This window comes from Lutjanus erythropterus, chromosome 6 (assembly GCF_056507025.1).
Source record: "Lutjanus erythropterus isolate fLutEry1 chromosome 6, fLutEry1.hap2, whole genome shotgun sequence".
In the NCBI taxonomy this organism is placed as follows: Eukaryota; Metazoa; Chordata; class Actinopteri; order Lutjaniformes; family Lutjanidae; genus Lutjanus; species Lutjanus erythropterus.
Window position 1 is genome coordinate 32,362,777 of NC_139322.1, and position 130,956 is coordinate 32,493,732.

The following is a 130,956-nucleotide window of genomic DNA, read 5'->3' on the forward strand; positions in this document are numbered from 1 at the left end:
ATATGATTGTGATTAAAAGGTCGAAATGTACATTCATGTAGGCCGATACAAGTTAAAACTTTTATTTTGAAGGCCTTACTGGTTTGTTTTGAAGCTCACGAACCACTAGTCACGTGCTGCTGCAGTGACGTTTCAGCCCACCGACCAATCAGCGCCTGGGCACAGAGCTTGGCTCTAGCTTGTTTATTACCTGCTTCCGTGTTGTTTCCCCAGTCTCGGGGAGGTATTTGTTCCTCTGAGGTCTTCGTCGGCATGTCAGCGGTCCCACAGGCAAGAAAAATTTGATCAAATGATTTGCAGTGTGATAGTTTGGAGACGTTTTCGAGATAAACGACATAAATGATATCGAGCTGTTTATTATTAGGTAGTTGTTGTCGGTGCTAGCTAGCTAAACGGCTAACAAATAATTTAGTTCATGTACTCTGGTTTCTGTTGAGTCCGTTTTATGTGACAATATTGTGTTTTCTCTGTTTATAAACGTAGCTACACATACATCCACATCATTTAGTCGCCACTGTCGTGATCTAATAAGCGCACCAACAACAGAATGCGAATCTAAAAATGCTGTTTTAATGGTTATAAATGTCTAGTAACCTTTGACCCCGTGACCACCCTGTTCAGTGGAAAATTGCATCATGTTTAGTTTTGTTGTTAACATGTGATGCTCTTTTTGATGTTTATATGACTGATCTGAGTGTCTGATGAGGCTCTGTCAGCTCCACATCTGTGCCATATGGTTGAGCTATAATGCAACTCTAAACATTGCGAAAAATGTCTTTCACTGTTTAGCCAATCCCAAAATGACGTCCTCAAATGTCTTGTTTTGTCCACAACCCAAAGATATTCAGAGTACTGTCATAGAGAGCTAAAGACACCAGAAAATATTCACATTTGGAAAACTCAACTCAGAGGATTTGGATATTTTTTCTTAAAAAAAAAAGACCAAAAACAATGAAGCGATTATCAGAATAGTTGCGATTAATTTAATAGTTGAAAATTAATAGATTAATCAACTAATGGTTGCACCTTCAGTTTATAGCCTGGTGATGTAATGAGAGATATTTGGTGATATTGGCAGTAGAGATGTCAAAAAATTCATTTGAAAAACTCAAAAGCAATGTCTCTTTCCAGAAATCATGACATCTTCTTTCCTTCTACAGTAGAAAGAAAATAGTTCCTACATGAAACTGCTCACAATAAGGTGTACTTCTGGTACCACTATATTCCAGAGAAAGTGGACATCTTTATGGTCGATGTCTCTAAAACTTTGCACTTCACACCAAAATGTTTAGATGGATAAATAGCACTGTAGAACAGAGGGAAAATATGGAGTTTTGATTTTGGGCTGAACTGTCCCTTTAATAAAGTGTATATTCATGGAGGCTTTTCGCTCCCACAGAATATGTGGACAGATGGAGTCCTCACGCGGGGTGCCTTTGGATGGACCACTCAAGGAAACTTCACCTCATTGTGCCCTAATGGGTCCCAGTGGGTTTGGGAAGGGCTTGGGGAATGTGCGCAGGATGCAAGAGACATGGCCAGCATCTACCTAGGCCTCCTGTCCATCCTCTGCTTCATGGTGTCTTCAATTCCGTAAGTGGCTGTTTCAGTGTCTCTCAAAGAAAGTGCACTTTTCTCTGAACACCGTCATATATAATTCTGAGGTTTTTTTTTCTGATTGCAGACAGTACTACAGTTCATGCAGAACAGGGAACATGGACAGCGCCATCTCTATCTGGTTCCTTTTGCTGTGGTTGGGAGGTGACACCTGTAATCTGGTGGGCTCCTTCCTGGCAAACCAACTTCCACTTCAGGTGACTTGTAGTGATATAATGATGGCCTCCATGTAAGGATGTTTCCCATCTAAGAATAGGGCTGCAACTAACAACAATGATGCTATAAATAATTTTTTTGATAAATTCTCAGGTCTCTAACATGCCACACACAATGAGAAAGGCCATAAAAACCAGAAATTGTCTTTTTTTTTTTCCATGTTGTGACCAAATAGCAAACAAATTGTCACATTTTAGAGCTATTACCAGCTAATTATTTGTATTGTGATCAATGATTTTGATAATTAATTGGTTATTTAAAATCTTATTCTGTCATTTGATGAATTTGTTAGGCCTACTTGACTAATCCTTTAAAGTAATGATACCAGTAGCTTTTTAAAGTGAATTCCATGACAGTGACTTTGTTTGGGTGAAGAAAATCGCATTTTTCACGACTTGTTTCTTGTGTCTCTGTCCCTGTCATTCAGACCTATACAGCTGTTTATTATGTTATAGCTGACCTGGTGATGCTGGGCATGTACTTTTACTACAAGATAAACAACAGAGTAGCTGCAAGTGAGTGTTTTTTGTTTTTGTTGCTTCACTACACACTGTTCCAAATGTCAAATGTAAGACGCAAGCTTTTGTTTTGTGCCGTTGTGAGTTTCATTTCCTTAAAACCACTACCTTGTATCAACATGACATCTTGGGCGATCTGATCACAAGTGGACAGCTCTAAGTGTGTCACTTCACAACTGGCCTTGAGAATGCGTCTTCACATGTGTCTCTAGTGACCACTTTGATCAGATCTCACTTCCCCTATATGCAAATAAATATGTTGCCACGTAATTTCCGTTTGCAAAAGACCAAATGCAAAATAATGAAAAGTCTGAGACCGTGGGCCTCCCCTCAGACAAAGTCTGGGAAAAGGCAACCACCCTTTAAATAATTAAAAAGGTCTATCCTAAGACATGTATTAGTTTCTGACTCTGAGAAAGTGGGAAACAGTAAAAAATTCCCTATACTGTATCTCAGAGCTGTTCTGTGTGATCTCCTAGTAATATGTTTTCAGTATCCATTCTCTGAGCCTCGCCTGAAAATTTTTGAACTCACTTTTGAACTCACTTTTGAAAGTGAGAGACCTGCCTCTCACTTTGAAAACATCTGACTTTATGTATAACATTTTCAGAATTTTTAAGAACACTCAAAAATGTAATATGTTTTAGACGGCATTTCACAAAGTTTATATAGTGGCTCCTCACCCAACAACTTTTTTAAGGGATTCTAGGGATATTGAGGTCAGTTGGCACATTAAGAGAGTTCAGGTACAGTTTGCATTACAGTAAACCAAATGAAAATCAGTTGTGTCGTGTCCTTTAATGTGGCTCAGGACATATTACATACATAGACACACATGGCATACACGCTGCTGAAAGAATAAGATCATGTGCTGCACAGACTTACTTGGAACTTGATCAGATCTCTGTGTGTCTTGGCTGCATTCACACCTATACTAAGAGCTGTCCTTGTGATCAGATCATCCAGGAACTATATTAATTTCATGTATAAACAGGTTCTTCTTTACATCCTAGTGCCTCATTGGTACACATAGGCCTTTGTTAACGTATGGAATAGAAAAAAATAACCCCAACTGTAAAACTGTAGCCGTAGTCTGTAATGATTCGCTTACTACTGTGTATTTTTGAGATCAGTTTTATCTGATACAGCTGATGAGCAATGATGCAGCACTGGTCCAGACAGAGGGAAAGGGTGATCCCTGTACCTTGTAAAGATGTCATCATCACATGCCTCATGTTGTTGTGTGGCGTTTTGTTCCGTGACGGGTGACCTTTGGCACAGTAACCGTTGTCTGGAGGAATGTGCTGAGATGTCTTTCCCAGTATTGATGATGAACCCAGGTGTTGTGTCTCTTCTCCAGGCAGGAGGGTTTTGAACGTGGTGGGTGTAGCCTGCGTCCTGGGATTCACCACAAGCCTCACACACCTCCACGGGTTAGGCGCTCAACAGGAAATGATTCCCTCTGGGTTCAGAAGTCGTTCCCTGCTCTCAACCTCTGATGCTAGCCCTATCAGGGTGAGTCCTATTGATTTGTTTGATTGGCGACCTGAGGGAAGTAAAGTATTGATGTCTGATGTGTTTCCTGGTGTAACTTTGTGTCTGCCTCTCTGTCACTTCAGGATTTTACCCCTAAAGAGATCATTGGTTTCACCATCGGCTCAGTGTCTTCAGTGCTGTACCTCTGTTCCAGACTTCCACAGATGTACACTAATGTGAGTATGACTTACCCTTTAAAACACCAACGTCATGTCATAACACAAACAAACTAATGATCTTAAATGTTTTGCGAGGTAAAATTGCTGTTTTTGTCAAAGGAGTCTGGTGGCTTTGCAGAGACCAATACAATGGCTTACATAATGCATATTTCCCATAAGAAAAGGCTGTCTGACAGCAAGGTAGCCATCAGACAGCTAATAATTGCATGCTAATAATTTGGTATCCAAATGTACCAAATTATTAGCATGCAAACTGTGTAACAAGTAAAAACTAACATATTTACAATCATCGCTGTGGCTGGTGGGGATGAAAAAAAGCTGTGAAAGCAGTTGTGTATGTTTAAATCTGCACAAGATGAAAAATGTGTGTCGAAGTGAAAGAACTCAGTGTAGATGAAAACTGAGCAGGTGAAAACAGTTGAATCTAACGCACTGACAGCAGGGATGATTGCCTCTGCAATCTGCACGTATCATTGCACACATCACTCTGGTGGAAAATACGTGCTGCAGTGTGAAACATCTTCTATTCCATTTTTTAACAAGAGGTCTTTCTTTGTTATTCCCACTTCCCCCCTCATCCTCTCATTTCTCCCCACAGTTCAAGAGGAAGTCGACAGAGGGAGTGTCATACTTCCTGTTCGCGCTGGTCATCCTGGGAAACACCACGTATGGCCTGAGCGTCCTGCTGAAGAACCCTGATGAGGGTCAGGGCGAGAAGAGCTACCTGGTCCATCACTTGCCCTGGCTCATCGGCAGCCTCGGCACTCTCACGTTAGACCTCATTGTATCCTTTGAAGGAAAGAGAACGTGGCTGTGGCCGGGCCTCTGGGCTCTCCTCAATCCCACATACATGCTACATTTTAGGCAGTGCTGAGCTTGTGGAGAGGACGCTTCATCAGATGGGTTTCGGTCTCGTGACTGCATGTGTGGGAACATGATATGTAGTATCAAAGGTCCAAACACTCACAGAGAAACTGGGTTGTCAGCAGCAAAGAAGCAGGAGTGTTAAAGCTGCACTAGCAGCCCCTGGAGGCCACGTGTCTCCTGGACTTTTCAATGAGGCAGAAGCAGCAGGAGGAAGCTTTTACTGAACACATGCATGATCAGTTTCGTTCTCTAATTTGACAGTTTCAGCTCATAGCCCAGCTCTCACAGTTATCTGCAGGTTATTAAAAACTCTTCTCCTCAAAGGAATTGTTGATCATTAATTTTGGAAAACTAACTTGTGTTTTCTTGCCAAGAGTTAGATGAGAATATCAATACCACACTAATATTTAATAATATTTGTCCAGTAAATATGAAGCTACAGCCAGGAGATGGTCAGTTATTGTTTTCAAATGTTTTGTGCCCAAGGCCCTAAAATGTAATTCAACAATTTGTTTAAAACTTTGTAAAATGACATCAAAGCAGCAACACTCACATTTAAACCAGACAGGTCATAAAATGAAAAATGAGGTCATGGAACTGATATGAAGGAGAGACGGACACTAATATCTCCCACCATCTGTCAGCTGCACGAGTGGCATAAACTGGGGTTCGCTTTGAAGAAAGGTTCTAAAAGGATTTTTTATGGTATGAAATTTACCTCTGAATTGGGAAATTAGAGCATACATAAAAAAACATTCATAATCTTTTGTATAGTTGAATATTGTGCCAATAATATTGTATAGTTGTCACAAAATCCCACAGCACCCTGGCATACAATTTGGGAACCACTAAATTGATATATAGTAAGCATAAAGCCGAGCTAAGCTAAATGTGACAACTAGCAGAGAAGTCACAGACGTCCAACAAGTTATCTGCACATAAAACCACTTTTATCTTTGTATGCATTAAATGGACATGAAATAATAACATAAATAATGTTAATTATCAATTAATTAACATTAATTATAATGTTATTATATCTCAAGTGACATACACTCGAGCAGAACAGCCTATACATGGGAGCCTCATGAAATGCTCATGTATTCAAAGCCAGCTTGTTCTCCTATTTTGGAGAAATGTTTGCAACTGCATTTCAGCTTTATTTAGAAATCTGCATAAGTCGAGTCAAAGTTAATTAATCAAGAGCCCAAAATGACAGGGCATGTGTCAAAGGGCTGTACATAAAATAAAGAAAATGAACAACTCTAGCAAAAAATATAAGATAAATATTAGATATAAAACAATGAGATAAACTACAAAACTCACCCCTAAACCTTATGTGTGTCTCTGATGCCCAAGAATTGGAGAGGTTCCATGATTGAGAGCAATCAGAAGACGATCAGCAGTAGTGAAATCCTCATACTGAGATGTGTCAGCAGAGAAGTGGAAAGAAACTGAAGTGAGAGAATGAATATATAACAAATAAATAAATATTAAAATAAATATTTAACAAGCAATATGTTTGTTGCAAAGCAATTTATGACACAAAAAAATGGCCCCTGGAAGACTTGTAAAATGTGACGGCCCTGGGTGAAAGATTTTTTTAAATTAATATTTAACTACAGATATTTTAATTATAACAAATAATTGTATATAAATAATAAGTCTTCTCACTATAAATACTTAAATATTATCTAAAAGAGAAAATATAAGAAACCATTTAAGAGAAGGTTGCTGCATGAGGCCGACTGTCTGGTATTCAGTAAAATACATTTGTCTTTCACCATAAATTAGGGTGTCAGTTTTCAGAATTGAAAAAATTCACATTCGTATGTTTTTCTACCTGAAATCCTCTGGCAGTAACCTGCATACACAGACTCTTTTCCAGGATTTCTTGACACTTCCTTGACGCTGTGGTTCAGATATCCATCCAGTTCATCATATACCGAGGAGCTAATGTCGAGGCGGACGGCAGCCACGATGAGACGACGCCTCTGATCAGGAGCTAGACCAACAAACCAGGAGCGTACTGGTGGGACACGAGCAGACACCCACTCTCAGCGAACCCTCGCAAATCAAACTTCGAGCCAAAACAGGATGAAATTGTACATTTTAGTTTGATTTTATAGGTTTATTTATTATGCTCTTTTTTTATGTGCTTTTATTTGAAACGGTACTGTGACAGATGACGTTCTTCACTTGGGTTCACTGCAGTGATGTGATGTTCGCTGCTCTTAATGTTCGCATTTTAAAGGGACGATTAAGAGTTTCAGGCATTGAACACGGACGGAAACTCCTCCTGTCAGCCTGGACTCCATCTCCTGATTTTAGGTCACATGACTATGACATAATATGATACTGGACCTTGTATAGATGTTAGAAACCTGCTGGCCGGGCTGAGCGGACCACATAGGTTTCTTCAACTTTATTACGATATTTTTAAGTTGCCAAACACTTTAACAGTTACGACACTATCCACTGCATGAAGCCCCGTCTGATGATTGTTTACAGTTTTTCAGAAGTAACTCCTGTAACTTGAATCTGTAGTTTTTTGGGGCTTGAGTGACGTGTCTGACTGGAAAACATGGAAAATGTGTAAATTGTATTTAGTCCATTTTTAATTGTTTACACAAAGTGCTGTAATCCAAAAAGAAACTTTTTTTGAGCGTGTATTTTTGTGAATCTTAGATATCTTTTTAATTGTAGTTATATGGTTTTATTTTTATTTTTAAAACACAGACACTTGACTAGTTTTGTTTGCACTGGTAACAGAAGTCACATCACTTAAGGGAGATTTTCACTACCATGTCAAATTTACACATTTTCATTTTTTCATTATCACTGTTTTGCACAACAAAAAATGGTTTTGTATTTTTGGAAATGTTAAATATGTTCAGTGGGTCAGTGTACTGTAAAAATTAAATGAATGAATAACACTTCTCCTTCTCCGTTCCTTTGATTCTGGGTCAAGAGAGACAATCTTAAATCATCAATCTGTTTGTGATAATTTTTTTCAAATATTAAATATTTTTTTGTTCACACAAAAAGTTACAAACGAGCAAATACACACCCCACTTTCAAAACCAGGACATAAAACAAAAAAAGACAGCCATCCCAAAAAAGCAGACTACCAGCAACATACGTTTCCACCTATAACAAGGAATCACTTAACTGATTATTACACAGCAGGGACAACAACTCCAGACCAATTAAGGAGGCTAATAATTCAGCCCCAGGTGCTCTCAAAGTTTTCATGACGTGCCTTGTGTGCTGCTCCAAAGCTTCTCAAGCTGTATCCCTGAAACCGCCTCTCTAAGCCATCTGGAGTGTCTGCTGTACAGCACAGGGCAGTGCAGCAGACACTTCAGAATAACCACACAAGACAATCAGTGCTAGGGCTGCATCCTGTTTAAAAAGTATCAATACCAGTACCCCGAAAGTCCCAGATTTCATTGAATACTTTCTTTTCGTGTGCACTTTATTTTACAGTACACAAGTTTGAAGTAACAAGCCATACTTTGTATCAAGTTTGACAAAAGCTTGGAATAATATGTTCTTTAATAGACAGTAGTAGATAAGTTATTAGACCCTTTTCTTAGAGGGTAATTTGGGCTCCATCACACTGGTAACTGATGATTGAGTTATTTAGGATTGTCCCAGTTCCCTTCATAGTGGAGTTTCACTTTTACTTGCTCTGATTTATGATTTTTTTTTCAAACTCCTCCCCCCTTACCGTTTACTCTCTCCAACTCCCACTTTTTTCAGAGGTCGAGGCCTGCTCTTGGCCTTGATGTTGACCTCTGACCCTTTGCCTTCACTGACCTCAACCCCCAGCGGCTGTGTTTGACCTGCTCCTGGGAGGCCTTGACAGCCGTGTTGTTTTTCTTCATTAGCAGATTCACACTGGCCTCTCACTTGCACCCTCCTCCTCCTCCTCGTTCGTAGCACCCACGCACTCTCACACACGTTCCCTCACTATAATGCAATCACACACACTCAGAACAGTAAGGGCCCACCCACCGAGGAAGCAAGGTCAGTACAGAAAATATCAAGGGTTCAGCAAGTGTGTGTGTGTGCATGTGTGGTTGTGAAACAGTGGCAGAGAGATTGTTAAGCGGGTCGGGGAGTTAGCAGGAAGAGCCAGTGATAGGGAGCATCCATCCATCACAAGGGATGAACGAGAAGCTGTTTATAAACACTCTATACTGGGAATTTCTTAATGAGATGAGTCCAGTTCCTACAAGCAGGGCTTTGTGGCTCAGAGGTTGCCAGTTCAAATCCCCAGTGCAACCACCAGGCCAAAAACTGGGAAATTTTATTATTTATTATTTTTTATTACACGACAGCTACACCAAGGAGACAGAAAAGAATTCCCATTTCTTAGGTAAAGGTTTAAAGGAGAGGGACATGCATATTGTAAAATCAATCCATTTCCTTTGAGGTGCAGGGCAAAAAATGAATGAATAAAGAAAACATAAAAGTTTTGCAGTGTGCTTGTTATTTGTTATTTCCATTCTTTACATGCCATTAAAATGCAGGAAACAAAGTCTCTTAAATTCTTTCTCAAGTTTTTCATTATATCCACATTACTCATCATTATTTATCAGTGTTTTTTGCTGTTTTAATTTTGTGGAAGCTCACTCAACTCATGCATTTTTCTGATGTAATATAGACATTTATCCTACTTTTATGTGCATCAGTGTTTATATTTGTCCCAGCACACAACTGGCACTGTTAAATAGATGTTAGCCTACATTATTATATTGTCAACATATTGACATCAAGGTATTTGGTCAAAAATACTGTGATATTGCTCAGCCCCACTGGAGACAAACATTACCTTCATATACTGTTGCTCTCCAGCTTCAATCTTTATGTTTTCCAAATTCTTCCCCATTAAAATGTCTCTTCTTGACACTAACAGATTTTTTTCCTCCAAGAGAACATTTACACGAAAAGAAGATCTTTGATCAGGTTCCTGCAGCTCAAACACACAACACATCGAGAGCAACTGTCTCATCTGAAAGGTTCTGTTTACTCTGCGTGTGTGTGTGTGTGTGTGTGTATTTGTGTATGAGAGAGGATGGAGGCTGGTGTGGAGCCAACATTACAAAAAGTGAGACAGTTGGACAAAGTGAGAGGACGATGGGACGCTCGGCAGCACAGCAGTAAGAATCCCACCGTCAACGGTGAGTCCACAACCTCTGCGCCGAACTAACACAACTGGCTGTTTTTGATCTTTGACCTCAGCATGTGTGCATGTGTCGTCCTGCTGCGTTCTGAATTATCTACAGGGCTTAAAAGAGGGAATATTTAACTTAAAATTTTGTAATTCTTCTGCTGATTCGATTTTCTTAAATTGAACATTATATTGCCATCTCAGTATAGAACGAGAAACCTAAAGATAGGGTTGGTACGATTATTGGAAATCTTCAAAAAAAAAAACAAAAAAAACACAGGTTGGAAAAGTGCTTGAATTTTGGACAAAGTGATTGAAAGTGATTGAAATTTTAGCTGCATTACTTTCATAATAATTACCTGACTGAATAGTTCACTCTTTAGCTAAAGAAATAAAATAAGTCAGATGTTGGCTCAGCCAGTTTTGTAGGACGCCAAGTCTGCTTGCAGGCATGTGACATGTGTTGAAACGTTGTGCTTTCCTTCACTTTTCTGTACAATTCTATCACAAAACATAATTTTGGTTGTTTCTAGTACAATAGCATCTGATTTAATGAGATGAAAAAGTAAAATAATCACGTTGAGTATATATGTATATCATTCATCACAGCTGCAAGGTGCTTGAAAAACTTGAAAATTCACCTTAAAAATGAGCTTTGACTTCACAAAGGTGTAGGAACCCTGTAAAGATGTTACATGGCCAAAGGAGAAGGCCTGAAAAAAACCCTTTATTTGGACACGCTGCCATCAGACCATGTTACCTCTCATGTTAGACATTTGTTTGTTTGATTTGAAACATAGCTGGCAAGGAAGCTCTTACTAGAAAGTGGGACAACCAGAAATATCTACAGTTGGTGATTTGATTGCCATTATTTATGATACATTTAGGGTAGAAAGAACCACTTTCTCTATTGGACTGCAAACAGGACATGTTTTTGAAATGTGAACGTTAGATTGTGGACATTATACCTGTAAAACCATCATTTGTTTAATGTCATTTCTCCTTTTTTTGTTCTACCGCCTTTCTTTTTGTAACGTGGTTTGTGTGTTATGAAGGCACACCCCAACACCCTGGTTCTATTTAGTAACTTTGTTTTTCTATTTTGTTATTCCAGTATTCAACATTAGCCATGTCTCACTGGCTGTGGCCACAAAAGGTCACTCTGTGGCAACCAAATATTCCATGTAAGTGGTCCCCAGTGGCCACAAGTTTTATCCCCACCATCACCACAATCATCCTGACTCCTTTGCAGTTTTTAGCACAACAGTCTACAAAAACAGCAAAATGTACATGTGGTAGGCTAGCTACTGATATGTGGGGGCTACTGAAGAGTGGGTTTACTAACCCTACTCAAACTGCTAACATGTTCTTCTCAGGTTGACTAAAAGTGACACAGTTAAGGAAGGCTGTGTTAATGTTAAATTGATTTAAATCATTTTTTCTGTATTGCATAAGTTTACATTACATTAAATAAAGTAGGGCACTGTTTGTATAAGGAATTCAGTGTATTTGATTACATCCAGTGGACATGACCTCTATACCAAAATAGACAGAAATACTCAGATTTTTCAATAAAAAGTAGTTATACCACAATACACTTTTGGCTGATCTTTAAAATTCAGTTATGAAGTTAACATTGCCTTTATATAAAAAATAAAAAAAACATTGAACCAGTAAACACTAAGCAAACTTAGTGTTTACATTTAAAAAGGTCTTAAAAATTTAACTTGTTGAAACCTGCAGAAGCTCTGGCAAAAGTCCCACAGTCAAAATATTACTTAAGTGAAAGTACTGGCATCAAAACATATTTAAAATACCAAAAGTAAATGTGCAGAATGGCCCATTTTAAAATGACATACAATAATAATGGATTATAATTATTGGTGTATTCATGCGTTCATCACTTCAGTGTTGCAGTAAAGGTGGGGCTTGTTTTAATATTATTGGGGAGATTAAGCCACACATGATAATTTAGTTTAAGCTACATGATAATTTAGTAATTATAATTTATTAGTTATCAAATAAATGTAGTAAAAAAGTACAACATTTGCCTCCAAAATATGGTGGAGTAGAAGTACAAAGTAGCAGAAAATGGAAATGCTCAAGTATAATCAAAATTGCACTTAAGTTTAGTACAAGAGTAAATGTACTTAGTTAAATTTCACCACTGAACATGAACAAACAACATAGTTTTAAAGTCCAGTCTCACAATAACCTCTGCAGATAGGAGAAAATGGTTTCAAACAAATACTTTCAGTAGACATGACTACTATTTGAGGATTTACATTCCTTCTCATGATAGCCAAATATTCCCCCCCAACCACCCTCACACACATACGCTCAAACATGAGCTATGGACTTTACTCACGAATACTGAGGCCACTTTAATGTAAGCGTGAGTTTCCTGCGAGGATCAGTAAACAGTGCAGGCCATTATCGAGCCGCAGCTACCAGCCAGCAGCTCTCTGATAAAGACGGGATCAGGACACATGGAGAGGACGTCCTCAGCAGGATTTATGATGTGCTGAATGTATCTGCAGGCCTGTACTGTGAGTGATTCAGGACTAATGAGTGCAGGGGTTTACACATACCGTCAGTTTGTTTTTTGGTCAGAACTATGGAAGAAAAGTTGACTTTGTTGTATTTTTCTGTTTGGTTTAATCAACTTCTTATCTTCTTTGGTGTTCATTTTCAAGAATCTGGGTGCATGAAAGCTCCAGAGTCCAACTAGCTCGATGTGAACGTGCCTTAAAAGCCTCCTCCTCTCCTCTCCTCTGCTCTCCTTCTTCTTTTGTGACACTCATTTCCCATGGGGTGAGCCCTCATGATCGGGCCTGTGTCCAACAATGTGTCCAACAGCGTGACACCTCCTGAAGATCCATGGCGACATTTGCACGCTCTCAGATATTGTCGCTATCGTTTAGCGTCACTCTGAAGCACTGCTGCCTGCTCCCTGCTCTCCTTCCATTCCTCAGAGGTCAGAAACGGTTGGAGGAACCACTGATGGCTTGTTTTGCCACATTTGCTGAGATGTGACACACTGCTATTAACTGAGAAATGACAACAGAGCATCTCTTTTGTAGCAATGGATTCATACAACACCAATCTATCATACAGAGTCATTTTTTCATGACCACACTTTATGCAGATGATACCGATTTATTAAATCTGAATATTGGCTTTAAAGAACTGCTGAATGACTTCCATTCTTAAGCTGTTTCCTTTTCCATGATTTGAGCTATATTCATCAAATGCAGTCAATTTCTGATTTAGACTAATGGCCAGACTGAAAACAAGAAGTTAAAATTTAACTGTACATGTTTACTTCATCTAGTAATCTAGGAATTTCCTGGAAAGAAATGTCAACATATTAAAAAGGCCAAAAATGGCAGATTATTCCAGTAATATCAAGATCAAATGATGTCCTAAATCAGATACAGATCTGATTTTTTTGTGATGTGACCTTACTCAGAACAGTCATATCAGACTTTATGTAACTTTTTGCAAGATGTAGTTAAAATGATCCCATGACATCCTCGAGTTTTTCATGAAATCTGTTTCTGTGAAGCTGTTCACGTTACAGTCCTGTCGCTCTTGGCTCTGACTCCTCATCACACACGCCTCCATACAGAAGTAGCAGCCATTGCTCCTCAAAAGGCCATAATTTAAAATTTTGACTCTCTTTCTCCTCATCTTTGTTTTCATCAACTCACAAATTTGCTGGCCTCCACCACACATCAACCTATTAAACCAACCACAAATGCAGACTTCAGTGGCCTCTAGGTTTACTTACATAGGGCAATGTGCTGCATGTGACGTCAGTGACATGTTTTTGTTCTTTTGAACATGTGGGTCATTTCAGGACTGTGAGCAGTTCACATTGGCCACATTTAAAAAATAATGTGAATAGCCAAACAAACAAACAAACAAAAAAACACATGAACACAGCCTTTCATGATCTTTCCTGCAGTCCTATCATACATTGAAATTAATGCCCCTCTCAGGATGACTTGTAATAACTTTGATAGTCCTGTGACTTTCCTTCTAGCGCCGTCATGTCAGATTTTTTACTTGTCCAATATTTTGGTTTGTGACCAAATATTTGCCAAACCAATCAAACACCCACCATCTTCAGCTGTGTAGTGAGAGAATGTCAGCATGTTAACACGCTGACATATCCCAACAATTATTAGATGCATAATTCATGGTCTCCAGTGGATGAATACTTCTGACTTTGGTGATCCACTGTCTCCCTCTCAACATTTGCCTTCTTAACGCTTGCAGCCACATTGCAAAATTCATGTTTGTGTAGTTTAATGTAACAACAAAAGTTTTGACAAGTAACTTATTTATTTGCTCTTCTTATATTTCACCCTTTTCCCTAAAGTACAATTGATTGTGAAGCAGTGATGTCACCGTGCACTGTGATCACATGTGCACCAGTTTACCCTTTGGCCATAATCTTCAAAGGAAAGACACCGCGTTGGCAGCGACAGAATTCCTGTGTCATTTGTCACTGAGATCGATTATGATCACTCCAGTGAAGGCTACAGCCTCAGTGAGCACGGTTGGCTCTTCTGTAACCCTCTGCTGTCCACCGGCCAGTCCTGGTTCCCATAATGAGCCACTGAAAAAGATATGCGGGTGGGAGGGCGCCGTTAATCCTCAGTAAGCATGCTGCATGTCAAACGGTCCTGCTCAGAGATTTACAGGCCAGTGCTGAGGTCACTCCTCTGTCTCCTCCTCGACTCCTTTCGCTCTGCCCCGGCCTGTCTGTGGGGGAGGCGGAGGTCCACGAGCACCCTTAAATCTAACTGCTGTCCAATATTAACTGCAGCACAAACAGAACAGCAGTAAACAAAGGGCAGAGTAAACACACTCCCGAGGCTTGGAGGACAAACATGGACACACACATTAAGTGTAGTCGATAGCTCAGTTTAAGTAGTAGAGTTTGTTTCATCTGGATCAAACCTGCCGAAAGGTTTAAAAGCAGGATTTAGTTCATGAAATGCTCATGAAAAAAGAGTGTTTATTGGTTAGGGTTTTCCTGGTTAGCACTGTGCGTTACGCCTCCTCATCATGCAGCTAAAGCAGTCCATGAATGTAACGCTAGGATGGAGAGCAGTTATATTACCTGACTCTTCTCAGGCTGAGAGCCCCCAGTGCACACAACCTCAAAGGGGGGGGGGCATTTTGATGAGGTGGTTTAGCAAAGTTACTTCAGCAACAAGTAAAACTATCTTTCTAGGAAACCTCATAAACAACCTTGGTGCTGTATTTCCGGCTGGTCTGTCAGGTTTCCTTTGTCCCCGTTCACTGTCGAGCTTCGTTCTGTTGCCTGCTAACGGCAGCTAAGAGCTAACAGTTATAGTTTTAGCAACATGTGAGCTAAAGCTATCTGTCCATCGGAAAACTCCATAGTTACATAAACAAGAGCTGATATCAGAGGGGAAAACAGAACTCTCAACCCTGATTGGTCAATTATTTTTATTTATTTCATGAAGAACAGACAAAGTATTGACAAAGTTCTTAGGCTGGAGGAGCAATTAAATATTTTTTTTTAAATCTATGAAATCTTTTTAAAATTAAAAAACATTTTGTGTCAAATATTGATTTTTTTTGTAAGTAGCCAAGTAATAAGCAGGAAAATGTACGGTGAGCAGGTCTAGGTTTATTTCACAATTATGACCTGCTCACTGTACATTATCCCTCACATGTGATCATATTTCATCCAAAACAATGAATAAAGTTATGAAATTGTGCTTTTGTACTGTGAGGCCCATTCCCCAGGAACACTGCTGTCTGATCCGGCGAACAGATGTATTCTCGTTCTGTGTTCCACTGCGTCATAAGCAAATGTTTCACTGAACACATGAGTCATCAATAGTTTTTACTTGTTGTCCAAAAAAACGCCAACTCTGAAATACCATCAAAATATATACAAATTGACTTTTTTGTCATTTTTAGGCCAGATACTGATGCATAGATGACAAATAGAGCAATACACAAGTAATCAATTTTGACTGCGTGGCAACTTTAAAGGTCGAATAAGAAGGTTTTGTTGTTTTTAAATGCACCAGAAAGGAAGTTGATTGTTGAGTCTCATTCTTATCACATCAAATACTGACAGTTTAGGATAGTAAAGCATCCCAAACAGCAACATAATGAGAAAATAAGAAGGGTTTTTTTTTTTTTTTTGGGGGGGGGTGTCTCTGCAGAGGCAGGTGCTGCCACACACTTCTGGTGGGTTGTGGGTGATAATTGAGAGGGATTTCTTTGTTTTTGCTTTTGGGAAAACCCTGAATAGTAATGATGGGAATTCTTTAATTCAACTCATCAGATTAAATTGAGAAAACATTTGCTTCGCCCAGCCCAGCTGTTGCACTCTGGGACACATCCATTCAGGCCAAACCTCAATACACAAACACATACACACACAAACACAAACACACACACCATAAATGCTGAGTATCCCTCACTCTGCCCGTGAGGGATGAGGTCTCTGTGTTTGCTCGCTTTCTTCTGATCTATAAGTTCCGGGCCAGTTCCAGCTGTTTGGACCACAGTCCCATCCCTGCCCTTCTTGGGTGTCCCCACATTTCCCTATCGTCTGTACCCCCGGGGGGGGGGGGGGGGGGGGCGGTTAAGACCTCCTCCAGCACATCATCCACCACAGACCGAGAGCATCAGCTGCACTCTTGCTCTCTGCTTTTTAAAAATAGGCTGGGATATCAGCCTGGACAGCTAAGAGACCTGGACGCATCCTGGGGATTGAGGAATGTCTCCGCACTTCCCAGATCCTTCATATCTATGTGAATCCTCTGAGTAATTGTCTGTGTGTGTGTGTGTGTGTGTGTGTGTATGTTTATATCTTTGCATGTGTGTATGAAGATAGATCCTGTATTACTGGCTAAAGAGAGGATCTTCTGTCCAGATGAGAGAGTGGAGTGATTTGGAGATGAGCTTTTCAGCAGGGGGGTTTCTCTCCGCCTCAGACGGTTACTGCTCCACAGAGCAGCAGCTCCAGTACTATGGTGAGTCCACACTGACACATCTGTCTCCTCCTCCGTCTTACACTTTTTCCCACTATTGCTTTGCCTTTTACTTTCTCTTCTCCTTCTGCGTCTGTTTTTTGTTTTGCTTCTCTAAAATGAGTTGTGAGATCACAATGCTTAGAGCAATAGTTGAAAAACTGAAGATGGACTGACTTGAAAACTTGTGATGCTCTGTCCTGTTGTCACATGATATCAAACCGGTGTTTGAATTTCAGTAGTACGTAAGTACAGGAAAAACAGAATATTCAGGCAATGAGTGTGAGACATTTTATTTGCAAAACACTTTCAGTGTTTTCAGTCATTGGTAAATTAATTCAGATGATGCCGTTTGGCATCATTGGTTTCACTTGCAGGTAGATTTTTCTGAGCTGCAAAAACAAGGAGACACAGTTAGAGTACTTTGTTATCTATGGTTTCTGCAAAGAGCCAATTCACCCAAATTACTAGACAAATTTTCACACAGTTATGGTTTAATTTCTTTGAATCGCTATTTCCTCTCTTATTCATCAAATGTCATTCAAAAAATAAACTGATATTACCAACAGAATGTGGAGAGGTAACATTGATATATATGGTTGCAGAGATACAGACTGAAGTTAGTATGTTAGCCCAGCCTGTCCTGTCCAGCAATACCACTTTGTACCTCAACAGGTGCTACTGGTCCGGCCGCATTTAATGGGTTCTGTTGTTGTTGTTGTGTGAACACCAACACGGTGTAAATAAATAAATAAATAAATGAATAAATAAATAAACAACCCACTTTGCAATTTTGAGACCTGGAATTGCAAGGAACTATTTCTTCAGTAGAACTTACTTGCTATGACATTAAAATCCAAACTGACTGACTCAAAAATCTGAAGGAAGGTTAACAGGCCTATAAAACTGCTGTGACCTCAGTCCTAATTAAATCACTCGTGTACTTTTCAATATTTGTCAGCTGATAAATTCATTCCAATGCTTAATCAAAACGAAACTGTAAATTTGAAAGAAGAAATAACACACCCTTTTCACGAGTGAAAAGTCCCAGTCATAAGTAATAAAATACATCATTGCTCAATTCATTATACTGAGGGGTTTTCTGCTACAGCTTTGATTGCTCTGGTATGAGCAGAGGATTTTGTACACAAGCAACTTTTAGTTAGATATAAATGTAAAATGAGCCAGATTGCTGACAGCTGATTTATTACTCTCACCAGAGCCTCCATTCAGTGAATTCATTTTATCAAAAAACAAACCGGACTTCATTCAAGCTCTACAGAAATGAAATGAAACTCACCAAAATGTCTAGCCTTGTCTTTCCACTGTTCCTACAATCACAAATTCTGACTTGGCTGAAATAAAACGTTAAAGGACCAGTGTTTAGTTTGTTTGTTCAAAGCTACTGTAGAGAAATGATGGTGCAACTTAGTGGACTCCATGGAAGAGGACCTGTGTCTCATTCTAACTCTCAATCTCATTAAAAAAAAACATGACAGCTCTGGTTTTCAGGTGATTATACACCAATGAAAACGTGAAATATGAAAAATATGTTCAGTTTGTTTGTTTCTTTAGAATGACAATCTAAATGAAGGCTAATGGGCCCATTAATGAGCTGTGTCCTCAGGTCTAACCAAATCACCCACATATGAAGTAAAAATTTTTTGATAGCTGAGAAATTAATTCAGTCTAATGCCAACTCAGAATGAGACTATGTAACTTTGAAAGTGGTGATGTGCACCATGATATACAGTCTCTAAAACGATTCAGCTTCTTCTCATGGTCTAGTGTTAAACAAGGTAACAAAAATCTGAAAAAAATATCCAAATATCCAATTACAATACATAAAAATAGTAATACATCTTGATTCATCACCCCAAGTATAAGGATAGTATCAAACTAGGAGATAAGCATATCATCCTAACCCTAATGACCAGTAATTTATGGGAACTAATGTTAGCAAACTTAAAGCTGCTACAAGGAGTTTTTAACTGCTTATGAGAAAGTTTTTTACTGATGCCTCTATATGACCTACATAAGTTTATGACACCATTAGCAAGAAGGATCAGCTAACTCTATATAGTTATTCTTACTGCCTGCCACAAAAATCAGATGACATCAGTTTACATTTTCCCACACAAAGGTACAGTGAGTAGTACGTTAACCAGTTAAGGATGCAAGAGGAGATTTTTATTTAGATCATTTTATTTTTGACATCATATTTTGTGGTTATTACAGCAGAAACACAACTGCCTTTGTCCACAGGAGGCTCCAAAATCAACAAGTTTCTTGTAGTAGCTTTAAGGTTATTGTAAAATGGACATTCTGAGTCAGATTGCTGACTTTCTGACTGTTTTCTACATTTTTATTTCCACTGTAACATCACATTTGCACATTTAACATTATCCTGTAACTGTCACTGGTGTTTAACAAAAGCTATGTAGAGTCTCTTAAAGGACGTTTGTCTATACATTATATTGTTACACAACGAGGATGTGACTGCACTCTGTGTGCACCCTCATCCCATTCACTCTCATGGCTGATGAATGAACGCCAAGCGTTTATTTACCGCCTTTGAGAACTTGATGACATGAAAAAAAAAAAGTTCTTGAGGAGGTTCAGCCGGCCCGCTGCATTCACAGCACGCAGGGAGGCTGAGCGTGCATCGGAGGATCTATTTATACTGACGTGTATCATCAACAAATTCCCCCTGTTGTCTCCCCTCCTGGCCCTTAGGAGCAGTGGGAAGAGGAGGGGGGGAGGGGGAGCTATGGGGGGTAGTTTGCTGGTGTTGTTTGGCTCCCTCGTGTGCGTGGGATGGATGGGAGGCTGAGGAGTGTTTAGACAGTGCTCAAATGGTTTACAAACAGTGCGAATCACAGCTCTGTCACATGCCGAGACAGCAAGGACCCCCCCCAAACCATCGCTGCCACGGTCTGGTAAAGACAGGAAACATCTGGAGAGAGAACGAACGAGAAGACAAAAGGAAGGAGTGAGAAGGGGTTAATAAGTGCCCTTTAAAATTATGATTCTGTTGACATGTGCTCCATCAGCAGAGGGGTGTCCATCAAACTAAATGTGACAGTCACCTACCACAGCAGAGTTACTCTACTGTCTAAAAAATACTCATTTGAACAAAAATTAAAGCTGGAGCAGGCAGTTTATTTTTGGCATAATTGGGAAAAAGTTCCATAATAACCTTTCAGCATATTGTAAGTCAAGTGTTCTGAGAGAAAATTAGACTCTTGGCTCTGTTTTCAAGCCAATCACAGGTCGGTAAGATAGTTGATTGTTGAGTCTCATTCAGAAAACATCTGTAATTTTCTGACCTGGGAATCAGACTCAACAATCAGCTATCTTTCTCCAGATTTGTTCCTGCACCTTTAAACGCTCATTCGCTTTCTTGTACACTACATTTGAAGCTACAGTCAAGAAACAGTTAGCTTAGCTTAGCATAAACACTGGAAGCAGGGGAAACAGCTAACGAGGCTCTGTTCAAAGGTAACAAAATCCACCTAACAGTGCATCTTCAACAACAAGTTATATTTTGTCTGTTTAGTCCCTGTATGTAAAAATGACAAGTTGTGGTTTTACGGGGAATATGTGGTGGACTATTTCTTGACTGGGTGCAGCATCAGTATCAGCAGAAACTCCATATTAAAGGTTCAAAGGTTTAACATTTATAAAAATAAGTTTTTGTCATATTTGCTTAAACTATCACTATATCCTAACAGTGATACATGGATTGGATAATGTGGGGGAAAAAAATAGATATTCCCGGTGTACCTAATGGCATTTACAAAAATCCACTGCACCTGAATAAAAACAGCCAATCAGAGCCAAGAGGAGTCTGTAACGCAGTTGGTTCAGGCTGAGCTTCCAACCCAACACGTATTTTGACAACCTGTGGATGAGCCCATGCAATCAACTATCTCTCTGTGGAATGACGTAACCCCATGATCATGATAAAAAAACAACATTTTTGATCAGGACTTCTCTACATTTATAGAAGTCAAGAACGGCCACACTTGAAATTACAATTCAATGCCGTGATCTTGAGATAAAGCTCATTTTCTCGTGATAATTATGGAGAACTTGAAAATGAGTGTCTAGTTCATTTGGTTACACCTGATTTCAGCCTTCAGTTTACAACTGACACAGTTTCTGCCTGTGTTAGACCTTGACTAAAGTACAGCCTGATGTGTTGATCAATAATGTGTACTCCTTTATGTGACATCAGCTTAAAACAGTTGCAGCATCTGTCAGGATGTCATCTATGCATGCTAGCATACCACTTCTAATCTCTGATAAACACTAGAAGTAATAAGAGGAAACAGCGTGTTGTTTACTCATGATAACAAATTCATTATCTTGTTTTCTTGAGATAAAGAAATAATTAACTTGTGATCTTGAGATAACGACATAAAAATACATCAACCACAGCCATGCTCAGCTTCCAGGTACATTTGACTGAGCTGTGTGACTTTCCAAAAGAATACAGTAGCTTTAACATTCGCTAGAGATAGGGGCTTTTGTTCACAGGCCCTGAGCCTTTGGGAACCGGGAGCCTCTGACTGGGAGGCCTGACCAAAAATCGATCTGTTATCTTCAGGTTTATCTTCATTAAAGGTCAGGATATCATGGCCTTATGCTGCTTTGATTTTGACCACTCTGTATTTTTGATTTGTTTACTGTGATTCCCCTAACTTTATGGAAGTGCACTACTAAATCACTTTAGTGCCCCATTAAAATGCTACAGAGCTATAAGGATGCTTGGTTGGTTTCCCTGTCAAAGCTTAAAGGAACAGATTGAGTTTTTTGAAGTGTGGTTATTACTTAAAAATAGGGTCAGCAACCAAACCTATTTCTGTCCCTTAAAAAAGACCCATCTAAGTCAACCATTATCAGTGTATGTTATATTTAGAATATTTTCATCACTTCACCTTTCTGCCTTTTCTGACAGAAAACTGTTATATAAGCCAAATATCACTCTCTCCAAAGCAACCTGACTCCTTTAGCAAAAACAGTCATTTTACTTTGAAAACATGGGAGCTGCTTTCTATTGCTGCCATGATTTGTTGGTTACTTTGTGTCATTGTGTGACTTTGGTGACTCCAAATGAACCCTTTAAAACACTTAAGTCATACAATAACACAAGCAAGCGAACAGATCGAGACAGAGGTAGATCGGCATTTCCCGTGTTTGGAGAGAACAATATTTGCTTTGTAAAAAAGAGAAAAAGTGAAAACATTTTAAATATAGCATACAATTAAACCGATATTGTTTTTTAAAGAACAAGTTTTGTTTTGTTTGTTTGAAATCAGATTAATAGTTTCGTCAGGCCTGATCTTCATTTACATTTCCATCTCCAGCAGTCCTGACAGTTGGGTGGGCTCTCTGTTTAATCAGCGCAGAACAGATCCCACAGCAGTCCCAGTTGTACTGCTCCAGCTGTACTTTAAGAGCCTGCCAGTGGTCGCACATGTTTTCTCAGAGGAGACAAGATTTGCAAAACACATGCTGTTGACCCACGCTCAAAGACGTTTCGGTCCGTCACAACACTGAACGTCCATTACGGACTGAATGAAACATCCAGAAACGAGGATCAAAAAATCCTAAATGGCACTTGGAGCTCTCAGCTGCATCCTGTTGCAGCAGTCTGAACAAGTTCACAAGGTCTTACTCTCAGCTTTTATTGTATCCCACAAGAGTCATTAAAGCAGTGAGATCACACGAGTCACGTAAGACAACATTCCTGTGACGCTCTTTGACTTTAAAACAGCGTAATAGTGTCGCTTGAAATGTTCAGTCACCTTTCTGGTCGTGATGATGCACTTGTTTTGTTGTTCAGATGTGTGTGAAGCATTTTTACTGTTCATGGTAGTGATTTAATATTTGGGAAGGATACATGGATGGACAGGTCAATAAGTGTGTTTGCATGTCCAGATTTTTTGTGTTTATGTGTTGCACATGTAATTATCTTACCCCTGTCATAAAGCTGGGTATGGATACAGCCTTACCCTGATTTTGAGAAACCTGAAAAGTCGTCCATACAAACCAGCATATTGTAGCATGTAAACACCTTGTCCAGGTTTCTGAACCTTCTTTTTTGGTACAGAAAATGGCTGAGACAGTGAGAAAACAAGAGACAACTGTACACAGATAAAGCTGGATACTGTTGGGATCATGTAGTCAGGGATACGAATAACCAGGTTTCTCAAACATCACGATCAAAACTAGGGTCAAAGCTGGGTTTGAGTTTGCATGTGAACACTAATTTTTCAAGGATAAATCTGGCATTAGTCTATATTTTCTTATTGTCAACAAATTCAGTGAAAAGACCAAAACCAGCAACCAACAAGTTTCTGACTTCCCTACCCTGCCTGTGGCACTTAGACCCAAGCCCAGTGGTTCCCACTGACCATATAAATCTTTATATACTACTGACAAATATATGTAGTAATATAATATTTTAAAACAGCTGGGAACTTTGGTTTTAACCAGGAGAAAGGACTTTTTTCAGCTGTGGATTAATTCACCGCAAGACAGAATATGCTACAGTGGCCACGTTTATCAAAACGGAAAGGAACATGTCACCACAGTGTGGCAAAGTGTTTTTAATTTATTTTGGATAACAACAGAGCTCTACAGCACAGAGGAATAAGATATATAGGTTTTAGTTACAGAGACAGTACTTGCTGGAAGAAATTCATTGTTGTTTTTTAGTTTTTCAAGATGTTTGTTGGCAATAAGAAATACATAGAGTATCACCAGCTTTTGTTGTAAGTCCACGTCCCTTTTTCACATGGTCTTTAAAGTTATAATATCGAAGACTTTTATTTAAATATATTTTAAAGGTGCAGTCAGTGATTCTAAAGAAAGACAATTGATTGTTGAGTCTCATTTGCAGGTCAGTCTGAGCCACCAACCCAAAGTGTCAGCATTTGACGACCTGGGAATGAAAACTCAGCAGTCAACTATCTTTTACCTTTAGGTCACAATCGCAGAATGAGGTAACACAATGGTGATTCAATATATGGCCCACTCATGAAAGCCCTTGCATTTGCAGTATTACAAACTGGATGACAGGGTGACATTCCTGGGAAAAAAAATCGTAACTGGTGCACAGTTAGTGAAGCATTTTCCATCATCGAGCAGTAGTTTCTCCACCAGAGAGGGCAGGCGGGGCTAATGCAACAGAGTTACTCCTCAGCTCACTTGTGTGTGAAGCACAGTGCTGTTTTTTTTTTTTTTTTTTTTTTTTTTTTCAGTCTCTGCTAGTGTGGTAAGTAAAAGGTTACTATGGCAGAACAAACAAAGCAATGACTGATAACTACAAATGAGGATCTGTGGGTAATAAAATCCAAAAACACCTGAAATTGCTGTTCATTGCATTAGGTGCTGCTTTGATCTTTGGGATTGTTCCTGTTAATGTCAGGTGTAAATGCATTAATACTGTTACTTACATTCTTTCTCAAAGTTTTACACTTTTTTGTTTAAATCAGATGACAAATCTGAACACAAAATTGCAAAACAAACGTGAAAATGAACATTAGTTTCTAATTGTACATCTCTGACTGGCACAACAAATATTCCAAGTTTTAAGTTGTGGACTTCCATTTTTTTCCATTCCAGACATGCTGGCTGACCCCCTGGGCTACCCCCTGCAGGACCCTGACCTCCAGCTGCTCCCCTACGGTCAACAACAGTACAGCCACGCCAACCTGCCCTTCTCACTCTATGGCTCTCCACCCTCCTCCACCTCCTCCCCTTCCTCCTCCTCTTCCTCCTCGCAGCCCTGCCATCCTCCGTACCACTACAGCCCCCACTGCCTGGAGGCCCCCTGCGATCCCATGCCCGAGCCTCACTGCGGGGACCTGGTCCAGGGGCTCGGAGCGGTGGGGCTGCCTCTGGGGCGGAGGACGCGGGTGGGGCTGGGAGGGAAGAGCAGAGGTCAGGATGAGCTTTGTGTGGTGTGTGGAGATAAAGCATCAGGGTATCACTACAACGCTCTCACCTGCGAGGGATGCAAAGGTGTTTCTCACTTCTCACTTTAGTTTGCCATCTTTTTGTAATGCTGTATGTTTGCGTTCTGAAAGATGATCTATTAACAGCTTGTTTCACCCTCACCTGCTCCTTCTTCACCTGGATTCTGCAGGTTTCTTCAGGCGCAGTGTCACTAAAAAGGCAGTGTATCAATGTAAGAGTGGCGGCGGCTGTGAGATGGACATGTACATGAGGAGGAAGTGCCAAGACTGCCGGCTGAGGAAGTGCCGCGCTGTGGGGATGCTGGCTGAGTGTAAGAGACGTCTGCTGTGCTTCAAGTGGATGAAAATAAATGTTAAGCATAATATTAAAAAAGATTGATGGAAGCAGTCAATACCTCTTTAAACAATTTGCATGTAAGATGAATAGGGTAAAAATTTTAACTAACAGATGTCACTGTGAAACTTCCCCAGTTCATTACTTATATTAAGACAATTATTTTTGTGTTACATGTTTTTTGAGATTGTTTCAAGATGCAAATGATGCATTAGCTAATTAAGCTGATTTGTATACACTCTCAGGTCTTCTGACAGAGGTGCAGTGCCAGTCCAAACGACTGAGGAAAGGAGGGAAAGGCAGAGGTCAGGAGGAAGAGGAGAACACAGACAGCAGGAGGGTCAGTTCCAGCAGCAGATTACCTGCACAGGTACTAGAAAGCAGGAGTTTTGCTATTGACCAGTTGGTTGCCTGAGTGGATGGAAGTTTGTGTCATGACCCTCGCCATTCGCTGTAGATTCTTAGTGTTTATTAAACACTAGTGATTGCAGTTGTTTAATCTGAATGTTGGGTTGAAAGATGCTGCAGTAATAGTTCTTTAAATTATTAAATGCTTGGTTGGTCAGTTGGTTATATGATTGGCTGTTAGAATTTGGTTTTATTTAGCCATATTGATATACAGCAGCCTATATTATATGTTGTTTAAACTAGTGTAGAATCCGCTCAAACCAACCACAAATAGTGCTCAACTTAATAGCAAATAAGAGATAATGAGAAGCAAAATATGCAAGTGGCTGGTAGATTTGCTTCACTTGCCACCCTAAAAACAGTGATTATCTATTGAGTTGCTGGTAATCAATACACTACACAGTCTGTACTTCTGGTGGTAGTAACGCACAACTAATAAATATATCCTGTAAATCTCAAGAGCACACACTCGACATTGCACTTCCTCAGCAATGCACCTGGCAAGTGTGAAATTAATCGGATGAATAGTTGCAGAGAAAACTGAAGAACAGACATAAATACAGACAGACAGAGACACCGTCTGTTTTAGTTAGATAATAATTTAAAAAAAACTGTTGAAGAAACAGCACAAGATGAGCAAGATCAGAATGCTTGTTCTTGTTCCGATCTAGCAAATTAAAAACCAGGCCAATCCAGTATTTCCCTGAAGCTGTCCTGCTCATTTACAACATTACCCATAATGGCCTAATACACTTATATTGTTTCATGGTATGTTGTTATACTGTCTAAACAGATTGCATTGTTGGATCACACTCATCTCAGTGCACTTTTTATCTTGTAATTTTAACAGGGGGGAGTGAGCATAATCAACTGGTTTAACCTTGTGTTGTGTTGACTTCCATCCACACCAGGCTTTGTCTGCCAGCTTAACCCGGGAACAGAAGTACCTTGTGGACAGGATGGTGGAGGCCCATCGGCTGTACAAAGCACAGGACAGCAGCCACTGCAGGGTGGGTCACACGGTGGAGACAGTGGTCGCACTTTAGAAAACAGTCACGTTTTTAATCTTGCCCTCATGGTTTCTTGTTTGTGTTTGATAAGTTGTTTGAGTGGCCGTGTGCAGAAGAGGGGGAGGCCCTGTGTGACGCTGTATCACCCCACCTCCAAAGACTGCTACAGTTTGCTAGGACAGTGCCAGGTAAGATGGTTGGGAATATTTGACCTTCAGATTCCTCGTTCTGCTGTGTTCGCTTGAGACTGAAATGCAATAGAGCCTGATAAAGGAAGAATATTCTCACAAGTACAAGGAGATTCATACACCATGTTGAGATGCTTGTAAGCAAAGTCCTGCATTGTGTTTTTAGCCATGCTTTAGGGATGGCCTTAAAGGATCTCAGCCTGTCGGTCTGCTGGTCCACCTCTTTGGCAATTTAGCATGCTACCATTTTCAACTTCATAACTACTAATCAGCATCTTACCATATTACCATTAGCATTTAGCTAAAAGCACCACTGTGCCCAAGCGGATTTATTTATTTTGGGTCCCAAGGCAAACATAGGTATGTGGCCCCTTTTTTTTCAATCCTTGAATAAATACTAAGGAAATAAGAGATAAAAATAAACCTATAATCATGGTGGTGTGTGGAGCCTGAGTTGAGGAGCCTCAAGAGTGAACCTGTTCTGTAGTCTGGTGGTGCAGCTGCAGATACTTCTGTATCTCTTGTCAGGTGGCAGCAGGCTAAACAGGCTGTGGCTGAGGTGGGTGTTGTCTTTTATCCTCCTGCTTCCAACTTTTGGCAGCTTTGCTTCATTCTTCAACAGTCTGTATACCACGCTGATCCCTTTATTTACACAAGTTGGCTTCTGTCTTCATGAATGACTTCCACGGATGCACAGCAATATCATTAAATAGTCCATTTCAGTGGGGAGGTCTTTAATGAATTAAGCCTTCTGATGTCATTTAGCATATGGATTTTTAGAAAGACATTTAATTTGCGAATATTTTAAAAGAAACGGCATTCTTAACTATAAATTTTTGAGGCATTTTACATGGCCCTTGGTAGCATGAGGCCTAAGGCAATTGCCGACCGTTACCTAATGGTAAGTCCCCCTCAGTGCCTAAGCCTCATAGAGCTGCCAGTGTGGCTGTAGCCTAGTTTGACCAGTGAACACACATGGGAGAAATCAGCTTTCAGGGCTTTCAAGTTTAGCTTTCAAGGCTTTCTGCCAGAATGCCCTTCTTGGTGTGGTTTAGGGGGGAAAAATCATGGTTTATGGTAAAACAGAAAGGTTTTGGCCAGAAAGGGCTTGGCTTGGGCAGAAATCCCTGAAGGCTAACTTCTCCCATGTGTAATTTCCCCCAAAACCTACCCAAGAAAGACTTTCTGTAAGAAAGCCTTAAAGGCTAATTTCTCCCAAAGGACAGTGAACACTCATAACTCTAATTTCCCATAATTCCCTAGGCTTGCACTTGAAACATCACTTCAAATAAAAATACTTTGTTAGAGGAGTTATTTTGTGTGTGGGTGTGTTTGTTTCAACTTGACTAAGAAGAACAAAAACTGATGACTGTAGCATATTTAGTCACTGTGCAAGGAATAGGTGATATTTCTTATTTTTGTGTCATATCATTAAAATGGTTCAACCAGTAAGTGATTACATAACACGTGGATTTCCAAGAATACATCTTACCAGAATACTGGCCTTGTATTAGTTTTGTATTTTGTTTCCAAATAGAAAAATAGTGATTTTTGCTTTATTATAATAATAAAAATAGTCAGTTAGGATATACTGTAGATATAAAAAATACAGCACAGATGTACATACCACCACCCATCATCATAGTCATTGTATCAAGTGAATGAAGATAATATTTGATAACTCATAAAAGGGAGTAAAATCATGTAATTATGAAGTAGAACTTTAAATTCTGTAAATTAATTGACATTTCACTCATGGGAAATCCTGAATATTGATGTTCCCCACATAGGTTATGACCTCCTGGATTTTTCAGACCAGATTTCTCTCTTGTCCGTCTCTTCACTGGAGGTCATGTTCCTGCTCTCAGCTCAGCACTTCTCCCACAATCCAACAAGCCCCAGTCCAGGTGATCACGCCAACACACACACACTTATCATTCATGCATGTATTCAGGTCACTGTGATGCAAGTTCAGTCTGATCTTTTATTCAGAAAATTTTTCTTTTAAATCTCAGCCCTGCAGCTTTTCAGCATGTCAACACACAACTGGCTGAGAAATGTGGAGTCAAAGGAAAACATCCACAGCAGGACGCTGGTCAACTCAGGTGAATCCAGACACTCACTCAGACAATATCTAAGATCTTACAGGCTTACAAAAGCAATAATAGTAATAGTAGTGGTTATTTCACATAAAAATGGACAGCTTCCAATTTTCTGCTGTGAACAGGAGGCAGTGAGGATCTCTTGGGGCCGGTGCTCAACTTCTTCCACAGCATGGCGACGCTGCGGGTGACGGAGGCTGAATACACCCTGCTCACTGCTACAGCTCTGCTCTGCTCAGGTCAGACCTGAGATCTGTGGGTGGATGTTTGATCAGCAATAATCCCATCAGCTGTCAAGTCAAGGCACGCAAATGCTCTATTCAACTGGAAATAATCATTATAGACAGGAGGACGTTGTGATAGTAAAATGACGCCTGTGAATGATTCACTCAGTGTGTCTCAAAGTGTCTGACTCTAGACTTTATTAAGGCTTGAAATGGCTCTGTTGCTTTCATGCTCTGTAGCAAGGCTTTCAAAATACTAACTGTGGGGCTTAAACTATGCTCTTACACTGCTGGGCAACTTGAATGCATTACAGTCCAGGTTTGGATCCTAACTGTTGGGTCGCCATGGATCTGATTTTGGAAAACACCATTACAGATGTTCAGTTCCTAAGTTAATGTTTCTATCCCAACCAGAGATAGGAAAAGTGTATTACCCAAGTGTCCTAACTTCCCCAAATCAGCAAGAAACTCTTAAGTTGCCCCAATTTCCACTTTTCCACCTGTAGTAGTAAAAAACTTACTGACCAGCTAATGATAGCAAACACTCATGTTCACTAACGGTAAAGTTAGTCAACAGTAGCTAAATGGTAGTGCCTGCTAAAAGGAGCTAATGGTTGAGTTTGGTAGGTAGGTAAACTGTAGTGCTCGCCAACAGTAGCTAATGGTAGTTTTCACTAACAGTAGCTGACTGTAATGTTTGACAACTTGTTTGATCTGTGTAGCTATTTTATTGCCTTTACACAATGGATGCTGGATACAGCACAGACTGTCTGCTATCTTAGCCCACTCTCTTCTTGGTTAGTTAAAATTTGCTCTTGTGATACCAAATTGACATAAATCCTTTCTTAAACTATTCCTATTAGAGGCACACAGGGACGATCTTATTTTAACCTTTATCTGTATCTGTTCAATCAACAAAATCATCTGTTTCTGTATCTGCATTTAGAGAAGACCAGAAGTGGGCCTGGTTTATTCTGGAAGTCATATTAAATCGGGCAAATGTTATTTTCTAACCTAATCTTCGTCTGTATAAAAATATCATTCAGTTGAAGAGAATAATCTTGGTGCCTTAAATCAGTGATTGATTAAAGTAGATGTGACTTTTTGCGAATATTAAAGAACAACTATTTCTCAGTATTTGACCTGTTCAGATTCAGGTGCATCCATATTTCCTATCTTAACTATATAGGAAGTTTCTGTAATATGGATCCTGCTATGTTTTTTACAAACAGTAGCTGCTTGGAAACTTGAACGCATCAGCCCATGTTTGAATATAAACACAGAAACTGATGTTTTAGTCTTGTGAACCTCTCTCTCTCTCTCTGCAGACCGGGCGTCCCTGCAGGCAGCCAGCTGTGTTGAGAAAATGCAGGAACTGATCCTAGACCTGTTGTCCAGGGTGTGTGGGGCCCAGGCTGGAGCTGCACGAGGGGGGCCACAGCGGTTCGGCCGCCTGCTGGGCAGACTGACGGAGCTCCGAACCCTCCGTCACAACTACCTCCTCCTGACAAGACAGCAGCCTGGACTCTGACGGAGAGTACAGACCGGAAATGGTGAAGAACCGTCGCTATCATCTCTGAGGAGTTTTACTGTATGTTTGAATTAAGGGACTAGATAGTCCAGTATGAGCTGAGAAACTGTACAAGAACATTTTGGGAATTAATGAGTTTTTCACCTGGTATTGATCAGACTGTGTTGTATTCTGGGGAAACAGATTTCTGCCAATGTGAAGAAAAATGAAAGATCCAATAAATCATGAAGAAACTTTGCCAAAATAACGATTAAGTATCATGACATAACAAATCAGTATTTAAATAATTATTTTGAGAAAGTTTCTTATAATAGCTTGCAGGGATTTTTTGCTTTCATCACACTGAGAGAAATGGATTTCCATGGAACTCGTTAGTCTCTGCTCCTGAGAATATCTAATGTTATTTTCTCAGCTGACTTCAGTTTATTCAGTCCTGCAGTCATCATTGAATTTTGGCCTATAATGGGACTGCAATATGTTTGTGGACTGCTGTTGTTTGTTTGGATATAAAAAAAGATATTTTATAGGTCTTTTAGAACTGTTGTATACAGCTAACATGTACACTTAACAGTACTTTTTACTATGCTGAATATTGTTAAAATAAAACACAAATGCAGACTGTTAGCTGGAGTTCATCAGTGGAAAAGATGATTTTCTGACTGAAATTAAAGTGTAATTCCAGTATTTTTCAGACTGGGTCCTATATATAAATAGCTATTTTTAGATGAGAAGTGACACCATGTTGGTCCACACACTAACTGTGTCTGCTCCAATAAATTTGACTGACCTGCACAGTTTGCATTGGTGATTACTGGTGCCATATTGGCTTTGTTTTCATGTTGTTGTTGTTGTTACAGCTTGGTCAATATATTTTTTTCCCCAAAACATATTTAAAAGTGAGACTGAAGTTAATGGAACTTCATTAAAGTCACTTTTCATACTGAAATGTTCTAAGGCTTAAAATTCAGGTTATTGGATTTTAGACTTTTTAAGGACCATCAGAAACCCTGTGAACCAAAACAGACCCCAAACTATGTAAAGAACATATATAGGCCCCACGTTTATAAATACTGGAATTACCCAAGTTCTAATTATTTAATACTACTAAAATGAGTACTGATCTCACAGCTGGTTTTCAAAAGACAAAAACACAAAACTGCAGTTAAGTATCCCAAAAGGTTTTTAATAGAGCATTTATTTCCCAAAATGAGGAAATACTGGTTCAGACAAAATATTTGGTGAGCAGGTAAAATATGCAAGGTAGTACAAGCTTATAAAGGTGTATTTTCCATTTGATAAAATGGGGCTCTGGACAATAAATAGAATCTTCTGGGGGTCGACGGTGGATGATGGTGGTTGGTCTTTGAGTAAAATCGTCAACATCAAACCAAACATGTGAACTCATCAGTTAAAATGTTGGCTGCATGTTTTTAAAACCTCACTCCATTTGTTTTAAATAAGATTTAATTCTCAACTTTAACCAATATAGCTTTATTTCTATAGTTCTGTCTTCCATAAATAAATTATTTCTCTCTGTATCAAAAAGAGAATTCAAATATAAAGAACAATGGCTCATTGTGTTGTATGCTCTGAATGTACACACACGCGCACACACACACACACACACACACACAGCACAATGAAATTACATCAAAGACAAGCTAAGTACACTGCAGCAAGTCAGGAATTATTTTATCTCCACAAATATACACAGCCTCGCTTTGCCCCCTTGTGGGTTGATTGAAATACGCATTTTAAAACAGCGACATTAAATTAAATTGGGTTTGATAATAATACACATACATATGTACACAAAGTGTGCCTTTATAATATACAAGTGTCTTTGTAAAAGATTAAAATGTAAAAAGCTATTGTATAAAAGATGGCAGTGATCCATTCATACGTCTTCTGCGGTTCATATAAATATGTCAAATCTCTTTTCTGACAATTTGATTCCTTGGCAGTAGCATTATACAAAATAGAGGGGAATTCTTTTACATTTGATCCAGACACACAGCTTCAACACATCCATGTGGAGTAAGCACATACCTCGATACGACCCTGAACAGGGAATTAACGCTTACTGACTGCAGCAACATGGGACCTAAAGGGAACTTTCATTCACATCCGGAGCTCCGTGTCCACAACGACGACACGAAGGCAAACGCCACAGCTCTCTCTGTGTGTCAGACACTAGTGGTTTGGTAATGAATTACAGTCCAGGACTCTGTGCTGCCATGGCAACCTCTTCAGACCACAGTGTGAATACAAAGTTGACTGGCAGTAGGACTCGGCCCACCTTCTGCTTTAAGACCAGAGAGAAATGCATAGTGGCTGGCTGTAGGTGCACACAGGGCTCACTGACGCCCTCTACAGGTAGTTGGAGGCCACAAAGCCGTGGTTATGGCTCACTCGGCTCTGGTGGATCATGGCGCGGTCGTACGCCACCTGGACAGACTTGCGGATGCTGGACTTGCGGCCCTCCATTATGCGTAGCTTGTCAGCTGTGTCATCTAAACCCAAAGGTGTCACCTTATCGCGTGGAAGCCACTGCCTGCAGCACAAAACACAGATTTACACTGTTAGAGGCTTTGAAGAGGAATGATGGTGACTGAGTCATGGGAGTGCCATAAAAAGGCTAAAAACAATAAATGTGGAAATATGAAGACAAACAACCAAATAACCTTCAAGGAACAGCAGAAGCGATAGGGAAAAGACTTGGGAAAAATAAAGGGATAAAAATAAATAACATAAAAAATTAATAAAACATTTTTTAAACATATTCAGAAAAAATATTTTTTATAATTGATATGGTAAGAAAATTATTTTATATATATATATAAATGAGTATAGACAGAAATACATGAACAAATAAATTTGAAAATAAATGAAAATGTGTATAATTATTATTTTATATTTTGTTATTTGGCTTGTTTGGTATTTCCATGTTTATTTTCTTCTAAAAAATTATTTTTATGGCATTCTATGACTCCATGTATGACCACTTTCACTGCTGACCTGTTTGTATGGTCTGGACCTCTATTACTGTGTGTTAAATGTAAAGATATACATACAACTGCAATATAGAAACTATATTAATTTTATTTAAAAATAAAGTCAGGTCTTTTGAAATTATTGTCAAAATAAAAACTCAACAAGTAACAGAATTATATCCTCATCCGGTCACTGTTGCCACTTTCACTATCAAACACTTCTGCCTCAAAACCAGTTGCTGCTTGTTTACAGGGAGGAAACACAGGTGTCCGAATGGGGACATAGTTAGACTCTTGTCTAACTCTTGTGATAGCGCCCTTTTACTGACTCTGGTAAAAACCAGGCTGGTGTAAACTGTAAAAATTTGTCATACTGCTAGAAAGGTAAGAAGTTAGACTTTACTTAAACAGCATTATGTTGGCTGAAAACATTACATGATCATTTATATTTGTAGCCAAACGGAAATCTTAGCAAAAAGGTGTCTAGTTGTGGACACAATTATGCTACTTGTGATCCTACTTGATTATTCACCCAGCTTAAGTGCTTTTACCAACATTTAACACCTGCTCCATTTGGCTTTGTTGTTACATTTGAGTGAGTCTGTTTGACCCTTACCACGTCCGCTTGTTGTCAAAGAAGAGCACCAGGTAGAGCTTCTCACTGGTCTCCTCCTGCCTCTGCTCCCCCAGACGGAGGACGTCTTTGGGTGGAACAGGGATGGGCACCCCGTTGTGCAGCAGGCCCTCCTCAGGCATCTCTGGGTCGATGATCTGAAAAGGACGCACAGTCAGTCTAAACAGAGAATTTAATTCTGTTTCTCACACATGTCACAGCTGATTGGTTAAATCCCTGTCAAACTTATTTCAATGTTTTAAAATGTGGACTTGTGAAAGTCTATGTAGTAAGCTAAGAAATGTACTGCTCTGGATACGGTCAGCATGAAAATGTATTTTAGCCACCTAAAATGATAAGGTGTATTTGGCTATATTTAGAACATTTTACCTTGCTGTCAGATAGGCTTTTCTAATGGTAAAATTGCTGCTATGTAAGCCAAATATTGCTCTCTCCAAAGCAACCGGCCTCCACAGAAAAAATTCTGCCATTTTACCTTGTAGACCACGCAGTTGCTGGTCTACCAATTTGTTTGTATTACTGTGTGACTTGAACTAACCTCTTAAAACACTGTTACACAATGACACAAACAACCTAATTGATGGTGGCTGCAGTAGGCCGCCAACTTCTGTGCTCTGCTAAGTAATATTACTGTTTTTGCCCAAGCATCCTGGTTGATTTGAAGGGAATGATATTTGACTTCTATAATGATGGTGTCACCTCAGAAAAGGCTGTCTGACAAGGTAAAGCAGTGAAAATATTTTAAATATAGTGCAGACTTACACTGATGTAGACTTTTTTTTAAATTAACCTTTTTAAGGTGGCTAAAAAGTTTTGTTGCTTACCCTGTCCACAGCACTACATTGCTTAACTTCCTACAGTGAGACTCCTGCTGCATGTACTGTAGGTAACACTCTGAATATGAACCTCATACAACTCCACTTCGAAACATCTGAAATATCCCTTTAAGAGCTTCACCATCTGTTGACAGTGCATATTAGTAGAGCAAGGGATTACCAGAGCAGGATAGGAGGGATATCCCCGACACTTGGCCCACACCAGTTCTAGAGGCTCCAGCTCCATCTCGTCCTCAGATGTTTGGCTGCCGTTGCCTGCAAAACACCAGCAAACAGGGGCATTTTTATAGAATACAGAAGTATTTAAGCAGGACATCCGTGCATACATATTCCCACTAAGGTCAGAGTGTTATATTTTGTGACACAGAACGTTTATGACTGTAGTACATTTGTGAGCAAAGAATAGTAAAATATAAAAAGAAGGGGAAACAATGACTACATGCAATGGTACAGTGGAAAAAAAAGGAATTTAAATTCAGGTTAACAAACCGAAACATGAAAAAACAAAAAAACAAAACGCACCAGTGTAATCTGAGTCTCCGTTGACTATCTCCAGGAGGGGAACTTTGGAAAGAGCTGGTTTTCCAAGGCTTCGTTTGGGTGGTGAGCTGCTGTAAGACAGCACATTGCTATTGTCATATGTTGTCAATCACTATAATTACTATAACCAAACCGCCACTGACAAACTGATAAACCATGTCTTACATTTCTTTGTGGAGGACTGGACAAGGGCTGTATTCAGAGTCGGACCCGCCGTCTTTGTGCTTGTTGAAGCCGTTAGTCAGTCCTGCAAACAAATGAGAGAAATCTCAGAAGAGCTGTTGCTGAACAAGAACAGGAGGAAAATTTTTATGTCAATGAAAACAATGCCACAGTACTGTGCTACTACAACAACAATCAATGCAAAAAAAGGACAAAACACATAAATCACTGATAAGGGGGGATGCAAGGGTGGAATTGGGCAATGTTTGTTTTGTTGATCAGGTAGATAAAAACAAGTTCCTGTGCTGTGATAAGGTAGCACACTTTGTTTCCTCACAACTATGAGAAAAAAGAAGGGTTCAACAGATGTAGGACTGCTTCACAACATTAAGTTTGACATGTTGTAATATATGCAATTAATATTAACTGGCTAAACTGAAGCAAAACAAGATAAAATGGATCATGACATATTGAATTCTATCTCAAAAAGAGATGACAAATCTATTCTAAAAGCAAGAATGAAGCTAAATCTAACATCAAGTAGGGGGAAACCAACATCTGTAACTGCACTCTGACAAATCACACAACCCCTCACATTTGTTGCTGTGTGACATCATTAGTCTGTGTATCATGTCTGCTGAGACATGCTATCTTGTGACAAATAACAATATTGGGTATTTTCAGCAGGGTATCTAGGAAACTGGGCATGCTTGTCATTGTAGAAATAGATCATAAGATTGTGATGTTTACTGCAACTTTGCCAATACTGGCTGTGTTCATTTCCACACACATCTCAGCTGACTTGAGCAGCTCTGTGTCTCTGCCTGCAATGCTGCCTTCAGTGTTTATTGGCTATTACCTGTGACGTTTAACTTGATATCTTTGTGTTTTGGACATAACAAAACATTTAACAATATCGACTTTGGCTTTGGAAAACAATAATAATTACAATTTTCTGTCATATTATGGTCCAAACCACCAATCAATCAATCAATCAATCAAGAAACTAAACGACAGATTTATCAATGATTAAAATAATCATTAGTTGCAGCCCTACTGAAACTGCTCTGAAAATACACACACTGGACTTTTAGCAAAGTGACTACTAGCCACACTCCACAACAAATTGCTCAATTGAAACATTATAAACATCCTTCTTAAAGATATTAATAATTTCCAGTGACTCCTGAACAGACATTTACTCATTCAGCACACACGCTACATTAAATTTAACTCTACATAACATGAAACATTCAAGCAAAAACTTATTCCAGCCCACTGCAGCAAGAAATGAGTATTTCAACTTAATATGTTTCCTTGATCTCTGATGACACATCATGGTCTGCTTATAATTTATTACATTAAATGCATAGCAGATTTCTCCTTTAATAAAACAAAAGTATTTATCCAATCACTCAATTAATGGAATAATCGGTAGAATACCTGATTACTAAAATAACAGCCCAAGCAGAGGATCTTAAAATTAGGGTAAAGGAGTTTTCTAAGTTAGTAACCGAGTAAAGCTTCTCACCACTTTCCAGTGTATGATTTGGTGTCTTCTCCTGCTCACTATCTGAGCACATCTCTTGACTGGGGGTACATTTTTCATTGAGGGTGGGGGGTTCTGGGCTTTTCTGTGGGGTCTTGGATGGAGTAGACAAAGGTGTGGAGGATGGGGTACTGGCTGCAGAGCTGGGTGCTGTCGGGGTGTTGCCGTCCTGCGGCCCCTTTCCATTCAGCAAAGGGCCATCTCTCTCTCTGAATAGCTTAGCTCCATTTTTTGCCTTCTTGAACAATACAGAGGTTCTTCGTCCAACTCCCCCGGTGGTGGGCCGCGGGGGGACACTGGGCTCTGGCAGGCCGTTGACCACTGCCTGCCCGTCACTGTGCAAAATGGGCGGCGGTGACGCCGGCCGCTCCTGTGCTTTAGTGCAATTAATGTTCTCTGTGACGCTGTCTGAGAGGTCACCGTCCAGCTTTAGGCGTTTGCAGGGCCAGCTGGGGGACTGGGGCTCGCCTGTGATTGGCCGTAGGGTGGGAGGCTCCAAAGGTGCATCCCCCTGTCGTGGAGGAGGAGCCGGCCCTGTAGGTTCCAGTGTAGGGGGCGAGGTGGATTTGAGGTCTTCTGGAAGATGAGAGAAAATGAAAAATGAAATTCAATTTCCCTGAGCGTTTATTTGAAATGAAAGCCCATTTAGTATGTAGTGTGATGTGGCGGTGTCGTGTTCACACTGGAAAATGGTGTCACTTCGGAATGATTTCATTCTAACAGTCTAACCACAGCCCAGAGGGAGTTGAGGTATTCTGTACGTATGGAGGACCTTATCAAGACGAGTGAGTAGATAACTTTGCTCTCACAACTGGACACCAGCAACATGGTAACATGGCGGTTACTTTATGACTCAACTGACACAAATCACAGGCGGTCTGCTGCCCTCCTCTACTGTTTGACTGGACTAGCCTGGAGTCAGAAGTGGGATGGTATGGCATGACTGTACGTGGCCAATGGAGAGTGGTGAGTCTATGAGAGTGATGTATAGAAGAGGTGCAGACATAGAGTGCACTGGGAGAGAGGAGTTGTGAGGCAGCCATGGCTAACGAGACTCTGTGGGCCCCTACTTACTAGACTGGAGACAGTGGGGTGGTTGGGGTTGGTGCGTGGGGGGGACCCTGGCTCAATTACCTGAGGACAATGTTCCGTTAGCTCATGTTCACAACTGGTCTCATTGAAATAAAGAGGCTTTTCAAGGTTCATGCATTGGCAATTTCATACTGTTGAAAAGTCAGTGCTTTTCATCACCCACCTTTGTCCGAAGACGAAAGGCCATTGTCCACCTTGGCGTCTTTGTCTTCATCTTCCTCCTCGTCATCGTCATCGTCATCCTCATCTTTCAGGTGTCCATTGTGAAGGCTGTTGCGAGGGTGTTGGCCCTGCTTGTAGCGGATGCTGTTGATCTCACGACGAAGCAGGCGGATGCGTTTAGTTCGGGCCCCACTGCATCTCATGGAGGTGACAAAGTCCAGCTTTTCTAACAGCTCCTTCAGCTGTTCCTCCACTGACATATGAAGCCGGTTGTCTGGATCCAGCACGCTGTCAACTGCACACAACAGGATGGATTCAGGCTAACGTTGAAGCCAGCATGTTTCATGAAGTACAAGAAATAGGAACTGAATACTGATATTTTTTAATTTAAGCTGATTAGTTAGCGAGCCACATGTTCTGTTCGTTTTCCCACAAAGGTGAGTAAAATTGATACCGGTTCCAAACGCTGACTTTGACAAATACTTGGAATTATATATAAATATTTAAAATATAAACCTACTGGATATGGACAACACAGCGAAACTTTAGTCATCAGTTTTCACGGCTTATGTACACTGTCCACTCAAACAACAAAGTTACCTCTCCAGTATGAGGATGATTAACCAGTAACACATCGATAAATTGAAGAAGAACTACACAATACAAAATCACAGATCCATAACAAGGTCTGACAGAAATGTGTACCAAAGCTAAAACTGAAATATTATGGTAAGTTACATATGTAATGACAAATCCCTCTACTGTAAATTTGATAAATCTCATAATTCATTCAAATTTATCACTTCTCAGAAGAAAATGACAGACTCCATTGTAAGTCCATCACTATATACACACAACAGCAATAGTGCAGAATCAAAGATGCAACAGTGCCATACACTGGCAGCACTGGTGACAATCATTTCACCTGCAGGAACAGACTAGAGTTGCAGCGATTATTTGATTAATATTTAAGTCGATTGAAAGATAGTTGCCAACTATTTTGAAAATCTATTATATAATCTATTGTTTCATTTTTCCAGCAACATCAAACATTTACTCGTTGCAGCATCTTAAATTTCAGGATTTTCTGTTTTTCTTTAATAATTTATGACCATACATTAAGAGCCTTTAGGTTTTGGACTGTTGGTTGGACTAAAGAAGCAATTTGATGTCACTTTGGGCTCTGAGAAATTACACTGAGCAGTCTCACATTTTTTGACAGTTTAATTTATAATGAAAATAATCATTCGTTGCAGCTCAAGAACAGACAACTGACATTTCTCATTTGAAACTGAAGCAAGAACATGAGCCCATTTAGTATTTTTTTAATCAATTCTCAGATCAAGCTTCACATTGCCTACTCAGCAGCATCTCAGTGAAAAATGCATCTGATTAAAAAAAAATTATAGACACTTTTGGAGAGGGGACATTTTGTTCTCAGCTCAACCTTAAAGTAAAAAATAGGGCTAATATGGGTGGTATTGCCAAGTACAACACCCAAATCTCAGTAGATGCAATTTTTTTGATTAAGGTAAAATGTGTAACAAATAAGCATTATAATGAAGCACTATGGTGCTGCAGAGATTGCCTATCCTATCCTATCCTATCCTATCCTATCCTATCCTATCCCTTATCCCTTTTAGTGAAAATGGAAACTGCAATGCAAAAATTACCATTCCCAGTAAGTGTAAATCCTATTGCCATCACAATATCTGCCAAAATGATTGCGATATGATTTTTTTACCATTCCAAAAAATCATGGAAACTGTCATTTCTATTAAGGTACCTTTAGTCACACCTCACACTTTAATCATATACAATTTAAAATAGCACATCATATCGAATCAAATCTGGAACAAAATCTGAGCTGAATGAAATATCAATCCTATCTAATCCACTCTGAGCTTTGAGGGTGACTGGACAAATATATTGTGCATCGACAATGGTGAATCTATCACCAGTTTTTTTTTGGCCGATTTTTAGGGTGATATTAGTCTTTTTTTTGCCTAATGTAATGGTCTGAAGAGTGACAGGCTGCTCCAGAATGTGCTCTCTCATCCAGTGGCACAGTACACACCCACAGAGCTGGACTATAAGTGCTCTGAGCTGGGTGAGGCAAACAGGCACAGTTACATATTTGCAGTCTTTTCAGGCAGTGAATTAAGGATTTAATTCAACCAAACCAAACTTGGTGATTTTTGGAAGACTAACAAAGGAGATTTAGGTGAGATTTACAAGTTTCTACTCTCTATGACTGTATTTCTCTGTTTTAAAAAGGAAAATGTGAGAATATTTAAGTTCTTGGCACTTTGTGAGTTTATTTTGTTTATTGGATGTAGAGAATGTACGCAGCCCATGTAATGTGGTGAATCTGCCACTTGCACACCTGATGCTGACATGGCTGGTTGGAAGATTTTAAGACGTTGCCCAACCCTACAGTGTATTGATGTATTATGGTTAAAATACATGTTTTTTTTTACGTACCTAAATTGAGTATTAAATCATATCAGGGTGATACACACATCTAAAGTACAAGTGACTTACCATCCTCCCACGTGCAGCTGTAAAAGTCTCGTTTCTGGGGCGATTCTGGGAGGAGCATGCCAGTGTCCAGGTCCAGGCCGGTGTTGGTGGCTTGTCGTTGGGCATGACGCAGTACGGCTCCTCCTAAGTCTCGAAGACGAAGCGCTGCTCGGTGGAAGACTGTATCCTTGGCATTGTAGAGGAGGCAATTAGACACCATCAGGTTGAAGTCGGCCTCCAGGTCAGCCACGGAGCGGTAGGCATGACTCTCCAGCTTAGAGAGCATGGTGGAAAAGTCCATGGGCTGGCTGATGAACTCCAGGTAGTCTGGGACCTGAGGACAAGAACTCCAAAATATTAATGAGGAGAACAGACATATAGTAGCAAATCAAATACAAATTAATTTAGTGTCAAGAGAGGGACAGGTAGAAAAGTTAGTTCTAATGATTTTCTTTCCAACATCCTCGAGTTGTGAAGTAGTCTGAGACGCGACCAGACTTCTGCTCCTCCTCTTGGCTCTGTTTTCAGGCTTTAGAAAATCTAGCCCATGATTGGAACATTTGATCAGTCACAGGTTGGTAAGATAGTTGATTGTTGTTCCCAAAATGTAAGTAAGTATTTGACAACCTGAAAATGAGACTAAACGATAAGTTTTTCTCCAGATTTGGTTAATGCATCTTTAAAAACTGAGGCAGAAGAAAATATCTATCTCTCTGTTAAAAAGTTGAAGGTACAAGCCTGAGTACATAAACCCTTCAAAGGAGAGGTTTATTACCACTCCCAAGGTGCATTTCAACGAGAAACATCCAAACCTAAAACTTACAATTCTGAAACAAGCCCCTCTAATGGTGGGCGGGACCCGAAGATTATGCTGTTATGCAAACTTGATTTATGTTCAGAAACTATGGAGCTGCGTTTTATTTATTAGTTCAAGTGTCTGACTGGCCTCTTATCTGTAGCAACAGCAGCCAAGGTTCATTAGTATACAGTGCTACAGCGATGACAGGGGTTAGTATCATTCTAGTCCCCACCACAAAAACCCAAAAAGATTTTTCCATTGGATTTTGGGTTATTACAGAAAATAAGCTCTTTGGCGAGCAAAGGTTTATGATATGGACACCTTTTGTTCAGCAAGACAATCTTCACAAATGAACGCCAATTTAATGATTTTTGAAGAGTAAAAACAATCACCAGAAATAGAAAGCTAAAGTTAGACTATAAATGAATTTCACCATGTTCGCGACTTCACATCACCACCAATCAGTGACTAGTGTTCAGTGTGATGCTGTTTAATGTCCCCAACAACCTATGCAGTCTAATTCAGCCACTTGTTAGCAGTTTGGGCAAATATGATAAGTTATTTCTGGCTTTTAGGGGTCATTCCTGCAGCACTGTATTATGCTATACAGAGCTGTCTGGTAAAATGAAGGACAAAAAATATTTCTCAAAAACAAAGGTGCAATAACTGAAACAGGCAATAAGACATAAACCTATAGGGTCTTTGGTCTTTGAAACACTTTGGGAACCACCAGGCCCTCCCACTTTGCAACTCTATTTATTCAATTCAATCTGTATGAATGCATGAGCTCTCAGCGTTGTAACAGTGAAATGTCTGACCTCCTTGATGTCGACTGGCTGTGCAAAGATCCGAGCTGTGTCCTTCTCCTGTAGTTGCTCCAGAGTGGAGCGGAGCAGCACTAACATCGGGGTCAACTGCATCTCCAGAGCTGCCTGGTGAACTTTGACCTGCAGTTGTCAGAGGATATGCATGTGACGTCAACATACATGGAAGCTGTAACCATAAAGAATTCAAATATGTTTTTACAGCTGTATGAAACAAATCTGGGGCTTTCTAAATATTTCTATGATGATGTCCACAGACAACCAGAATATCATCTCATGTTCTCATCTGGTCAAATTTTTTCTGGCTGTCCACAACATCATATGTATTACTGTCCACTTTGAAGGCTTTTGCTTATAAAGACAGAGTAAAGAGCAAAATAAAAGCACTTTCAGTACACCTAAACTAAAAATTCCCCGAAGCCTTCATAATCATACCTAAATTGTTGCTATATATGAAACTGAAAATTCTTTTATACCCACAGCACTCAGTGTCTATTGTCACTTTGCTGATTTTACCAGCTGTCCATATTAACTTTGATGGCATGTTTTGATCCTAGATAATTAATACTTGCTAATTTCCAGAGTAAGGGATCAACAGACAACTTCTCTATGAATGACCAATATGATGACACGACTTTTTTATTTCAAATGTGTGTTGATTTCGGTGCTCTCCTGTGCCCAGGTAATGCACCTCCCGCCTCCTTGCAGCTGAAGTGATTGGCGGCAGCAGCAGCAGTCAAGTCAGCAATCAGGCCCTGGTGTTTAAATGCAGGGAGTCTGCAGCAACATTGGCCCAGTGGGCCATTCAGCAGACTTTGCTCTGCATGTCTGCAGTCTAGTCCTGTACTGGCAGGCTAGACTGCTTGTTCTTGGCATTAATGTTAGTGTTCACTTGCATGTGTTTGGTTAGCAAAAACATTCGTTGTTTTATGTGTTTTGCTAGCCTCCCTGGTTAGCAACAACACTTGATGTCTAAGGTCTTTTGTTAGCTGCCCTGGTTAGCAAAGACACTTGTCTTTAGTGTCATGTGGAAGCTACTCATTGTCTTTAGTACTGTAAATTCACTTTTATTGTTGTTAAATGTGTGCTTTACTTAATTTGAAGTTAACTTAATCTGAACTTGATTTATTAATAAAAAGAACCTTTGTTTGCACAATTGTCTCAGTTTTCCCTTCCTTTCTTACCAAGTTACTTTTAACTATTATTACACCCCTCATCCCTGAGCAAAAACTGTGGTCGTATCACTGTATAGACAAAAGACCAGACCAGTTAAAATGAAGTATTTTCCAAATTTTCAAGACTCTGTACAAAGGAAAAGAAAAGTGAGATATCTAAATATCCCAGAAATGTATGCACTTCAGATTTTCAATATGTCAGTTACCATTTCTCTTAGCATGCAAGACTCATCGGTGTACGTCACCTGTTCTCGTTTGAGTTTCTCCCTCTTACGGATGAGTTCCACAAGCAGCCTGGCTTTTTCAAGGTCATGCCGCAACTTCTGCCAATATCTCAGTGCTTCTCTTGCAGCAGAAACCTTCTCATCCACCTCAGGCTGCAAAACACATTACATTTTTAAAGTCTGTTGTATACAAGCTATATTAAAGAAATATATTACGACATACAAATTTTAGAAATTCTTTAATACATAGAAGATCATCACAATGTTCATCATCGAAGAGCAAAGTAAAATAGTCACAGAATGCTGAGGTTGTAGTTCTGTTTTCTGGCCTGACCTGTTCAGTATTCCTTTGGGATTGGACGTTAGAGTGTAAACGCCGGACCAGCGGCACGCCGTTCCTCGACTGACGCTTCAGTAACCAGTAATTATGCAGCCTCTGCATGAACTGGTTTTTCCTCTGGAAGATGATTCCTTTGCAGATGATATTCAGCCTGTACAACAGAGACAGATGCAAGTTGGTACTGACAACATGACTGCCATCAGTTCAGGCATCTCCACTAGAGGACTGTTATAATAGTAACTCCCTTATCTGTACACTCATAATTGTTTGAACTGGCTAGCAAGTCCAAACATCTCCACCAAATGCCGTGTGTAAAAAAAAAATAAAGTGTGTACATGTGTGTTGTTTTGACCAAATTGGGCTTTGCTATGTGCATTAAATAGTGGCATCATAATTTCAATATTAAATCAAGAGTTGATGGAACTGGGTTTTCGATTTCTATAACTGAACTCAGAGGCAAGATTAGCGATTCTCCCATTATTTTTTTTCTCTCTCTGCCCTAAACTACTTGTGGAGTCTGACACAAAGATGGCATAGCATAGTTTACCAGCTGTTATATCACACATAATACCATATTTCCTTTTAGAGAAGAATTTGATAGGGATGCATGATAAAGATCAGAACCAATAAAATATTGGCCAATACCTACAGCAAAATCAGTCTATATCAGTATCGCCATATATTAGCTGATAGATGTCAGCTATAATAATATCTGATTGGACAGATTATATCAAAGCATTGAATTTGGATTCATCTGCAAATTGCTCAATGAAAGCCAGTATATTTGTGAAGTTTTTTGATGAACTTTAACAGAGCTGTGCAATATTAAATCATTGATCTCTGCTTACTATATCTGAGGCTTTCTTACTCTCAGGTGTGCATAAACTACAGGTTATATGAATTTCTTTTTAAAATGCAAAAGTGTGAAATGATCAATTATCTTAATCGTATGGGCTGAAAAAAACATGTATTGTGCTCTTATGTACTCTAATCTTGACTTAAAAATCAAAAGTCAAATTCAATCATGGATTTGGAGAACTGTGACAGATCTAATATTGAAGATTTGAAAACAACGTTTGGCATGAAAAAGTCAAAACTATTTTTTTTTTTTTTGCTTGAACAACAACAGAACCACAGCATTTTATTTCATTCAAACTGAAAGAAAACCTTACCTGCTTGTGGGGATCTGAGGCACTGTCACTTGTGGTGAAGCAGTGTGTTGTGCTGTCGATTCTGTGCTCTTCTTCCCTTTCTTTTTATCCGTCTTGGCATCATCTTCAGACTTTCTGCCTTTTTTCCGTGCTATAGGACCCTCTGTGTAGGCACTCCTTCCTCTACTAGCCCTCCCTCTGCTGCCCACCACTCTTCCTTCATTCTCCTCATCTGAGCCAGCCTCTTGCCCTGGTGGAGAATGGGCCTCACAGAATGCTGTCTTCTTAACAGAGAATGTGGTCCCATTGATGTTTGTCTCTCGCACAGGATCTATCTTCATAAACAGGCCAGCACGCTGAGCGCACGTAACGTGAAACGCGGTGTAACAGTTGGCCTTGTGGCACTGAATGGATGCACCGCGGCCCTTCTGCTTGCACAGGTAGCACGTCAGCTTCCAGCGTGCTGGGGGAATGTTATTGACCCCTTCCACTGGTTCTAGAAAAACTGTGTTGGCAAAGCAGACTTCAGGGATCCAGATGGCACAGACCACATGTGCCCAGCGACCATCACTCGTTTGCTTGAAGGCGCCACCACGGTTCGGACATAACACACAGTCAACAGGTTTCTGGGGGGACTGGAGGCAGCAGCGGCACAGCCACTGGCCCTCAGGGATGTAGGGCACTCCATAGCACTCCTGGTGCACAGCCAGGTTGCAGGAGTCACAGAAGAGGATGACGTTGCTGTTCAGGCACTCATCATCCAGGCACACGCAGCAGAAGGCATCGTCGTCAATAGTGCTCTGAGAAGGTGCCCGGCTGCGGGCTTCCCTGTACGCCTCCTCCTCCAGCCGGTCTACCAGCAGCTCAAATGTGTCGGGTGAGACAGCTGAGTAACCCTCAGATGTCCGGCCAGCATTTACCATCTCTAGCCAGGCGGTGTCCTCTTCGTCCATGTCATATTCTGCCTCAGCTTCCTGATCCTCGGCTACACGTTCGATGTAACGGTAATATCCTGTAGGCAGAGGAGGTGCCTCGACTGGCATGAACGTTTCTAAAACATGAAACTTGGGTTCAGGGAGGTTCATGTGATGATGGTGTGGTGCATTAACCTTTTCAGGTGTTTGTGGATGAGAATTGGGACAGTGGCTCTTGGAAGGTGGTGGTGACTTGACAGGAGGAGGACATTTGGAATCTTTCCTGCGGCCTCGGGGTGTGACAGGTTTGCGAACTGTTTGGGCACTGCTGGTGGGAGATGACGACTGCTCACTGTTCTCCTTGTTGCTGTTACACTCAGTAATGTCCTGAGCCATCATCTCATCATCAGTGATGACCTCTAAGGGCTCCAGAATAGAAATGCGGTGAAGCCTACCATCCAGTTCCACCTCCACCACCTTCTGGGCCTGGGCGTATGTCAGGGTTTCTCTGCTTGGAGATGCTTTGAGGCTGTAAGGGGAAGGGGATCGCTGGCGCGCACCCCCACGCCCACCAACCGTCCCATTGGACTTTTTGACATCATCTCCACCTCCTGCAGCCACCTGGCCTTTTCGACGTGGCTTCCTCATAGGCCACCAATCACACTTTTCCTCCTGTTGGTTTAAAAGAAAAAAAAAATATGATAAAACTGAAACAATGTATCGAAATTTTATTGACATTGCAATATGGCCTACTGCAATTTTCATATCACAGGAAACCAATATTTGTTAAAGGCGAAATGTGTCAAAACACCATTATAAATCAAATATTATCATGCTGCAGAGATGTTCTAGCATACACATCATATTCTACAGACATAAGAAACCATCTCTGTTTGGTACAGATCCCTGTAAAAACCACACCAAAATAATTTGTAAATGTTTTTCAATGATAATGAGAATAATTAAGTAAAAATGATAATTCCCTCTAATCTTGCAAATCATGAGGAAATTGCAATATTGGTCAGAAAAACTGCAATTATATTTTTTCAAAATTTTTCAAATCTACATAAACTGGCACTGTAAGCCTGTAAATAATACTATAAAAACATTTGTATGTTATGCAAGAATAAGCATTTGATGATGCTACAATATGAAAAATGTTATGCCATCATTCCACCTTTCAATTTAAGGATAGCTGTATGTTATGATTAGAGCTGCTGATTTATCAATTAGTTGTCAACTATCAAATTAATCACCAACTATTTTCATAACTGAAGAATTGGTTTGAGCAATTAAAAAAGGGTTACAAATGTGTAATTCTTAAATATGAATATTTTCTGGTTTCTTTACTCTGTGACACTAAACTGAATTTCTTTGGATTGTGGACAAAACAAGGCCTTCTAGAGTTGACTGACAGATGACAGACATTTTTCTGAGCTTTATAAATCAAACTACAAATTAATTAGCCAAGAACATAATCGATAGATTAATCGACAATGAAAATGATAATAAATAGCAGCCTTACCAATGACATAATCATATAGGACATACCTGTGTTATCATATAGTATTTTGCTTTTATTATCTTAATAGTTTTGTAATCACATATTCTTATGTAGTTAATTTATTCTCTGCTGCTTCAAAAGTTTCATTTCCACTTGTTATCATATATATTATTTACAGGACTAAGCAAAATCTAATGCTACTGCTGTAACAACGCTTTAATGTTACATGCTATAACGTGGTTTAAACCTCCTAACATATTAAGTCATTCAAAAACACCTCTGTTGTGCATTGCATTTGACTGCAGTGTTATCAGGCAGGAATATGGTCAGTATCACCTGTAGTGAACAACATTCCTTCACACACCTCAACTCACAAAACTCTTCTTCACTCAATCCAAGTAGCTTAATACATAAACCAATTTACTGACAGCTGAAAAATCGTCAAGCCTAAGATTACTCTTCCCTGTCAATACACAAACACACGGCCAGTTAATAAAAATGATCTGTAGATTATTCTCGACTTTATCTCATCAACTGCTGGCAACTACTAACAGGGCTACCCATAACACAACGGGCACAGCCAATCAGCTTTCAGGAGAATGTGACTGATCCACCCCACAACCAATCAGCTTCAAGAATACCACGGTCTCAACTGATCAGTGTCCTTATTTCGAAGTAAAATGTCAGCCATATTTACAGTTTTAAAACACAGTTAAAAGATTTTCAACGGTATAAAATGTAATAATGGTTTCGTAATGGTGAAGCAGTGCTTCAGTTGTTCAAGACGGGATAAGCGAGTCAATGAATTCTGGTGCTCTGACAAAAGTGCCGAGACAAGTAGTTAAAAGGTAGCAGCTAGCTAACCTGCTAACTTTAACAGATGGGTAGTACCAACGTTAGCTGGCTGGTTATTTTTTAACGCTGACAAAGCGCAGGACAGGTTAACCGTTGTAAGCTAAAATGCAGTTAAAAGTTATATAATAAAGAAACAATATGTAGCAAACTTGAGGTATCTTACCTATTATTGCAACTAACTGACACAGGTAGCTCGACAGCCGGGCGGTCTAAAGCCGCTTCCACAGTAATGGTTGCCTAGCCAGCCGCCTTACTTGCTGTGGTCTCGAAGCTAATAGCTACCGTTAGCCAGCTCCAGTTTGCTGGTACAGCCGGTATATTTCACTAATTTATAACGCTCCCGTTTCTTCACAACACGGCGTTTGGGAGCCAGGCAGTCAGTCCCAAAAGATTACTGAGAATACAAATGGTATATTTGCATTAAAAATCTGAGAAAAAGCTTATTGTTGACCCAAATTTATGAGAAGGAGAAATACTAGCCCCCTTCGGCTAGCTGGCTAGCTATTTGGGTCCAGAGTATCTGCTAAATCGAAATTAGCTAAAGCAAAAGCACAAGACTTCCGGATACATCCTTCAAAATAAAGTCCTTATTGGATTATATTATGTGTGCCTTCATCCTAATGCAACTCAAAAATACTACACTATATATAGACATTATAAATGCAGTGATAATAATAATAATAATAATAATAATAATAATAATAATACTAATAATAAAATATTATTAATAATAATAATAATAATAATCTCTCTCTCTCTCTCTCTCTCTCTGTCTCTCTCTCTCTCTGATAACCTTTTCACAGTATTTCATTGACAGTAAGTGTAGACAAAATGCGGTAATGCTAGTTCTCAACACATACTGAAATGTGCCAGAAGTTGGGTGAGCAATAGACAGCGGCCTTGTTATTCGATGACAGTGCAGATATTCTTTCCCACACATCTTGTTTACAGCTTTGACAGTTGTAATTGTTTTTGTGGACCTGTATTTGATATGTTCTTGCTTGATATTTTTTATCTTTAAATCCTCCCATTTATTTATACTGTATATTTTAACAAACCAGTACTCTTACGTATTCTTGTATCGTAACACACTTATTTATAGGCACTATTTTTAAGCATTATTGTTTATATTTATTGTCTATGTATATATTGTAGTATGCATACTTTTACACATCTATGTTTTCTTTATACAGTGTTATACATTGTGGTATAATGCACTTTTTTTTTCTTATTATTTAAAATTTCTTATAATTTTTCTGTTCTTGAATGGAAGCAACTGCAAATTAACCCAACCCCCCCCCCAATAACCCAATCATTAAATTACCTCTCGTGTCATTAATTTTTTACTGCTTTTAAATCGTACTTTTTCTGTTGTCTTACCATTTCCTGCTGCAATTTCTCAGAATGTTTGAGCTTTCATCCACCAATAGTTCTTATAAAGTTCAGTGACTTAAATTTCGTTTCTTGTCTCTTTGTATGGGACATTCTAGGATAAATTCCTTTAAAACAATGAAGCAAGATTTTTCAGTCTTGATAAATCAAATAGCTGCCTAAAACAAGTTTTACTCATATCACATTAGTGTCTAGTCTTTTGCTTTGAAGAAGAAATAAGTCACTTCCGCTTGCACGGTTGTCTGTGGTCTATCTTGATAACAGCAGACGGATACAAGTTTAGCCCGCCCCCTTGACGTCACCAGGGCACGATTTTCGCGCGCAAGCTACTTAACAGGGTCAATGACAGATCATAGTCTGTGTGGATCTCACTGCAGGTTTATGCATTCTAAATGTGTAATTTTTAATCCAAACAAGACATTTTTAAAACAGAGCTCTGAACTACACCTGGACAGTTTTCACTGGAGTGGAAACCTGACTCCGGTCACCTCATGTACACAAACATGTGCACACACATGCAAGGCCCATAGATTGAATTGTTTATTCTATTCATATACACACATGCACACACATTCATACTCAGAGAAATAGCAACAGTACTTTGTCATATTTGTATAACATAGTTAAAATGAGTCTCATCAGCAGCAATATGTCCAGTGCAGGATCCCCAATCAAATAGATGACACACTTAAGTAAACAGAATAACCTTTCATATTAAGAAGCTGCTACTTACTGGAAATATCCACAACAGCTGGGCTTATAATTATGTGCAAGTGTGAAGTTATGATATATACAGCATGGCAGACATGACAGTAGTGAAGTATGAAAACACAAAGTGATATAAGCATCATGCACACACACCATCATAGTCACATATTCCACCTGACACTGGTGACATATTGCACATTCACACAGTAATGTCTAATCTTTTTGGGATCTTTGTTGGTTAGTTGGTTTCAGATCATTCACTGGCAAAATTCAGACTTTGTCTCTTGCTAATCATTCTAATTATAGTAATACTTTGGATTATTTGATGTGGGGTTGTATGAGGTATTTATTGAAAATCAGTGTGTTACCTGCAGTAGATGGTGGTTTGCACTCCCCAGTTTGGAGTAGAGAGGGGTGCCTCTGAAGCTAAGCAGTGTACTGCTGTAGTGTGTGTCTGCAACAGGGTATTTTAGCCACTTAAAAACGACCCACCCAAAAAATATTAAGCGTATGCTATATTTTGAATATTTTCATCACTTTAGTGCACTTTTACACAGCCTTTTCAGAATGGACATAGCCGTTACCTGAGACGAATATTGCTCTCTCCACACCAACCACACTCTTTTGGCAAAAACAGTAATTTTACCTCGCAGAACACAGAAGTTGCTCATCTACCACTGCCTCGATCTATTCATTTGTTTCTGTTATTGTGCGACTTCAGTGGTTTAAAGGGATAGTTTGGATTCACCAAAGTCATACAATAATACAAAAAACTAATGGCAGACCAACAACTCTCATATTCTCTGAAGTAAAATGACTGATTTTGCCAAAAGAGTGTGGTTTGTTTACAGAAACCCATATGTATCTTATGTAATGGTTGTTTCCTAATGGAAAAGGATGTCTGATGGCAAATATTTTAAATATAACATTTATTTAACCTCATATTGTTTTTTTTAGGTGGTCCCTTTTAAGTGTGTAAAATACCTTTTGTTGCTGACCTTGTCCAAAGCAGTTCATTGCTCAGCATCCATACTGGTACTCATCTTTGGTTCTCCAAACTAGCGATGTGCTGGCCGTCATCTACTGTAGTTAATGCACTGACTATCAATAGGTGCCTCATCCAACCCTATATCAAATAATCTGTTGGTATAGTCTTTCTTGGGCAGCAACATTTACTATTTGCTGCAGAAACAAAACTTCATACACATCTTGTCTTATTCTTTAATTGTAAAACAATATTACAGTAAATCTTACAGTAAACCCTGTGACAGTTGGTCACAATAAACTTGCAAGGCAATCCATTGATAGGAAATGTGTAACATGGAGAGTAATCTACACTTAGGGAACAATTGCACGTGACTAAAAAAGAAAAAAAAGGTGTGTCAGTTTTCACTCTGAACACTGATATAATGTCTCAACATATCCAGGGTAAAAGAAATAGAGTGAATCCATGGTTGGAATATACAAGGGCACCATTGGCTGTATGCTGTGTAGGTTTGGGGCATCAGTAGTTATGAGACATTCATCCGGTCACGGAGACATAGTCAGGGTGTTTTTCCTCTTGGAGTCCCGCCTTGGGAACGGCACAAAGCTTTTCACCTCTTTGAAACATAACCCTGTGGGTGAAAGTGGAAAACCATTTGTTTTCTGCATGTGCTGCATGTCCACAACTCCAATAATCATTTAAACAGAAAGCCATTAAAGGCATATTGGCATTTTAACATTAATTATTAATTACCACATTAACAGAAGCCCTGCAACAGAATTTCTGTGTAGTCAATCATCCAACATGGCCAACAAGGTAAACAGGATCCACTATAAGACATTGTCAAGTGCTGTCAAGTGTCTTTTCTCATATAACAGCACAGAAAAACAATGTCTGTCTACATTCTGTAAAAGGCCACTTTTACAAAAATTGTGTAAAGTGAGACTATGCAGTATATTATAGCAATTTCTTTCGATAGTGTTTGCTTATTGTTTTTCACTTACGCTTCCACTCATCCAGGGACAATGTGGCGTTGTCATGGCTGTCATCATATGGCAAAGGCTCAGGAAAGTCGTCAGGGTCCCTCAGGCTGTCGAAATACGGGTGCTCCAGAGCTAGTTCAGCTGTGGGCCTCTCATCTCCATCCAGAACCAGCATCTTCTCCAGCAGGTCGATACCTGCAAACGGCCAGAAGTACAGAAAAAAGCAACAATTTGATCAAACATAAAAACCAAATTATACAAATTTTTACATTTCAATATCCACATCCAAGGATTTCGCCTTGTAATGTTCCCAGAACATTCCCAGATGGTCACAGTGTGAGGTTCTTTAAAAGGTAGGGGGACGTTATAACTATAAGACATTCTCTCTATGTCTCTACACTGTATAACCATAATGTTTGTGTATCGTTTAGTGACATTACAGGAACCTTTAGGGGGCCAATCAATAATGTTCTTTATTTTGAATAGGAGGTTGTGTTTCAACAATGGGATTCTCACTGGAGTGCTAAACCCAAAATCCAGTGAGCATATTCCAAAAAATTTAAAAGGTAGCATATCTCCAGTCTTGAAGTCAAAATATTCACATTTCACGTATTTACTCAGCTCACATCACAATAGACAAACACATATTACCAAACTTAACATCTATATGGCCAATGTACTGATGAAGGCTCTGTGTTTGTTTAGTGTGGGCCAAATAAATAAGTGAAATCTAAGTATTTTGTGGTCCTTAACTTGAAGACTTGAGATGTGAGACATAACTGTGTTCTTTTTTGGTCCTATTTAAGTCCTTCCATCATGTTCCCAGGATGTTTTCAGCACATTACATTACATTATAGCAGCTTTATGAGACCTAAAAATGTTTACAAGTTATCCTTCATCAATCTTCATGGGGCTGAGCCCAGCCTTTGTGTTAGGAGCAGCGAGCAGTCACTACAACTGGGGACAAACTCCAGTTCTAAGCCTGACGTGACAGGAGAACTGTCTCTAATATCCATGTTCTTGAGGATGGAAGAAACTGGGAATTGAACATGTAAACTAAATGTTGATGTGGTAGACGTATGCACATAAAATACAGCATTTCTGTTTATACTGCTGGACTTAATATCCTCAAACCTTACTAGAAGTAACATAATCTAAGTTAAAAGCATGATACTGACTTTTGTTTTGGATTTTCTCTACAGAAATATTAATTTACTTTCCATCTAGCATCATCAAAACTGTAAAGTTACTGTACTACAATGAAATGGCAAATAAAATGTGTTCTATATTCTAATAGAAAGTTGTATTGTGACCAACAGAAATCAAACGGGAACGTCCCTTGTAAGTGCTAAAAGTTCTAAAAGACTGAAGAAGAACCTCCTCATATAACAAACAGGGAACCGTTCTGTTTACGTCCCAAATGTCTTCTTTGTAATTTTGCTAAGTGACCATAAAACCAAAATGGTATGTCCTCCTGGTACATCATACAGGTACAGGGACAGTTACTATGGTGTCACATCATTCAGAGTAAAAAAGTGATAAAACGAACATTTCAAGCAAATGAAACAGATGATTACTTCAACAACAAATGTTTGATCCACAACTACTGAGGTGGACCAGCACAGTGGACAGCGGTAAAAGACTGCACTGGGACTAAATGTGTCTCCAGTGTGATAAAAAGGTAATAATAAAAATTTGTGGACCGGTCGAGCCTGAAGAAAGAGCTGTGTCTAAACTCACCCTTTGCACTGGCTCTGGGGAACAATGTTGAGAAGTCTTTTCTGGGATAGCGAGGAAGGGCCTTCACATAATTTCTGGCCTGTTGAAATAAAGGCAAATAAAACATTTGACAAGACTGCAATGCAAATCAAAGCAACAGCTCATACTGCATCTGTTCAACTTTGCACACATACCCTGTATTTCACCTCTGGGTGTGTATTAGCATTATTCCAATTATACAGCTTTGCATTTTAAGCGATCACTTACAATAAACGACTTTAGTATATTTTCAAAGACAGTTTTTTCAATGAGAAAGAAAATAGTTCCTACATGAAACTGCTCAAAACAGTGTCTGGAGTAACAAGGTCATGCTTTTTTGAAAGAGACACTGGTTTTGAATTCATTTAAATTGAATTCACTTGTATTTTAAGCTGAGTGCCATCTTATTCCATTATACTGGAGAGAAGACAGACGTTTCTCTCACACACAAGCCCTTTAAATAACTTGATTTTCCATGACCCCTTCCTGCAACTTTTTTTTTTTTTAGGTTGACACCCTGACTTTTCCTCTAGTGCCACCCTCAGGATAATTTTTATTTTATTACTCCCACAGCTGGTAAATGTTACAGAATGGCAACATCTTAAATATATTGTTTTTGTTGGATGTAAGGTATATTGCAACCTCAGAGGGCTGCTAGTGGGACTTTAGTCTTGTTGCTGTTATTTTCCAAGGTTTCAGTGAATGATCTGTGTGCCTTGTTCTAAAGGATTTTAGAAAGATGAGGCATCCCACGTCCCAGCATTTGTGATTTACTGCAAGTTATGGCAACTAGCGGGAAACACACTGTTACCTTGAATAAATTGTGGTTTTGTCTGCTTTGGGAAACATTTGGGATAATGTAAGTTCACAACTGAACAAAATAAATGACATATGATCAATGTTTTTTAGACATGTTAACACTGAAATGTTACATATTAAAGCTTTTAAAGTTGGTGAATATTAGTAAAATATCAGCCACTGGGATCAGTGATTTAAAAAAACTATTTAAGTCAAACTGTCAGTTTGTTTGATGACACGTGTATTTATGACATGCATAATTTGCCCTACCTCTTGACTGTCTAATTTCTGTACGAACTCCGGTCCAGGTACTCCAGTCACTTTCATAATCTGAGTCAGCTGGTCCATGTCTGGTAGTGAGGGTTACAATCAAGGACTTTTAAACCTGGGATGTCCCAATGGATCAATAAGCAAGTGTCCACTCAAATGCAGTAGAAAGTAGGGCGTCCAAGCAGCTCCATAAAATAGAATAATAAAGGAAACTGAGAGCCACCTGATGACAGCTTTATTTGCTAGCAGGCGCAGTAAATCAGTTAAGTGCATTAGCTGCAAAAAGATCATTAAAAGCTGGTATAAAACATGTAGGAAAAGTAATATGTAATATAGTGCAGCAGTAGTGGCTGGATTGGATGTTGTTTGAGGAAACGAGTTGCTTTTGCTGCATGTAATATACTGTTACTGTCTTTAGTGCTCCAATCTGCACCTGATTTACGGAACCATTATCAAATAAAACTGTCACTGTGTAATCAAGCAGCGTTCAATCTCCTTTATGATTACATTGATTTAATAAAGTGACATTAAAACTTGATGAGAATCATACACCACTTTTACACCTTGCATTAAAATGCATCTCATATCCAGATTGTCTCTGGACATGATTTAGTCTAATAACATTTGTGTCTGCTATTAATGTCTGTCTCCAGTGTCCACACTGAGATCCGATCGAGGTCAGAATTTCCAAATCTTTTACAATGAAAAGAACTAGCAGCAGCTCCTGAGGTCGCTACAAGTCACCAGATGATGCCATACACTCATTGCATATATAAGTCATCATTGTGCATTCATTTGCATAAAGTTGGTTGTGTTAGTTACAGTGAGGGAGAGATCATCTTAAGCCATTTAAAAGGCTGAGTGTGGGGGGATGGAGGGGACAGGGGCCGTGAAACATTAAGGTTGGACCCCCTCATGTGGCATCCATTCCAAGAGTCTACAATAAAAATAAAATGATAAATAATAAAATAAATAATAAAATGATCTTGCAATGATATGGTGCTGATACTATGTCACTGAAACAAATGTTTTTTTGTGCTATTATTTAATGTACTAAACTAAAAATTTTGAAAGCTTGAACAAAGTCACTGTCTTTGTCTCTTTTGTCCTGGTCCAAATGTCTCCCTCTGAAAAAACAACTGGCCAGCTGCCACCCCCAAAATAAAAGTCACTGATAGGATCCCAATCTAGAGAAGGAGTGAGAGACGCTCACTTGCCCTTTGAAAAATTCCAATCCAGAAAAAGTTTCAGAGTGAGAGCGTCAACATATTCACAGAAACTCAGTACAAGTTAACTCCCTCCCTGTGGCGAGCATCATCCTCGTTCCTGCCACACACGCCACTCACTGAATACGCATGGCGCAAGAGAAATGCTAAATAGCTCTAATCCCCTGTGCACATATTTTCTATATATGGATTGAAAACACATGTGCATTTACACTTGTGCTGAATGTGATCAGAATGCATCTGACCACCTCCGGAGGTGGTTTGACCAATCGGATTGGATTTATGTCTTCAATTCCATGTGGTCAAGAACTGTCCGATTGCAATCTGATCACCCAAAACGCATTTCACTGCAAAGTGTAAAAGGGGTCATACAGCACATTTCCATGTCTGTATACCAAAACATGTCATTATTTCACCTCACACAGGCTTCAAAAGTCACAAGTCCAGTGAACGGACAGAGCAGATGAAAAGGATACAGTCTTTTCCTTTGAACAGGGTTTTTCCGTTGATCATTTCTGCCATGATACAGCCCACAGACCAGATGTCCACTACAATAAACAGCAAAGACAAAACACATCAGTACGAACCGGAGCAGAACACACATCAAAAAAGAGTGTTTTAAGTTTAGCCCAGTGCAGCAGAAATGAGGAAAGTGGCATTTATACGCGCGAGAAAAGTTCCTATTCACGAGAGAGATCTATTGTACTGTTTATACCGGTAAAAACTTGTTGAGGTATACAATCCTATGAAGGGTATAAACTTGCCAGGGTTGCTTTTCTGTGCTAAATTCCTTTCTGTGGATGGTGTTTACAAAATGAAAAACCACTATCTCCTACAGGAGCATAAATCCTGGGAGAGCCAGTTTCATTGCAGTGACAGCTCTGTCACTGAGTCTCAGCACTATCAGGCTGCTGTCAGACGCATCTGTGTCAACTGCTAACAGATTAAAGGGAAAAAGATTTATTGTCAGAATGACACCCATGCTACTTCAAATGTCATGCACCGACGACGGGATTATAAAAAAAAAAAAAAACTGCTGACCCATAAAGTACCAAACAAGCCGCTGCTGAAAGAAAGACATCCCAGTGAGTGGAGTTTTCATAAGACAAACAGCAAACAGTTACAGTTACAGCACCGACAGGCCGACTCAGTACTGGGACAACAGCAAGGACGGAGGTAAGAATATGTAACAGCTACGATTGTCTTGCCAGTCTGGGTGTAGTGCATCCAGTTCAGAATGACCTCAGGTGCCCGGTACCAACGGGTCACCACGTAGCCCGTCATCTCAGCGTCAGTACTGCGAGCCAGCCCGAAGTCCAGGATCTGCGACAGGAGCAAAGGAGCAAATCAAAATCTGGAACAAAAAACTCTACATATAACAGATGCCTGTCAAGTTAATTTATTATTTGATGTTGTTGAATTTTATCATGAAGTGCTAAATATATCACATACATGCATACATCAATAATAGAACCTGACTGATACTGGATTTTGGGGCCAATAACGATATTAGGGAGTAAAATAATTCTGATATCAATAATTCCTCAAATGAGCTCAACACTTCACTTCACATATGTAATGGAGGCAGGATATTTTCCTCTTGTACAATAATGTAAAAATTTTCCTTCAAAAAGAAGTTTTCATAGACCAATACAATAATATGAATGATATTTATCAGGCTATAGTCAATAATATATGCTGTAGAGCTTGACTGATATTATTATCACAGGTGTATCATCTATATCAATATCGACATACATGTTATGTGCGATATGCAACTTTTTAAGTTTACTGTTTCATTTGGACAGTTTTTTTTTCCCCAGTATTGGTCAGGCCAATATGCAGTTTCCTCTATAAAGCTAATTTTGCAACATGTATCCTGTATTTTATTACATTTTTTGTACTGGCTGAATCCTATTATTTTGCTGCTGCAGCAGCAGCCCTCTCATTTAAGGTTCATCATGTTTTTCTAGTGTGATCCTTCAAAGCACAAACCTTCAGTTCACAGTCTTGGTTCACAGCCAAGTTTCCAGGCTTCAGATCCTGTAAAAGAGAATGAGCTGAGTGATGGTTACTCATTGCACATGGTTATTAACAGTAAATGGTAGAGTTTGTACTGAGACTTAGTGCTTGTAGTCCCTGTGACCTAACATGGCTCAGCTGTTTCCTTTAAAGTAACTGTGGAGATTTTAAACAGGGATTCAATGATATGACTCAACTATGAGCTGACCAGAAAACACACTGCAGCATTTGCAGAGTAATTCATAAAACACTGTGACATAATGTGTAATAACTGTGGCACTGTTAGTAAACCCTGATAACACCTTTACTGAGTTAGAGGGTAACAGCAGGGTAACTCTTTAACAGAGTTTGCACAACCATGTTATCTACAGTCGAAACACACATGAACACACAGTTAAACACATATTCACAGCTCATCCACCACGCACTAACAGCTTAGTTCATAATTAGCATAAAGCATGAATATGTAATGATTTAAACATGATGAAAAACGTTCCCTGCAAAGAAAACAAGAAAACAGTAGATTTAACAGTAGATCTTTCAGGTTGAAATCCTGCACAAACTGCTACTACATGTCTTTAAACAATGATGACAATAAAAATAAAAGAAATTACTTTATACTTTTGGTACTATGAGTCCATATTAATAATGAAAGGTTGCTGATTGTACAATGCCATTAATATCTGTCTGATATGTACAGTGCTGTATTGGTTTTCCCTGCTCCAGACACACACACTCCCATAAGTCTTGGCACTGGTGTTGACGGGTGTGGTCTAACAGCTCTAGACATGCAGTTGGACATCAGAGGCAAGTGAACTCATCCTACCTGTTGGGGCAGAGTTTGATCTGACTCAGTAACAATGACAAATTCAAACATTGCCATGTCTGTCTGTAGTACGGGAAGAAGTACACGTCTGCCGTCTGAGGCAGAATAACGTGCAGTACAAACCACCGCACACGTTACTGTTTCTTAATACCAGCTTGTAAAGGTACATTTACCGCAGACTAAACAACAGACCCAAAAGAAAGTAGTTTTCCTTTTTTTTTCTTCTTCAATAACATTTGACTTGCACTTACCCTGTGGATGATTCCAGCCTTGTGAATATACTGCAAAAAGGGAGAAACAGAGCTCAGAGCAGATATTTTATTGCAGTCACACCAAAATTTATGTATATCTTAGGATTTTATTTGTGGTATACTGTGTATTTTTAACATGTTTGTTTACATAATGGTTTCACTGTTATACCTGTTAGCAGTCCTAGCTAGAAGACATTCCCAGAACGTTCTGAGAACGTCCCCGCTGGTGTAATCCTTTAAAGAGATTGGGGACGTTATTTGGTGGACTTTCAAAGAACATTCAGAACATTCTGGGAATGTTTAGGGATACCATTCCAGCTAGAATTTTTTTTTTCCCAAAGTGCTCTGAGAACACGAGACATGTTGCCTTGTAGTGCTTCCGGGCAGTCTTGATATGGAGTTCTTTAAAGGGTAGCAGGATGGACTTTCAGGGATTGTTCCAGGAACGTTTCGGAGACCACTTCCCTCTAGGTCTCTACACTGCATTTCATATCAACTGCAGAACCTTTAGTGACATTATAGGAACCTTTAGGGGAGCAACCTATAATGTTCTATAATGTTTGAACGCAGCAAATACAACCTATTAGTTATTATCATTAGTTATTACTAACTAACTTTGTTTCCCTTTTTTTAAATAACCTTTTCTACCTCGTTACTATTCTATAATATATAAAATCCATCTGGAGTTTGTGTTCTAATGACTCATTTAAGGCACGAAAGATTGAGTCTCCAGCACACCCTGCATTATATGTACTGATATACATGTCATCAACGTGCAGACAGTTCTCTGTAATATACATATAATTTTGGAATGACAATTACCTTGGAAACAACTCAGTGAAGTTTAATTACTTCTAATTATACTTCATGTTCTCATGATGCTTTATGATAAATGTTGTATGTGTCTGTAAGGTAGACCTCCCCGGCTCACCCTGAGTCCGCAGAGCATCTGGTAGACAAGAAACTGGACTTTGTCTTCTGAGAGATGACCTCGCACCTTCGACAGGTCAGTAAACATGTAAGGCATCACCAGGTAGCTGAGAGAGAGAGAGAGAGAGAGAGAGAGAGAGAGAGAGAGAGAGAGAGAGAGGAGGAGCAAGCAAGGGAATGAATTAAAAGAGATGGACATCATGATTAGATCTATTGAGCTGTCGGCGTCATATATAGGATTTCAAAATTTGGAAAATAAGAGTTTAATATGTTAACAATCGATAATCAACAAATCATTCATAATTAATTAGATACAAAACATGTCTTTTGTTCTAGTTTTATTTAAACAGTACTAGCAGCACATGAGCAATTATGTGAAACAAAACAATGTGAAAATGAATGCAATCACTGCCATTTCTGTGCCAACAAGGTAGACTGAACCAAAACCTGTGAGCTCTGGAGAAGAGGTACACAAAACATTCAATATGGGTTAAAATATTTTTTCTCAGTTTAATTCCTAAAGGTCATTAATCTATTAATGATTAATCATTGTCATTCGTAGTGTATACAAAGCTTTGTTCATTGATCACAAATGGTATGCGACAAAAAAGCTGTCAGCCATCATTTTCCACACCCTGTTGATGCTGTAATCCATCCCCTTTCTAACTTTCATTAAGGAGCTTAGGCTTCTTGTGTATGTTTATGTAACACTCATGCTTATACAGCTTCAACACATGAATCCTCTTTGCACTACCATCCTAATTTGCTGCTGCACAAGTTTAAGTTTACAGTTCAATGTATTCATCTTACCAGCACACTAAACTTAATTTTCAATTATAAAATTAATACAGTAAAATTCAGTATTTTCATGTATTTTCTTAAAAACTGTCAGTTTGACCTGCTGCTAAGTTGTGTATTTTAGTGTTTGTGGTACTTCATGTTGTGTCAGGAGGCATAAATCTAGATTCAGCCAATCATATTTAGGCTAATCTGGTTCTCTGACACTCTGAGTGCAATAAGGTCACAACAGAGAGCCATCACTTATTTTTGAATCCTCACTGAAAACCACAATGACTATCTGTTCCTTAGCATCAAATGAATCTTCTTTTATTTGAAATCCACATGCCGCTGAAGTAAATATTTACCACAGATAACTTCAGCTCTCTGTCAGGCTGTGTACATTATTAACTGACCTGGTAAGTTTTATGATGGGTTTATTTTTCCATATTAAGAGTTCCTTCATCAAGACCTTCAGTTCTTACTTGATTTGTAGGTTTTGGTCTCTGTATAAAATCTTAATTACTGTGGCACCCACAACAAAAAACATTATAGCATACAGTAAATGGACACCCCTGCTTTGGGCTGTTATTCATCATATGAGATGAATACCAAAAGAGAGACTTTAGTTCCATTCAAACAGTAACTTTGGTATTTTTGGTATTTTTCTCCTGCCGTTGCTATTATTGAGTTTTGTTTGAATGAAAGAGGAAGAGCTTGCTTGTGCTTGTTACAGAGCGCGCCTGGATGACGTATTTCTGCTTTTACATCAATCTCAGTTGAGAACGGGTACTGTGATTGGTTTCCTTCTGTGAGGAACACAGCGTGTGGCCAATTGCATTTTAGGAGAGCAACAGCTGACTTCAAACCTGTGCTTAGCCTAAAAGTAACGAGTAATAACAACCTTCCTAGAAATGTAGTGGAGTCAAAAGTACAATGTTTGTCTTTTAAATGCAGTGGAGTGAAAGTCATATGCTTCCAAAAAATACAAATAATCAAGTGAAGTACAGATACTCAAAAAATGTACTCAAGTACAGTACTCAAATGTACTTTGTTACGGTCCACCATTGTACACTATATGGCCAAAAGTATGTGGACACCTAAATATTATACTAATGTGAGAAGGTTGAATATGGGTATTAAAGGGTAGGTCACACCAAAACTATTGAGATGGATAAATAGCACTACAGACGAGGGCAGAGGGAACATTTGTACTTTTGATTTTAGGGTGAATTGTCTCTTTAATGGTGGCATGATGCACATTAGACCACAACAAACATGTCAAACTCAATAACCTGATGAACTTTAACCTGGAAAGTACAAAACAATCCTCGTCCCTGAGCTTTCTGCAGCCCTATAGACTTTACTTCAGGTGAATACTAAACCTGCAGCTCATCAAAGGTGTGTCTGTCTCTGCCTGAGGGCTTTGCTAATATGCTGAAAAATACTCACAAGTCCTGTATGTCATCAAGGCCTGAGGCAGGAGTAAACACATCAAGGAGTCCTATCACCTGGTTGGAATGAAAGAACGAAGTGATGAATACTAAAAACAAGAACACATGTTAAGAGCACAATCTGATAAAGGAAGCTGGAACTACTCACATTTTCATGCTTCATGTGTTTGAGCAGCCGGAGCTCTCGGTAGGCCCTCTTAGCAAAGATCTCTGACTGGAAGGGCCTGTGGAGCTTCTTGATGGCCACTTTCTCTTTAGTCTTTTCATTTATTGCTGAGCTGTGGTGAATAATGGAACAACAAGTTGTTAGCTCTGCACTATGAGCCTGTGCGTGCCTTCTACTTTCACTATGATTTTCCGCTTTTGAAGTCAGTGCAGACAGAAAATGACATGACGGTCTATTTTGAGGTTTCACTCTCGCTTAGAAAGTCTTGCATGCAGAGGAACAGTTCATGAGACATTCTCTAACTGAGTAGGGGGGCCTGTGGTTTACTTCAGTATCAACATGTAAATGTTTGGCAACTCGTGATGTGCATGTCTGCAGTGATCTGCAGGGCACTAAATCGTGGGAGGAAAGGCTTGTTAGGCTATTTGGAGGCACATCCACCAACACACATTACACACACCACTTGTGTATAGTGCCTTGAACAACATCAGTGCACTAATGCAGGATATTAAAGTCAATTTCACAAACATCTATAATAAATACAGTACATCTCACTAATACAGTAGCTATGGAACAGATGATTATGCTTCTGTTTTATTATTTCCTTCTTTTTCTATCTTTGCAGTTTCCCACAAGACAGTTTATGAGATATGTGCAATTGTAGAAAATTACAGATAATGGTGGTGGCTTGATCCCATTTCATCAGATGGTGCGTCTTTTAAAGGTCAGACATTTTAATCTATAACAGACCACAACTCCCACACTATAAAACGCTTAAAACCATGGTAACCATAATTAGCAGGCTACTATCTGCAGATCTAACAACAGAAGAACCACAGTCTGCTATGATGGATGTTAAACCATTTTGACTTTTTCACTGTATAAAAGCTATTTTTTATTGATGAACATGGGAGAGGTACAACGTGGTCAACTGAACACCACCATATTTTTTACTGTAGAATCACAACCGACAACCAAAATTAAAATAAAAATAACAAAGAAGAAAAAAATGGAAAAAATCAAATGAACAAACATAAAGAAAAAGAAAAGTGGAGGAAAACATTGATATTTAGTGGTTTGCAGATTATAGAGGAACTGTCTTATTCGGGTTTAGCAGGACAGATTACACATATTGTATTGTATGGTAATTTTACTTTTACAGTTTTATTTCCCTTCCCAAGGCTGTAAGAATTTTACCCTCTAAGCCTCATTGGTCAGTGCACAGATCTATAAACACCCTCCATGAGCTAAATAATAAAGTGGAGACTTGCTGTGGCCTAATACTAAAACTGGCAATGATCCAGTGAGTAATTTTCTGAACGCCTGGAATTACAAATAATCCCATCTGTGGTGCTACAATTTATACAATGTGCAATAATGTACGGTATGTGTTACAGAACTAACAGATACTGAAATAATGTCAGAGCATTTCTTTTTACTGCAGTACAAGTGAAAAATTGAGTTCTGATTGTGACTGACTAATGTGCACGTGGTGTAGCGTTGTTATGAGTTGATTACACAAATTGCATTTTTAAGACCAAGTCTGATATCCATCCATCCATTCATGATCTATGACCACTTATCACTGGGAGCGCTGCAGGGAGGAGGGCTGGAGCCGATCTCAGCTGACACTGGGCGAGTGGTGCAGTACACCCTGGACATTTCATCACAGGCCCTGAATCTGATATATTTTAAACCAGTGTTTCCCAAACTTTTTTTTTTCTGGGGACCCATTTTTAAAAATGACAAACCATCACGACCCACGACTCAAGGGAAGAGTTCACTGTCCATATTCAGTGCATTAATGACCTTTGCTGACCATTTTCCTGCCATTTCCGCATTATCCTGCATTATCTCGACACGTTATTGAAAATATATACGTGTTAAAACTTCATAAATGAGAAATAAATGTATTTATTTTGAGTTAACAGACCATCTCATTCTTTTTTATTTCTTCTGATCCAGAAAAGGACATTTTAGCCTAAACAACACAAAATAAGTACTTTTATGCAGAATTAACAGGCTCTTGTTTTGTCCTTCCTTTTTACATTTGCAGAATTTCTTCCATGGTCTTTTATTTATTTTGGGAACCAAATAAAATCTCCTGTGACCCACCTGTGGATCCCAACCCAGTCTTTGCGAATGACTGTTTTAGACGAAATTTTCTTGGAATTGTACTGTTTCTTAGAAAGTTGACAGTATTGACATTACTGAGAATTTTAGTTACATAAATTTGTAGGATTAAAACTATTACATTTCTTTAATACTTTAAAGTCTAGTGTGTAACATTTAGGGGTCTCTATTGGCATAATACAGCAAAAATGAAATGTAATATTCATAAGTATGTTTTCATTAGTCTATAGTCACCTAAAAGAATTGTTGTATTTTAGTTACTTTATGACAGAGATATACTTGCTTTAAACTACACGTTTGCATACGCACCCCTACACACCCCTATGTATCCAAATGCATCATGGCTGCCTCACTAGGGCACGTCCTCAGGCTGCATGATATGGCAAAAAGGTCATGTTGCGATTATTTTGACTGAAATTGTGATTGCAAGGTGTGATATAATTAATGGGAATGATAATTTTTTCATTACTAATTTTCATTTTTAATGAAAAAAATACATTAACATCTTAAAGATGTGATATTTCTTGTACCAAAGAAACATGTTTTGTTTCATCTGATGAAGATTTTTAGGCCACGGCATCTCTGCAGCAGTGCAGTACTTCATTATAATGCTTTTGCTTTTTCAAAAAAACTGTGATTTGATTCTGCTTCTGTGATTTGCATATTGCACTTGGCCACACTGAAATTTTGATAATATTGTGGTTAATTGTGCAGCCCTGCTACACATATGCGAATGCAAATGTGTGGTTAAACAGCTAGTACATCTCCACCCTTAGAATGAGCCGATAATATCTACAGAGGTTCCTGGTTCCCCTGGAGTTTCTACAGGCTTGAAGGGTAAAGGTGAGAGGAGGTGTTTGGAATCTGCAGGCTCACTGCTAGATGCAACTAAATCCCACACACTGGTCCTTTAAGATTGCTTGTGATATATTTCAGATTAAATATCTTAGATTTTTTTTGTTTTGTTTTTTTAGGAAAGATAAATTAAAATAAAGAGAATTTGGTATTGACAGTATTAGTACTGAGTACTATTCTTAGAAAATGTAACAGTTACGCTTACAATTTTTAAAAAATTCTTAGTGTTTGGTTGTTTGCGGGTCAAAAATGTCTTAGGTTAGGTTGGTGAAGTTCTGACTTGTGTTCATCTAATATTTAATAGTGTGATACTAAAATAGATTTTTATACACAGCTTTTTCAGAAAGCTTTATCACCAATAAATAATGACATATCATATATTACATCACAAACATAATGTATCACACATTTATTACCAAACCTGAAGCCTAAGGTGACCTAAAAACTGTCAGCTGTATAAACAACATGGTATCTGTAAATCAATAATGCTGAATGAAGTTGGGTGTACCCAGTGGACATTTACTGTATCTGCTGTGAAAGTCAGCATATTGAAACTTAAAGTTGTGTTTCCCTTATGGCTTCACACTTAACCCCCAGTATGTACGTCTATCCATCAAACTAATGTGATTTCTGTACCATGTATCGTAGTAGGGCTAACTATTTTCATTGCTGATTAATCTGTTGATTATTTTCTCAATGAATCTAATAGTTGTTTGGTCGACAAAATGTCAGAAAATTGTGGAAAATGTTTAACACTGATTCCAAAAGCACAAGATGACGTCCTCAGATTTGCCTGTAATCCAAAGATATTCAGGTTTCTGTCATTAAGCAGTTAAGACAAATGGACATATTCACATTTAAAAAGCTGAAGAAGGTGGAATCAGAGAAGTTTTACCAATTAATTGATAATCAACATAGCTTGCCCATAATTTAATAATGGATTCCTAATCGATTAATTGAAGAATCACTGCAGCTGTAGTAGACACATGAGATATGTAAAAAATACAATGTTATATAATTGATATATGTGTATATGTGCATGGGTATGACGTAATTTGGACATGATCTGCTTCTATGGTCTCCACAGGGTTGTATTACTGTACCATGTGTGTAGAAATCAAAGTGGAAAGTGGCCATCTTTAATACTGATTGTGAAACAGCCTCATCTCCTCTGTTATTGTGCAGATAAACACAAGGTACGTGTTATGAGATACAGTAGACAGATAGTGTTCGTGCTAAACCGTGATGTTGAGATGTGTTATAAGCTTGTGTCAGGTGTTATAACTTGTTAACATGAGTTAGCAGCCGTGTCATCAGTGTTGACAGTGTGTTGGTTTACAGTGTACAGTACAGGACATAAGCCAGGCCCACCACAAGCTGCATGCAGCCACTCTAAGCTAACATTAATGACTGCTGCTGGGCTCCTCACACTTAACACTGTTCACACACACTCCAGTCCCAACTGCGACACACACACATACACACTTGATGCGGGCTTCAGTATTAATGACAGGTCACTCACCACACGGAGCCGTACGCCCCGGTGCCTATCTGTTTGAGTCGTGTGTATTTCTCCGGGACTTCCCACACCGTGCTGTTGATTTCTTCACGGTTGAAATCTGGCCGAGCCTCCATGATGAAGAGGAGAGGACGAAGCTAGAAAATAACTTCTCCTCCCGTACTGTATGCCTGCCACTTCTCCAGGAGGTAAGGCAAAACACCGCTGAAGTACGACACAGTACACCGTACCAAGTACTATTTCCGTTAGGGCTTTTTCAAAATAAAGTCCGCGTGGGAGTGAACGCCACATCTATGGTTGACACAGCAGCAAGCTAACACGCACAAGCACAGCACGAAATACGTCTTAAGGAAAAAAGAGAGGAAGAATATTTCGATAAATATATATGTTTAGCATTTTGAGAAGTTGAAATGTTGAGAATTAAGCTGAAATACCATGTCCAGAATAAAGCTGAAATGGTATTTAAACTGTGTTCTTAACATTTTGACTTTATTCTAATAATGCAACATTTTAAAAAAACAAATCAGATTTATTTTTACAGGGTAGACAGGGGACAGTTGCAACAGGGGACGGTTGCACCAAGTCTTATTCTTCCAATCAGAAACATGCTAGAGTGATGATACTTATCTTGCACATGTAGTTAGGCCCGCTCCCCACCAGGAAGACAGAGGACACAGCAACTATCTACTGTTACATTTAGAGAAAAAAACAAACAAATAAAAGAAAACTTGTTTTGGAAGTATAAAAGTATTTTTTCATGAGCTGCATTTTGTCACATATTTCTGACCTTTTTTTCTTTTAATGAATGATTCAAAACTTATTACGTTTTGTTGATTTCAACACACCAAGTTACGCAGCCAAAATCAAAACAGACCACGCAAAGAAATTTTTTAAAATACACAAGTCATAAGTTATTGCCCAAATACAAATGTAACTGTTTAAGAAAGTTTATTGCATTGCAAAGTGCTTCATTCTTCCTGCCTCTTTCTCACTTCTGTCGCTATTAATGCTAACAAAGAGTAACTGTATGTTATAAAAAATGTATTTTAAAGCAAAAGAAAACTACCAGCTAAATGTAATTAGCAAATGTTTTTCTTGGCTTATTAAATTCTCTTTGTGACATTCATTTTAAAAAGTTACAAGGTAATATTCTTAGTATTTGCGAAGCCACATTTTATTTTGAAGGCAGCATCGCCACAATTCCGGTGTAAACCTGACTGTTTCTTGTGGGTTTGACTCGGCACACACACGCTCACTCTTGTACAGTAAATAGCATATTGTAGCCTGGAGGACTTCTTAGCATGTAGGCTCATGTAGTCTTTCCTTTGCAGACAAAGATTTGACTATAAAAAGCCTCATTCACCGTATGGAAACAACGAAATGATGTAAACACCGTACAAATCCTCCTCAGTGTGAAAAATCAGACGCCTTGCCTGTTGCAACATGTCAATATGAGTCGATTTGCTGCCACCCACACATGGTGGGTGTTACTTGTCATGAATAATTACTGTACATTGCCAGAAGTTAATGAATCATGGCAGGCGACTGCAGGACATTCACACTTACAGGCATGGACAAAATCATGTAAACTAAGCCTGAAATTTTGACTGTGTAGGCCTACACAAGTACACTGGAGGTTCATTATCAAATGAATAAATGATCTGTCACTGTGGCCCCTTCTTTTTCAGTCATAACTGCTGAGGGAGTCATGCTGTTTTTAGTGTTATGACATGAACAAACATTTTAAAAAACATGTATTGCCTGGACTGTCATTTTAACATAACATTTGTGGAAAAGAACAGTTCACTCTGAAAACCTGAAAATCCAGAAAATCAACACAGAAATCTAACAGTGTCATCAAGATACATTTCCAGGAGCTGCTCCGTTGGCAGTCTTTTAAAAACTGACCTTGTAAATTCAGTGATGGTGTTTTTCTTTTCATTTGTGACACTGACAGATCTGCAAGTGTCAACTACTTATAATTACATTTTCCACTGAATTAAGACTAGATTAGATTTCTGTGGAGCTGTGGAGATGCATGTTAAAATAGCCTCCATGTTAACCAAGTGTTAGCTGATTTGTAACTATAAGTAAATCTTTGAAGGTCTCTATAAATCCATTTTTAGCTTAAACTTTCCAAATCATATATATATAATATGTATGCAGCTTGGGTAATATGAGGAGGAACCGAATCACATTCCTTCAACACGTCCAAATTAATATTATCAAGCAAAAAAAAGTTTCAAATTAAGATACAAAGATGAAAATGTAGTTGGAATGACAATACACCTCCCACTTGATATAATCTAATGACAAAACAATGAAAATGACCATTCTAGCCTACTAATTTTAAATCATGTTGCATGAGACTTTGATTATTTTTGAGCTGATAACTGTAAGGTTGCTATGGAAATTATGTCTCATGCAATATGCAGCCTGCAACTAGTTGCATGAAAGTTTCACAGTGTAAAGTCAGTCTTCTGTTCCATGTCTTGCATGAATGTATTTATTTAATAGGAGAATGTAAGAAATGCTGCAAAGATGGTACATGTAAAATCTAATTGTATAGACAAAAAATAGAAAAATAGTATTAAATCTCAGATGTGTAATGCTCAGTCAGTATTCATCTGTAATGCCTCTATGGGATTCAAGTCAGTGTCAGCTCTCATATTTTGGGGGCAGCATTTGAAGTAAAAAAAAGGGATGAGGTGACTGTTTTTAAGTGTGCAATAAGTAAGATTTTTACTGCTGGATGGCACAAAATGCTCATAATATATCTGTGGGGGTTGAAAGGGTTATGGATCAATAGCAATGACTCAGCCATTACTTGGCCAGCTGCTGAACCTTCTGGCTTTCAACACTCACTTTCCATCCTGCACTCTGTTGTGGAGAGAAAACATCCACCTACAGGAGTTTCAAGACCTGCTCTAAACAAGTTTCTGTTTAGTCAAGCGATTAGCAAAGTGGAATAGCCTTTAGCAGGTGCAAACTTCAGCATCCACGTGAGAAAGGAGCGTATCCCTCTCACTCATTTTGTAGCAGAGATATGGCCGAGAAGAATAAAGCACATTCACTATGGTAACAACACATGTGCATCTGTAAAAGTCATGTGACATGTGACCGAGGTCAGTAAGATCTGCAGACCTTTCCACCTCCTCACTTTGCCCTGGGACTTGTTGACTTGCTGCAAAACTAAAGAACTAAGGTGGTGAAATCTACTGTGAAAAACCAACATGCTGGACAAGAGATGCCTGTCAACAGACCACCGATCACAGAGGAACACCTGCTGATTGGAGTCCAGCATGAGTGATCGCGCAGGTAAGACAAAATTCATGTGCTCAATTCATCCATTCATCTCCTCAAACTTTTAAAAGATTGAGTGAGGCATGATTAAATGTCCCCGGAAAGGTGTGGAATATAACAATTGTGTAGTGATTTTAAAATGCCATTATTTCATCCTCAATTTATGTGAGTGTGGCATCAAATTTTTTGGAAAACCATGGCAACTGGGCCAATTCTCAAAATGTGACACAGTGATGGACAGTCGAAAAGACTCATATAATGTATGTAGTGAAGACTTTGAACAAATTTAATATGGAACTTACCACTATGTTGACCTATGACTTGTCTGTAAATTTGAAGGAATTTAATCAAAGGTAGTAAGTGTATTTTGTGGTAAAATAGAAGTTATCACTATACATATGAATGTATATCACTAGCATATGAGTTCTGGCAAAAAAATGTTGGTTCATGTTTGAGTCCAAGTGAGCATTTGTGTCAAGTTTGAAGACCTTCCCTCAAAACGTTTTTAAGCTAAAATGTTCACATGAGATGACCTGGGATGAAACATGACGCCTAACATAAAGGCGTAAGATTCATTTTTAAAAAAGGGGTTTTCAAAATTGTAAATCACAGAGGTTCTTCAGCATACAGTCATGAAGGCGCACAAAAAAACAGAGACAAGCTTTAGGTCCAGTGATCGCACACACACCCATTCACACACAGAAGCGATTTCACGATCCCCTCTAGGCTTATGCCTGGTGGTGATATAATAATATTGTTTGTGTAGCGCTATATATTTTTAGATGTGGAAGGGTGTTAAGCAAACATGGCTTTAAAGAACTAATTCCTTGCTCCTCACATTTGGCAGCAGAGACACACCACTGAATGTGAATGTGACTAAGGTATGGAAATCGTTCAAGGTAGCATTACTAATTGCTAATTACTGTATGTTTTTTTTTCACTGAGGTGCAGGCAGAGGTATCTCTGTATGCTGCAAATCTTAATATGTGTTATTTCTATAATTTTAGGGAAGGATTTTTCCTGTGTCCTTGGTATCCCTACCACACCTGTGAGTCAAAGTCAACCAACCAATCATGGCAGGAGGCTCCAGTGCCCTGAACACTGCACAACTGATGGTTGATTTTGACTTTATTCATTACTTTTTACTTTTTACATTAGCTTTTTATATGTCAAAAGTGCTGATGATAGGTTATGTTCCATTCAGGTCAAATAGAGTCAAGGTGTTGTTATTGTCCATATTGGCTCAGTGGAAAGGCTCTGCTACACTAAATGGTATTGGGCCTTAATGAGAATCATTAATTCCTGTGTTTATCCTGCTATTTCATATCAATATTGCTGCACTGAAAAAGGATCATACTTAAAACTTGCTGAAAACCACTGCATCTCTCTGGCTGTCTGTTTGTTGGTCATCCAACAGCTATGAGCACATCGGTGTCCAAGCTGTGTGCTTCTCTGTCTTCTCTCTCCCTGTTTTTATCCCCCCTTGTCGTCTCTTTTCAGCAGTCTTCTCTGCTCCATCAGTCGTCTTGGGACTTCTCCGTCTCTCTCCTGGCTGTCAATGCTTCATTTCGGACGTTTTGGACATTGGATATCGGTCCTCCAGGAGATTCATCCTCACCTCTTGTCTCTCTTTTTCTTGTGTGAACAGTGTCCTTGTCTCCGTCTCCATATGGGTGAGTGATTTCCTCGTCCCTTCTCCCTCTGTATGAATGATGTCCTTGAGTTTTTCCTCTTGTGTGTCTGTGTTCTCTCTGTCCTCTTTCCAGGTCTCCATGGTAGAGAGGATGTCTTGTGGGATGACTTGAGGATTCTGTCTTTTTTTTCCTCACAAGACTTAGACTTTAACTCTGTGTGAAAAAACACAGATTAATTTGAACGAGACACATCCAGCAACACAGTGGAGGTTCATCCAGCGCAGAGGGTTAAGGTAACATCATCTGGCACAGGGCTGTGTTGGCCAATCAAATTAATGCAAGCACACAGTCCTGGTAGATTACTTTGTAGCCTGAGATGTTGTATTGTTGATCATCATGATGAAAGATCAAATAATTGCTTCTGCGATAACTTCCCAAAGTAGTGGAAAGTAAAAACTCTTTTAGGATGTTAAGAGAATATTCCTTCATGATTCTCTGTAGGTCATATGAGAATATTCCCTTTTTTAAAAGGAAAAAGTTCCTGTGATAACTGTCAAACAGAACAGAACAAGCACTTACAAGAGACGTCCATTTGGTTCCCTGATTGTCATAATTGAATATTCTATTAACCTATTTGCCATTTCATTACATTACAGAAACATTACAGAACCAAAGTGTCAATGAAGAAAGATGGAATGAAAATTAGTATTTAAACATTTAAATCCAAACTAAGGTCAGAAATCATGCTTATAAAAAAACTGAGATAAGGTTACTTCTAGCACGCTTTGGCAATATCAAGTCCGGCAGTAGAAACAGGAATGCCATATTCTATAGATGGAAGAGACTCATTATAACAATTTAAAGCTGCTACAAGGAACTTTCATATTGTGTTGATTTTGGAGCCCCCTGTGGACAAAAGCAGTAGTGTTTCCACCATAATAACCACAAAACATTAACCTGACACGCCAGATGTTTTTTTTGTTTTTTTTACACAGAACCATCTGAGAAGTAGTCCTTGCATCATTCTTTGCTCTTTTTTCAATGAAGAAATACTCTCCAGTTTTGATATAACTGATGCAATCAAGATCGAAATCAAGACAAGTCGCTTCCATGGATGAATCGTGACACCTAAATCCACGCCTGTAGCTGCCAGTGGTCCCTCCCTGGATGCTGATTGGCTGCACCACCAGATAACTTGAAGGCTGGCAAAGTGGATTCTTGCGTGATCTCGCGAGCTGCCTCGCAAGGCAAACAAAATATAAAGTAAAAAATAAAATGATCCAAATAAAAATCCCTTCATGCGCCTTTTTAACTGGCGACTCATGTAGCTTTACCTGGGAAAATTTAACACAGGCTCATTTAATCTGATTTCAGGGACAATCTGGCCCAGGGCAGCCATTGTCAGGGATGGTCTAATTTGCTTGTGTAGGTCATAAAATGACATCAATATTAAAATGACACCATTTCATGAACAGTTAAAAACTCCTTGTAGTAGGTTTAACCTGATTTGGTGGAGTAAATGCTGTTCAACATACACTGAATGCATTTTCAGTATGCAGTGTTTATAGAACTGATACTTGGGGCCCTGGTAGCTCATGCAGTGGAGTGTGCCCCTCATGTACTGGGGCAAAGGGGGCGCTTGACCCCCAGATTTAGCTCATTTGATTCGTGTGAACACTGCACACCATGCTTGCGCACAGTTCGTTGATCTGTGCCTGGGTACACTTGAAAAGGTGGTCCAAGTACAGTTCATGTGTGCTTAAGTACAGTCTGCATCAAGTGTGAAAGCTAACTGTACCAAAACAAGGAAGAGGACAGCTATTGGATCATGGCACTGGCAGGCTTTTCTACACCATGGCAACAACATAAACGTTGTGTACATGGTGATGCAAGTGAACTCAGAGACATAATCACTAATTACTTATGTGAACATCCAATGATCAGTATAAACATTCAAAAACTTACCTACACTTTAGTCATCTTTGCTTTTCAAGTAACCAAATTAACCTGCATAAATGTGCCACTATTCTAAATATGCTGAATACATTTTACTGATTATGATCCAACTGACATCAAAACAAACATTAATCAATACTTTTCAGAAATGATAGCTCTCTCCTGCTATAAAGCTGACATCAGTTCCTCCATGCATCTATGTTCATTTAAAAAAAAAAAGGCTCTCCTATGCAGGGCTGTGGAAGCTCGAGCCTATGACAGCACACACACACACACACACACACACACACACACACACACACACACACACACACACACACACTCTCACTCTCAAACAGAAAAGACTCATTTGAGATGTTTACTGCTGTGACCACTTAACCACAGCACAGCTACAGTCATTAAAAAAAAAAATTAAACCTCAGATGCATTTCAGTTCATAAAAGACATAAAATCCCAGTGTCATGATAATAACCTGCATGCATGTGGTTTACAATGGGCTCTCTCTTGTAAAGTAACATTTTAAAGAATAATCCATTAATGGCTGGAGCCACTGAACTTCAAAGGACAATTTAGTACCTGGCACAGGCTTCATTTAATAGTCTAACTGTAAAATGAAGCAAATGAGCTGAAAGTTTCCTTCGCCTTGTCATTCACCTTGACCAAAGGCTAGAAAGTTTTAATATATTTTGGCAGCCACACTGCCCCTCTGCCTCCCTCTGGGCCTCTGTGGAGTTTGGGGGAAAATGCCTTGATTTAATGGATTCACTATAACATAGAAGCCCATGATTAAATCTGCATCCTTTGCATTGTTCTATGTAATTACTTTACATACTACCTGCAGGCTAATATATCTAAAATTGAAAAATCCAATCTGACAGACATCTGTTGTTTTTCCTGTCACCAATATTGATTATAAATCCAGTTACTGCTCACTATTAACTTGCATTTATTCAATCTTCCTGGGTCATTTCCAAAAATAGTTTCCGTCAACTGCTTGAGGAGGGCGTCTGTCGCTCTGTCTGGGTAAATGTCAGCGAAATGCCAAATTTCTGAGACATTTTTAGAGTGTTTGAGACACCAAACACAAAAGATTTTGATTAACTTCTAGTGAAATATTACATCAGCCTCTGGCAGAAAATAGATGGCAGATGTGTCAGTTACAAGTCGGCCAGAGCAGGTTAGGAGGAATGTGTCAACATGATATGGGTGATTTAAAGGTAATCACCCAGCTATCAAAGTTGGGTTCACAAAATTCCTGGGAACATTGATGCTAAAACGTTTTTCTGACATAACAGGATTGTTACATTCCCAGTACGTTCTGGGAACGTTTCCAGGTTTTTCACCATTATTCTTATGTCATTATAACATTCTTGGAAAGTCAGCTGAATGTTCCAGGGAGGTTACTTGAATGTTTCCCCTTAACATACCCTGGAAGTTAAAATTGTAACTTTGCTTTAGGTAAAACCAACATTTTTATAATGTTTCCTGAGTGTTCTGGAATTATTAGCTGAATGTTCAGTTTACATGAACAATCCCTGCTTAATGTTTCCTGGATGTAATATGAGAGTTTTTCTGACGTAAAAGTATCACTGTGGTTACGTTCCCAGAAAGTTCAATGAAGGTTACTCTGATGTTTACCCTTAACGTTAAAACGGCAAGTTTTTCCTGAAAGAAAAAAGGTTTCACAAGACAAGAATGGTTATTGTTCCACTAATAGAACATTCTTGGATAATTGAATGTTCCAGGAAACTTACTCAGGTGCTTCCCCTTAATGTTTCCTGGCAAATCTTTTGGATGTAAAATCAGCGTTGTCGTTGTGCTATTAGAACACTCTTGGAAGTTAAAAGTTACTTGACCATTCCTTAACATTCCCTAGAAGTTAAAGAATGTAAAATTGCTTTATGTAAAATCTTTGTTTTGGTAACATTCCCAGAACACTGTGGAAAGGTTTGCTGAATGTTCCCCTTAATGTTCCTTACATGATATACAGCAAGTTTTTCTACCGTAAAGCTAATGTAAATGTTACAGTTCTAGGCCATTCTGTACATTTGCACAACATTCTTAGAACATTTGCAGGAAGGTTATCTAAAAGCCTACCAGCTGGGAAACTCAGGGGAATGTTATTAAACACAAAAAATTGCCTCATGTAGTTATTATAATGTTCAACTAGTGTTACGCTGAACAAAAATATTTACACCATTGGAGGGTTGCCAAATAGAAACCTGTAAGGAACATTCCTGTAATGTTATAGGAATGTCATGTGGTAGCTTTTTAATCTGTTTCCTGTTAATACTGAATACATTGTTCCTATTTTATATAATTCCTCTGGTTTGTACTGTTTCTATTTCATATATTTTCTCTTGTCTATACGGTTCCTATTTTGTACATTTCATCATGTTTATATTGTTCCTGTTTTATATAGTTTCTCTGGTTTATACTGCTCCCATTTTATATATTTTCTCTTATTTATACTGTTCCAATTTTATATATTTCAACTTGTTTATATTACTCCTATATTTTTTATACTTCCTCTTTTGTGTTTTGTTTATATTGCTTGTTTATTCATTTATTTATTATTTATAGTCTTGTATTCATGCTTCTTTCTCTTTTGCTATCCACTTTGCTGTTGCTTAATTTACCCCACTGTGGGAATAATAACGGATTATCTTACCTTATCTTAATAGTTCAGACTAAAATTCAGTGACATTCATCCCATGTCTACCAATCAAATACAGCGAAATTTATTCAGTAAAATGATGATATGCTAATGCATATTTACATAATATCAACAGTTATAAACTGTTAATATTATAAAGGCTGCAAAAAGCAACTACAGTCATCTCAGTCTATATGGATTTATGTTGTGCTTAAACAACGAAATGATGATCCCATTTTCAAACACAGCATCACATATTCTTTAAGCCTGCTAAGCCAGGACACATTATGCTTTAAGCTTTAAGCTTATTTTGAAATGGTACTTTTACAAGATATGGCAGATTGATGGCACCAGCTGCTCCTGATCCCACTACACACATCGCTCGGTCCAATGTAAGATCATTTTGGCCGTGTGTGAATAAAAGCTATGGATGTGGAAATGTGAACAGACGTCACACCCAGGCTGCAGCTTCATGGTTGCGGCTCAGTGTTTTCTGGAAAAGTTCTCAACACAGCCCACAAGATGGAGCTAACGTCTAGCAGAGGGCTACAGGAGGCGCTAAGTGGTGCATCTGAATGGTGCATTTGGGCCATTTTATCAGATCAGTGACCAGTGCAGTTTTGTTTAGGCATGGCTGTGAGTGCTTTTTAAATCTGTTCATGTGTTAACTGCTTACAAAACAAAATAAACTTGATGTCTGGGTTTTTAATTTTGTAAAGCCCGAGTCAAGGAGTTCCTGGAATTTTATTTTGACGAGATTCTGTAGGTGCTGCTCTTTCCTTTCAGCAGCTGAGCCAATCCCTCCAAGTTTTTTTTGTTTACATAAGATGGACCTGAAATGTAAAATGCATCAGTTCCTGCATGCAGGAGGATTATTCCCAAGAAAGATCCTCCCAGACAGCAGATGTAAAAGCTTTCATGGGTTGAATCATTACTCTGCTTCAATAACTGCCAATGGAAACAAAGAGACTGAATGAGATAGTAGTAGATGACACATTTATTTATGTGAACATGTCACAGAGTATTATCCTAAAAGTTAAAGCCTCTGAGCTCTGCATTGCATCAGCTTCCTTCACACGACGTGGATTGGTAGATAGTAAGATAACATGACATGCCCTCTATTCTTGCTTGTGATGCAGATACGCTGGCATGACTGGTGGCGTGTGTGTGACTCAAGACAAAGCCAGACCCATACGTACACACATAGGGTAGAGTGGGAAGGGTTGCTACAGGGGACGGTTGCAACAAGTCCTATTTGTCCAATCAGAAACATGCAAGAGTGATGATACTCATAGTGCACATGCTCAGTTTAGACCCTTTCCCCACCAGGAAGACAGAAGACACATTCAACATGTGCTGCAGTATTTATTGACAAAAACTTATTTTGGAGGTATTGGAGTATTTTTTCATGAGCTGTGTTTTTGACTTTTAGTATGAATTAATCAAAACTTAATAACTTTATTAAAAGTTTTAAGGCACAACGTTTCATCCATCACGTGACTTATATCTGTAAAACACTTCTTTGACATGACGTACATTAAGTAACATATTTACTGTAACCCCAAACATGATCTTATCCTAAATCGACCCAAATAGTTTTTGTGCCTGAACCTACCCAAACTACAGTGTTAACCACATTTTGTTAAAGCATTCTGGCCGCATCTGATGCGATCACTGACTTGGTAAAAAATGTTTGCATTGCGAATCGCTCCATTCTTTCTGTCTCACACTGAAGTATAAAGAAACTGCATAGCATCTGTAACATCTGCACATTGACTCTAGGCGGGCCTATGTTCTACACCTAAATAAAACTCAATAACTTTTATTTGATAAATAATACTATAATTATTATGCAAAATTTTAGTTAATTAGTCATATGTAATCATCTTTAAGTAGTATGGCTAAAGGAGGGTATGCACTGATGTCTCTTTCTTACTGGAACACACCCCCTCAGTTGGACTGAGTGGCCAAGCAGCCTTTAGGAGGGAAATTGTGAAATCGAGAGTAAAACAATCGATTGTCTGCTTAAATTAAAGGCAGTTAAAGGCAGACATTGATCATTACAATTTACCAAAGGCACAGTGGTCCATGGACATTGACATGTGGCCAGGAATCCTGACATTTAAAAGTACCTGATTTCAACACCAGGTGATAAACAAAGCAAAGCTTGAAGGCATACAAAAATGCTGGCTTGGTTGTAACGTTACTTCAGGGTGGGATTTGCTGGTGAAATGAAAGTGACAAGGGATCCAAAGGATATTCTGGTTGTACATGGACAGGTCTGTACAGATACTTTATGACATAATTGCAGAGAGATATGGCAGTGTTGAGAAATGTAAATGAAATCTGCTCAATTTTTAATTCATAAGTAACATTAATCAATACAGTACATAACTTGAAGTATGATTTTACCCAAAGGTCTAACATACCTGATACAAATAGACAACCTATTCGTGCCTTGATCCCAGTTGTTTCTGTGAATTCATTTACTTCTCTTTTCTTAAACTTTAGGTAGTTTGTAGGATGATCACTCAGATATCTTGCTGAATCTGTTTGTACAGTCAGTCATAGCTCTTCCTCATTCTGGATGTGTTTTTTGTGTGCTCTTGGGACTCAAGCTAAAAGCTAACACTGTCACTCTGTTGTCTTTTTGCTTCTGTGACATCCTACTGTGTTCCTACTGTGACATCACGTGCATATTCTCTCTCTCTATATATATATAAAGATTTGGTTGGTCTTGTCCAAAGAGTCTGAGTAAGTTATAAAAATGCAAAAAGTGTTGTAAATGTCCCCAGTCCTACTTGTACATCACTCTGAACATAAATGCACACACACTGACAGTCCCATAGTCGTGCAGACGCACACTCTGAGCCTGTGTGTGTCTTCTCTTTCCCCCATCATTTTTGCTTCAACCCATCTGCCAAAATCCTCTCAAGCAAAATCTGACTTGACATTTTCCAACACTGAATCAGCAGAGAAAGTAGGCTAGCACGTAGATGGATACTGCTGCTGGAGAGACGCAGGAAGTAAGGCAGAGAAAGAAGGGGGGGGGGCAGCTTGTTTCACAAAAGGCCACGGGTAGAGGAAGACATCCATTTGCCCCCCGTGCCACCGGAGCACACGGTGGCATTAACCTAATGAGTCTTTACATAGTAATTAAAGGTTCCCCACTGAATGATACTCTGTGTCGTTCTGTACCGAAGGAGAATTAATTATTAGTATCAATCAATGATGTTATCTGTGGGTGTTACTTGGTTAAGAAGGGAGACGGGCAGACAGTGGCATTTAGCTGTGATTAATGAAGTGACCTTCCCTACAGCCTTGGCTGAGATCTAGAAAAATCTATTCCATTTCAAAGTGACCTCCAGGGGGGATGGCTGGTTGGAACACCCATACACTCAGCATCCAAATGCAACAAAACACACGCATGCACACACACACACACACACACACACACACACACACACACACACACACACACACACACACACACACACATACACACACGACCTTCACCGTGAAGACCGGGCAGCGGTGCAGATGCAAAACTTCAGAAATGAACGTCCGAAGTTCCTCGCAGTCGGACATATGACCGCAGCTCGTCCTCATTGTAGCCAAGTTTAGTGGACTGATATTACTCCTCAAAGCTTCAGCACACCATCCACTGGCATGCAAATGTGATGGTGGCAGCAGTGGTGATGATAATGATATTAATGGGTGCCCAAAGACTTCTCCTAAGAAATTTCCATATTTTGTCCCATGGGCCTCAGTTGGTAGAGCATGGCATTAACATTTTTATATTGGTACCATTCCCACTAGAACAGGACAAGCCAAGCATGTAGGCTATATTCATTCTTCACACTGGAGAACAGAAGGGAAAAACTGTGTTTTCCACATGGACAGGTTCACAAAGAAGGCACTGAATTTATTTGTAAAAGAAAATACACAAGACAGTGAAATGACTGTAGAGTGTGCTTAGATGTATGTTTATATTATGAACAGGTATTAAACATCTCATTTTAGCCGTAGATTATGTCCGTGCATTTTGTCATTATAAAAGTATCATATTGTAATGATGGTTACTGGGTAAAATAAATTTGATTTTTCCTGATATAAATCAATTTCATGGTGTAGATAAAGCAAGAGCACGGGTACAGCTTCTTCTACACAGCTTGGTCCAGTGTGAAAATATATGGGGGTTTATTGGCAGAATATGTCAAAAATTAAATATATTATTCATAAATATGTTTTCATTAATGTATAATCACCTGAAAATAAAAATTGTTATGTTTTCATAACTTTAAAAATCCATTTACATCTAGGGAGTAGTATTGTCATGACACTGGAATTTCTCATTTCGATGCAATACTTTGAAAAATATCAATATTCAATACCATTTTTAATACTGTGAGGAAAAATTAACTTAATGTTAAGGGCATAAAATTTTTTGATCTTTATTAAAAGATCAATACAACGAGACAGATATTCAGCATTATAATTATTAATAGTGCTGAATATTCATTAATAGATATTCTTGACAACACTACTTGGATGTCCAGGCCCTTTCCCTCCGAGTCCGCCATGTTGTTCAGCCATGTTCGTATAGTAGTTGAGAATGGACTACTAGATGCAGAGGTTTCACAGCCACCGTAGGTTGTCCTACACATCTGGAAGAGCGACACGAGGTGTTTGCAATCTGCAAGCTCACCATTAGATGCCACTGAATCCTACGGTCCACTTTGACAGTAGGACAACTGAACACTGATTACAAACAACAAACATTTCACTCCACCAATCTTAATCACTCACCGGTGCATGTTTTTAATATAGATTAAGGAGCGGAATGCAGTGTAATATACTGTATATCATTAATTAATTATTCAATTTCTCTCAATAGATCTGAGAAAATAAGATCATTACAAAACAAATTTTTCACAAAAATAAATCTCATTTTATAGTCTTACCGCTCTTAAAAAGAAATGTCTTCATTTCAGTGATGAAAAATCTTACATATCTTACATCATGACAGAAATCATATCATATCATATATCATGAAGGTGCTGTAAATGTACATGTACAATGCTCTGGTTAAGTTGTAGCACAAGGCACCAAAATGCAGAGATAATGAGCAACATACAACCACAGTGCATTTTTTTTTTCTTGGGCACAAAATCCTTGAATTATATTGCAGGAGCTGTTTGGAGAAAAAAAAGATGTTTTGTTACTTTATTTGATGCCTTTTGGATTGTACAAAGATACAAAGTAATAAAATAATAATAATAAAAAAATACTTTTAAGAGAAGCTGAGATAGAAATAAACAGGATAAATAGCTGTGTTTAGTGGCCCAGTTGAACTATAGCTCATATGGTCATGGCATGGGTAGATAGAAACAATAACTAAAAACCTGCTGGGTGTTTATTACAGACTGAACATTCATGAGGTGTTTCTGCACATTGCTTTGCATTATTCCATTCTTAAATATTTTGATGTGTCACAGTAGGAAAAGCCCAGGTGTAAATAATAAAATGAACAATGGCTGAATTCCATTTAGCTGCTTTAGTTTCAGTTTCTTACTGTCACACAGCTGACTGGGATGCTTGAACGCAGAGCAACAGAGCCAGCCAGTTTAACAGCAAACTGCATGTTTTCAAATTATAACGCAAAGTCTTGAACTGTACATGTATGAACATCATTTTGGTTTATTATCATTTGCAGTCATATAATTAAAGTTTGAGATATTTGAATACTTCCATCATTTTTTGGGCCATTTAGAGGCAGTGAAACAAGCTGAGAACACAAAGTGGGGGTGCAGAGTTGTGTTTTTTATTGTCTGTTGGTTGGTTGTTACAAGAGATTTGTATTACCTGTTGTCATTTGATCCATTTTTAATACAACAATATTGATTAGTGCTTCTTTAAGTTTTTTACTTGTTACGATCCTGCTCTGAGGCCATGACAAAAGGAGACCTGCACTGGAAAACAAACAATTCTATATTTACAGAAATGGTCATCTCTATATATATATCTGCATATGAATGTGGAAGCTGTAGGTAAGGGACAAGATTCTGGTTGTGGGAGCATTTTGGTTTCCGTTTGTAGTCTGTTACTGATCAATGACGTTTCAGCAAGCTTTGATTGCATGCAGGTAAACAGTCCATGTGGAGGGAAAAAGAGACTGAACCATATTTGTGCAATCTTGGAACCCATCAGCTATCATCTGACAAAGATTTAGGTGTTTATTAGCTTTTTAAAAAATTATCTGCAGCTGTATGCAAATATCTATTTACAGAGATTATCCAAACTCAGCTACATTTCTCACATTGCTAATTTAAGTTGCTAATCGTATCAACTGTAAACATGGAAATCTTGGGTCAGATACCTGTTATCCAGATATCCAGACAGCCCTGAAATGTCGACCATTTCTCCAAGAAACTAAATCATAGTAACACGATAGCCGTCAGGTTGCAGATATGGGAACAGAACACATTCACTAAATATCTGAAAAGGACAATCAGTGGACCAGTAGTGCTACTGAGTGGATGTGTAAAAGTGTAGTGTTGTATGGAAATGAAATATGTGTAACTAACCCACACCAAACAGCATGCATCCTGGATGGACTGCCCAGGTGCACCCAGATGCACTAACTCACAATGATGTGAAGGGAGGAAACACAAGCAGCAGCCCAGGGGCCGACCAGAGGGCTGTCACATGCTTTGTATGATTTAAGACATTTTATTTACTTTGAACTGACCTGCAGGGAGCATAGTAATGTGGCACTGTTGAGCTTGGACTTGGCCACGCAGACAGGTGTCATGGAGGATCAATCATCTCTGATGATCAGATCATGAGCATTTTACAATCCCAAATGTGCCCGTTCCTTTCAGACGGCCACCTGGCTGTCCTTCCGTCTGACCCAGCATCAGGTCAGCACAGATTCCCTCCTAATGAGGACGAAGAGAAAAATACATTAGTTAAAATAACTCTCCAAGGCTTGCAGATGTTGCATTTGTTGTTGTCACAGATTGACATTTGGTAACAGATGGGTAATACGCGCACATGCTCACAAACAATGCCAGTGATAGCTAACACACTAGCGCTCATCTAAACAGCGATTACTATCTCGTATGAGGCTGGTGCTCTGCCCAGACGATGACAGCTCCTCATACAGTACTTTACCGAGCCTCAGAGGCATGCATGTCACTGTGCCATGTTTCATCTCAGAGACTCATTAATGACGCTCACTGGCCAGCACATGACAGACCTCAGCTTTACCACTGTTTGTCTGCTGGCTGCCTCTGCAGCAAAACCGGCCAATCCTAATAGTATACATGGCATGTAATTGCTGCATTTCTGGAGCGCAGGGCAATAATGGACTATAGGAGGCTGTTACTGGGGTGACCCTCAGCATAATGACCCACTCAGTCCTTATAAAGTATTCAGGACATTGACTTTTCATTCATGAGTGTGAGACTGAGGCAAAAGGAGACAATAATGAGCATTAGCCAGGCTAGTGTATTCATTTGTGAGAATGATGACCCAAATAGTGTCAGAGGTTACAGAGCTGTGAGTGAGAGGATATAATCAGACAGTTGTTCACGTCTGCAAAATGTGTCTCTGTCTATATATTCAACCCGGCTTAAATGGTGATTTTATTGCAGCAACAGTGCAACAATGTGGTGTTATTAGACCACTCTAAGGAGAAAAGTGCAGCTAGCGCTGATCAATAAAATTTTACAATCAACCCTAAATTGCCCTGGTAGCCAATGAAGTGAAGTTAAAATGGAGTATTAGATTGTCTTCTCCACTTAGCTCACATCAGGAAAACAGCTGCAGGATTCTGGTCAAACTGTAATCTGGATATAATCTGCTGCTGGGTTCGACAGCTTCACAGGGAGGAGTAATGAAGGGGAACCATGGGTTGCAGTTTTAGCGGTGAGTCAAAGACAGAAAACCTCTAGTGTGGCCAACACAACAACACACAACAACACACCAGTCTGAACATGTTTTATCTGAAATTATAGCATTTTATTTGGAAGTAAGACTGAAAATGAAAGCATGCAAGAAGTCTGTGATAATCATCACCATCACTGTACAGGAAACTGTATATGTAGAACTATGGCAAGTACAGTAGGTCAAAGTTGAAACGTACAACAGATTCTTTAAATACATTTAACAACCTAGGAATTCATTGAAAAACTATCTGCCGTGTTCCCAAGTCTCCAAATAGACCAAGAATAGAAATTATGGCCAGTGTTGATGGTAACTGTAGTCAGCTGAAGCAAATAAATTCCTCAGTGTGGACTATATTAAACAAGAAAACTGAGTTTTCCTGCTCAAGGAGTGCCTACACCCAGTGCCTATATGTACCAGGATGCATTGCAGGCAAGCTTGACTCCCAGGCCAACAATGCTGCGTTATCAGCACTCTAGCCTATAGCTGTTAGTTGGCTGGCAAAAGCATAGCGTTAGATGACAAACACTAATCTAGCACACACTGGCTACCCGGAGGAGGAGACTAGAAATCCAGGCTGAAATAGTCTGTACTACTCTGTAGTTCGTCCTGTATCCAGTGAAAAAAATATTTCTCGGTCAATATTGTATGAGCTGACTACATTTACCATCAACACTGACTGGACATCCACATGAAAACTGACAAATTTTCCTTTTCTCTCCCAGGTGTAACACACTGTCCAATGGACCCATCAGCTTAATATTTTTTGTGCACATTTATGACTGTATACTCAAGGGCCTCTCATGGTTGCAGTGATTCACAAGTTTTGAAAAACCTTGAAAAAGTCATTTTATTGACTTATCTATTTAATACCACCTGCTGATAGGGGCCACAAGTCATCAACAACTTCTAGGCTAAAAACAAGGCTTACCCAGTCTAATAAGACTAATAAATGTCTTTGGACTGACCTTTTTTTTATGTATTTGGTGTAGTCTGAAGTTATATTGAACAGTAATATTACAGTATCTTGGCTCAACTGTTGAGTGTCTGTGGGATCTAATAATCCCACAGGCATCTGGCAATTGAGCGTAACCAAACTTTTTCCAGGATTTGTCCGCAGGCGGCCCATGGTTTCAGGCTTTGAAAACCCCTGTTCCATAGAGAAAATAAATAATATTTAAACTGATAAGTCTGGATTTATTGTCTCATTTATTCTTTACCATTTATACTGTTAAATAAAACCTGAATGCTCGGTTACAATATCATTTCAGTATTCTTCACATTTTAAAGAAAACTATACAGGACTTTGACAAAACACTATTGAAAAAAACTTTGCATAAATCTAGGAAAAAATATCAATCACTGTTCTATACAAAAAACAAACAAACAAACAAACAAACAAACAAAAAACCCCACTTAATTCAAAACTTTACAAATGTCTGCTGGTTGTATGAATGTTGTAGTTGCGGTAGCATTTTAGTTGGTGCCTCACCATCTGTCTTAACAGAGATCTGCCTCAACTGAGTGAACCCTTCTGGTTATGTTATTAATTTTCATAGTAAAGCCCGCTAGTAGATTTGTGCATGCTGAGTGACGTTGACTCTCCTGTCCGGTGTGCTGGGAACAAGCAGGATTTCCTGTTGCTTATTTTGTCTTGTTTCTACGATGGCATTTCCTTGTCACAAGAGACACCATCAGTGACAGAACAGGATGGTATCTGCCATGTTGTGTGGTGTTGCTGTCAACAGTCTTGTTCTTGCTATGCTATGTTCTTGTTTCCACAACTTTTTTTCTGCAGTTAGAAAAGACCAGACAGCAGGGCTGCAGCAACACACAACCTAATAAACATAAATTCAGATTCATCCATAATCACATAAAAGAAATATTTTTACTATACAGTAAAATGTCAGGTAAATTAACTAAAGCCTACACACAGTCTCTCATGGGTTTAGAGTCAGGTATCATCAGTAAATCAGTGACAATACCCAATTATTAAAGAATAATGTATATACATAAAAAGACCCTGAATGGACTTAAAGGGAACACCACATTTGTCACAATAAGTACAGATAAAGTTACTGCAGAACAGAGGAACTGTTGTTTATGCAGGTATAACAGTACAAAAAGAAAACTGAGTTTGAGACTGTCAAAATCTGTGCTTTCATTTGTTTCATGGGTCTCATCCTGTCACATAAGAGACTGTAAATGTTAAATGTAATTAAACAAATGAACACCAAAATTATAGTTATGAGACGGTAACAGCTGTACAGCTGTAAACTAATCTAGTCTTCTCACAAACAAAAGCCTCATTATTTTGAAAAGTCTGTATTCAACATCAGTGCAGGACTTTTCTACAAGCAGCTGAGATACACAGCAGCAAAAACTGTGTGTGCGTTTGTGCGTTTTAAATCCACATGTGTATATGGATGAACTTTGCAACATTCTCCATCCTATATCCTGTAGATCCTTATGTATTGTGCCACATTGCACACAACAGGATATCCCACATGTATGCATGGGTCAGTGTTTTCACTTCAATTGATTTTACCCAAGTTTCTACACATCTTTGCACTTTGCACTGAAGCCAAATATTCAATAAATAGTGCAACATGCAATTTTGACCAAATTTGATCTAGGGAAGACAAATATAATTTCTAGAAGGAGCAGCTGGAGGAGCTTGTAGAAACATCTTGCTCACAGTGACTTGCATGATTCTACAAAATATAATGATGATATCCTATAAACAGTACGAGTGTCAAACTTAAGTCATATTACTGAAATTCAGATATCAGCTTATCACTGTAAGTACAGAAGCTCTGAGAGGCAAATGAGAAAATAAATTCTGGTGTTTCATTTTTCTAAGTCTGATATAAATTGTTTTCTCTTCTGTGTTTATTTCGTATTTTATGACAAAAATATTTTGCAGGATCATTTTTCTGGCTGTGTGAAAAAAAAAAATTGGTAGATAATTTTTTTCATCACGATCATTTTGGGGTTATAATTTCTCCATGGCAATGACAGTAATGTTACATAACTTGTTAACATGCAATATATGTGTATCTTGTGTTTAGAGTGCATGGAGAAATTAAAACTCACCAGCAAGAAAAAAAAAAATACTTTTAGTCCTATTTAGAACATGGGGTAGAGGTGCACTTCGTCCTGTTGTGGCCAAAATGTAGATTACAACAACAAACACACTAAAAAAAAGTTTTTTTCCAACTGCTTTCGCAAAGTTATTTTGAAAGATTATACTGGTGAAACCTTTTTTTTTCTTAAACCTGATCTTAAAGGGATGGTTCACCCAAAAATGAAAATTCAGTCATTATCTGCTCACCCTCATGCCGATTGAAGGGTGGGTTTGTTTTTTTAGTCTACAAAACACTGCTGGAGCTTCACAGGAAGACAGTGTTGCAGAATCCCCCAAACAATTTAAAGTGAAAATACCCATAAAATGCCACCAGTGCTTGTCTGGTGTAATCCAAGTCTCCTGAAGGCCCAACATGCTAACCCGACTTCAAAGATGTCAATTATATGTTTTTAGCCTGTGGATCATTACCTTGAAGCCACGTTCATGTGCACATGCACACTGTTGAACTGAGGGTGTGTGTTGTGACAGTGCGTGCGTGTGAGTGAACGCCATGTCAAGGCTTTAGGAGACTTGAATCACACCAGACGTTAAGTATGTAAGTAAGTATTTTTTTTGCAACTTTGCACTAATAGACATTACCCAGAGGAATAAATGTTGCAGCATTAGTTGCCAGTCCAAAGTTTGGGTGAGCCACATGTGTGAACAGAGCAGCTTAGTTTCCAGAGTGAGTGAACATGTAGCTGCTCTCTGTCTTTTCTGCTTGCCTTTATATCACTTTCACCTCCTTCATTGATCATTTTGCTTTCATACTGACCGATCTGCCGATCGATATCAGCCTACATGAGTCTTTTTTTTTTTTTTTAGCTCATGCTTTAATGCTTTTCTTCGTCATCTGGGATGTGCAAACGTCAGATTACAGTCAGACAAAGTAAAAGTGTGCGTTCTGCATATCCCAGCACACCATGAAGTGTCTCTCCTGCTGGGTAGACAGACTGGAGTCACGCTGCTCTCCAGTTCTATCAGCCCTCTCTGCTCCCATCACAGTTCATTCTGAGACTCTGTGTGTATTCATATCAACGCAAAAACAGTCATCATTACAAATGACTTCTCCTCCTGCATGCTCTGCAGGCGCCACCCCTCACCTGAACAGTACCGAGTATTTCTAACATGTGAGAACATGACTGATGCGGACAATCTCCCGCTATGTGTACACATGTGAAAGAACACATTGGAACAGTGTCCCACATTGATTCTCAGGACATTGTTCACAGTCTGTATGTGAAAATGGCTTTAGAAAATGGATCAGCAGATTTTTTCTCTCACTTGCTTCTAAGGGTTTCCATAGTCAGTCACCTCACATATGACAGATACACTCTATTTGACAATCCAAGATTTTATTGAAGAATTGATGGATTCTTTTAAATACTGTTTGAACACGATGCCAATGCAAGACAACATATTATTCCACTGGGAGTCATAACCTTTTTAAAGTAAAGTTTAAAACTAGAAGAGTGCACTGAGTAAAGTGCAGATGTCCACTGGGCAAAAGATGGTGAAGCACCTACTACAATATCACCAGAAATGCCTGATGCAAGATTTCAAACTGAAGCAGTTATTGATTACTTGTAGCCCTTACTGGACAGTTAAATAAAGAAGAGTGAGAAGTCACCTGTCACTGGTCATATAAAACCGTCAATGAGTCAGTTTTGTAGTTTACATCTGTGTCTGTCCAGACTCATAATGTCTGTAGTGAAGACTTTGAAGGAACTTAGCATTATATTTACTTGTAACTTCGAAGGAAGTTAATAAAAGGTATGAGGTGTATTTCTTGGCAGAATGAAAGGCGATAGAGAGCTTAACGTTATGATGTCACAGTGAAGTTGACCTTTGACCTTTTGGATATAAAGAGTCATCACCTCATCATTTATCCTATTAGATAGTTGTGAGTAAGTCCAAGTGAAGATTTATGTCACTGTTGAAGAAAGTAATAAAAAAAAAAGGGTTTTCAACAATTGTGAACCACAGATGTCCTTTAGTATACAGTCATGAACGTGCACAAGGAAAACAAGGCTGAACTTGGTGATTCATGTGTGTATGAAATGATTCATTTATATTTCTCATCTTATTTATTGATTATCGTTTGGCTAGTCTATTACTTTGTGTGGGTAATCATTGTTCTATATATTGTGTTGTGACCTGTGATGAGTTAATTTACCTTCAGCTTGACATTACACTCTGTTGTCATGACTATCATATGTTAGCCAAGGCTTATAAGGCTCATATTGCCTTGTGGCATTTCATTTCATCATAGAACATACACTTACTGTTTGTAATTTGCTACAAGTAAAGGAGCAGATTTTTTCACACTAGTAACTAGAATAGAGTTTCAGTAATTAATATTTTTATACACATCAGTTCATATCTAGTCACATTTCAAATGGGCCACATTCCCATAATGTAATGTCTGTCCAAATTAACTTTGGTTGGAGCAGGACACAAAAGCATGCATTGCACCTTTAATTTAATATTTTGCACCTAAATTGAAATTTGAATAATAAATGCCAAGTGCCTCACAGAGTTTCTCACTTCGCACATGGTCACATGGTTTAGTTATCAATGTTACACACCGGAACGTTCACCCAAAGTAACAGATTAAGTATCCAAACCTTAATATCTGAATATAAATGAATCATCACATACACACATGAATCACACTCTTCACACCTATTTACATTTTATTCACAATCAGCTGTGGGAAAGTGGCAAAAATACGACTGTATGTTATGAATTATGTTTGTTATTTACAGTATTTGTTTATTTATTTAGTTTAGCTCTCCTTAAATTCACTGCTGCAGCCAACACTCTTCAAACCCTCAGCTTTTACTTTGAAGGTCAGCTGCCTCAGTTTTTAGCTCTCAGTTTACTTTTTCAATTTTCATGACACAAGTTCGATAATGGAACAAGCTGATTGCAGTCACATTTCTGTTTGGGACAGAAGAATGAAGGATAAAACGATCATTTGTATTTCTTAAGATGAATAGGAAAAACAAAGCATTGCAGTCGCTTTTGTGTTTACTGGTTTATGAAAGAAAATCTTTTTAATTGAAGTGAGTGGCATTTTTCATTAAGTGAACAACTGTGGATGAAATATATTTCGTACAGGGACCTAAAACTGAGTGTTTGAAAACCTGAAATCTAATGAAAGGTTTTGTGAGATTGAAATTACGTTTTGAAGGCTTGTATAATATTTTTCTGTGCTTAAAAAAATCTAATCTCAGTCCCTTCGGTTCAGTTGTTTTTCTTACACTTCAACAGAACCAAATAACACGAGACATTAAACTGTAAAAACGTACTGCAAGAGATTTTTGAAGCCCAACCCAAATTCTTAAGTTTTGAAAACATTTTATCAACTTCTAATCTTTTGAAATGATTTACTTCACTTCTTTAGATAAACAACAATCTTTGAGTTTTAGGAACCTGAAAAAAAAAGACAAAATGTATTTAAAAAAGAGTAAATTTTTGTGAAAGTGAAAGTGAATAATGGTTAAAATTTTAATATTTTCAGTTAAAACCATTTAATTTCCAAGCACCAAAATAATGAAAAACAAGGTTCACAGCTCAGTTTTAACAACGACAAAGTCTGCTTTTTGCAGACAGGGCAAAGGCTTTATACATGTGGGTGCAATGCGCCCAAATAACATCTGGGAAAGCTACAAAAGAAAAAGGGTTGAGCCTCCATTTGTCATCTCTAACATAAACAGTCAAAAACATTTCATACAGTTGTAACATGAAGGTTTCATGCTGTGGTTGAACTGCTCTAATTAAGAGGAAACAGCAGGATGATGACTGACCTTTTTCACACTTTACTGTTCAGCAGCTATATAACACTTCCTGGTGACATTTCCTCATTATGACTCACATGTAGCTGAACTAACCAATCAGAGGCTAGAGGGACATAGGCAGACTGAAGTGAAAGTGTGAACATTAATTTGTACACCACTGTGGATCCCAGAGGTCACATTTACTGGGGGCCCAAAGTTCAAGGGTCTGAATGCCCGTGTGGCAATTCCTACTTTCATTCAAGGAGGCAGTTCATACGTGTGTGTGCACCCAGATTTTTGAAAACTGTTTAAACACAGTTCATTGACGTTTGTGGCTATATTTCAAATTGTTTTTGGAAATCATGGATGGCGTGCTCTCTGGGTTAAAGAGGAGAGGGACCATTCGAATTGTTATCAGCTCAAAGTTCCAAAACTAGCATCTGTGATGGTATGGCGGTGTGTGAGTGCTCACACCCACACCCACACCTCTGCACAATGTCAGATTTTGTGTAAATACAGCCATAGCGGTCCTCTGCCTGTGTGTATGTGTGTGTTGCTGTCTCTGCAGCTGTCACATGCAGAGAGCAGAGGAAAGAGATGGAGAATGTGTGTAAACGTTGGTCACTACATTCTGTATCCTATACCTTTAAGGATCACAATTTATTTTACAGTACACCAATAACATGTAGCAAGCTGTACTATGTATTAAATTTTTAAAATTTAATCAGTTCATCTTGGAGAAATTCCTTCAAGGTGTTCACTGCATTCACAAGCACGGGATGAGCTGAAAACATAACACCTCCGCCCGTAATAACATACAATCATAAAAGTAGTTTTTTCAAAAGAAGTTTCAAGGTTTTTCATAAATTATGGATCACAGAGGTCCTTCAGTGTACAGTCATGAATGTGCATCATAAAAATTAGGCTGATCGGTCCAGTTGTATTTGAGATTAGCTGCGGACAAACTGTGGCTCAGCCATCACGCACGCACTCGCTCAACAAGAAATAACTGGTGCACAGGTGAATGGAGCACTTAAACAGCTTCTGTGAGTAGCATAAAGGGGACTGTTATACAACCATGTGTAGTGAAATGATAAATAAATGAACCTTGAACCCGCAGTTCACACTTGTAGCTACTAACAATGGTCCTTTAATATTTTTTTAATGTATTGTGGCTATTCAATGATTGATGAATAAATAATTATAGAGACAAATTATATTGTTTGTAAGGAAAATGAAAAGCCTGCATTTACTGTTACAGTGAAAGTTAATTTGTCCTGTTAACAGTTATTCTGGGAAATGTGGGAGAAGCAGAATAATAAATAGGACAATGCAGGTCAAGGAAAGTGGACATGAAACAAAAAGAATTACCACAATGACTAACAGAATTACTCCCAGCACATTTTAAACATATAGTATAGTAACTGTTGAATTTTCCATCCCTTTAGTCTGCATTTGCATGACGATAGAGGCCATTAGCTCTCATTCTGCATGTTGATTAAGTTTACCAACAATAAAGCATGAAGGATTTTTCTTTCCTAAATTGAAACTTGATTAAGAGAAACCAATGACTTGTGACATCTTTCTACAGCAAATACTTCATTTGTCATCTCAGTAAGTGGTGGTACAAATACATTAGAGGCATCGTATGACTTCTACAGAAAAAACACCAAAACATTTTTAGTACGAGAGAGAGAGGCATCATTCACCATCGCTGGCAATCCACCGAAAACATGTAGTGCCTATAATTAGTGTAGGAACTGTAAGTGGTGAGTGGGCAGCCTGTGTGTTGGAGAGCATATGTCACAGTGCGTTAGCGTCCAGGCTAAAACGTGTTACTTACGCCTGTCATGGCCGCCCTGACTGCCTGTCAGATCAGCCGTGAGGTGACAGTGATGCGTCTTGTCTGTCTAGTTCACTGGCCCAGAAGACCTGTCACCTGTCAACACACACACACGCCCTTTTCTCTGACAAATACAGCAGGACACAGTATTGCAGCATGAGCTACTAAAATTCTAGGGTGTTAGCATGGAGCCGCCTGTAACCTGACAAAATGTATGTTACAGTTACAGTGTTTGACTCCTTCTGGCTGCACTCCTTACAAAAATTCATGAAATGGCAGCAGATATAATGACAGTTTCCTGTCCTTAAAATGACCAGTCCGAATGCTGGAGTCTGACATAACAAGACATCTGTGCTGATTTCTGCTAAAACAAATGGCAGTATTCTGTGTGACCTGAATAAAAGATTGCAGGCCAGGTCATTTCAGGCCTTTTCATGAAAATAGCCATGACAAAGACATTGTGCTAACCTTTCCCAAAAGAATCTAAACTTAATCACAACAACTTAAGGAGCAATATGTAAGAATTTTAGTTTAAACCATTGAAAACATGTAATATTGTCAACTGAATGTAAAGAAATAACGGTTTTGATATTATGTCAAAGATGCTTATCTATTATGTTGCTATGTATTGAAGTTAGCATGCTAACCAGCTAGCTCTGGCCCATCTTCTCATACCACTCAATACCTCAGGATGGGATAGTGAGTCACAGTAACCAGCAACTGTACCTGTCAGGCAAATGTGGAGCAAAAAGCTGAGTAGATAATGAGTAGTAATATAATATTAATGAAATTTGAAATTCAACTTAAATGCAGTAGTTGAGTAAATGTACTTAGTTACATCCCCACACTGGGTATGACAGGAGCTGAGTGTGAGGTGACGGTCTTTTACAAATGTTTAAATAGTGCTCCGTTGTGCAGAAAAATGGGCAACACAACTGAAAGAAAGTACTTTATATAAACTTGTCAAAAACATTTAACCACAGAGTCACTGAGAAATGTGCATCTATCAAAGAAAATTAAAATACACATTGAAATACTTAAAATACAAAAAAGTCCATTCCTGGAATCAGAGGCCAGGTTGGAGCCACTGTAAATCACCTTGGTACACTATTCCCTGTCATCAAACTGGCCTCCTTCGGTCTCAGGGGCTGCATTCATTCCCAGTCCTACCATGTTTACTGGGAGGCTGTTAACAGCAGATACAGAAGCAGCAAAAGTTAGAGGCAATTAATTCAACAAGCAGCCAATTCTTACATATTGCACCTTTAAAGCTGCAATATTTTTTGTATTGCTTTTTTGTAGTGAATCAAGTGATCATGTATAAGGTGAAAGGCTTGTAATGACTAACCCACAAAAAAAAGGTTTCAGTGATATCAGTGGCAGATTTAACATTAAAATTTGCGGTAATTTTTGGTCTTCTACTGAGAAGAAAACAAAAGTGAGAGAAAATATTTGAGAATATGATGAAATAAGCCATGAGCTTGGCAAATGCAGTGGTATCTAATGTTGTAATGCTAAGTATGAACGGAGGAAGTTCTGTAGGTAGCAAGTTAACTGGACACGCTAATGTTTGCAATCAATTTCTCACACGTTTGCTCTTTTGGTTTAGGTTTTTGAAAGACCTTTTTACAGTTTGTAAACAATGAGAAAGCTGCGCACAATCTTGATGTACAGTGGACCATAACAGCTTGTCAATGGGCTGCCGCAAATACAAGCACTTTTGATCGCATCCTCAGTCCAGTCAACATATTTAATAGTTTGGAGCCGTAGATGCCACTGGTTGCTCTGAAACTATCATATGGTCATAATCCTGTTGGACGTTTGAGCAACTTATATCGACCACTGGAATATCAATTCTGAAGGATCATATACTCAACAAACAGACGTTTTGGTGATTTTGGTGCTGGTAAAATGTTTAATTCAACTTTTGCAGCTTGATAATTCCTCTAGATGACTGGGGGAGAACGCTACTTCTGTTCCCGAAATGCGCGCGCAGCTTTTTGATGACGTCGGCTGTAAAAAGGTTTCTAAAAATGCCAACATCCTACAAACTCTCAACACACAGAGTATAAATCGTCTTAGATCCCCGAGCACACCACTTGAACATGTAGAGAAATGCAAAGCTTGACAGGCCTGCAGCACCTTGCTACAGTTGCTAAGCTATGATTGGACAGTTTTTGAAGGAAAGGTTAGAGAGAGGTCAATTGTCACCAACTCTACTGTCCCTCTTAAGCTCTAAGGTCTATTTTTGTCCACAGTTTTTGGGTTTTCAGCCTTAGACTCTGCTCTCATCAACTTTATTTCCAGCAGCAGCAGCAGCAGCAGCAGGCGGCTGTTTACAGTAAAAAAAAAAAAAAAATCTCTGACAACTCTCCTGTACACCAGCACCAAACAGCAGACAGACAAAGTTAGTAACAAGCTGGAAAGCACTGTGCAGCATTTAGCTACTAAAGAGCCAGATGTTTCCCTCAGGAGTTAGTGGAGACCAAAACAGAGCTGACAGGAGACTGAATATTGGATTTACATTCGTCAGGTGGAAAGAAACACGACTCCAAATGAATGCTAATGTGGCTCTGTGTCTGCTGCATGTGTAAATAAGAAACTGTTTGCTACACTGTAACAGTTTGCTAATGGCTTTGCTAACAGTCTCAACAATACATGTTCCACTTCCCCCCTGCTGCAAGAAGAGCAAATGAATGCAGCTTTGATCAAATTTCATTAACATTGTTAAATTAATGCAAGTTTGTAGTAATGTTATGGAAAAAATAGGTCTCTTTTTGTAGGGCATGGCATTATGACATTTTATTATCATTATTATTATTATCATTAGTAGTAGTAGCAGCAGTAGTAATATTATGTGCTTTTCATATAATAACGTACAGAATATGAACCAGCATTAATAGCCATGAGAATTAAATGCAGTCTCTTTTTGTCTACCATTTTAATTGACCCCCACCTGAGGCCCCACCCCCCAACTAATTAGCTAGCCAGTGATTTATGCAGATTAGCTTGCTAATAAGCTATTGTTTTTCTACAGCGCAAAAATGCTAGCTAGCTAGTTAGGAGAAAGAAAGTTACTACATGAAACAGCTCACAACAAGACTTGTGCATTATCTTAAGTAACCAGATCATGATTTTTGGAAAGAGATATTGTTGTTGAGTTTTTGAAATCTATTTTTTTGGTGCTTTGAACATGCTTTGCTTTTGACATCTCAAAAGATAAATAGCACTTACAGCCCGGGTAAAAATATGTATTTTTTAATTTTGGGGTGAACTGTCCCCTTAAACAGTATGTGAGATTTTTTTTTTCCCAGTATGGCCGAAACCATTAGTATGCAACATGCATATTGTTTCTGGGGAAATACAGTACGTAAGCACTGGACAGTACTCCCGCATAAATATCCCACAATGCAATGCAATAGTGATGACAACAGCAACAAACATAACAAAGGCTAACAGCAGTAGCTCTTGTGTAACATCAAGAACATTTCAATTTAAATATAAGCAAGGTTTCACATTGCTAGATGTGATATATATTTTTTAAATTGGTTCATCATTAGTGCCATGATTGGCACGGGTCACCAGGGTCACACGTCTCCAACCAGCAAGGAGGCTCACAGAAAGTGACGTGATACATGCTGAACAGTGAGTCAGAAAATGTACATATTACTGTTTATTCACACAAAAGTATGTTGGGTATGTAGTGCATATAGTATCTGATTTTGGACTCAGTGTACATCTCCAAGCAGATCAATTTAGGCACGTTATGCTAGCATTTGATTGCCTGAAAGGGATGAGTCACTTTGAATATCAAGTGCCAGACACAGAGGAGGTGAGAGCTAATCAGCATCTTTCTGTTCATACCTCAAACATAAGCAAAAATTTAGTCTTTCAGATGACTTACCCCCTTGTCCTTTATTGCCTGCAGTGCACAGTGCACATAAAATACTTTTGCCATCTCCCTTTGCTGTTTTTGACAGGGAATCGTTCATAAATTCAAAAAATATTTAGCGCTCTGCTGGTGCGTCGCTCTATATGTGGGTGCTCTGATTAATAAATGCATTCTTTGATTTTGAAACTGTACCCTTAGGGCTCGTGTCCATATAGCGTTTTTCTCTCTAACTGTACAAGTGTTTCATCCTGGCACTCTGCAGCGCCCTGCCAGCTCTTTGCCAGAGAAATGATATATGAACACACATCCATATGTGGTTGTTATTTAGCCTTTCTGAGGCTATTTCATGGTTAATGCAATTAATTTTGTGGTTGTTCTTTTAGTGCTTGCTTGTACTGCTTTTCTGCATAAATTCGCAAATGCTTTATGTTTACATCCCTTATTTTACCCTCTTCTTAGCGTCACTATATGTATTTGCACCGACCTTGTGTTCAAATGGAAATCGTTGAGGTTTCATCTTATCTTATCACTCCCAGCCTTCCTTCTTCATCTGAGCCTTCTTCTCCTCTGTCCTTGTGGATGGCCCTGCTCCAAACCTCTGCCTTCCACCCCGCAGCACATCAGCCCAGCTACACTCGCTCTTGCTCTCTAACAGCTCCCTCCTCCTCCTCTTCCACCCTCTCTCTCCTGTCCAGTGGCCCTTGTCTAAGTGTGTATTTGTGTCTCTCTCTGAGGCCCAGTGTGTTAGTGCCAGATGACCTGAAGCCACCCATGACCAGTGGTCCACGGCTAAAACGATAAGGCAGGGGACTCCTCTCCTTGCCGTACTGTCTTTACTCTCCTCTCATCACCTTTGATTTTGTTGTTTTTCTTTTCTTTTCCATGCTCATGTCTATTGGATATTTCAAACCAAATGTGGTATTAAAACTGGCCTTTTGTAACCCACTGTGCACTAGAAAGGGATGGTTCGGATAATTTAAAGTGGGATTTTATAAGGTAATTATCAACAGTAAGTGCATTACCTACAGTAGATGGTGGTTGGCACGTCCCCAGCTTGGATAGGAGGGAAACCATCATGAAAGCTATGCAATGTACTGCTGTGGACAAGGACAACAACAAAACATATTTTAGTCTCTTAAAAAGGGACCACCTGAAAAAAAGAAATCAATATCAGTTTAAGTGTACCCTATATTTAGACTATGTTCACCACTTGATTTTGCAATCAGACAGCCTTTTTTTTTTAAAGGGGAAACCACTGTTATATATACCAAAATTTGTTCTCCACACCAACCAAACTCCATCGGGGAAATCAGTAATTTTACCTTGCAGTACATGGGAATTGCTGGTCTGTTGCTGTCAGTTTGTTGACTTGTTGACTGACTTCTGTGTTTTAAAAGGTTAGTTTGGTTTCACTGAAGTCACACAATCACACAAACAGATCGAAGCAGCAATAAACCAACAACTGTGCTCTGCAAGGTAAAAATGACTGATTTTACCCACGGAGCTTGGTTTGTTTGGAGAGAATGATATCTTGCTTATATAATGGTAGTTTCCCATTGGAAATGGCTGTCTGATGTGAAGGTAAAGTGGTAAAACAAACAAATAAACAAAAAAAAATCCTGTCTCATATAACCCTGATGAACATATACAAAAAAGACCAAAATAAATAAATAAATATGATATAGATAATCATAGGTGGAGAAGTGTGTCATTACCATTTGCAGCTCCGAACACTTTTCTCAGCCCAGCACTGAGTCAAATGATGATAAAAAAAATCATTCAAATTCAAATGAACATTTCTTTCCTTTTTGCGGGAATGTATTGAATTATTAAGCATTACATTAACATTATAAATATATCTGTAATTAGCCTTTTTGTTCACATTCAAACTCCCCATCCTTTTAAACATGGTGAACTGTAAGTCACAAGGATTTTCTCAAGCCTTTTTGACTGATCTGAATCCATAAATTCCTTCAATCCAACTTGAAAAAAACTCTCCAGCTTTGATCTAGTTTTGGAGTGACGGTCAACAGCTTGGTATTTTCCCTGCTAATACCCATGTGAGTCAATGGGAAATCTATTTATTTAGTCTTAGAACCGAATCCTACGATATCTTACGCAACCTGCTGGAACAGTTTGCAAATGATTTTGGGAGAAATGGCCCGTGTCCCCATTGACTTTGACTGCAGCTTTTGCAGCCCTGTGTTGGCTCCCAGAAACCCCAGAGAGTTTTGATTAACCACATCTGGCCCCACTCTTTATTGGGATTCATCACTGCAAACTCTTTGGTAATTAGAAAGACCGTCCTTCATGTCAAATCAAAAACATGACTGATGGCTATTTATAATCTTCTGAGTGAATGTGTGTGTGTTGCTAGTATGCAATAGAAAAATCTGATTAATGATGCTCATCTCGGCCTCCCTTGGCTGTCCAAATGTAAACAGAGGACTCAACTGTTTGCTTGCAGTGTAATTAGTCAGCGGTGACAGGTCTTTTCTCCCTCTCTTTTCTCCCTCTCTGCCTGCTCGTCTTGTCAACAGGACAGATACGCACCATGCTGTCAACAAGCCTGATAGCCAGCACTGGTGGAAAGGTCAGGATTTACATAAAATATAGCTATCTGCTTACACACACTCCACATCAGACAGATTTCCCATTATTGTGTTTTTTCTTCAGATTCTTTTCTCTCTGCACTCTGCAGCTCTATTATTCCTAATGCAGGCCGCCGCTCTGATTGACTCGCATACAGAGGCAAGAATGCACGCATGATTGAGTACACCCATACGCACAAATAGTCATAAACATTCCTCTTTGTTGAGCAGGTAGACAAACAGAATAACGGTCATCTGTCACAGTGAAGGTAACGTGGTTCCAGTACATGCTGTCCTACATAACACCGTATACAATATATATGTCCCTTATTGTTTTATTGTGCTGTCATTAAGTTATTGTCGTCAACAACCTGAAAGAAAGCGCTCAGTGAAAGACAGCTATGGAGTGAGCAATAGAGAGGTTCATTTTCGGAAGAATCCAAGGTGCTATGGAGAAGATGCAGTTATTATGAGTTATATATAGTTAGTATCCACAGAATATGTCCCGGTTAATCAAGGAAAGCAATAAACCCATAAGAAAATGTGCAAAAACCTGAAAAAAAAGGAAGCGAGAGAGAAAAATATTTATAGATTAGAATGGATCCTGGTTGGCAACAGAGTGAAAGGTTACGTTTTCTTGTTAGGGGATGAAAAGTGAGGAAAAAACATTTGTAAATGTGAATGGACGAACCAAGGACACAAACCTCATGACAACTTCAGCAGGGGTCAGTCGTGAAATTCCACCCTGCAAACTTATCTGTTTAACCGCTGTCTCTATTTAGATTGCAGTTTATGTCCATAATGTGACATTTAACTATGAGCTGACAGAAGTAGAAAACAGGTTGGCTTTAGCCCCACATTCTGTGTTACTTTATGCTGTGTAAGGATTACTATTAGAGGGTGGGTCAGCTGAATTAATGTGAATTGTAACATTAAAATACTCCCTGCTCCTGGAGGTCTTTCAAGTGGTCAGACTGTTAAACTAATCTCCATTCTAAAAGCAGGTGTTTTCATCTCACGAGAGGAAAATGACATATGTGTCTGATTCTAAAAAAATATACATTTTTCAATTGCATAATTTATTGAGAAATAGTTTATTTGGGATCATGACCTCATCCCCTCTGTCCTCCCTGGGATCTGCGCCCATATCTGATTCTGGTAAAAAAACACAAAGTGGTGTGTTTGGGGGTTGACTGGTCGACTTGTGCCACTAAAATATCAACAGAATATTTCCTTGTTAATGGATTAAAACAATAAAAACATCTTAAAAATGGACAAAATATGAAAAATGTTGAAGGAGTGCGAGAGAAAAATATTCATGAATGTGAATGGACCCTGACTCTTTGAAAAAGTGTGTTTGGCTGGTCATGTTGTGTCACTAAAATATCCACAGAATAGTTATGAGTTAGTGGATTAAAAAAAAAAAAAGACAAAAAAATACTAAAAGACTATTTGACAAAAAATATTTAGAAATATGAATGGACTCTGGTTCAGATAAAGAGTGAAATGGGTGTGTTTGTGGTTGACGGTTCACCTTGTGTCACTAAAATGTCAATTTCTCCTTGCACACACACACACACACACACACACACACACACACACACACACACACACACACACACACACACACACACAGGCAGTTCATTTTCACATAAAGGCAAACTTGCCCTTGACATTTTGCGATATGCCGAGTATCCCCTTTAATAGGTGCACCTCATCATTTAGAGAGAACGCCCTGCTCCGGACAGTGATATGAATAAAGCATGAGTGTGCAGCGTGCAGGTGGGGTTGAGAGTTTAGAACTTTTAAGATATTTTCACATTAGCATCACTGGATCCTCTGTATCCTTTAATTGGGAGCTTCCGTTGGTCCAGTCCAGTTCTTCCAGAAGCATCAGAACGGCTTCGTCTACATCGGTTATTTGCTTTTCATTGAGTCTGACTCATTGCGTCCTCTTTCATACAGTTTTATTGATCTTCAAGCTTGTATCCCTACTCTGGTTTTCATATGTTGCTGTTGGTGTTCCAATGCTTTTCCATCTTTTTTCTAAAGCACTTACAACACTCAGAGGCGCAAAGTAATTAACTGCATTTACTCAAGTACTACGTCTGTTCGGTCAGGGACGCTAAAGTCAAGAAATTGACTTCTAAGAGCAAACAGTCATATACTTAGATTTCACAGCAAAGACTGCTGGTTCTTGAGAGATCTCTCAAAGCATCAGACCAATATTGAGTATTTATAGAATATGTTTCATAACACTTGCTTTCACTCGCTTTCACTGTATTACAGGAACAAATGATGTACTTTTTACTTCATTACATTTATTTGCTATATATGTATATATATATATATATATATATATATATATATATATATATATATATATACATATAAATATATATATATCCTGGATCACAGGATGAAGGATTCGAGCTGCTCCAGGACTCCCAACAGGCAGGTTTAACTTGTGCTCACTGCTGTTTGTGAGGGAACATGGACTGTTTGTAATATCTAAATCACTAAAAATTAACTAAAAACTTTTTCCCTTCAAGAGCCAAAACTGAAACTTACTCTTGAGCCATGAGACAAATGCACACACCCGATGTGTTGTACAGATACAAAATGATGCTAAGATCCCAAGTTAACTTCCTGTACAAAGAGTCGCTCTACCCGTCTGCTCAGATTATGAAAATTAATTAATAATAAAGGATCCTATTTAAAGAGTTTTTTTTAATTATTATTTTGAGGGCTTTTGCCTCTATTGAACAAGACAGGTGAAGGTAGACTGGAAAGTTGAGAGAGACAAAGGAGACGACAGACAAAAATAAAACAGCATAAATAACTATTTATATATTCATTCTTAATTAAAGCTAGAAACATCTGGTGGGCCAAATCAAACATTATGGTTAGCTTGAGCTGTCGTTAATATGATTAAGATCATCTGTGCCTGTTCTACCATGACAAGTCAAATGTCTGCTGTTACTGTTAAAAGGCCTGTTAGCAACAATACTTAAATAAAGGATCAAAAATAACATTTTTGGCAAATCAATGACCCCCGCTGTTGATAAAATTGTTATTGTTTAGAATCGGTATCATCTTCATAAATCTCACCTTTATGTCATGGTTTTTTTATAATCAAGACCTTTTTCACAGCAGCCATACGGATATTTACTAGTAGGGTAAACGCAGGTGTTACCAATGATACTAATTAACATCCCAGTAGATTTAGTGCAGCAGTCTTTCCAGTGAGCCAACATGCAGAACAGCAGCACTGAGTCTGACCAGTGGAACAGCACTTTAATTAGTATAATTGGTAACACCTGTGTTTACAATACAATCTCATGTCAAAATGGCTGCTATGAAAGTTTTTTTTTTTTTTTTTAAATCTTTGTATTATTATTATTGTTATAGATGCATTTTAATTTTGTGGCTGGTTGAGGTGGACTTAATTTTAAATACTTTGTACAGTAGAGTGCATAAGAAAGTATTGTATTCAATAAACTCATCATTTGTTTATGTGAATTCAAAATAACTATGATTGTCATACAAATTAAGTCCAGCAAAACAAGCAGTGTTTGTCTTTAAATACAACTATAACGTGGAATTGGAAAAATTGTAATTAAACATCATATGTGAGAATATGTAGGGAAGACTGGGGATGGTTGCAACCTTTTTACATTTCTCATTTACTCAGAGACTATTTTGACCAAACCAAACAGATTTTTATTTATGAAACTAAGCTAATGTCTGCTAATTACCCCTACCCATTTAAATATTATTACATACGACATATTGTGCACAATATTTTTTATAAAGGAAGAAGTCGCATGTTGCAATAGATCCCAATCCTGTGGACAGTTGCAACTTGATCAGCAACATGATTGCAATATACCAAAACTACATTAAATGTCATTAACTTTTGCTCTTTGTGCATCAGCGCAGAATTCTGAAAACATGCATTGGTTTCCAATAACATATAATATTATTTATTTAGTAATATTAATCAATTGTTTTTGAGTTTTGCCTAGAACATATTCCCATGTTGTGTTAATGGGCTGTATCATTGTAATTCAATCTCTATAATTCAGAGTGTGGCAGGAAGAATGGAACAATTTGCAGTGCAACAAACTTTTATTAAATATGTATGTATTGTACAAAACTGCATCTGTTTCATTTTCACACTCCAGAGTGTGAACTCTTTTTATACAACTTGATTTTCCTCACAATAACTGATGTGTACATTGAAAAAAGCAATATACATTTGTATTAAGGTGAACTATTGTTTGGATACGGCTTCTTAGAGAGGGGATCGTTGCAGTGCATTATTGTTACAACATCATATGCTAGCTAGACACACTGACCTTGAAAAATGCTAAACATGTCACTTAGAAGTTAACAAAACAATGTTAAGTAAGTTTTGATTAATTCATAAAAAAGGTCAGCACAGTGTGACAAAAAAAGTTTTGTATTTTTTATATTTTCAAAACAAGTTTTAAATAAATACAGCAGCAGATGCTGAATGCGTTGTCAGTTTTCCTGATGGGGAGAGGGTCTAACTGAACATGCGCAGTATGAGTATCATCAATTTAGCATGTTTCTGACTGGAGGAATAGGACTTGTTGCAACCATCCCCTGTTGCAACCATCCCCTGTCTACCCTTCTTAGTTACATTCCACCACTGTGCATCCCAGTAAAATTGATAGTAAACTTAGTCACAAGTTACATGTTGCAACTTGAACTCATCACAGACAGATTTAACTTTCATCTTCATTTTTAAGGCCTCCATCCTGAGACCCTCTCACCTCCTACCATGTACCCATGCCCACTGCCTCCTTAAAAGAAAAAAAAACCCAGACACCCTGCTGGCTCTGAAGCAGGGCAGAAAGAGAGAGCAGCGAGCTGGCATTAGTCAACATTCTCGCTGAGATTTCTCCCCACTGATGCGCCACCCACTCCCATGAATGCCAAACAGTTCCTTTATTATCTCTGCATTTACATGATTTTCAGGAGCAGCTTAAGCTTTATTCCTCCAGCCTTCTCTCTCCTCCGCCTCCCTTCTCTCCTCCCTTTCCCTTTCCCTCCTCTTTCTGGCTTCCCCCTTCTGCTCTATCAAAGTGCTGTATCATTACACTCGGGATAATCCTGATCCCCTCGCCACTCCCTCCTCCTTCAAGTCTTGAGCCTCACCCTTCAAATTCTTCTGTTTTACAGGGTGTTCAGAGTGAGGGGGGAAGAGGTGGTTGGAGGGGCTGGGATGTCTTTTTCTTGTGCTACTGCAAAATGATGATGAAACCATATGGAGGCTGGTGGTGGTGGGGTTTGCAGGGAGGGAAATAGGGAGATGGGGGGAGAGGACGGGGACGGGAGGGGGGAGCTACACGGCGGCGTAAATGACTTCTTAGCAGTGCAGCGAGATGTGAAGGACAGACTGACGTGAGACGGTGTGGTGAGCAAACTAATGAGCTACACATTTCACGCCGTGAAAGAAAAGGAAAGAAGAGAGAGGGAGGGTGAGGGCAATGGGAGGGAGGAGAGACGGAGCAGGAGGGGCGAGATGATGACAGAGATAGAGAGATGAGAGGAGGAGGAAGATGGGAGGAGGCAGGGGAGAGGAGGAGGAAGAATGATGGAGGGAACACAAGAGATGGTGAATTTAGGAAAAGAAAGAGGGAGAAGGGAAGAGTGGGGAGACAGAGAAGAAAGAAAAGAAGAAGGGGGGTGAAGAGTGACATGAAAAATGACCTTTCTTTCTTTTCTCATTTATCCTTGCCATGACAATGAACAATAAAGTTGGCTTCGATGAGATATTGCATGGGTACACAGTCTCACAGGCTGCTCAACCTTTTTTTTATTATGACTTTCAAAGATTTCTTTTCATTTGACGACAAAGGAAATACGTGTTTGATGCAAAAACGTTCCAAAGGGATGAACAGTATTAGTGTGGAGCTGATCTATGCCCCCCAAATGAACTTTGAGAATGAAACCTCAGATCTCTGGCAGCCAGTGCCTTCCAAATCTGATATAATAAGGTTTGTTTGATTACATATTCATCATGGGATTAATCAATACAACACTTGTTGCCTGTGTGAAGCCTTGAATCTACTGCGACAGAAGCTTTTCTACTCTGAAAGGAATAAACATCAGTGAATATTGCTTTTTTACTGTAAAAATCATGCAAGAATGCAGTGGAATCAACAAACCTTTTCTCATTAACTTAAAGGCACAATATGCAATATTTTTCTTGAAACAATATATAGATTCATGTAAACACAATTCCTTTTAATCATCACTTATGGCCCACTAGAAGTGTGTGATGGTGTGTGTATCTGCACAGGCTATACCCTCTGCCTGTATTTCTTCATTTTCTCCTTATTTTGCTGCGCTCGGGATGCTTTACCAACCCAAATCGTTGGTATTTGACGTCCTACAAATGAGACTCAACATTCGATCTTTCTGGTGTGTTTATGAACATCTTGGACATAACCTACTGCTTCTAGTTTAAATATTTATTTTACAAGTTTCATTTATTCAGGTTCAGGTTATAAACATGAGCTCTTTAAACTAAAAATGGTTTGACTTAAAAATGATGAGCTGAATGAATGTACTCTTATTTTTTTCTTTTTTTAAATAAAAAATATGTGATGAAAACTTGCTATGTGACATTTTAAGACAAGCTGTGGTTGCTTGTTTTCACAGTAATAAAAAACACTGTGAACCATGATAGTTAGTATTGAATTCAGTCCCCCCTGCCCCTCCTCCCCAGACTCGAGGAAAGGTTGCAGTAATACTGCACAACATTGTAATTTGTAATAGTAACAAACCCAAAAACAAAATCCCACTGCTCTGAAAATACACACTCTGAAGTTGGAGTTCAGTGACTGCCAGCCAGACTCCATTAACATATTGCTCAATTTAACCGTCATCTACTCCCTCTAAAAGATTATCAATGATCTCTTACGTGTCATAAGACACTAACTAATTCAGCAAACATTTGGCATTAATTTGGAATCTAATTAACATGAAATGGACAAACAAAACCAAACGTTACGGGCCCAAACATAATTTTGAAAGGACACTTAAAAGTTGCAAGTTAGTTTGTTTCCTTAATTTATGATGACATATCATGGTCATCTTAATTTTTAAGACAGTAATGCTAACACTGTTACACTTCTACACTGCTCTTTTTTTCAGTTAGAACAAATTTATTATTATTATTTTTGCAGTGTATGAAGATGTGTGGATTAACAAATTATAATCTTGCAGGCCAAATCCCAAAATATTTAATAAGACTCTCAGCTGAATGAGCTGAGTCTCTGTTATAAACACGCTAGACAATAATGTGCTTTTCAACTATACTGTATTGTTTTGTAAAATTCAATTATATTTACTGATGAGAAAACAGCATATGGTGACCACATGCTGTACCAGTAGGTGTACATTCCAATAATTAATACCACCACCGATTTTTTAATAAACACTCACAACCCCCATCAGCTTTCACAGCTTTGAAAGAAACATGAGCAGCAGAATGCTGCAGTAGTAAGTTTTTGTTATTTTTGGCCTCACACCCAGGACAAAACTTCCTGCTCTCATCCCTCCTTTTTGGCTTCATGCGGTTTGAGTCTTTCAGTACCTGGTGTGATGGGCGTTAGAAGAGGCCCGTAGTCCTCTGTTGCTGAATGCAGGCTGCCATCCAGCTCGTCTGAGTCACATCCAGTGTTTGTTCTGGTCCAGCCCGCCCACCACTCCACAGACCCTCAATGCATCAAATTTTAAAGCACAAGGCACTGATAAAGTGTGGTTAAAGAAAATAAAGGGCTTTACCACAGACAGTCAAGCCTTTGCTTGGTGTGAGCTAGCAAAAGGTCATAACTTTGTCCTGAAAAACATGACTAAAGTGTATGTCTGAGACCAAGACGTGTCTGAATCCCATGTAATCATCTAATATTGAGTTGGAGGGAACACCACTGAATGTTTAACTCATGAATTGCTTTATTCTGCTCATGTGGACAGGGACAGTCCATCTTCTGTCTTATTTTTAGCCATGCTAGTGGCATAGCTGTACAGATGTTAATGTAAGTTGGTTAGTCAGTCCACCACTTTGGTCCAGACCAAAATTTCTCAACAACAATTAAACATTATACCTGTTAAACACAAACATCATCATTGTTAGCATATTAGCGTGCTGATGTTAGGATTTGGCTCAAAGTACAGCTGTACAGTCTCATAGAATTATGGCTTCAGGCAATCATAGACATGAACAAAATTATTACTGAAACTGTTCCAAATATCACAGTTTACAGGCCACCTTTCTGTCTCACCTCTGACCTACTGCACATACTTGCCAACCTTGATAAATCAAAAATAAAAGAAGGATTTCTAAACCAAAAGAAAAAATTGAGTCTCAGGGTCTTTGTTTTCTGGACTACAAAAATAACTGTACAGAGTTCACAGCAACAGCATTTTTAATGTTAAATACTTTTAATTTTTCTTTTGATTTTCAGGAAAGATACAGAATAATTTACCCCTCCTCCTACAAGAAAATTGACATGTAAGATTTTACAAACTGTATGCCCTTTTCCTTGAAACCTTTACATAAGACACAGAAATTCTTCTTTTCATGATGTCTTGTTTGGTGGAGCTGTATTGGTGTCTAGGTGGAAACAGTAGACTTTTAGGGTTACAGGGCTCATACATGCTGTACAGTGTCAGAAACAGATTGTGATGATGAAAATGAAAAAAAAAAGGCATGGAAAAAAGTAACAGAGAGGGTGCAGGGCAGAGCGGTTGTTTAGTCTGCCTGACTCATTGATCCTTTACCTGACTGAGGTTTGAGACAGTCAGAATCTATGGCCCCGACCACGGCTCTGAAATATCAGTAATATGTGTAACTGTGCTGTGTATTAATAAATCTATGGTGCTGTCCATGGTGCTGAAATAGCAGATGGATTTATAAATGTGCCTTTTTCTCTCAGCTCCTTCTGTCAGTGTCATTATGGGTCTATAACATTCTCTAAACACTCATTATATAGAGTATAAAGTAGTGTCACCTTCATTATCAAAATGACAAATAGCAATGTGTAGTCGTGGAACAGCATGAGGATCAAACAGACACACTGCTTCCTGTAGTATCCCTATAATATTCTTATATTTCTGATTATTCAGTAGCTCTTGTGCTGCTGAAAATGCTGCTGTAACAAACTATCTTAGTGGAAACACAACAACAGAGTTTTTACTGCAGTGTTAGGAGTTAAGTTTAGGCCCATCCTCCCTTTTGAAAGATAACAAATCACTGATTAATATATTATTTATTATAGCCAACATTTCAGGCTTATTTTCTCAGTTTTACCTCCAAAGAAAATGGTTCTTTCTAAAGTAGTCTAGATGGTCTGGCTAAACAGTTTCTCTCCACTTGTCTCGTGTTTCTCACCCTGTTGGATTTCGTTGTTACTAATGTTAGTCTAGATCTCAGCAATTAGTGTAACTTGGTGAATATAACTTCTACCAATAGGAATGATCTGTGAAACTATTAAGACATGCATTGTTATAAAGTGGGATCTTCTCTCCAAGTATAAATGTATTGCATTTAAATGTAACAGTGGAAGCATTAATAATACATTGAGAAAGGTGACAGAGCACCCAGGGGTGTCTTCAAGGTAGACTAGTACATTTTCTGATTCAGCATCATTATCATCATTATCATCAGTGGAGCAGCTCCTGATTTTTAATAGTCATGACGTCACAGGTGGATACAGCCTCTCTGATTTGTAGTTTGGTGATGTTTCTCATATAATGTTTAAAGAGTTTATAACATCTTTGACTTCTTCAGTTTATAGCTTTTAATTGTCATTATAATAATGAAATGTAATTTAGATGTATTTGAATTCCCATGTTTCTGCAGGGCCGTGTTAGCATAGGTGCTTCAGCACTGTAATTGGTTCATCCTAACCAGAGGTTAAAAAGGGCTAAAGTGTGAATAATCAGCTTTTCCTCTCTCTCTGTCTCTATTTATCTCTCTCCCCTCCTCTGCGCTATGCTGATATATTATGCTATTTAAGTCTCCCTCTTTTCCTCTTTTAGTTGAGATAAGAGTTCATTTCCACTGCCTCTTCTGCTTCTCTCATTATTGTAAAAGTCCTTCTTTTCATGCCAAGGAGCCTGGCAAAGAAGCAAATTGCTTGTCCTGCTAATACTTTATTAGAGGCTACTGGTGCACACGTACTCCTTCAAACTCAGTCGGACTCACTCATTCTCTCAATCAATCACACGCGCTCCCCTCAGCTCGCCCTATCTGGTGACCACTTGTGCTAAAACTGGACTGTGCGCACACGCACACACACGCGCACACACACACACACACACACACACACACACACACACACACACACACACACACACACACACATTCAAGACATTCCTTCAAGAGTGAAAACATGCTGCAAAAATACCCATCTTCGCATGCAGTTAAGTCTTACTTGTTCTTGAGAATTGGAACAAAACCGTATTTTGAGGGAGTTTAGATTTTTACTCTTCAGTTACACTGGGAAAATATATTTTAAAAGATCAAACTCTTGGTTATTAAACTAAGAGTTTGGGCCAACCTCCTAGTGATTGAATTCTTTATTAAATGAAGGAGTTATATTTGTATAGAGTCGATAAAATGTTAATTTTTTTCATTTTACAGCCATTTAATTTTTTAAAGTTGCCAAGAGTCCTTTTAATGCTAATCAAAATACACATTTTGAAACCATAATTCATATTTAGCTTTGATTTAGAAGGTCTGCAGAGTTGACATGTTATGGTTTAGACACATCTGATAACAATATTATTTAATGACTTGGTCAAAAAAACAGAAAGCTTACCAATACTTAAATAGTACTCCTGCCTTTTTTTCAAACCAGAAAGTGAGACAGGGGTCCTTGGGGTATAGCCAACTCTTTTTATACCTGATTAAGTCATGTTTTTGCAAAAATCATCATGAGGGAAATCTGGGACATAACTTTATAGTGCCAACTTTTTCATTAAAAAATTGATTTAAAACAAAGATGATTACAATAGCACATTTTTATACTTATACTATCAGTAGGTGTCCAAAAGAAGTCACTACCTGGATATCACTAAGCAAATAGGTAAGAGCTTTAATTAGATAATTACTGCAGTAACTAATATGTTTCAGCTGACAACAAGTTATTTAATCCTAACTGAGGCAGTGAGCAGCTTCTCATTTCTTAAAGAACCATGTCAGAAGACATATCCTGTGATCGAGGAAAAGATGTTACTCTGTTTCAGAAGGGTCAAATTATTGACCTGCATCAAACAAAGAAGACAACTGAGGAGATTGATGAAACTACTAAAATTGGGTTAAGAACTATCCAATGTATTATTAAAACCTGGCAGGACAGTGATGAATCATCATCTTTGAGGAAGAAATGTGTTCGGAAAAAAATCTTGGATGATCGTGATTGGAGATCACTTAAATTTTTGGTGAAATCAAATTGCAAAAAATCCACCATAGAAGTCATGACTGTGAGTCACTTTAAGAGTGAAAATAAGAGCATTTCCACACACACAATGTGAAGGGAACCCAAGGGATTGGGACTAAACAGCTGTGTAGCCTTAAAAAAAAGCACTTATCAGTGAGTCTTATTAGAAAAAAGGCTTCAGTTTGCTAGGGAGCATAAAGATTGGATTCTGGAGCAATGCAAATGAAAAAAAAAGGTCATGTGGTCTGATGAGTCCAGATTTACCCTGTTCCAGAGTGATGGGAGCATCAGGGTAAGAAGAGAGGCAGATGAAGTGATGCTCCCATCATGCCTAGTGCCTACTGTACAAGCCTGTGGGGGCAGTGTTATGATCTGGGGTTGCTTCAGTTGCTCAGGTCGAGGTTTAGCAACGTTATGCGTCCAAAAACTGAGGTCAGCTCACTACCTGAATATACTGCATGAGCAGGTTTTAACATCAATTGATTTTTTTCTTCCCTGATGGCACGGGCATATTCCAAGATGACGATGCCAGGATTCATTGGTGAAAGAGTGGTTCAGGGAGCATGAGACATCATTTTCACACATGGATTGTCCACCACAGAGTCCAGACCTTAACCCCACTGAGAATCTTTGGGATGTGCTGGAGAAGACTTTACGCAGTGGTCCAACTCTCCCATCATCAATACAAGATCCTGGAGAAAAATTAATGCGTCTCTGGACAGAAATAAATGTTGTGACACTGCATAAGCTCATCAAAATGATGCCATGCCGAATGCATGCTATAATCAAAGCTAAAGGCAGTCCAAAGAAATATTAGTGTGTGACTTTTTTTTTGGTCCAGGATATAAACCTTCTGGCTGTGAGTGTGTGAACCTACAATCAGATCCACTCCACTGCATGGCAGTTAGGCACAGAAACATTGCATTGCATATTAACTGTTACCATCTGCATCACCTCATCACTCAGGCTCGCTCAGGTACGTCCTTCCCAAGCAGCTCCCAGAGGTTTCTGAGGCACAGTTTCTGCTGAATTCTGGCAGCTGCATTCAGGGGGCCGTGACCTTCGCGTCTTGTTGAGCCAGAGAGAGATGGGTCACTTTGCGAGCTGTGTTTACAAGCTACACACTGTGGAAATCCACTCAGTATGCATTTAAAACAAGTGAAACATGCCAATAAGGGAAGAGTAGTCCAGCTGTGTTAAATGCAGAGACAAAGGTGTTTATCTTGAAAAAAAAAACAGCAAAATAAAAGCAGAATAAAGTTGAAGCACTGACTTATAATGAGGCTTTCAGGGACATTTTCGAATCTGTGAATGTGCATGAAATTACCTGATCACAGCGGCAGATTTTGACTCAATACCAAACATAGTAAATTAGGATGGATTTTTAAGAATTTGTTGAAAAAAATCAAAGACATCACTGTTGGGAAAGAACACATTATCAAGTGTTATATAATACAATAGCAGTAGTAACAGTATCCTACTGTTTTTAGAGGTGTAATATGTTCAATATTAATTTAAAACATTTAAAATTAACGAACATTATCAGCAGAATGTGAAGAAATAACAGTTCTGACATCTTTTCAAAGACACCTATGGTGTTGCAGAGATATCTACTGAAGTTAGCATGCAAACCAGTTATTCCCCACCTCTCCTGTCTCGTAATACCACCTTCTACCTCAGGTGGTGATAATCCGATAGTACAGCTCAGACCTCCCACTGATAGTTTCAGCTTGGAGATGTGTGTGAAAACAAGTTTGCTGCATCACACAGGCTCTCTTAGCTTTTTTCAGTCAAATGAATGAATAAAATAAAATCACAAAATATCAAGAAATAAAATATTCATACACCTATGTTCCTTAGTAACCAGAAAAAAACAATACATCTCCTGAATTTAAGATTGTCTTATTTACTGAACTAAAACAAGTTTAATTGCCTTGTTGACTCATTGTAAAACACTTAATTCAAACTTGACAGAAACAATAAAATTCCCCAAAACCATCTTTGTTACTCTTTCTGCTGTTCTAACAATCACCATCTCTGATTTGGTTGAAATAAACCGTTAATTCACCAAGTTAGATGTGAAAATATTCTGGCTCCTGAACCCACCATGTCTTCACCAGCCCATCCCACTGGGTCCCCCTCGCACCAGACATGAAAGCCTGCTTCTCTTGGCGGTCCAAAGCAAACATTCCACCAGTGTGTCGAGCGTCAAGTCTGACCATTGACATAGATAAAAACGTCTCCACTTCCACCCACTGTACAAAAATGAAGCCAACATATCCCGGATACGAGAGCTGCCACCTTGCACAGGTGATATCATTTGAAGCCACAGTTTACAAAGTAATGGTTCAACAGAAGCCGTCTTTTGGAAAGATGTATGAAATGAAAATTAATCCCTAATAAGACTCTTTCTCAGGAGTCAGCTTGTCAGAAAGAAAACTCCTTTTAGTCAATCTGAAGTTGTCTTACATTTTGTGGGAAGTTAGGGAAACTGCTGTGCACCGTGCGGCAGGGAAGTGCTTTTGCCAAATCAACTTATTAGTCCTTGTCCTTGAAGTCTTTTCTAGGAAAACAGGAACTACAACTACACTTCTCACCACCTGTCACGTACCGGTGGGTGTTTTCCACCCTCAAGCCTCAGAGAACAATAATAAAACACCATAATGAGAAGCAGTCAGGTAGAAGAGTAGAGGAAGAGGAACCAACTAAAGGAAAAGTTCTGCACTTTTCAATCGGATGTCCAGTCAGTGTTGATGGTAAATGTAGTTAATTGAAGTAATATACTCCTCAGTGTGTGCTACACTGACCAAGTTATTCTTCTGCTCAATCTGCTGTTACAGGCTATTTCAGTATGGATTTCTAGTCTTGCCTTCTGGGTAGCTGAGATGATGTTAGAATATTTTTCTCACCTAAGCCAACAAAATAATAGCTATAGGCTAAGGTGATGATAAGACAGTAACATGAGCTTGGGAACTGTTGCACGGCTTTGTGAGCAGGAAAACCATCAACACTGATTAGATATCCATGTGTTTTTTTGTTTTGTTTTTTTTTTAGTGTAAGTTGTTTTTTAGATATCAGTCATAGAGATGTCTGCCTTGTCTACAATACAATGGGGAAAAAGACAAAACAAACAAAAAAACATTTCAAATATTCAAAATCAGTGTCTATTTCAAAAAATCATCCATGCTGGAACTACTTTCTTTTTGCAGTAGAATACCAGAACTATCTTAGAATCTAAGAAATACCTTCTATCTATGAGGAAGAAAGAAGTTCCTACATGAACCAGGTCATGATATTTGGAAAGAGACAATGGTATTGAATTTTTCAAATGATTTTTTGTTGTGCTTTGAGCACCACAAGCCGAGTCCCATTCAGTCCCATTACAGCTAAATTCTACCAGGCGCGGCTGCGTCATGTTGCCGCTGCACCATGTCAGCTGGAGCTGCTTCTGATTCCACAAGCAGCACCTCTGTGCGTCCCAGAAGCAGTTTTCTGCACCGCTTCAAATACACGCCAAGTCTGTTTTTGACGGATGCCGCGTCAGTTAGCACAGAGCAGGTCGAACGGGCAGGAAGTCAGGAACTGAAAAGACAGGGAGGATCTGGTTAATTTTCAAAATAAAAGACCCCCTGCAGACTCATGATCATAAAGACAGACCGAAAAAAAAACAATTTAACCATGTAGGCTGCTTATCCATGGTAGAAGCACGAAGAGCAGGGAAAGAGGACCTAATTAACAAAATCTGAGCAAGTAAACATAATCAGGCAGGCAAAACGTTCTGCTGCTGAAATGCTTCTGAAACGATGCTGATGGGTGGTGCAGCCGTGCAGATGTGCCATCTTGGTGGAATCAACAGGTTACATTAGAGAGAAGGCAGATATCTCTATGGCTGTTATCTCCAAAACTTTGCAACTCAAAAAGTTGGATATGTAGCACTACATGCCAGAGGAAAAATATGTTTTTTTGATTTGGGGCTGAACTTTCCATTTAAATAATGTGTAAAGTAAGATGATTACATTTTCCATGACTACTAAGTAATGAGTATTTGAGAATTTTTTTTAAGTAACTTTCCTATCACTGATAGTCAAACAGCACACAGACTTTTCTTTGAACTCACACTTGAGCACCTTGAATCACACACACTCTCACACACACATCACACAAGCTCGTGTAGACACAAACACGGAGCAATGGGAGGCTTGTCTGAGTCTAAAGGAAGAGGAAGACCTGCCATGACTGCTGGGGGCTTTAATCAGCGTCTGACAGGAGGAGGTGAAGCAGCTCCTCTAATTGACTATAGACAGCGTCTCTGCATTCAGGGCTGCTGCTGTGGCCTCCAACACGCTGCATTGATCTGATGGAGAACATTGTCTGCCTCTTACTCACCCTCTTTCTTCATCCATCTGTCCTCTATTCCTCTTCCTTCCCTTTCTCTCCCTCTTTCATCCACTGCCACTCCTCCTTTTCCTCCTTTCACTCTGCTAATCTCTCCATCCTTCCATTTCCTTCGCTGCTGTTCTTTCTTTCTCCCTCCCTCATCAACATATTCCACACTATGAGGGATCTGAGCCAAGCCTTTAAGACAGATGGATGATGATGAATGGTGAGGCAAACCAGATCGCTCTCCCTCTCTGTCTTTTTCTTTCTTTCTCTCACATGGTCTTGACTTTGTTTTCTTTGATGCACTTTTGAAGCTAATGAGAACGCGCCTTTGGGAGGGAGATGATGTGCTTTCAAATGATTAGGGCCAAAAGCTACTTCCGTGGCCATCGAACATCAATAGAACAAAGCCAGTTGGACACAAACAGAGATGAGATTGAAAAAAAAGGAGAGAAAAAAATGTTCTGCTCAGAAGTCGGTTAAGAACCCCCGTGTGGAAAACCAATGAGGGGCAGTCGCCAACTTGTTAGAGCTTCCACCCCTCCAGTCTTCTTTACTTCCCTATGATAATGATGTGAATCTGCTTGTATCTCTATTGGATTCAAGGGTTGAGGAGAATAAAGATCTGTGAGCAGAGTGACATGTAGCTTTTGCCTTTGAAGAAACACAGATGAGGCCTTTTGGGAAATCCCCTCAGGACCCAAGATGGACTCCCCTTGGTCTCAATTATACCAGCCTCTGCTTGGTACTACAGCGTTCCCCTTGCTGCACTCTCTATCTCGCTCTGCGTGACATCCCTGGGTCTCTTGTAGCACCGCAGGACAGTTCTGTCCTTCACCTTTTGATCCAGTCCAGATCAAACACCAGCTGCTCTTTGATGATACCAGAGATGGTGGTAGTGCTAAGGATCGCGGGGCAGCGGATCCCCCTTGGTTTATCACTGGAAAACCCTAACAACCTGTAGCAGCAGGCCTGCAGTTATGCTGTTGACAGCTCTTAGCGGGAGGCACCATAAATAATAGCCATCTAGCTGTGGTGATGCAAGATGTGGGTGTGCATTTTGCTGGCTGTTACACCTCCAGGGGTGTTTGAGGAGCGGCTCTGCTGGGGTACGCTGTGATGGAGGTTGCAGAGTCATGCAGTTTACGATTCCAAATGAATGACAGAGGCAGCTGACCCGCGAAAGCTGGGAAGCATGGGGCGTCAAACATAGGGCCCGGGGACCAGGACTGGCCGGCTAAAGAGTCCAGTCTGGCCCACTGGATGACTGTGTAAATTGTAAAAAAAAATTGCAGAGCAGTGATTAATTCTAGAAGACCTACAATCCTCAACAATGAATACTTATTGTGATCATACTTAAAGATATTGCACATAAGAAAATATTGTCAATCATCAGCTGAAGTAGAAAATAATCTATTTTAGACTTCTGTCTTCAAATAATATTGGTGGAACCCTATTGCTAAAGCTGGAGTTGGACTATATGACTTGAGCCCGTTTCTGAACAGATTTTTGAGACACACAACTAATTTTATAGGCAGACCAAATTTCAGTTTTATCAGGCGAGGACCAGGGGGAGCGAGGACCAATCAACTGGTCCTGAATGGCCTTTCGCAATTTTGGTCGGCAGTTGTCAGGCTCGCCAGAGGCATGATTTGATCCACCAAGGTAAGTGACTTTTTTTTGTCACTGCTCCCGTGTGAAGTGGCAAACAGAGCGTCAGAAATCGTCATGGTGACACAACATGTCATGTGTATGGAAATTATGGACAGAAAAATGTAGCTAGCTTACCTCCAATGCTCTCTGCAAAATGGATGAGCCATCCTTTTTTTTTTTTCTTCATGTTTTGGCTCACTGGATGGCACAGATGATTGTGGCATGCTTTCAAATGAATCTTTATTGACAATTGTCAATAGCCTGAATGGTGTGCGATTGTATAATCGTACAATGTAGGCTACGCCCAGCTTAAGGTACTACCAAAAGGTTTGATTTGTAAATCATTATGTAAGTTGTTGTTCAGTTCCAAAATAAATGTTTCGTGCCTTTGTAGATCCACTGTGATCTATATATTGTAATGCACATGTCAGGACAGTATACTGACCAAATGTGGAAACAGTGCTGAAATGAGAGTTGTCGCAATACCAGAATTTTAAACTTTAGTATAATACTAGAGGAAGAAAAAAAATACTCAACACCTCTTTCATTAGCAAAAAGAAAATAAGTCATCGGGGCACACGAAATAGTTTTTTTTTTTTTTCCTTTTTTTTAAAAATCTACACACAGTGCTGGTACAGAAAATGTTACTGAACACTTTCTAGTTTTGCTGCAAACAAAGGAACATTATATTATTATTTGATGAGAAAGGTGAGTAGGAGACAGGAGAGTGGACCAAAAAGTTTCAAAAGAACTCCTGCACAGTCTAACTTGGAATTTAACACTGATTTACTTCATCAGGCAAAAATTTTGCCTAATGAAAGTCTAGAACCAAAATGTTTTCTTTTGTTGTTGTTGTTGTTTTGTTTTTTTTTCAACTTTTTGGTTGAATTGAACCGAGGTCTTTAATCATCACTTATATCAATTTTTAAAATAGATTTCGACGGTACACGTTATTGAAAAAGTATTAAAGTATCAATACTTTTGAAAAAGAGACATGAAATTGCACTTATTTTTATTAACCCACCTGAGGCTGGTCATGATCTGTTTTGTAAATGGAGGGCTCATTAATAGTGAAAGTTTTCAGAATGTATTTGTTCTTCTATACACTAAAAAAGGGAAGAATTTGGAGGTGTTGTTATTCATTGGTTATTATGCAATAGTTTTACTTGTCCAGCCTACATGAGATCAAATCGGGCTGTATGTGACCCCTGCACTAAAATGAGTTTGACACCCCTGCTCTGGACGATGAGACTCTTAGCAGGTTGTATAATCTCCTTTGGCTCAAATCTTCCTACACGTTGAGCCTTAGCCATACCAGAATTATATTAAATCTTGGAGCATAACTAGAAGTGATATTTTATACACCTATATCACCTTTAATGCTGCTGAAAACTAACCATTAATCATCCAAATTACAATATATAATACCTACTGACAAATTGAGGAAAAGATTAGAATGAGCAGTTGGGCTTTCTAACACAACACATTGGGAGATTTATGACTATTATCATCATCTCTTCAGACCTTTTCATCACCTCGGGTGCTTACCTTCTCAGACCTCGACTAATACAGCGCCGGACGGTGATATAAAACGATTACGGCTGATATGGACATTTACGGTGCCCACATTCATACACTGAAGAGACACAGATACCTGAAGGTCAAGTGGAAGAGGGGGGGTGCAGTCAATTTCAAAGGACCTTTTGTCAAGTCCTTATTGAAATTCATCAATAAAAATGGGCCGCCCTAAGCCTTTTCAGAAATAAAATTGTCATGCTAATTCATTTTGATTGCCACATTGGAGTGGCTAAACAAAATGAATGGCGGGGGCCAGATGCGCCCACCGAAGCGTAACTCTGGATATTTCATAGTGAATTACCCTTGATCGACTTGCCCATTGGATCTTGGTGCAAATTCCGATCAAATGCCCACATGTGTGGAATTCCAATCACCACTTTGCTAACTCATTGATTTGCATGCCAAAGAAGTACACATTAAAAACCCACATTGAAAAGCAGCACTGCTGACTGGGACTTCTTCTTCTTCTTCTTCTTCTTCTTTTTTTTACAAATCACAGAACGAAGAGAATTTAAATTTTCATCCCGAGCGTGCACATCCTAGATAGTCAATGAAAAAATTATTCATCCATTTGTGAACCAAACGAGGAATATTTCCCCTTATCATCTGCACAGGCTTGCAAACACTTGCAGAGAGTAATATGTTTCATTAAGTTTTTATTAGGGCTGACATTTGTGCTCAAACGTATAATTCCACATATCAACACACAAAAGTTCCTGTGTTGCTGCTCTGGTTTGGAGCAGCGGGGAGTTAATAAGGAAAACAGCAACTGACCCAAAGTTCACGTGCATCAAATACATGACGGGTCGTGTGGATTAAAGACCGCAGACTGTAGTACGGAGGAACACTGAGGAATAACAAGCCCTCTGTGTTGCATGAGAGACAGGACGTGTGGATGAGGGGGGAGGATACTTTCCAATGAGCCATCTGGACATGGGCCCCCAGGGGACACAGAGCAAAACATGCTTGATCTGTCTGCCTTTCTCCCTCTCCTACTCTATCTATCTATCTATCTATCTATCTATCTATCTATCTATCTATCTATCTGCTGAGTCTTTTGTAGATACATGCAGTGAGGAAACACTAACAGTATGCTGGAAGATTCTCATTTCACACAACAAGCTTTCTACTTTTTGTACAGCTTGGAAAATTGCAATTTTTATCCCAAACCAATATGAAATGGATAACCTGTCATTGTACTTTTACACATTTTACAGGGTCTAGTAGCTACAATAGCATGTAAGGGACTCAAGTTTACATTAATTTTAAGTTTAGTGTGCATAACTTTATTATCATAGCACATTTTGGTTGCTGTAAGGATGTTTATATATTAACTGAATGAAAGTGGACACATTTTACAGTAAAACAGCAATCTCAAATATTGCTAAACTTATATTGCTCGGGTCCAGACCTTTGAATCTGCCCACTCCACTGAGACGACTGATTCTTTCTCTTCTCTCAGAGTGTAAGGAGTTTACAGTTCTGTCTGATATCAGGAAAATATATTTATGCACAATGTTCATGACCACAGTCACTTATCCTAATGCAGGCTGAGCTATGCTGCTGTGTGTGCCACATTTTTAAAGATCAAATAACAAATTTTTGATTGACGTATCAATTTAAGTAAGTTGATATGACAAACATGTTAGCCAACACATTCAGCATATATGCAGCCATATTAGCATTTATTTTAAGGGAATATCTGTCTCTTAAGAAGCTAAATTTGTTATTAGCTAGTCACTTACTGTGTCTGCTTTTTTGTGATGTATGTATACGGTCTGTTTTTAGCTAAATAAGAAAAAAATCTGCTGAGTTAACTCTCTTTATTCTCCAAAACAGAGACTTTTGTGTTCAATTTACAGAATTCTCATAACTGTATTCTTCTATACTTATACTTTAGACACTGCAGTACTTTGAACTAAATGCTAATGTCAGGATGCTAACATGCTCACAATGATAATGCTAGCATTCTAATGTTAAGCCGATACAACGTTTACCACATACACCATTTTAGTTCAGTGTATTAACATGCTAAAATGCTAACACTAAAGCTGACATTAGCCAGGTTCCCATCCAGTTAACACAGGCTGGTTTGTGCAGTGTGTGTTAACACACAAACACACAAACAGCAAAGTGTACAGACAATATTACAAACAGTGTGTGCTTGTATGACAGCTCAAACAAACCCCAGTTCTTTCCATTATTTTCCTCTCCTTCTTTCTTATTGTCTCATGAATTGGAATCATGCAGCCTCAGGAAAGCAAAATGAAAAAAAATGTCACAGTGAAACATTTTGAACTTGCACAGGTGCATCTTCGTACAAATTTGCATTTGTTCATGTCCACTTGTGTGAATCCAATTTCCTTCAATAAAATGCAGCATAATTAAAATGCATTGTTGAAGTTTCAAAGAAGGATTCGTACGCTAGCGAAAATGAGAAAGTGGAGGCAGGCATCGAGAGACAGAGACGTACATCAGAACAGTGAGGGGAGATCAAGACGTGCTACAGTAGCTCTGGTGCTCCTCTCTCCTGACAGCACTGTTAGCGGCATAGCCAGAGGGAAGGCCCAGCACCCTGCAAAAATACCACAACCAGCAAAGGAGCTTCGTTCAGTATGAGCAGGAGGATGGTATGAGCAGGACTCCTCTCGCAGGCATTTTCTGTGGTCCCTGTCTGCCGTGCTTGTTTGCTGAGATGTGAGCTGTTTCTCTCTTATCATGCCAGTGTCATTTTTCTGTCAGTTGTAAGAGTTTTCCAAAGTTGACTGCTGCTTATTTCTGCATCTGTCTGCACTTGTGCTCCATCCACCAGTCCTACCAGAGTGCTGAAGATCATCATTATGCCTATGATCAGTGTTGTGCTGAGATAAAAAAAAAAAAAAAGGCTCACAATGAGCATTTTAATACAAATTGTACATGGGTTGATCTGATCTGATTATAAGGTAAACTAGGCATTTGAGTGTTTCTTCATCTATGGGTGTTTTTGACTCGGTAAAATTAGTACAAATCTCTATGAATTTTAATTCATGTATATAAATAGGTACCCAAAATTGTCTGTAGTCAGATCTGGAACATGTTTGTTATTTCATGGTTTTCACCATTTGTTCATATAAGTTCTTATACTTTTGTATAAATTACGTCTGTTCATTCAATTAATACTTTTTTTTTTCAATTAAATAAATCTTAAGGCATTTAAATGTATTTTCATCAAGCTTTGTGCATTATTGTAAATATTGAAATAATAAAAAAATATGGCATTTCATTTTTTTCAGTGTCATGGTAAGGACACAAAAGTGGGTGCATTTAGGTTAAAAAAAAAATCATATAGATGATCAGTGTAGAAAAAATAGAAAGGACAGTGGTTGCAATTCAGGAGAGGATGGAAGCTTGAAAGGCTTATTTAGAGCCTTCCCCTAAAAAATAACATGATTGCTCAGCAAAAATGAACAGCACAAGCAAAAAGAACAAAAAGGAAAGAAAGAACAAAGTAAAAATGACGTAGAATAAATAGGAAATGTACAGTCCAGAGAAGCATCTTGAGAAATGTCTTTGACTGTGACCTAAAGGCCTGATTTCAGTGACACATTCAATGAATTTCGTAGCTGTGGACATCTAAATCTGATTTAAAAAAAAGTGATGTTTTGATGTGCAACAATATGGTAAGTGGAAATCATCTTTTCGCCTAGTTGAATAAAAGTGAAGGCTTGAAGATAACACAAAAAATAATGCAGTGTAGCTGGGAGATATTTCCTGCACTCCAGGTATTTAACACAAACAAATGTGTGAAAATCATTACCCTTATCTACGGATAGTAATGACTGTTTCTTAAAGAGAGGGGCAGATGGATCGTGTCTGTTAGAGTGTGAAATGATTCTCAAAAACTGTTCTGAATTACTAATGTTTTGTTGAGATATGATGGATGTGTTCAAGCCCATAAGATATATGGGAAAATAAGACCATAATAAAGAGTGAAATAACAAGAATGATGGATCAAATAACACATTTTTCTCAATATTATCAATATGCTTTTTTGCCAATAATCCCTAAGAATTTAGTATGAGAGCTTCATCCTTAGAGCAGGATTTGTTTCTATTGCAAAAGATCATGAACTTATATCTATTGATATTGTAAATTGAAACAATAAAAAAACAGATGTTTCCTCATTCACACACTGTCTTTGAGTTTTGAAGTCATTATGTGAGGCCATCATCATAATCATGATCAACAATAAGTAAGAGCCGAGGATAGAAAACTGGGGTTTGTAACACGAGTCACCTGTCACTGGAGGAGACTGTGAGGGTGACTTTTTTCATTTTAGACAGAGGACAGACACAGCGATGGTCTCCGCAGACACTGAAATCACAGAGTATCTCAAATCGGCTCTCCAGATGGATGTTATGAACAACTACCCCACGCTAATACTCCAGCACCGTCCAGGCTAGTGCACCAGTGCAGATGATTTTTACCTTTGGAATCTTCACCAGAGGAAAAATTCCTCCTGCGTTATGAAAGAAGAAATGACAGAGAACATTTGTTGCCTGATTACTTTTATAGCTTGTTTGTAGGCGTGTGTTTTGAGGAGCTAAGGTTCATTAGTTGTATGTTGAAACGTGATGTGGGGCCTGGATTCTCAAACTGGTAGTACTCAAGCTCCCTCTTGTGGTACACTGAAGAATCTCCCGAAAATGAATAAAAAAAAAATCCCCAAAAATATGTACTACTAATACTACAAATTTTCAAATTAAAATATTTTAACTATCAGATTGTGGAAAGGTAATTCAAAATAAATGTCCTTCCTTATTTTTAAAATTTCCATATCAACCTGCTACATAGTCACGTTCATGCACACAGCGTACGCTTACGCCATCCATAATTAGCTACGAGCTAACAGTGTGAAGGCTGTGGCTGATAACGGTTGATATTAAATAATCATATTAGGAATAAACCAGTCTCCTGTATGAATTGACTGCAGCTTACTTAGGTATTGCCTGTGCTACTGTTTTTTAATTTTAGTGGTCGTACCTGGAGATCCTACTACTTGGTGGTATGTGGTATTAAAAGTTTGAGGGGGGTCTGCAACCTTTACTCTCAGAAGAGCCATTTTTGGCCAAAAGAAGAAGCTATTAATTTCTCTAGTTTCCTCTGAGGCTTTCCTTTTTGGATTTAGCATCCACTGCCAGCCCAGGGAGAGTTAAATGGACAGACAAATCAAAAATACATGTTTTCCCTCTGGCTTGTAGTGCTATTTATTCATCTATTTTGTTTTGGTGAGAGTTGCAGAGTTTTGAAGATATGAGCTATAGAGATTTTTGCCTTCTCTCAAATACAGTGGAACTAAATGACACAAGTTCTGTGTTACTCCAAGCACCAAAAATAACAACAACAACAAAAAACATTTGAAAAATCCTAAAACAGTGTCTTTACCAAAAGTAACGTTCCCAAACACTGGTCAGGCTGGAAATTAACAATGTGGTTGCATTTTTTTTTTTTTTTTTTGTCATTAAGCCTCAGACTGCGCGAGTCAGATGTGAGGACAAACTGTAAGTGAGACAAGCAGACACTTAAGCTGCAACGTGAACGCAGCGTTGGACCCACTCCTCTTATCCATCACTTTCCATGTCATTTCTCCATCACACTCCCTTTGTCTCCCACTCTCACCCTTTCTCAGTCACCCTCTGGTGTCTGTCTCTCTCTGTGTCGTTCACTTGCAGGGATTGGAGGCCCTCGGGATATTGATTGGGCTCGGCTTAATGCTGTCAGACTGATGGGAGACATGTGATTCACAGACGAGATCTTGGCCCCGGTACACTCAGCCTCCAACCATACACACACACACACACATACATGATAGCATAGCAAGTGCATGCACACACACTTACAGTATATGGGCAGCAAGCATATACACACAAATGGACCCACATTACATCATGCACTGATGCACAAAGGCAAATGCGTATGCACACACTTAAACGAGTACCACACACATGCACGAGCGCGCACACCCCTGCACAAACACACGCCCACACACACCCTTGGGAGTCCCTCCTGACACCCTCAATCTGTCACAGCGAAAACCCAGAGGACCTCGTCTTGGAGTCAGGAGGGCTGGGACAGTACACTGAGCTCAGCAGAGTTTGAGCTAATCAAGACTGGCAATGACAGACTGCCTGCAATGACAGACATTTTTTTTTTTCACTTTTACATATTTCACAGTTGAGGATATCTTGTTTCTTTGGTTGGAGGCATGAAAAGGGGAGTTTGTCCTGGTGGGCAAATATGGATCGTGCTTAATCACCCATCATGGGACTGAGGCGCAAGTCTGAATGGATAGACAGCTCCGGGTTATTCAGACATATTTACTGACGATAATTACATGACCATTAAAGATTTTTTTTATTATTAATTGCATTCATTCTGCTTCACAGAAAATGCAGAAAACATATTTTATTATCACAGCAGATCGATGCTTTGAACTATTTGTAGTTATTTACTGCTTAAAAAAAAGAAAATACTTTAACTATGACATTGAATAAATAATTAATCACTGATAATCATAGGGCTAAGGAGCAGCTGAATGGAGGCTAATCATAGCACATTCAGAAAAGCATAGAGACATGAGAAATGGCCTGTGGTGCTCAAACACACACACACACACACACACACGCACACACACACACACAATACATTTGAAAAAATTGAAAGCAGTGTCTCTTTCCAAAAATCTTGACTTTGTATTCAAGACAATCCACAGAACTTGTTGTGAGCTGTTTCATGTAGATATTAATTCCAGTAAAGTAGTTCCAGTAGATTCTACTACAGAAAGAAAGTAGTTCCTACACGATGAATAAAATGTGTTTTTTGGTGCTTTGAGCACCATGAGCTGAGTGCCATTAAGCCCCATTATCCTGGAGAAAGGCAGACACCTCTACAGCTGATATCTCCAAAACTCTGCAACTCACACCAAAAATCTCTAGATGGAGAAATAACACTACAGGTCAGGGTTAAAATATGTATTTTTGATTTTGAGGTGAACTGTCTCTTAAAAGGAGTAATGTGTAAAAATGACCCTGATATGTCATCAGAGATAGAGAGAGATTCAGAAAACATGCTGAGTTGAAGTACTGGTTTCTCCTACTGCTTTCTCCAACACCACCATTAAAGCCAGCATCTTCTTCTTTGAAATATGTATTCTGATGCAGAACGCCTGATTTCGTTTGACCACACTGCCCATTTCTCATTAATTCACTTCGCATAGAGCTGAAATTAATACAGAAAGTTCATTGAATGAGTTGTGTCTGTTCATGAATTGTGAAAAATCACTGATAATCTTTTAGAAGGAGCTGATGTTCATAAGAGTAAAAAATGTTTAACTCTAGTGTGTATTTTCGGAGCAGTGGCTTTTGTTTTCTGGGATAATCATCTTAGCTTTACAACAACAGACAGTCATAGAAAAATGATCAACTCACAGTACAGTACAGTTTAGGACTCGTCACTTGTCGTTGTCAAGTTCACTTGGAGGTTAACGTCCCTGCAGCCTGCAGGCGACCTGCCTGAGTTTTGAATCTGGGGAGAATGAAGCAATATTTCACATATTTAATTAATAATTAATTATGATACAATAATTATAGAATTTGTTCAGTAATTGAGTATTTTGAATTTGGACTGTAGCACCCATTTCTGGACACTATGGTGTTACATACTTCATCTTTATGATATGTTTCTATATATAACCGAGTTCAGAAGTGCGGTGCTTCTGATCATACATAGATTAGATTAGATTAGATTAGATTCGTTTCGATTCGATTAGATTCGATTAGATTAGACATGCTTAATTATCCACTAAGGGAAATTCATTTTGGTCTGATCAGTACCATAAAAACAGGCAAAACAATAAATAATTACAATCAGCTCTACAGTTCAAAACAGGATTCTAAAAGACAAGCTTTTTAAAGAAGAGCAATGATGGCTTTCCAGGATAAATATAAATATGTATGAAATGTGCGATTATTGACCTACCTGTGGCACTCAACTTAAAGCCATATTGTTCTTATTATATTGAAGACATGAACTTATTAAAGAACATGCACACAAATATATGATTAAATTTGCACAAATAAAACAGCCTACATAGTTTCTCAGAACACTAGGTACATTACTCAAACAGGAGTAAATAGTGTATTTGTTGAGGACTAGTTTCAGCTGCAGATTAATAGACTTAGTGTTTTAGTGAGCATTTAGCAGGAAGTTGGTGTACGTTAGTTTGAGTCAGAATAAACTGCAGTTCATCGTAATGGAGGAACATGTCACCCAGTGCTACAGAGTAGGCTCATTGATGTGTCTTCACTGGCTATTGTCAGGCTTTGACAACACATACAACACTTGTTCATGTGGTTTGAGTATCGTATTGAGTATCTCCAGCCTTAACCTCAGTGGTTGTTGTACCCCCCACTCCTCCAATGAATAATGCAATTACCTAATCAATGTGCTGCGGCTCCAGTGTTGTTTATTTCCATTTCATCATACACCTATTGTGTTTCATTTCATTGAAAGAAATAGATTTGATTGAAAGTCGTTTATGAGTAGTACACACTGTGCTTCTGTTGTTGTTCAATGAGGCTTTGCTCTTGACTTTGAGCCTGTTATGTGTCGCTGTTGTCGGCCTAATAAAATGTACATTTGTCCTTTTCCTTATACATGAGTACCCAGCGTCCTCTGTGACAGCTGGATGCAAAGGCAATAAGAATTGAAGTAAAAACTCAGTCCTCAGCAATAGTCCTGTTAATTTTCTGCGCGCGGGGCTGGGGATCAGTGAGACAGATGTGACAGGAAGCAATCATGTGATGATTTGACCCCGGTGTTAAATGGTGCCACTCAACCTTTTAAAATTCAATAAACAAGTCAGTAGGCCTGTGTGGAGATCCATACCCTCATCACAATGAATTTCCTGCTTCGTAAATGGGTCAATGGCAAAATGTGACTCTTGACTTCATTTATTCAGGACAATTTATGAGGCGGTGTGACACCTATAGGGAGAATTAACCATTTTCTTTGAGCAGCAGCACTAATACCAAATCTTTTCCAGTTACAAAATTATCACTGTTAAAAGTAAATCATAATCCTATTATGTTAAATAATACTTATGCTAGTCAATATTCTTTAACACTCATAGTTTAAATGGAGAACTTGACTTTTCTGTTGAAGTTATTTTCATTAAAACAAGAAAAGCTACAGTCATGCTAGCAGTTTTGTTAGGCTGTACTTGGACACAGCAGTGATTTTTTTAAAAAAAATTATAAGGGGTCTCTCAGTCAAAACGATAACAAAAGATAGACTTTAATTATGTCATCAAGTAATGTGGCATCATGGGAACTGCTGTCTTGATGTTAAACAATTTCCACTGCAGATGAAAATCTCTCTGATGTGACTTCACTGGCATGGTTCATAGAAAAGGCTCTTACGGGTTTTATTTACTTACGTTTAGTCACAACTTCCTTCCTCAGTATTCTGGGATTCCCGTGTTTTCCCAGTTCTTGCAAATAGCAAGCAATTTTACAATTTAAACATATTACATTTTTACATATTATGATGTACCTTTAAGCATTTACAATGTTCGTCATTTTAGTTCAGCATGTTAGAATGCTATCATTTGCTAATTAGCTAAACTAAACACAGAGTGCAGCTGATACAGATGAGAAAATTCAGCATGTCCAATCCAGCAGAAGTCAGCAATGACCATAGCAGAATAAGCAATGTTTTCTAGTTTTCAAGTTTTAAATTTGTACTGAACAGTAGATACCAGGCATTTACCAACAACCCCAGATGTGGGGACACAAGTCAAGCAGGGGGTGTAGAGATACTCCCTCCTGAGATTTTAAGTGTCACAAATTTTATTTTTTATTTTGCATTCTGGTGAATTTTTGTGCACCAATTTGTGCTTTTTATACATCAATTTCAAAGAGGTCAGCAAGTTCTAATCTTAACATGAATGTAAAGGAAATAAAGAGTCAATAAGAGTAAAGCACAGTTGCACCAGTTATATGAAGGATTCAAACGTCAGACATTGGGCAAAATGTTGTGTCTGTTGGGTCTGAGCCTCTGTTCTTGTACTTGCTCTGGGTCAGACAGACCACCGTCGGCGACGGTAAATACTCTATGGCAAAGTGCACAGTGTGCCTTGTATTTATTCCCACTGACAGGACTGATCTACTCGTGGTCTGTCTGCCATTTAGATCTGAATTCTGACAGCTTATCTCTTTTTACAGGTGGACTTGAGCTAAAAGTATTAATTGGCATTTAAAAAAAAAGTGTGTCTGAGTCTCCGTAACCAGGGCAACAATAACACTGAGTGATAGACAGCTTGTCTGTTACTCTGATTTCTCCACCGTGCCTAAAGAAGCTCATTTGATTTCATTATTTCTCATGTCATTCCAAGTATGTGAAAATGTAGTGTTGAAGTGGGGTGTGCATGAAAATAAGAGACAAACTGCGTTCCTGTAAAGGATAATGCATTTTGTTTTTTCAGCAAGGGACAATCCTGTATTTTACAGGACAACAAAAAAATCTAATTGGATAACTGTTACTGCTATCAGGACAGTCACCCAAAAGAAGATTGGGCATCTTCATGAAAAGTTGTGAACTTTCCTCTTTAGGATTCATCCTCTGGACACCATAGATGTTGTTTGTGGATTTCATGGCAATCAATCTAATATTAGATATTTTAGTCTGGACCAAATAGCTGACTGACATCTAACAAGCCATGTGGCTAAAAACAACAAGAACGCTGGATATCAGGGCAAATGACTGGATTATACAGATAAAGTAATAATATAACAGATTCAGCCTAATTCTGATACACTATAAAATGATTGAA

At 38.8% G+C, this 130,956-nt stretch overlaps 4 protein-coding genes across 9 annotated transcripts; 2 read left to right on the forward strand and 2 right to left on the reverse strand.

Moving 5' to 3' along the window:
- Positions 1-1,357: 1,357 nt before the first annotated feature.
- slc66a1 (solute carrier family 66 member 1) lies at positions 1,358-7,869 on the forward strand. Its single transcript, XM_084721680.1, has 7 exons — positions 1,358-1,593; positions 1,685-1,814; positions 2,261-2,348; positions 3,712-3,866; positions 3,971-4,063; positions 4,665-4,850; positions 6,856-7,869. The coding sequence occupies exons 1-7, from the start codon at positions 1,403-1,405 to the stop codon at positions 6,940-6,942; spliced, it is 930 nt and encodes a 309-aa protein (XP_084577806.1). The 5' UTR covers positions 1,358-1,402; the 3' UTR covers positions 6,943-7,869.
- Positions 7,870-9,985: 2,116 nt separating this feature from the next.
- nr1h5 (nuclear receptor subfamily 1, group H, member 5) lies at positions 9,986-31,549 on the forward strand. Of its 5 annotated transcripts, none has more exons than XM_084721687.1 (11): positions 9,986-10,122; positions 17,008-17,146; positions 24,779-25,177; positions 25,302-25,442; positions 25,711-25,835; positions 26,785-26,883; positions 26,975-27,071; positions 28,862-28,978; positions 29,087-29,176; positions 29,299-29,412; positions 30,726-31,549. In XM_084721687.1, the coding sequence occupies exons 2-11, from the start codon at positions 17,047-17,049 to the stop codon at positions 30,926-30,928; spliced, it is 1,485 nt and encodes a 494-aa protein (XP_084577813.1). In that variant the 5' UTR covers positions 9,986-10,122; positions 17,008-17,046; the 3' UTR covers positions 30,929-31,549. The 5 variants fall into 5 exon arrangements, with proteins under 5 accessions (XP_084577813.1, XP_084577812.1, XP_084577814.1 ...); XM_084721686.1 differs by having other exon boundaries at positions 9,997-10,122; positions 17,004-17,146; XM_084721688.1 differs by lacking the exon at positions 9,986-10,122 and adding an exon at positions 12,508-12,661 and having other exon boundaries at positions 17,004-17,146.
- Positions 31,550-32,090: 541 nt separating this feature from the next.
- Positions 32,091-49,729, reverse strand: brpf3b (bromodomain and PHD finger containing, 3b). Of its 2 annotated transcripts, XM_084721682.1 has the most exons (13): positions 49,369-49,728; positions 45,954-47,518; positions 44,776-44,932; positions 44,463-44,594; positions 43,037-43,165; positions 41,441-41,753; positions 38,898-39,191; positions 37,625-38,218; positions 36,097-36,178; positions 35,914-36,002; positions 35,552-35,646; positions 34,538-34,692; positions 32,091-33,482 (listed from the first exon to the last, which is right to left on the reverse strand). In XM_084721682.1, the coding sequence occupies exons 2-13, from the start codon at positions 47,492-47,494 to the stop codon at positions 33,299-33,301; spliced, it is 3,765 nt and encodes a 1,254-aa protein (XP_084577808.1). In that variant the 5' UTR covers positions 47,495-47,518; positions 49,369-49,728; the 3' UTR covers positions 32,091-33,298. The 2 variants fall into 2 exon arrangements, with proteins under 2 accessions (XP_084577808.1, XP_084577807.1); XM_084721681.1 differs by lacking the exons at positions 32,091-33,482; positions 34,538-34,692; positions 35,552-35,646; positions 35,914-36,002; positions 36,097-36,178 and having other exon boundaries at positions 37,494-38,215; positions 49,369-49,729.
- A 2,785-nt stretch (positions 49,730-52,514) lies between these two features.
- On the reverse strand, positions 52,515-68,486 carry mapk13 (mitogen-activated protein kinase 13). Its single transcript, XM_084721689.1, has 12 exons — positions 68,262-68,486; positions 63,734-63,863; positions 63,584-63,642; positions 61,356-61,461; positions 60,425-60,454; positions 59,321-59,368; positions 58,534-58,648; positions 57,802-57,873; positions 56,100-56,179; positions 55,014-55,092; positions 53,295-53,468; positions 52,515-52,921 (listed from the first exon to the last, which is right to left on the reverse strand). The coding sequence occupies exons 1-12, from the start codon at positions 68,372-68,374 to the stop codon at positions 52,836-52,838; spliced, it is 1,092 nt and encodes a 363-aa protein (XP_084577815.1). The 5' UTR covers positions 68,375-68,486; the 3' UTR covers positions 52,515-52,835.
- Positions 68,487-130,956: the final 62,470 nt, after the last annotated feature.

Coding starts and splice junctions, on each gene's coding strand:
- mapk13 (XM_084721689.1), bottom strand. CDS start 68,374: ATGGAGGCTCGGCCAGATTTCAACCGTGAAGAAATCAACAGCACGGTG. Junction 63,864..68,261: donor GGGGCGTACGGCTCCGTGTG/GTGAGTGACCTG, acceptor TATTCACCACAG/CTCAGCAATAAATGAAAAGA. Junction 58,649..59,320: donor ACCAAGACTGTGAACTGAAG/GTTTGTGCTTTG, acceptor CTCCTGTCGCAG/ATCCTGGACTTCGGGCTGGC.
- brpf3b (XM_084721682.1), bottom strand. CDS start 47,494: ATGAGGAAGCCACGTCGAAAAGGCCAGGTGGCTGCAGGAGGTGGAGAT. Junction 43,166..44,462: donor AGAAACTCAAACGAGAACAG/GTGACGTACACC, acceptor TGACAACTGCAG/GTCAAAGTTCACCAGGCAGC. Junction 36,003..36,096: donor CCAGTCCTCCACAAAGAAAT/GTAAGACATGGT, acceptor GCTGTCTTACAG/CAGCTCACCACCCAAACGAA.
- nr1h5 (XM_084721684.1), top strand. CDS start 12,641: ATGTATCTGCAGGCCTGTACT. Junction 28,979..29,086: donor TCCAACAAGCCCCAGTCCAG/GTGATCACGCCA, acceptor TTTAAATCTCAG/CCCTGCAGCTTTTCAGCATG. Junction 29,177..29,298: donor CAGGACGCTGGTCAACTCAG/GTGAATCCAGAC, acceptor TGCTGTGAACAG/GAGGCAGTGAGGATCTCTTG.
- slc66a1 (XM_084721680.1), top strand. CDS start 1,403: ATGTGGACAGATGGAGTCCTCACGCGGGGTGCCTTTGGATGGACCACT. Junction 2,349..3,711: donor AAACAACAGAGTAGCTGCAA/GTGAGTGTTTTT, acceptor TCTCTTCTCCAG/GCAGGAGGGTTTTGAACGTG. Junction 4,851..6,855: donor CTCTCACGTTAGACCTCATT/GTATCCTTTGAA, acceptor GCTGTGGTTCAG/ATATCCATCCAGTTCATCAT.